Source organism: Melanerpes formicivorus, unplaced genomic scaffold (genome assembly GCF_026170545.1).
Source record: "Melanerpes formicivorus ecotype bairdi unplaced genomic scaffold, bMelFor1.0.p_v2 SCAF_175, whole genome shotgun sequence".
Taxonomy (NCBI): Eukaryota; Metazoa; Chordata; class Aves; order Piciformes; family Picidae; genus Melanerpes; species Melanerpes formicivorus.
The window spans coordinates 239,771-383,949 of NW_027142527.1; the positions used below are offsets into that span (position 1 = coordinate 239,771).

The 144,179-nt window shown below is 44.3% G+C and overlaps 1 protein-coding gene and 1 long non-coding RNA gene across 2 annotated transcripts; one reads left to right on the top strand and one right to left on the bottom strand.

Annotated features, from left to right (window-relative positions):
- The first annotated feature begins 14,045 nt into the window (after positions 1 to 14,045).
- Positions 14,046 to 75,944, top strand: LOC137457372 (uncharacterized). Its single transcript, XM_068169273.1, has 11 exons — positions 14,046 to 14,083; positions 15,353 to 17,887; positions 34,969 to 35,114; positions 50,731 to 50,820; positions 55,529 to 55,613; positions 57,810 to 57,957; positions 61,163 to 61,309; positions 61,796 to 61,908; positions 66,387 to 66,551; positions 70,318 to 70,398; positions 75,681 to 75,944. The coding sequence occupies exons 2-11, from the start codon at positions 15,374 to 15,376 to the stop codon at positions 75,702 to 75,704; spliced, it is 3,513 nt and encodes a 1,170-aa protein (XP_068025374.1). The 5' UTR covers positions 14,046 to 14,083; positions 15,353 to 15,373; the 3' UTR covers positions 75,705 to 75,944.
- LOC137457373 (uncharacterized) lies at positions 37,200 to 47,435 on the bottom strand. The gene is made up of 7 exons (XR_010991239.1): positions 47,386 to 47,435; positions 46,911 to 47,258; positions 44,573 to 44,646; positions 43,770 to 43,847; positions 43,449 to 43,519; positions 39,081 to 39,194; positions 37,200 to 37,389 (listed from the first exon to the last, which is right to left on the bottom strand). It is a non-coding gene; the product is annotated as an uncharacterized lncRNA (long non-coding RNA).
- Positions 75,945 to 144,179: the final 68,235 nt, after the last annotated feature.

Below are 144,179 nucleotides of genomic sequence, written 5' to 3' on the forward strand. Positions count from 1 at the left end.
GTGCCAGCATATCACAGCTTCATCCTTTCTCAGGAGTGACACAGGTAAGTAAAGACATTGCAAAAGTTAAAAAGAAAGCCTCTAAAATGAATGCATTTTGCAGGAAGCAAGCAGGAAGGTATCCAAAGCCAGAGGATGCGTTCAGAAGAAGGATTCAATCCCAAGATGTCACAAAATGTTCTCCTTCAACACAGCATGGCAGAAACCTCTCCTTAATGCTACAACAGATGCTCTAAATACACCACTTAAGAGCTGGATCTGGGAATGTGCAAATCTACCCATAGTGCGAGAGCCCACACTGTGTGAAGGGCACAGCTGCCAGAGAAGTTAAGAGCTTCTAAAAATCCTGTTTAATTTGTTACCAGTCAAATCCAAGGAAGATAATAAGAAGCTCAACCAAGTCTTAAAAACGCCTTCCTTCCACCCTCCCCGGACTTACCTTTACTCCAAACTTTTGTCTGCCTGCACCATTCCAACAGCACAACAGGACAGGGAACGGGGGGCTGCAGTCAGTTATCATTACAAGTTGCCTCTGCTGCTCCTGCCTCCTCAGGAGAAGAGCTCCTCAGACTCTCCCCCTGCTCAAACATAGCATCTCTTTCACAGCAGTCAGTCCTCCACAAACCGCTCCAGCCCCACCAGTATACCTGTTCCAGCACAACTCCTCTCTCTATAAGTCCACAAGTCTCACCAAGAGTCTGCTTCAGTGCAGACTTCCCCCAGAATCATGGCCTCCTGGTGTTCAGGCACCTGCTCCAACATTACATTCCCCACAGGTGCTGCTGATTTTCCCACTCTTAAATAGATGGTGCTACCACCATCACTGATTGGCTCAGCCATGGTCAGAGGAGTTCAGACACCTGCTCCAACATTAAATTACTCACAGGTGCTCCTGGTTTTCCTCCTCTTAAATAGATGCTGCTACCACCCACCCACCAAGTTTCTAGCAACTTCTCACAGGGTCCACCTCTGCAGCCTTCTGCCTGCTACCAAAACCCCACCACACAAACTCAACACACACCTTTGAACAGGTGAATGTTGTATTAGATCCTTTCAAAGGTGGAGGAGTCATCTCAGAACTAGAAAAGCCACCTTTTCAATAGGTAATGTTGCAGCTCAGCTTTTGACCAGAAAAGATCCTGCAAGAGTACATGATGCCAATGCTGCCTTCCCTGACTTTGGCTACCTGCAGTTTTTCATGGATGCATTTAAGACAAGCCCTTTGGGAAGATGAAAAGCAAAGCATTTTGATCTGAGAATTTTGTTTCAGTGTCTCATGAAAGCTATACTCTCAATACCTTGTGTCCTTGTATTGAATTTGCACTCCTTGCTTGGGTTATATCACACAGAGAGCACTGCAACCTGTTGCTCACTCACATCAAGTGTTAATCAAACAGAACTGCTTTGCTTTCTTGTTTATTTTTCAGCAAAAGAAAGATTGTTTGGTTCCTTTTTTTGCAGGGGGAGATATTTGTCAGGAAAACACTAAGCCTCCACTAAAACATACCTCACAAACATTTGTCAAGTAGACTGCTTTTTATTTTTAAGGCTTGTACCTAGTCAAGAATCTTTGATGTAGTCAGCAAGACTTAGCTTCTGCTTAGAAGACCTACTGATAAATAGCCAAACACAGAGTAGAGGGAAAAAATCCTCTCCTGGATGGCACTGGACTCTTAATCTATTTTATGAGCCTTAAACACTACAGCTCTTTGCACAGTAGACATTTCAGAAGATCTAGAAACTCCTTTTTTTCCTCCTTAGGTGGCATTTCTAAACCTCATGTTTTGCCCTTCATGAATATTTTTAACCAGCACTTTTGAGGCTTTTGCTTACATCTCTCCTTTGTCAAGGAAGAAGCAAAGCTGTGAATCAGATCCCATGTGCATAATCACACACCTGTACGAACTAATCACATCCATACAAAGCATTCAGTTCAAACATTGCTGTATAGGGAATGCTCAGCCTTACAAACTATGCCATTAGGACTAGCAACTTTGAATACATCTCATGAGCAATCCAGCTGCACCAGTACCAGTTTTTAATTGTTTTTTAAGTAAAATCAGGGGACATGAACAACCTAACAGTGTCTGTAATAAGCCTGCTGTTTACTTCACCTTTTGTCATTACTTCTCATTTGGTTTCACATTTTTGTTCTAAGAAGATGTGTATTTTTTAAAGGTGTTTTTAAGAAATGGATCAAATCTTGGAAGTTTAGAGTAGTAGCCTCTACCAAATTCGTTAGCCTGGACAGAGCCATCACCCATCCTCAATAATGACAGTTGGGTGGGCTGGACTTGCCACTGAGCCTGGAAGGCCCCATTTACAGCACAAATTGGCCACCTTTGATTTTAGACAGAGTCATGGCCAAACCCGGGGGCTCACCATGCAAGTGGAAGGCTGGTGGCGAGGGGTGAGGGGTGACGGAGGTGCTAGGGACATGAGGGACACTGGGGTGTGGGGCTACACAGGGTGGGGAAGCTGCAGGGAGTGGCCGGCCAGCCGTTATGACGGATGCCCCGCGGGGCTGCGCAAGCGGCCGCGTTACCGTGGACACATCCAAACACTTGTGCCGACCACGGCAAGGGCCGCCGTCAGAGGGCGTCCGGATCGGTAAGGATGGAGCCGCCGCTCCGCTTCTCTCGGCACAGCTCTGCCCCTTGCGGGCTAACCAGGGTAATCTGCGTCTCCCGAGCTAGCGCTAGCCTCTCTCCTTCCAGTGGAGGTGGCCCTGGCAAGGAACGGAGGGCTCCTGCCCAATCCGTCTACCTCCATGTTTAACGGCTTGGGGAGTAACGACCGAGCAGCTTTTGCTTATCTTCACCTCACCCAAATTCACATCCCAGACACAGCACGTTCTAGGGAAACCAATACATTTAGTCCAATCATCTCCTCTGCCACCTAGCCCAAATCCCCTCTTCCTTTCTGTCACCAAAAGTCAACCTCTTTAGATGTCAGCCATACACTCAGCTGTCTCATCGCCAACTGCACATTCCCAGGTTCACAGATTGGCTTGGAAGGGACCCTCAAAGATCACCTTGTCCAGCCCACTGCAGCAAGCAGGGACACCTCCAAATAGCTCAGGCTGTCCCCTCCCTGCAGCTTCCCCACCCCATGGAACCGCACATCCCAGTACCCCCATGGCCCCAGCATCTTCCCCACCGTTTGTCCCTAGCAACCACTGCCTGCCACCGCCCCTCCACTTGCAATGTGCTCAGCGATTTAGTCTCGTGACAAATGAGTAAGGACCTTACCTAAAACCCTTTTCTAAACCTATTGTACAATTTTTATTATTATTTTAAATCATGTGCATCAGGTTGTGTTTGGGTCCTGCTGAACAGCAGGGGTCCAAGGTGGGCAGAAATTACTCCTTGCACTCAGTGGTCTTAGATGCAAGTGGTAGCAAGAAGGGTTATTATGAATAGGGACTTCCCTTCTGGTATTATATACAAGTAAGACACCTTCCAGCAGGTTCAGTTTCTTCTGTTTGGGAAATATTGAACTAAAAGTATTCTCAGGGAGGTGAGTAAGATCTGAGCTGGAATTACTAAGATGCTGTGAAACTCTGGAAGTGAGAAGCTGATCTGCCCTGGGCATCCTTTATGTCTCTGAGCAGGATGCATTTCTCTGTGCCTCATTTCCTTATCCACATCTTCATGCAAAGGATACTTCTTTCCTCTGCTTGGCCTATTTCAAAATGTCTTTGACAATGAACATGTAGAAGTATAATAGCAACCTGGTCTCAGATTGCTTCATTTCATTCTATTGCAATAACAGTAATAAATGTGCTAAGCACAAACAATGTGCTCGCTGTAGAAAGAGATTTAATACATTTAACTGGGTTTTGAAATTGGTTCTCCACGGATGGACACCCATTCTTGTTTAGACCAGAAGTGGCAGCTCAGATGGTGCTTTGGAAGATGATAGAATACCTGTCATCCTCCTACTAGGACAAAGTGGAGAAGGAACATTAGATTCCCACTCCAGGCCTGTGAAAAGAATATTCTTTGTTTTTTTCAGGTACTTGAATTTTATTTCATTGTTTCCTTCTCTTAATTTAATTTAATAATACCTTCCAAATCTATTTATCCAACTGTGTCTGTTTTGTGCTCGGGGAAATACAATCTGAAAAGAAAATGTAACTTTGGTTTTTTCTCTCCAGTAAAGTTAGAAGAATGAAAGGCAACTGATTGTAAAAAACTGCCACTCAATGTCATCTTGTTTCCTGATAAAATACCTGCTAAAGCATTCCCAGTAATCATTCCTTGAAACAAAGCAGAGCTTTCCTGGCTAATGAATAGAGATACATTTATTCATATATAGGATGTTCATCCTTCTGATTCCTTTGTGGTTCACAAATATTAGTAAGCTGATCCGTGTGGCACTGAAAAGAAGTGAAGTCATATTAGCCCCAAGAGGCACAGAAATCGCATGATCTGCCCATTTTTACCAGACAGATCCATGTCAAGTGTCATTAGAATGAAAACATTTCAGAAGTTGTTCTTATCACAGTACCTCACCGATAAAAACCTGCCTTTGTCACCCAATATTACTAACCTTAGACATTAAACATCCTCAGCCAGGCAACAGGAATATCTAACTAGATGAAAATGGTATCCTGTTCATTTACAAACACATTCTTTGACTTCTTTCCCTTTCATTTCCTGAGCCTTTATATGATACTTGAGTTATATTTCCAAGCATGTGCCTGCAGCCATGTTATTTTAAACTAACACTGAGGTTGTCATCTGATTGCATACCTTCAAGAACCTGAATTGTAAGCAGCCTGCTAAACAAGATGAGGGCTGCTGCATTTCAGGGTGGCCACACTGCTCATTTTGTCCCTGCACTGGTTTCAGGAACTAGAATACTGTAATACATTACATTAGAATCAATAAATGAAGTCTTTTATCAGGTATGTTCTCTTTATGGTGCCTAGGCCTTAAAAGGTCATTAGTGACATCTGTGCAGATTGGTGGCATTGCCAGGATATCCAAGCTTAAGCTTGCAAAACTATTTAGGAATCACAGATTAAATCCTGGGGTGACCGTATTCAGATGTGACCCCTGACAAACTTTTAGGGGCATTCTCTGGACACCAGGAAAAGTGAGGCCTTTAAAATGTTTTGCATCAGCTTTTCTCTAACAAATTCATTAGGGCTTTTGCCAGCTGACTGAAATGCTAAGCATGGCCAACAATATGCAAACTCCAATTTTCTTGCTGTTTTGAAAGAATATGCAGAAAATTGAATGTAAAATATATGCTGCATTTGCATTTCCTCATCCTAACTCTAAGCTCCAGCTCTGTAACTGCTTGTTTGCATGGCTAATGTTATGTGACTTGGATACTACTCACTCCTATAAAATCCAGAGGCTGCATGTGTGTGTTTGCAGGACTGTGACCACGAGGAATACTCGCTCAATGTAGTAACTACCAGCTGAAAAACCAAATAAAAATCCACTCTAATTGTGCCCATTTAGAGTCAAAGATTGAAAAATAGCTTAAATATGGTATTTTGGAATGGAAATTTTATACACAGTCTGCAGACTGTGGAATTCTGTTAGCTCTTCAGTCCCTCTGTAACGAGGCTATTACACAGCATCACTCAGAATGAGGTTGAAAATAATGCAGCTGCTCTTGCAGCTGCAGCAAGAATTCAGAGAAGCCAGGATGCAAAGCAGGCCTTGCTCAAAGTCCCTGCCTTTGGCCTTCTCTTGTGGGCTTTTTCTTCCCCTTATTTATTAGCTTCATTCCAGCATCCTCTGAGGTGATGCCTTGCTGGAAATAACTGAGGGGTAAAGCTTTAATGGCTTTACTTAGCCTCACGAAGGAAACACCTGAAATCTACTGCTTTCTGCAAACTCTGACAGCAGCAAGTGCTGGGTTTGTTGGGTTTTTTTCCCAAATGAACTCATCAGGGTTGGTTCACAATAAGACAGTAATGGTCAAAACAGCATTTATTCTGACCCCAAATGTTGCCTCATTCTGTCTAGCAGTATGGCAGAAGCACTGTATCTAAACTAAAATCTTATTATGCCATTACTAGAAGGCAATCATAGTGGTGGTATGAAGAAGAGGAATGTAGCAGACAGGTCAATGAGAGCTGCCACCATTGTGCTCTGAGTCAGGAGCCAAAGAGGGACTGATGCACAGTCATGACTAACTCCTTTAATATCTCTGCTTAATATCTCTGTGTCCCAGCAGGACTCATAACATTTAATTACTATCTAATGGGAAATTCACCCTCACCCTGTGAGGTATTGTGCCTCCTCAATTTCTCTTACATTGTAGAAGCACAGCACTTCACAGAACTAGTCCCTGCCATGAAAATTAATTAGTTAATGCCTAAATAGGGCTTTCAACTTACAGATCATTCTGTATGACAGAGTAGTATTAGATAACAAACCAAGTTATTCAGCTGAATTATGGAGCCATAAGAAAATTATTGTCTCTTATTTTCAATCGAGCAGACTCCATGCCAGATCAGTCCCTGATGATGATGCTTAGGTGGTTTCAACAGGCTTTACTGCCACCAGAGAAGTTGATTTCTCTTTTTGCTCCTCTGCACTCTGCAGTTTTCACTGCTGTGCAAGGATCTGCTCAGTAAAGCCAGTTCTAGGTTCCAGGTTAGCCCTTACCTTTAGTGCACAGCAACTACTAGACAGCTTGCTGAAGGCAAATAGACAGCCTTGTTGGGTTTTGCACAAACATCTGCTTTAACCATCACTCACTGCAGAGATACCCAAGTCTAGAAACAGCTCTGAAAGTTTGAGAGAACTGAGCAGCAGCAGTTCTGCACTTTTTTCCCATGGCATCAGAAAAATCTCAGGTTATAGATGTGTGTATGATTTCACAGACTGTGCATGATTTCACATGCCTGACTGCTTCAGTGCCCTCCCACCAGCTATCAGATTCTTTATCAGCCTCCATAACCCAAGCAGAAGAATTTCAATACTGTTTTTAAGGGTCACTTCAGCAGAAACTTCAAGACAAGTTGTTGGCATCACAGACATTCTGTAGCTAACTTGGCAAAAGAGAACTTGGTTTTGTTTCCTGAGGTATAGAGGTATATTGTTTGTGTGGTTTTCTTTGCAAAGATTAATTTCTGACCATAGGAACCTGTTTGTAGTTAAAAGCTTAGAAGAGAATCATTGAATGATTAAGGTTGGAAAATACCTAAGATCAACAGTGATCAGTTTCCACCTTTGCAGACTTGCTAAAATCTTGGGGACAGTGTAAATTTATATCAGTGGAAGATCTGGACTAGGCTTTCAAGATTCCTCATTACTCACTTAGCTGTGGTCTCCATGAACCCCTGCTGCAAGAGCATCCTTATGACAAGAAGAGTGGGAGGTATTTGCCAGAAGCCGCTCTCTGCTCACTTGTTCTCTGCTCACTTGTTCCCTGCATTGTACTCTACCATTTCTACACTTCTTCTGCCATTTAGTGCTCTTACATTGGAAATCAGATACACCAATCAGAAAGAATAGCAACACCAAAGAAATAAAAGCCACAACAATAAAAGCCAAGAAAAAAGGATAGTTAATGGCATCTATCTAGGGTGCTTTCCCCTACAGGGAAGCAGAGCAATATGGAAGGACATTCTGAAGGAAGAGAGCCCCTTAGTCCACTACAATTCACTTTGCAGCTTGATATGACGGCCTCTTAAAACCTTTTCTTATCTCACAGCCCTACTTGCTGACTTCTTTTTCTTCTTTCCATTCTCATGCCTTCCTTTTCTTGCTGTTACTGCTTTTGGTTGACTTTGATTTGTTTTCTCTGTCGTCACCAGAGCAAAGAATTAGTTAAATGAAGAAAGATGTTAGATTTTTTTTATCAACTAAAATTAGTGACTTAGAAAGCCTGAGAACTGACTGGCCACATTTATGTACCACACACCTTCATTCTAGTTACACAGCTAGTGTAAATGAAAGGAAGGATTGCTACCAACGTTGTATTAGTTCAGCTGGAGTGGTCCTAATTAGGAGCTTGGATGTGGCAGCTAATATTTTACTATAAAATTTTTACTGTTTACTATTTAATATATAAAACATCACAAGAGGTAGCAGTGGAATATTGCACAAGGGAAGCAGAAACATCAACAGCTACAATGGTAGCTCTCATCTAACACATCTCTTCTCGACTAACCTCAGCTAATGAGCAGAGCTTCAGGGACAGTAAGGTGACACCCACCACAGGTGGTGACCAGCAACTAGGGCTGGGTTAGATTGTGCTAACTGGTTTGTCTGATATAGCTAGAGCAAGAAGAGCATCTGTATCTTCAGACACATCTTCTTATGTGTTTCATCTACGTGCTGTGCAGGGTGTCAAGCACCTACTTTGTTGTGGATCTGATGGCTGATACATTTTGTGTACTGCATAAGAGGTAATAGAAGCCATTACAGATCTGCTGATGCCTCCTTTAGGTTTGGGCTTTCCTACATTCTGGTCCCATAGGAGTGTGATTACTTTGTGAAGCGAGAGAGTGCTCTCTTCTGTACTGCAAGTTCTCCTTCAATTCCTGCCTCATCCTGGAAGCAGGACTGCCCAGAGCTGTTCTGAGATGCAGACCTCTTCATAGCACATTGGCAGATCTAATCAAGCCCACAGCAGTCTGAGGTAACCCTCCTAAACCAAACTTTGCCCCTCTGCACTCCTTCTTCACAAGTACTTAGCTCCTACCATTTCAAAGCAATCTTTTCAGAAAATCAAGAGTTCTTCATAACCTACTGTCCTTTTAAAGCTCTAATGTGTTGGGTTTTTTTTCCCAAAGAACTTGTTAGTAAGATCCTTGTGCATCTCTACAGCAATAAATATCTACCTGAGGTGCTTCATTTGGTGTTAAATTGCTTGCAGTTAACTATATTATTATCATCATAGCAAAAAAGTTTTTAAATAATACTTTAAAGAACACATGGAGGGGAAGAACCTCCAAAGAAATGGGGGGTTAGCTCTCTTGTGAGATTGGCTCAGCTGTTTCAGTGAGTACTAAAACCTTTTAAGATGCTGCCTTAAAGCTTCAAACAACTGCCTTCATGCTGGTTATAGATTGGCAGCCATGTGCCAAAGCACAGTCTTGACTAAATCAATGTCTATGATGGGATTTCTCCAGAGAAGTCAGAAAGAGCAAAATTTTCCATGTTCTGCCCATCTTCTTCTCCTTTCCTGTGCCTGACATATTGTGTACTCCTGGCTCATGGTACCTATTGCCAGCCCACTTCAGTGCCTAATGAAATGGATTAGCTCAGACTCCAGGTATTTCTGGGAAACTGCTTACCCTAAGCTGGTTTAGTCCACAGAGAAATGCAGTAGGAGCTGGAGAAGTAGAGGAGAAGGGTGGCATGGAGCAGCTGGGGGAAGCAGCCTCTTAAATCACTCAAGCTAGATCTATAGGTCCAGGGCTGTCTATATCCTTACTTCAAGAAAGGCAAGCAAGAAGAGTAAGACAGACAAAACATGGAGTGAAGAATGGGAAAAGATTCAGCAAAGCAAGGAAGCAGAGCTCATTACTGTTCAAGACTACCCAAAATTGGCAGATACAGGCATTTATCTATTTCCTTCCCCCCTCTCCCCCAAATCAATGCCCAACTATTTCATGGAAGACTTCCTGGACAGAGCAGTGATCTTCATGCTGGTCTTTCTTTCCTGCATCTAAGCAGTGCTCAAGAAGGAAATAACGACCACTTCATTAATGTCTTGTGAAAACTTCTCTTGATTATTTTAATTGCATTTCCTATTTCTTTTTGCACATTATCCCTACAGACATTGTGTCTTTCAACCCAGATTTGTTTCTTACATTGTGTTTCTGTCATATTTGTCCTTCATTCCACTTAACTTCCATAAGCTATAGAATAATAGAAAAAAAAATATGAGAGTTGTGTTACTCTGCACAACAGCAAGCCAAAGCTTACTGCCTCTGTGTAAGTGCCCAGGGAACTGCTTATCTGATAGCTGTGAACAGTAATTAATAATACAGTTTAAGATTTCTCTTATGCCTATAGCCTAATGAGATTAGTGCTCTGTTGTACTCAGCACCACATAAACAATTAAAATGTTGAGTTTCAGCCTCCAAGAGCAATTAGGACTAGATGGTTAAATCCCTGCAAAGTGCTATGAATAAACTGCAATTACCCTTGCCAAATTTCAGCCCAGAGCCCAATTGATTATGATTGTTTTTATAAACAAGTTACATATAGTGAGGGGAAAGTAGTGTTTAGAGAGGAAGTGCTGACAAAACCTTTACTGCAGCAATGTGGACAATGCAGCTGTAATAATGGCAAGTGTGCCCTTATCACAGCAAGAGAAATGAAAGGAGTTCAGATCTTGCACTGAATGAGCCATGACTGATGTCTATCACAAAGAAATAAGAAGACTGAACCAGAAAAAAAGAGACATTAAGGTTGATGTGGATTTTTTTCTGGTTTTTTCCCCTCAAAAGAAAACTAAAACTAAAAAAGATCAGATGTGACTCAGGCTTTCAAACAATACAAACAGCAAGAGGAAAGAACTAGGTTGCTTCATTGCCTAAAGAAATGGCTAGAATCTCAAAAAGTCTGACAGCTGATTGTGAGAGACTCACTTTATGGGCTGCTAAGGAGGTGCTGACCTGCCTCATCAATAGATTGTCTGAGCCTTTGTGGTATTGGGCAGGAAAGGAAGTGCTTAAAAAGTCATCCCGCTGAAAGATGGCCTGGAAAAATCTCCCGTTCAGATCTCAGCATAGGTGTTGGCACTGGAGCACGCTCATTCAGAAAGTCTGGCTGTAAATCTAGTACAGATAAATCTTGCTTCATTTTTAAGTGATAAAACTGGAGCATCCTCACCTTAGAGATGGATCAAGATAGCTGGAATTCAATAGAAGTGAAATTATTACAGAGGAGGGCAGCTAATGACCTAGCTGTTGTGGTGCTTTGGCTGTGTTTTGTTACAGTACTATAGTTCTCTGTCTGGACTAGAGGACATTGAAGGAGTGGGCTAACACTTGTACAAGTACCAGTGGTATAGTTTTCTTAGAGTTGCTCCATAGTTTTGGATGCAGTTTTGCCTGTTCCAACATTTGCACTGAAATGAACTGCAGCAGATGACTGCCCTGGGATTTCAAATGGCCTCCTGGGAGAAAAAGACTATTACAAATGAGAGAGTTTGGTTCCTATCACTGTCTAGAAAAGTCCCATCACTGTCTAAGGAGCATATTAATATAGCAGTTGCCATTACATGGATCTTCTAGCAGGGTAAGTTAGCCTGGGTGGAGTACAGGCCAACACAATTCTGCGGTTGCCAGCAGAGCTCACTGAAGGACAGATGGACTATCTGTGCACAAAATGCATGGATGATGCAGAGAGTCATGCTCTGGCTGAAAAATGTTGTGATGTTCACCTCTGAAAACCATGCATCCTGGACACTCACAGCAGAGAGCACAAACTACAGATTCTGGGACAGCAGATGAGATACAGCCAGACCATCCTCATTGAGGCAGCTTGGACCTTATGCTGCAGAGGAAGTGAAAACAAAACAAAACAGTCACAACAGAAGTCTCTGCCAGCTCTGATTGGGGTTGGGGGCAGGGAGGGAGAATTATTGCCATCTCTAGATCTGATGCCTAATTTGGCCCCGAGCTTTAGGAAGATGTTCACAGGGTACATTCAGTATCAGCATATGGGTCCTCTTGGACTGCTGTTGGAGAGTCAGGGTAAGGAACCTGCTTCTGAGTAAGAAACGTTATCATCATGTCCTCTCCCTGCTTCCCAGCTGCTGTGGTCCCTCTAGACCTTCAAACCATGGAGAGTTTGATTCAACAGGCCAGCACTGGGCAATCTCTCCTTGAATTCTTTCTCCATAGCCTCTGACAGAAAGGGCAACTGTGATGCTCAGGAACAGTGACTTCTGCAGGACTGTACAGAAACTGGGAAACAGACTTTTGTCCCCTGAACTGCAGCCCCACAGAATTCCTGTCCCAAAGAACTGGTAATGGCAATGTAATGGTCCAGTTTCAATGCAGCTTAATCCCCTCTGAGAAGTACTAGAAGAAATTCCTTTCCTGTCACTCCACTGCAATTAATGCTGATGTAGCCCAGGGGTTCTGCCTTGCTATATGCAGATTCAGGAAGATAGCACTGCAGCCTTTGGTGTTTAGATAGGTTTACTTCACAACTAGAAAGGCAAAAGCTTTCTTGGTTGAAACCAAAGGTTAGATTTTGAAGGAAAAAGGGCTCATCAAAGAACTGGCAAAGAATTCAACAACTAGGTGCCAGCTGAAGTGCCACTGTGATTTATCAGCAGGTTCTTCTCTAATCTGATGTAATAGGAGAAGGTGTTGAAAGCAGAATCAAACTAGATACAGAACAAAAAGTGTAAGTACTAGGGTTCATAAGATCATTCACATAAGAAAGTTCACCTTATCTAGTAGGCAGGACACTCTCCCCAAGAAGGTTGTCTTAGACATCTAAGGAAATCACCAGACAAAGGCAGATTTCAAGAGATAAATGACTGATCTTACGTCCCTTTGGCATCTATATTCGCTGTCAGGCAAGCCTCTCCATTGGAAGAGATGTGGTTTCCTTACTGACAGCCCCAACAAAATACTGAGCTAGAGTAGCTGCCAGTGCCATGGACAGACATCTCTTAGCAAAGATTAACCCTCAAATATGCAGAAAGCTGAATCTGCTTAGGACTGATCAGGAAGATCATTCCTGAGAGCTCACAAATTCAGAGCCCCTGACCATAGTGCTGAATTGCCTACCTAGATCCTCCAGCACAGCCATTCATTAGAAGCATTTGACAGGAAATGCTTCCAAAAGAAAACCTAGACATTTGAACCAAAGCCTCAGGAAAATACTTAACTGACAAAGAGAATGATTTTCTAAAAGCTTTTCCCTGCAGGTTTTTTTATTGAGGCAGTGATTAGAGTGAGCCTGCCTGAGTTATAACAGTGCTTCCCTTGCACAGCCCAAAGTCACCTTAATCAGTTTGAATACCCAAAAATACAATAGCAGCAGTATGAATCTAGTTGATAGAGCAAAGTTCATTTCAGGTGTTGGTCCACCAGAGAGAGTCCATAAGTGATTAAAGAATTATTGGTCTGTATTTTACAGTTGGTTCTCTGCTACTTTTACTCCATGGTGGATTATTTTAAAGTTCTTCAGACAGCCTCACAGCAAAACTCTTTGCTCCAGAAAATTTCCCATTCACACTGACATCAAACACACACACATCAGGCATAGGCCTTTGCCTTTGTTAGCCTTCTGGTAAGGAGAAGAGACCACTTCTCTCCTTCAGGGCTCCTCAGTACTATACCACTGCTCAGAGGAAAACTCCTGCAACTTCTACCTGATGTAGACACACAAATCTCATTGTTCTATAGGGCATTCAGTCAACAGCCCATCCAAGGGGCTGTGAAAATCTCCTCTTCCTCCTCCAGAACACAGTCTAGCTATATACTGCAGGACCACATGGAGGGCCATCACAGATCCCCTATGTGACAGCTAGGCTGGCATGACATGGCACCAAAATCATCATGCTCACTCCCTCAGCTGGTGCTGGGGCTAGCTGGACTAGGTCTGTTGCACTGCACAGTGAAGAGAAATCATCCTTTCCTCAATTACCTAGTGCTGAAGCCAGCACTGAAAAATGCAGCTTCCAATCTTTAGGCTATGCTATGGTTTGTTTTAACAAGGGATTGAATGGCTTACAAACAGGTAAAATTGCTGCCAGATGCAAGGACATTAGCCTTTCCCAGCTGCTTTAGTGCTGCCATTCAAAAGAGTTTGCTATCAATAGGATTCCTTTGAGCTCTATTCTGACAAGTGCTGAGCACTATCTGGGAAGGGCTAGTGGTTTTCCATCCTCATTGAACTCAGTAGGAGTTTTGATTGCTCAGCACATTGCTGCAAAAATTCTGCTGAAATTCCCTTCAATCACACAATTATCCCCTCACCTCTTGCTCCTTCTTTTACAGTTGTAGAAGGAGGAATAAGTTACTGTAGCAGAACTGCCTGTGGAGAAAAGTTTTCAGCCTGAGGATTGTGAACAAACATCAAAATCAACAAGTTCCCTGAGTCAGGGCTGGAGACAGTCCTGGCTTAGCCAGGTAAGGGGACAAAGCATGACAAAGATTTGAAAGATTTACACTAAAATTCAGTAGTGATGTGGCCTGAAATGCCTTTGCCTCCTCCCTTTACCCCTTTGTATACATTTCTGCCCACTGCCTAATGTCCCTTGCTGTAACCAGTACAGGTTCACTGCAAGAAACATTCCATCAGCATCTAGGACACCTTCTGGCAGCTTTTACCAGCACAGTAACACATACTGTAGGCTCCTCAATAAAACTCAACAAGTTGCTTATCGTTTCAAACCTGTTTCTGGCTGAACAGAAATGCATTCCTCATGTATCTTTCCTTTGTACAGTCTGTACCTGTAGCCAAGGACATTAAACTGGTGCCAAATGGAGGTCTACTGAACAATACCACAAGGTTAAAGGCCGAGCACTTATGCTTAACAAACCATTCTGAAAGATGACCATCATTAAACTCCTTACAATTAAACTTTTTAGAAGTGATGGAAAAACTGAGAATTACCTGTGCCTTCCACCTTTTCACTCTGGAGTCAGCAGAGGCAGATGAAAGTCAACATTTGCTTTGACTCTCAGCACAATTAGGAGTTTAAAATGCAGGTCATGTCACCTTCCCTATTGTACTGGAATGGATGTTGAGAAGAGGTTTATGGACCTAATTCTGCACCTTGTTATGCCAGTCTGGATCTGCTACAGGTTCCCCAAACTGAAAACTAGGCTGTTCATTACTAGGGGAGGGGTGGCTTGCTTCTGAGTAGCAGCACTTCAGTATACTTTGCAGACAGTTTAGGAAGAAATGGCTTTGAACCCAAATTCCCAGCTGAAGCTGGGACTCCACTTGGAGCTCTTGCTACTCTGTAATAAAAATCTGCCTGTTTTTTTAATACCCTCCCCCCCTCCTCTGATGGCAGCTCCTGTGCTTACCAGCTCTCAAAACTCAGGCCATAATGTTTTTTCTACACCCTGCAGCAACACACAATGCAAGTCAAAGAGTCACAGAGGTGTGGTTGGGTTTTTCCTTTTTTATTGAAAGCCAGCTTTTTCCTCTCTTGTTGCAGGTGTAAGAGACTGGTACACTGGCACTGCTTAACACAAACAAACAGCCAATACCCAGAACTACCAAAAATATTTAAGGGGCTTTAACATTTACACAGGAAAGAGTAATTACAGCAAGTCTGATAATTACTAACTATTGAAGAGCTTTCTCTCAGTACTGTGTCCACAATCTGCATGCTTATTCTGGGCATTGCACAGTAGAAGTATTCTTAATTTTCTGTTTTCTCCTAGGGCACTTTCTTTCTTCAAGTGATGGCAGCAATAAGGAAATATAAACTCATAGGTGGTATAGTATACATAGATGAAAAAACACTTGAGAATAGAGAAAACACAGCATCAGAGACGGGCAATGAGTCTATCCCAACACATCTGCCTCATACTTCCATACTGCACCCACAGATTGGAGCAGCAGAAAATAAGGAGGTAGGAGAGAAAATGAGCCCCAGTGAAAGTGATGAGGATGCACTCTTAATAAGTCTTACATGGAAATTACAAAACTATGTGAAAACAGAGAAGGAAAAAGAAAACACTACAGCAGAGAGCGATAATGAGTCCATCCCAACACCTCTGTCTCATAATATCACATTCCCCCTTGGGGGTGGAGCACCAGTACCTAAGGAGAGTAGACAAATGGCAGAGAAAAAGAGAACAAATCAGAGTAACGATGTAGTCAAAACACATCCTAAAACAAAATCAGAAAACACTGAAACACCAACTAAGAAAAAAGAAAAACTGTTGGAGACTGTCAAAGAGTTCATTCCAACACCTCTCTCTCAGACTCCCACACTCCACCCCGGGGGTGGAGCGGCAGAAAATAAGGAAAGCTTAAAAATGGCAGAGAAAAAGAGGAGAAATGAGAGTAATGATGTGCACAAAGCAAGTCGGAAACGGAAATCAGAAAACAATGAAACACCACCTAAGAAAAAAATGGTGGAGAGTGTCATAGAGTTCTTTCCACCACCTGTCTCTCATGCTTCCATACGCCACCCCAGGGGTGCAGCAAAAAGTAAGGAAAGCTTAAAAATGGCAGAGAAAAAGAGGTCAAATCACAGTGGTGATGTGGAGAAAGCAAGTCGTAAACGGAAATTGGAAAACAATGAAACACCAACTAAGAAAAGACAAAAAACATTAGAGACTGTCCAAGAGTTCTTTCCACCACCTGTCTCTCATACTCCCACACTCCACCCCCGGGGTGGAAAAGCAGAAAATAAGGAAAGCTTAAAAATGGCAGAGAAAAAGAGGACAAATCAGAGTAATGATGTGCACAAAGCAAGTGGTAAATGGAAATCAGAAAACAATGAAACACCAACTAAGAAAAAATTGGTGGAGAGTGTCATAGAGCTCTTTCCACCACCTGTCTCTCATGCTTCCATACGCCGCCCCAGGGGTGCAGCAGAAAGTAAGGAAAGCTTAAAATTGGCAGAGAAAAAGAGGACAAATCAGAGTAATGATGTGCACAAAGCAAGTGATAAATGGAAATCAGAAAACAATGCAACACCAACTAAGAAAAGAGAAAAAACATTAGAGACTGTCCAAGAGTTCTTTCCACCACCTGCCTCTCATACTCCCACACTCCACCCCGGGGGTGGAACAGCAGAAAATAAGGAAAGCTTAAAAATGGCAGAGAAAAAGAGGACAAATCAGAGTAATGATGTGCACAAAGCAAGTCATAAATGGAAATCAGAAAACAATGAAACACCATCTAAGAAAAAATTGGTGGAGAGTGTCATAGAGTTCTTTCCACCACCTGTCTCTCATGCTTCCATACGCCGCCCCAGGGGTGCAGCAAAAAGTAAGGAAAGCTTAAAAATGGCAGAGAAAAAGAGGACAAATCACAGTGGTGATGTGGACAAAGCAAGTCATAAACAGAAATTGGAAAACAATGAAACACTAACTAAGAAAAGAGAAAAAACTTTAGAGACTGTCCAAGAGTTCTTTCCGCCACCTCTCCCTCATACTTCCATACGCCGCCCCAGTGGTGCCGCAGAAAATAAGGAAAGCTTAAAAATGGCAGAGAAAAAGAGGACAAATCACAGTGGTGATGTGGACAAAGCAAGTCGTAAACAGAAATTAGAAAACAATGAAACACCAACCAAGAAAAAATTGGTGGAGAGTGTCATAGAGTTCTTTCCACCACCTGTCTCTCATACTTCCATACGCCACCCCAGGGGTGCAGCAGAAAATAAGGAAAGCTTAAAAATGGCAGAGAAAAAGAGGTCAAATCACAGTGGTGATGTGGACAAAGCAAGTCGTAAACGGAAATCAGAAAACAATGAAACACCAACTAAGAAAAAAGAAGAAACCTCAGCGACTGTCAAGGGATCCTACCCAACACCTCCATCTCATACTCCCTTACTTAGCTCTAGAGGTGACGCAGCAGAAAACAAGGCACAGAGAAAGAGATCAAATCAGAGCAACGATGTAGTCAAAGCAAGTTGTAAAGAGACATTGGAAAACAATGAAAAACCAGCTGAGAAAAGTGATTCCAACTCAGCACAGCTGTCTCATAAGCTAAGGTGCATCGAAAAGAGGTTGGTCTACACCGATGAGGAGGACATTTCCCTCGAGTTCACTGAGGCTAGGCTGTCTACCAGCACACAATCAGCAGGTTGTGATTCTGGCAAAGCCGGTCCTTCACCGGCACCGCATGGCCGCACTTTGCCCCGCATTAGCAGACACTTTAAGTTAGCCATCGACCAAGCCCGTGCTTGCTACGGACACAGAAACTATGCAGGAGCCATGGAGCACCTTTCAACAGCTCTGAAGGTATGAGATGAACAAAGTACAATCACCATGGCAAAGTAAATGCAAGGCTGTCGTTGTACTGACTAGATACAATAATACCAAAGGGAGCAAGAAGCACAAACCTGGGATGGGGATGGTTTCAGGAGATGTCATTTCACACCAAATCTGAAAATTGAGAACCATAAATAAATCATAGCAGGAAGGGGGTACCAGACTGAACAAAAAAAGAGAAAAAAAGAATCCCAGGTGATTCTGTAGTTTTCTCCAGATCTTCACCCCATTTATGTATGGGGGGAATTCAAGTCCCAGACAGTGAAAACAAACTAACAAAACCCCCACAAACAGAAAAGCAAAACTTCCCCCCAAACCCAACCAAACAAAAAAAATCCCACAACTCTGGTTTGTTTGTTCATTTAATCCCAGCTCTACCAGAGACAAATGATATCTCAACTATCAGGGGAGGTTCCCACTCTACCCCAACTGTCCATGCACTACTGGACGAAGTGTTTAATCCTTTGATTAAACAAAAGGTCCGGTTCAGTGTCCTTTTTCTTTTTCCCCACAGCATTTCCAACATGCACTCTGTTTCCCTTCTTTTCTCTAAAGTCAAAAGACAGCCACTGGATTTGTGTAGAAACCCTTTCATTTCTGGGTGAGAAAGCACAGGTTCAGTAGTGGGTAACCGCCTCCTGGACACAGATGTCTTTCTCTCCAGTAGCTGAGAGTCCAAAAGCTGTGTTTTTGTGGAAGGAAAGAATTCTTGCCTGCCTCAGATACTACAAAAATAACATGACCTTGGCTATGATCTTTGAAACTAATCTGTGATTTTCATTACTTCCTGCCTTCAAGTGCTCAAACTTGAGCTGTCTTAAACAGACCTTTTCTTCAATAAGCAGATACTTCTCTGTTTTCACAAGCAGAGGCCTTTCCAGATTCAGGCTGAGCACCCGCCCAAAAGAGTTACCTAAAGACCTTTGACATTTTAGAAAGCCTTGAGTTTTATCAGTATACTGCAAGAAAAGAGTAAAAGAGGGAGTTCCTAGCACTTTGGCAAGGTTGCAATTAATTTCACAGGAGCAGAGAAGAAAAAGGAGGTGTAGGAAACCCCAGCAGGTAGGTCACAGTTCTATCCACCAGCCTCCTGCTTCCTGGAAGCCAGAGCTAGCAGCATTTACAGTAAAACTGATTGTTCAAAGTTGTATCATTATTCCCAGATTTCTCTAGTGCTGCTAATCTCAGTTCATTATATTGGAAATCCCTTGTATTATGGCCATGTAATTCATCATGTGCCAGTAGAAGTCATGGCTCATCATAATCACACAATGGGCAAGGACTTAGACGTAATCAGATTTTAGTTCCCCTGTCGTGTTTCCATAATGCTGCTGTAAAACCAGCATAAGCACAAACAAGCACCACTTGTTTAAACATTTTATCAGATGGATCTACAGTGTCTTTCTCCCTCCTGATTTAAACAACGCAAGATAACAAAAAATTGGATTACAATTGCTGGGAACTGACTCTGATAAACTGTTTGCTTGAGTGCAGAATGAAATTGAATAATGGCATCAGGCTCTCTCTTTCCAGTAATGTTAAATCTGTTAAATAGTTAAATTCTACAGACAAAGGCTGCTTTCAAAGAGGTAGCATTAGGGCATTTTGAAAACAGTGTCCCCAAGAGTATAGCTGTCTTACAGACCTTGACAGATGCCCTGTATCCCCACAACTAACCCCAACACTAACATTTGCTGTGCAGATGAGGGATTGACTTGTTCCGTGATACAGGATGCTAAAAAGATGCTTGCTGCAAAGATTTTAAAAGCCAGCATCTGCTGCTCAAATCAAGTTTCAAAAAGAGAGACACTTGCCACTTCACAGGAATATGGCCTGTGATTAGAATAGAGGACTTGCAAGCTAGGCTCTCTGGGCTCTCCCTGTCTACTCTGACCTCAATCACTTCAACTATGCACTTGACATCCTGAAAAAGGGTCCAGCTATACTTGGTTTCAGGGCTGCAATGCCAAACTTAATTCAAAAACATTTGTAAAGCACTAGAGCTTTGCAGCTGACAAGGAGATAACCTCTTCCTACTCCTTTATTCCCTCTACAATATTGAAGGGATTTTATGTTAAAGCAATAAATATTCTAGCACTGAGTGAGTAAGATTAGAAAGTGCCATTCTCTTTAGGCTTTGTTTCTCCCCCTACATTCAGGAACGAGGCTTGATGGGGACAAAAACACTTGACACCTGAAAGGAAAAGAGTACTTGTCTCCTAACAGGAAATGGAAAAGCTAGCTAATAGGCATCCTAGTGAAAGAATAAATAGATATTAAATAACTCCTTTTCGGGTTTGTGGGCAGAGTGCTTGGGAAATCACAGAATTGTAGAGCTGGGGCTCCTCAGCAGAAGCAAAGACCAGAATATCCCTGAAAGACACTTCTGTACTCATGACTAAAAATCTGCAGGAAGTAGGACTTCTCACCTATATTAGCAAGCTGACACAAAGTTTTTCCACATCTTCTATGCTGCAAAATAGCCCATACATTTGTTTTGGTATCCTTATTTGACACGAAGAGCCACTAACCACCCTGTGCTCTCTGTACTTGCAACCTCTTAGCTTGCCTCTTTTCAGTCTCCTCTAAATGAAATTAATTCAATCCTCTCAGGATTTTCTCCTGGGTCATGTTTTCTAAACCTCTCTATTCTTTTTGTTGCTTTTCTTTGGATCATTTCCAATTTGTCTCTGCTCAGATATAGGCAAATTTGAGATGGTGCAGAGGAAAGCAGAAAACTTAAGCTGCTGAGATTGGAACCCTGGCTGTTTTGCCCACAGCTTTTTGCAAGCTCAAAGATCAGGAAACTCAAAGTCATGGTTTCTAGTGTAAAATGTTTACAGATATTTTTTTCAGATGTAAGGAAATCAAACCTTTAGTCTGATACTGCACCACTTGGAGTTAGACACTCTGATGCAGAAAAGTGTGTGCATAGCACTGGATGTGAACAGTACCACTAAAGTTAGTGCTACCTTACCCGTTGTAAATATCATACACTGCTTGGCTCTACTCTAAGCAAAAAATGTCTGTTCTAGATCCATCCACATATTCAGGTTGTATTCTTTAGATCATGTTTTTCAGATATGCAAATAACAGGCAATTATGAAAGCCTAGCACCAAAGTGATTGAACTTGATAACAACCATGAAAAAAGGGAGTTAATGCAGGCAAGTGGTGGTCAGAGAAGGTGTGCTGCTAAAGTATTTTCTATCTGAAATGTCTTTAAATCATGCTGCTGCATACCAACATAGACTGCAGAGGAAAGAGAGGGAGAAGCAGGCTGAAGTGGGCACCAAATTGGAAACTGTTCATGGACTGATTTGAAAGTAACTTTATCCATGAGGACAGCTTAGAGAAAATGTGTTATTGAAGTACTTTATTTCCATTGAGAGATTCACACAGGCATACACAGACAGTAGGTGGTGACAGCTGCTACCAGAACCATTTGTTATCTTACTCCTATTCAGCTTTGGACAGTGTAAAATGAATAGAAATGCTGAAAAGCTTTACACAGGTGAACCAAACAATAACAAGTAGGGGAGAATGAATTCTGGTTAGGTTACTTTAGGGAAGAGCTCTACTTCTGTTTATTCCTGAGGCACAGATATAGGCTGTGTTTCTAATGCTGACAATAGTGTTGAGAGGATTCTTGATTGAGTTTGCCACCTCCACACCATCCTGAGGTGGGAAGAGAGGGGAGAGCTGGCCTTGCAGCTAACTTTAATGCCATCTATAGAAATGGCATGTAAATAAGGCTTCAGCAAATTATTGCTTTTCCCTAATAATCCTGTCCATCAAAATGGGAGTGAACCTTTCCCACAGTTTGCCTTAATAAAAGTGCTGGTGAGATAGCTCGTATTTGGACTTAGCAGTAGCCAATCTCTTGGCATCAAAAGGATTATATTAGTTGGCCTGAAATTAAATTGCTTTTCCCAAGCAATCATGACAGCTCTCAAAATCTTGCTCCAATATAGTCACATCACACCAGCTGACAGTTGCCTCCAAAAACTCATTCATTTTGGCCAGCTCCTCCTGCAAACACTATCAACATACTGAGGCTCGTGCTTCAAAGTGCAATAGGCATTTCAAACTACAATCCTCTGAGGAGGAGGTACTGGTATCAGTTTGGGCTTTTGTCTGATTGTTTGGTTATCACATGGAATATTTACACCAGTCTCAGTTTGCTTTGATTTTGGAGGGACTCAAGAGTGGAGGACTGACAAATTTTGTATTACAAAGGCAATCTATGAAGGAGATTTCAGTACACTGTCCAGAATATAGAGTTCCTGGCAAACTATTGCAGTATATTGATTCCACAATAGATGTTTCATTAGAAAGCTTTGGGGCTGGCTGGCTGGGGTTTTTTTTTTTGGCTGCTGTGACAACTCCTCTCACCCTGGCAGTACTGATAATGGGGACACTCCATAAAACAGGGTTGGTAATGAGAGGCACAGATTTCTAGTGCAGCACACAGATGTAGCTGAAGTCAGACAGCTGATACTTTCCAAAAACCTTTGTTCCCCATTTAATGTTTTCTAAGCAAATTATTTACAAGGAGAAAGACCCCTAAGTTTGCACTGGAGGGAGGTAAAGCCTTTAGCTGAAGTTGGGCCAATAAACAGGAACGACCTAGGTTTAGGAGTGCTGCAGGAAACATCCTTAGCTTCTGTGGGAGGGAAAGAGTCACATCAAGTTTGTTTTTATAAAGCAGCATCCACCTAGAAATCAGCACAAACTAAAATGCTATCTCCTCTGAATTTGGTGGGCCACTTGTAATCACAATATCACTACTGCAAGAAGGGGGCCGCTTTAACGACCAATTTGATCAGCGGATTCCACTTTATTGAGCATCAGACACATCTTTTATACAGTTTGCTATAATTATGCCCACTTGGCAACATACTATTGGTTGCTCTCTAAAAGGTTACATCATTGTTTTCACAACTCTGTGGAATTCTTCCATCCGGCCTAATTGCTCTCTTTCCCAGATCTCGCCTCCTCCTTATCTTGCTTGCCTCCCATCTCAGGGGCAGCTGGACTTCAGCATACCAAGCAATCAGCACTTTCTCACATCTCCTCTCCGCCAGTATATTATCAACAGAGAATTCTTCAAGGCCTGAATTGCACAGGTGTTCCTGGGACCCATGTCCCCTCTTGTCCGACAACAATTCCCCCGTTTTTCTTTTGTGCAAGTAAGGCCTTGGAAGTTATTCTTTGAACACTTTGCATAATACAATTATAAACAAGTTTAACAATAATCAAAATGAGTACAATAATACCTAAGAACCTTAAAACTTACTACTATAATTAACAAACATATTTACATTAAGTCTGGGTATCCCTATCAGACACGTCTGAAAAAGTTCAATCAATTCATTATTACCTGTTATGTTGCATCTTTATTTTCTCTAGGATGGTCAAAAAGCATAATTTGTTTAATGGTAGCAAGATTTCTTTAATCTGTAAAGGTAGATCTGGCCAGGCTCTAGCTTCACAGACAGAAAACTTGCAGGCAATCAGCAAGAGCAAAAGAGCTTCATTGCTTTGCCCAATATAAAATTACCCATAATAATGTGTTTTTGGTCATCCTAGTAATACTAATCTCTTATTGGTACCAACTTCACCCAAAAAGCAACCTTACAATAGTTTTCTTCATCTTATATAGTTTCATCATCTATATAAGCAAACTTATGCTAAATAGAAGGGAGGCATATGATAGTCTTAGAATAGGTGGTCAAATCCCTTCTCCCTACATTCAGTGTGGTAAGGGTCAGAGCATCCACTTTCACACATGCTCAATTGTGCAGGCTTCTTATCTGGAGAAAACAAATTCCTAGTTCTGAATGTTTATCTTTAAGACAGCTCCTTCTCAGCCGTGGTGTCTCCAATTAACCAGAAATCCCAGTGCACTCTAAGTCTTACAATTTTAACACAAATCACCATTTGGTCACCATTGATTTGTGTTAAAATTTCCAGATATTTCAGAACCTTCTTAATTGGATCATAATTAAGTTCATCTGTTCTGATCACATTCTGATCATAACCATTTGCTTGTAACTTATTGGCATAAACAATCTTACTTAAAGGTCTTAGTATTTTGTAACAACAATTGCAGAGTATTATGCATAGTAATATTACAATTATTCCAACAATATTACAAACAAATGTTTAAGCCAATTTAGATTTGGTAACCAGAAAGTTAACTTATCCCATATTTCTTTAAATCCACAAGAAGTATCATCTAAAGAAATCTGATGTAATATCTGATTGTGGTTTACAATCGCCTGTAAATCTGTTTTCACTCGTTTATCTAGATTAACATAACTACAACAACTTACATGTATGACTACACATACACCCTCTTCCTTAACATATAGAAAATCCAAAGCTAATCTATTCTGAGTAGATATTTTCGAGAGACTATTGATTTCAATTTGCTGCACTTTCATTGCATCTATGCTTGCATTCATCATGATTTCAACTGTAGCAGAAAAATTTACTATTGCTTTTTCAAGTCCAAGTCTTTTCTCTCCGGTCTGATCAAGATTCCACACATGGGAACATGGTTTTTGATTTCGATTGGACTACTTATGTACAAATAGGGTTAGGATCAAAATTAGGCTCCACCAAGTATATGTGAACTCTGCCTCCTCGGCCTGCTGGGGTGCAACCAGCAGCCGGGTGTATTTTCTTCTCGGCAGCAGTTACATTCTTCAGGAGCCCTACAGATTTTTTAACTCCTTAACCCACTTCAAAATTCCATTTGGAGTCTCGTCTCTACTTCCTTGGTTAGTTCGTTTACCATTTCCCATTGTGCTTTTGTTATTTCAATTCCTCTGCCTTCAAAATCTTATGTCTCTTACTTTTCCTTTTACTAATCCTTTTAATTATTCCTGATATTTCCCAACTAAAATTTCTCTAGTCTTTATTTCCCACTTATGCCAATCCCTTTCAATAATTTTCCATGGGGATTTAAATCCTTTTTCTCACCACAAAATAGGTTTTCTGTATTTACCAGCCCAAACTGCCTATTTTCAAATTCAGCATTCAGGACAAAATTATTTTGATTGATGCTTTTGACCCCAGATTATCATAATAGTTATTGTGATCGATGTTCGACTTCATGGGAAATGCTGTTTCCTCTCAGTCTTGGTTCTTCTGCACATTAGTGAAGGAATAGTTGTTAAAATTAATACCTATTTGCTACAAACCTTAACTTATGCTAATACCAAAAATCCTTAAAAGACTATGTTAAAATTAATCCATCAAATCAGTGTCTAAAAAGAAATAAAATTGGTACATTAACTAAAAAACACTTTCCAAAATTAAAAGCTGTTTATACATTCCTTAACTATATTACATGGAGCTCCTTTGAAATGCCTAGGCAGACAACTAAGAAGGTTCGAACCAAAAGAAAATCTTACAATTTGAACTCTTAACTAAGTGCATACACCTTACTGCAATTACTATGTACTAAGTACTTATAAATACCAAATGCTTACTTATTCATTATGCTTATTAGAAAAACTTAACAAAACTCTAAATAACAAATCTCTGAAAGACGTTATAATCAGAAATGACAAAATGAGTACTGTTGCTTTAAATCAAAACAGAGTGGTGCGGCTAAAGCCGCTGCGGGGGAAAGGGGTGGGGGCTGCTGCCGTGGCAGCTGCTCCGCTGCTACTGTCGGTGCTGTCGGTGTCGGTGGTGCGTCAGCCGGTACCGCCTTGGTCGGAGCCGTCGGTATCCGCGGGGGCCGGCAGGGCTCGCGGGAGGAGAGCGGTGGCAGGAACGCTGTAACCGCGAGCCTCCAAGCGCTCCATTTTTTCTAAGAGGGGCCGTAAAGCAAAGTCGGCGCTGTTTGAATTCCTCGCTGCCGGTATTGTCTTCCGAGTCCGAGCCGTCGCTGGCGATGTCAGAGGAAGGTTCCCCGCTGTGTGCAAACGGCAGTGGTGACGGCTGGTAAACGCGGTGTGGTCGCCGCAAGATGTATCGGGGGCGGCCCCGGTCGATCGGTCGACAGTTCTCAGACACATCTTTCAGCTGCAACTCAGATACACCTGGCGCTGCATCTCGTCCTGACAAAGTTGCTCTAACTGCAGCAGCCATTCGCTGTTTCAGTTCGTAGGTTTTAACACAGTTCATGCATTCTTGCCACGACTCTTGCAGCTTTATAGCAGTTTTATCACCATCTATAACCAAGTCCCACAACTTGTTCCTGTATTCTCTCCAACAAGCTTCATCAAAATAACTATCTCCGCTAGGGAAATGCCCTAAAGCGGATCTATGGGCCAAAAGTCCAGGCATTACTTTAGACGATATCTCCGCCTTACGCTTTTCGATGACACTGTATTTCGCCTGATGACTGCTTATAGGGTCGGCCTTGCCCTTTCGAGTTTGTGCGCAAAGGTACTAAGGCTGCCATAACCTGCTGACTATGCTCAAGCTGTTTTGTCATTGTCATTGACAACACCTCAGCCTGTTTTTGTAATCCCTTATCAATCACCTCCGTCAACATGGCCATCGGATTGCTTGGCAAGTCCTGAGCCCTCTGCAACAACTCGGCTACCGTCCATCTAGGATCTGCTGATGTAATAAGCTGCTGCGTCTGCTGGTTCCCATTCTGCATTAAACACTGCCTTAAAATTGCCTCTCGGATACCTTCTCCTACGCTTGCTGCTCTAAGTGTGGCAAGCAACTTATCCACAAATTCGCCAAGAGGTTCCTGTCTACCTTGCTTAATTCCCATATAGTGAGGATTTGCATTTCCATCCTTCTGCTTTTCAAAAGCCATCCTTACTATCTGGGCTGATGCTTGCAAAACAGGCGGCTGTAAAAGTGCCTGTAACTCTGGTCTCTCGTACTGTCCCGTTCCACACAACTGATCTACTGTTACATCAAATAGTGGGTCGTTTTGCTGTCTTTGTACTCCAGCTGATTGTCTAGCTAGGTGTTCCCACTCATTCAAAAATGTCATAAATTGAGATGCTGTTAGGATCAGCTTCATAACATTATAAGAATCTCTAGGTAACATATTATAGTTCATATAAATAAAATCAATCATCTGTCTAGCTGGTTCAAATTGAACCCCAAACTGACTCGCAGTCTGTCGTAATTGAGATAACAATTTCCATGGCAATTGGGTTACATCAGCCTGGACAACATTCTGCTCCCCAGGGACCTGTGTATACATTACTGGAAAAGCTTGATGTGAAACAGCCAGCTGGCTAAGCCCTTCCTGATCTCCTTCGGCGTTTAAGTGCTCTGCAACCTTTCGCCAATACTCTGTGTGCTTTCTTGCATGATCTTTAACACCACCTCCAGGATCTATCGCCCTGTTTGTCTCCTCTCCCTCACTTACTTTCTTCTCCTGTACAATTTGCTCAGCTAAAAGATACGGGGAAGGCTCCTCAGCAGAGTCCTGTGTTACAGATTGTAATTCGACTCTGCCACCTAGTCCTTTTACACACGCAGCCTTCTCCTTTCTTAAATAATCCTGAACCTCTTCTGACAAAGCCAACCCAGCATGTGTAACACTTGCTCCATTTGGGTCCGTATAATCTAAACGTACCCTGGCTTGATAAGCTGCCATTTGCTCAGCACGATGCTGATCCAATGCTGTCATAACCATCTTCCACCATTTTCCACACTCCTTTGCTCGTTTTTCATCATCTAAGCCATGCAGCCACAAGTCTTGTCCAGACTTTTTCCACTGCAATCTTTCAAACACCTCATTTGGGTCCTTAAAATATCCTAACTCTCCTGCATAGCTTAACAGCGGCACCAACTCCTTTGTAAAATTTAACTTACACTGTCGCTTTTCTAAAAAGCATATAAATAAATCATACGCTGCCTGCCTATCCATGTCCGTATTTAAACGTTAATACCTGTGCGCACAGACCTCGTTTAAGCAGTTTCCGGCTCTACAGCGTCTTCGGCTTCAAGGCTGTCTTCCCTTTTCTTGCAGCCTCCGGTACTGCTATCCCGGGCCGGCCGTCTTCTTGCCTCCCGGCTTACTGCGAATCTCCCAACGTCCCGAAGAACTTCTTAAACCCTAACGTTTGTCTTCATTAGGGTCCCGTGTTCGAGCGCCACTTACTGCAAGAAGGGGGCCGCTTTAACGACCAATTTGATCAGCGGATTCCACTTTATTGAGCATCAGACACATCTTTTATACAGTTTGCTATAATTATGCCCACTTGGCAACATACTATTGGTTGCTCTCTAAAAGGTTACATCATTGTTTTCACAACTCTGTGGAATTCTTCCATCCGGCCTAATTGCTCTCTTTCCCAGATCTCGCCTCCTCCTTATCTTGCTTGCCTCCCATCTCAGGGGCAGCTGGACTTCAGCATACCAAGCAATCAGCACTTTCTCACATCTCCTCTCCGCCAGTATATTATCAACAGAGAATTCTTCAAGGCCTGAATTGCACAGGTGTTCCTGGGACCCATGTCCCCTCTTGTCCGACAACATATCACAGTATCACTTAGGTTGGAAAGGACCTTGAGGATCATCAAGTCCAACCTATCAACACAGACCCCACGACTAACCATGGCACCAAGTGCCACGTCCAATCTCCCCTTGAATGCCTCCAGGGTCGATGACTCAACCACCTCCCTGGGCAACCCGTTCCAATGCCGAATGACTCACTCCTCGGTGAAGAACTTCCTCCTCACCTCGAGTCTCAACCTCCCCTGGCGCAGCTTGAGACTGTGTCCCCTTGTTCTGGTGCTGGTTGCCTGGGAGAAGAGGCCAACCCCTTCCTGGCTACAACCACCCTTCAGGTAGTTGTAGAGGGCAATGAGGTCACCCCTGAGCCTCCTCTTCTCCAGGCTAAACAATCCCAGCTCCCTCAGCCTCTCCTCATAGGGCTTGTGTTCAAGGCCTCTCACCAGCCTTGTTGCCCTTCTCTGGACACGCTCAAGTGTTTTGATGTCCTTCTTAAACTGAGGGGCCCAGAACTGGACACAGTACTCAAGGTGCGGCCTAACCAAAGCAGAGTACAGGGGCACAATGACCTCCCTGCTCCTGCTGGCCACACTATTCCTAATGCAGGCCAGGATGCTATTTGCCCTCCTGGCCACGTGGGCACACTGTTGGCTCATATTCAGGTGGCTGTCGATCAGCACACCCAGGTCCCTCTCTGTTTGGGAGCTCTCCAGCCACTCCGACCCCAGCCTATAGCTCTGCATGGGATTGCCGTAGCCAAAGTGCAGCACTCAGCACTTGGACTTGTTGAATGCCATCCCATTGGACTCTGCCCATCTGTCCAGTCAGTCGAGGTCCCTCTTTTGCAGAGAGCTCAATCTCCCAAAAAGGCCAGAACAGTGATAGAGATGTAAAACCTGCCAGCCTCCAGGGAGCATAAAACTTGGGTTTGAACCTCTCTAATCTTCTGCCCTACCAGGAACCAAATCCTTTCCACATACCTATGGTTCCTGCAAAAAGGCTCATTGTAGGCAAAGAAGGAATTTCAGCCTAGACATAGACAGATTTGAAGATAAACTCACTGAGAAATGTGGGGAGAGCAAGCTCAATCCCACCCCACGCTAAGGGCATGCAGCCTGGTAAGTTCATCTGGTAACAAGTCAATGCTCCCCAGATTCAATGTGTTCTGGCAAGCACTGGCTTTCAGAATAGAAATAAGGATCATTTCTTGTAAGTTAGCATATCTGAGGGATATCTGGCTCTCAGTCAGTACTCTATAACCAATAATATGCCCAAGATAGCAAATATGCCCTGCATACACATTCCTATTACAGAGCCCAGTGCTAACACTGCAGAGAGAAGCTGACATGCCAAAAATATCCCATGTACAGATTATTTGACTTATCCACTGCAGAGCACACTGCAGGAAGCCTAGTAAAATTTAGTTCTTACCTGACATCTGCCTTCATATTTAGCAGGGAATTATGTATCTTCAATATGTTTTCTAGCAAGTTATTGACACAAATCTCATCAGCAATAACGACAGGGGGTTTATATACAGTTCCTGCACGGCTGACTGAAACTGCCTACCAGGATGTCAGTATGACTTTGAAGAGAAGCTGGAAAGTTATGCTGCATGAAATCATATCGAGAGAAAATCTTTTATGCTCCATACTGACTTTTTTTCCCCTCTTCACCGAGACAAACCCACCATTAAATGGCTCTTTGTTGCACTGCTCTCCTGCAGTATTTTTGACAGTGCCTAATAGCTGCAAGGACTGGATTACAGTGCAAGATACAAAGAGAGTTTGCTTTCAGCCCTGTGCGAGGCTTGCTACCAAGTCTGAAAGTTATTTTCAGTAGTAGCCTTCCTTAGCAGACATTTTCTGGGATGCAGTTAGTATGCAACTTGTCAGGTACCTGATGTGCAATGCAGTGACACTATGAGGCTGATTACTTGGATGGCTTGGTTAGGACTGTTGACTAGTTGTATGAAAAGGTGCTCCTAAATCTCTCTTGCCTTTTCAGGTCTGTCCCTCTGATTAGCCACTTTAAAAGAACTAAATAAATAACTCCAGCTTAAAACCACAAAGTTGTCTTCAAACCAGAGAGGTAGGATTCAGTATTGCTCTGCTGACAAACACCACAACAAATAATAAAAGAGGAAACAAAGCAATCATCTCCAGCAAGGCCAGCAGGTGCTCTAGTCAAACTAACTCTTTAACCCCTTCAGCCAGGCAGAGAATAGCATGTGTGATCTTATGGAACTTGCCAAAGAATCTCATTGCCACACACTATCTGACCAAATTTACTTATTCTGCCCAAGAGAAATTTGCTATCTATGTCCACACATGTAGAGAGATACCTCTTGAGCATCTTCTTCGAGGCAAACCATATTCCTGAATTTAATGCACACCAAACCTCTGCCAGTGCTTAGCAAACCCTCACCATGGCCAGTTTCTCACACCTGAACCTTGTTTTCAGTGAAAACAGTGACAACATACAGATCACCAGAGCTCAGATTTGATTCTTCCAGCTTACACACATACTAACCAGGAGCTACCTTAAGGATCAGCATTTCCACTGGTCTTTTACCAAAGCCAGGAAGGGTTTGGGAAGCATCTTTCCTTCCCTTTTTTATTAGCTACTGCCTAGGAGGTCTTTACTCATAAAATGTCCTTGCTTGCTACTGCCAAAATTTAAGCCCTAGTACTGCAACAAGATCTATGCTGAGTTCACAGTGTCACAGACTTGTTCTGTGACCTCTGACAGAGTACTGTATCACAAGCATTTATACAACTGGGGTTTCAGCAGCATATTTATAAGGTCCTATATGTTTAATTCCTGAGATTTCATTTCTATACATGCTAACTCTTTGACTGGGATAACTCAGCAGTCCACAAAAGGATGCATGGATACAACCTGCATGATGGCCTCCAGTTCTAACAAAAGCCCCTGGGAAAAAAGAAATATCCTTTGGCAAGGTTTTTTTTTCAAATGAAATATTGCTTCTGGGAAAATCCTCCTTTCTGCTGACAGGAGTATTCCCAGCTAGACTAGGTCTGACAGTAAAACAAGAAAATAAACAAACACATTAGATTTGCTAGCTATGGTAAAGGACATAAAATGGTACACTGCAGGCTTTTAAGCTCAGATTGGCTGTAAACTTCAGATGTTTAAGTTGTTTGCTTCAATCTTGTCTCTAACACATTGGCAAGATTTCAGCAGATCAAAAGCTCAGTCTCAAGACATACCCCCAGATATCCCAGTTTGGAATTCAAATAACATTCTGTAAGATAGCTCTGGGAAAAGAAACCCTCAGTGGTACAAAATGCAACTGTCTCTCCAAGCCCACATTTCTATTTGAATGTCCTTGTGACAGGACCTTAAGGTACTGAGAGAAGTCAGATGGAGGTGCTTTGACCTTTTACTTCAAGCACTCCAAAACCACCAACAGCCTTTTGATCTTCAAAGGTTGTGTTATCGGACTGCAGAAAGCTTGGTTCTCCTATGGGAAACATGAAAATTGCAAACAATTCTCCTCCCTGCTCGTTATGCCTGTGCATGGCACAGCCTTTCCTTCCCTTACTCTCAGGCCAGCAGGGTTTCCCAAACTTACTACGATCTGTAGCTACAGAGGCTTCTTGGGATCCCTAGGAAATGTTCCTTTTTCTCATCACCTTTGAAACTCAGACGTGAGGCTTTCTACAACTCTTCTCCACATCCTCACCTGTGCTGCAAAATCTCAGCTCACTGTCTCCTGCCTGCCTAATTCCTCCCCTAGGATCTTCCCCAAATCAGCTTGCTCAGGTGCTTTCTGGCACTGTCTTTGCCTCACCCTCGAAAGCCACTGTCAGACTCAATATTCAGTGGCAGATAGGACAACACAAGGAAACAGTCCTTTTCCCGCCGCACAGCCAAGTTCTTTGAGAAGAAAGGCCAGCAAAATACAGTTAAGGGGGATGAAATGGACACAGAAGGGATCAAATCCATCAGAGCTGCCAAGGCAGTTCGCCCAACAGAGATTTGTTTGTGGTAGTGACCATACTGCTGCCAGAAAAATCCCTTTGGCCAGTGACTACAACTAACTCCACACCTCACTAATGCCAGACACCAGGGCTATTTGGAACGGTCCTAACTTCTTTGCTCTGTACAGAAGGAGTTGTTTCTGTACAATTCAATTGACTCTTGCTTTCGGTGCACCATGCTGTTGTTTGTACAGAGTTAGTGGAGAAGTGTTTAGTCTCAAACAAACAAAATCTTAATCCACTGCAGAAATGCTACACAAAAATCAGGAGAGAGGTTGGGATGCACTAAACACAGAACCTAGATGGCACAGGCACATCCTTTTACACTACTGCTCTGGTTTTGCCAGATTAAAGATCGAGTTATTTTTCGTTGCTTTGAACTCTTACGCTGAGATATCTAAGACCTGGCAGAATCCAATCTTCACTGTACTTAAACATCTTTGCTGAATCCTTATCTGTTCAGGTGTGGTTTACAGAGGCTCACATCCTGGTTTTTGTCAGAGATAACAGAGGGGTTAGGCAGGTCCAAACATAACTCTTCCTATCAGTAGTAAGACTCAAGGAAACTCTTAATTGCAGCACTTTATAGTGAAGGGATCCCTAAAGGATTCTTCTCTTCTCACAATCATTCAGGAACTTGAAAGTCCAAGGAGTAGCCTCAAATCTCTCATTCCCATAAATTTAACAGAGGTCACAGCATGGCCAATTCAGCTGAAAAGTGTTATTACAGAAAAACTTGATGACACATTTATGTTCACTGATGTCAACATCATTCTCTGGGTCTTTTAGCCACACAGAGCATGCCTTATCCACAGAGACACTTCAGCAGACATATACAGTACCATGAGCAAAGTTAGAAGTGATGAATTCTCTCATTTATAACTTCTACTGAGAACAAGATGATAGAACATCTTAAATGTATGGGTGTTATTATATACACTGTGTCACTTTACTCAGCAGAGAAGGGTTGGGAAAGGGAAAAAAAGTATTTCTCATGCCTGAACTGGGGGGACACTTCTTTGAATGACCCTTGTTGCCTGTAAAGAATTGAGCTGACCTCTAACCAGTGCACAAAAACATTGAAGATAGGGCTAGCTTTGGAGGTGTTAAGTGTGGATCTTGCTTTTAAGGATCACACATGGAAAGAAAGATAGAGAGAGAGAGAGAGAGAGAGGGAAGAGCTTTTTTTCTTGACAGATTTAATCTTCCAAAGGCATCTCAAAATGCTGAGTTGACAGTGCACCTCCTAGAGAAAAAACACTTAGGTAGGCACAAGAAACTGCTATAACTAAACTCATTAGTGATGAGGAGCTAGACAAACAAGCCAGATCCTCCTCCTTCCATTTTCTTTGGTGGCCAGCAACACTGGACACAGTAAGAGTCACTTGGTTATAACCCATTTAAAACAGAGGCTGCGTTAATCCACAATAGGCTGCAGTTGTGTGTCAGTGCTGTAACAGCCCTCAGCACTGATCTCAGTGTGAATCAGGAGCTTAAGCACACAGCCTAGGTAAATATTAATTTATTAATCTTCATTAGAAATCTGCCTTTCCAGCTGATTCACAGTGAAGTGACTGAGTCAGAGGAAATCACTGCACACTAAACATCCTGTTAGGGATGTTTAGCCAAGGAAAAGACATTCAATTGCATTTTCATTAGTAGCAGTATATGGTTATTGTCCTTAAAGACAAGGCTCTTAGACTTAATCTATTTGTTTACAGCTGTATCTAATTGCTTACAGTTGAGTTTTCCTAAGAACTGGAAGCTCTTTTTCACTACACTTTGGTAGTACAAGATCAGGTTGCCTGCAGATGAATCAAAAGATTTGAGGATTGAAGGTGGTCCTGCCCAGTACTGGAGCTCTGTCAATACCAAGGACTCTCCAAAACTTCAGGGAGTTGTGGGTTATCCAATTCTAATGATGCACATTAGGAGATAGAATGTTATTTAATGAGAAAGTCACTGGCTGTGAAGATCAGCAGGCAATTTATCTATCAGGAAGAAAGTATTTTTTTTTTTAGATAGAAAACATGCTGTTTCTCTGTGTTAAATTCTATACAGCTCAAGGAAATGGGAAAGCTTGGTGATCTTATCCTTTTGATTTCCTATACCAGTTTTCTGGAAGGACAAGTCCCATTAAAAGAGGAGAAGAGTTTCTGGTTTCCTTGCCTTGTGTCACTCTCTGCTGTCCTACCTGTGGGACAAGGGCAGCAGAGCCTGCAGCAGAATTCACCACTGGCTCACTAAAATAAGTAAATAGCTGTCTGAGACTCCTCCTTCAACCATGGTCTCAGCCAGCCACAGATTTGGGGAGCCTGAAGTTGAGCCTTTACCTTTGAAACTGGGGAAAAACAGTTCCATTCCTAACAGTGGTTTTTACATTTTAGCTTATTATCTGCTCTCTTGGCTACCCCTTCTGGGGAGATGACACTGCACTTTATCTCATGATCACATGCATCTGTGGTGCTAGTTAAAGGCAGGGAATATTTTACTTAGAAGTCAGTTTTCTCCATTCATCAGTTACAAAACACATTTCTATCTAACAGAAGGTGTAATATAACAGTAGTAAATCAGATTTTTGTTTCTTGTACAGCTTTGCAGAGATGGTACTTCTGTAGAAAATCCCTTGGAGACATCTGCAGATGATATTTCCAGCATTGCCAGTTTTATTGAGACAAAGCTCGCCATGTGCTGCTTAAAAATGAAGAGGCCTAGTGATGCTCTGACTCATGCACACAGGTAAGAATAAATATTGATTAGATACCCTTCTGAGACTGAGGTAACAAAAATTAAACAAAAACTATGAAAAATCTTGTGCAGGAAGGATCAGTCTAACATTGAGTTACAATAGCCACCTATGCATTTACTGCTTGCATAACTCAGTAGGTAAGGATATGCAGCTAAGTCACAGACACAGCTCAGAGCACCCTTAAGATTGAAGCCAGACAAATATAAACATGCTCAGTCTTATACAGCAGTAATGATATTAGAAGCTCTTGATCTTTTTCAAGCCAGATTAGGTCAGGGATGGCTTCAAATGATTTTCATTATATAATTCCTCATGGGCTCACTTCAGATCCACATCAAAGACCAGCACCACCAGCAATGCATAAAGAAGCCAGAATCAAAACTTGGGCATGGTGGAGATGAAATTCCCATTAGTTTCAGATGAGTTAGGATTTTGCTGGGTTTGTGCTGCCTTTACTTACCACTCAGGCATAACGATAGTTTGTTAAGGGCATGCATGTCCTGCCAGCAACACTTCATGAACTGAGGGCTCCGTTAACTTTTTTCCCTTGTATGAGATGTATTAGGATGGACATTGCAATTAGCACAGGGTAAGAAGTTTTTCATACCATCATCTCAAATAGAACTACAAAAGAGGAGTTACAACAAAAGGAGGCGGCACACGCTTCTGCCTAATGCACAGCAGGCAGTGGTGAAGAATAACATGTGGGTAAAGAAATGTGATGCCATCATGGCAGCAGGTTCATTCACCTACATGCAAAGTCATGAGAAGTCTGACTTAATGACAACCTCTTCAGCTCCTGTCCCCATTCCTCCACACCCCTTTCCCTTGTTTTCCCACACCCCTTGTTTGCAGAGCTATGCCTACCTTGAGTCCACGTCGTGGGGGCGTCCATCCTTCAGATGAGTTCCAAGCACCATCTGGGCTGGGGGTCTGAATGCCCATGAGTGGTTAGAGAACAGCATCTGCTTTCCCAGAGCACATCCAGTAGGCACACACTCCTTTCAGCTTGAGGATTCTGTTAGCTGAGCCTAAGCAAACCAAGTAGGGAAGACCATGAGATGCTTATACAAAAAAATAAATCACCACCACCAATAAACCTGCACATCTCATACAAACCCTAACCCAACCACATTTGTTCAGGGCTTCTCAAAGAACCTGTTAATGTAAGGAAAAAAAAAGAACTATGTCAAGTTTGACTGTACTCTCAACTGTCAGAGAGATGGTAATGATCACTCTCTTTCTAACGGGGATTTCCAAGAACACTAAAATAAGGAAGCTGTTTGGACAGTATAAATATAACTAGAACAGGAAAGACTTTTCTTTACCTCCTTTACATTATCTCACTTTCAAAATAGCAAGATGTGTTGACTCCAGGGCTACAGAAACGAAAGCTTATTCAGACATGCTTTGGATCCAATTGTCTTAAAATAGGAACAATGACCTACAGAGAAATAAATGGAGTTAGACTGAAATCACTGAAGTCCAAGTGCCAAGTGCTGCACTTTGGCTACGGCAATCCCATGCAGAGCTACAGGCTGGGGTCAGAGTGGCTGGGAGCTGCCAAACAGAGAGGGACCTGGGCGTGCTGATTGACAGCCACCTGAATATGAGCCAGCAGTGTGCCCAGGTGGCCAGGAGGGCCAATGGCATCCTGGCCTGCATTAGGAATAGTGTGGCCAGCAGGAGCAGGGAGGTCATTGTGCCCCTGTACTCAGCACGGGTTAGGCCACACCTTGAGTCCTGTGTCCAGTTCTGGGCCCCTCAGTTTAAGAAGGACATTGAAACACTTGAACGTGTCCAGAGAAAGGCAACAAGGCTGGGGAGAGGCCTTGAGCACAAGCCCTATGAGGAGAGGCTGAGGGAGCTGGGGTTGTTTAGCCTGGAGAAGAGGAGGCTCAGGGGTGACCTCATTGCCCTCTACAACTACCTGAAAGGTGGTTGTAGCCAGGAAGGGGTTGGCCTTTTCTCCCAGGCAACCAGCACCAGAACAAGGGGACACAGTCTCAAGCTGTGCCAGGGGAGGTTTAGACTCGAGGTGAGGAGGAAGTTCTTCACCGAGCGAGTCGTTCGTCACTGGAATGGGTTGCCCAGGGAGGTGGAGGAGTCATCGACCCTGGAGGCGTTCAAGGGGAGATTGGACGTGGCACTTGGTGCCATGGTCTAGGCATGGGGTCTGTGTTGATAGGTTGGACTTGATGATCCTCAAGGTCCTTTCCAACCTAAGTGATACTGTGATACTGTGAAAATCTTCACTCCTCTTTCCTAGCACAAAGCAAAATGGCAATCAGTAATGTCAGTTTTCAATACAATTCATTCCATGACTTGCAGAATAGGAATACATCTACTGACCATGGTTGTCACATTGTAAGATGCAAGAACTGATACAACAGCACACCAGTTACAAGAAAAACAACTTTCTGAGGCATAATTAAGAAAGACAAACCTTGAAATAGTCATTGTTCAAAAAGAACAAAGACATTGTGCTGACCTCCCCTACTACAATTAGCTCACTGGCAGCAGTTAGCTAGTGCCTATAGAATTTTTATTCTCATTGAGTTTTTATGCCATCACCACATTTTAATGGTTTGCTGCTAATCCTTTGGCATGAATCATGAATCCAAATTAAAATATCCACTTCTGCATTTATTTGCATTTACTGAACTATTCTTTCTTTAATGTCATGTACATTTCACAGCTCCTGCATTCATTTCTGAAACTTCATTAGCCAAAACTCAGCTTTAATATTCTCACCCACAGCTGTATCAAATCTATGGAAGTGGGGTTTGCTAGAAAGGAATCTTTCCAAGACGTCACAACTAGAGAAAGAGAGAAAACAGAGAACAAGGCCAGCAGCTCATTTTAAAGAGCAGGCATCTTTAGAGGAATAGCTGTGCCATCCTTAAGAAAGAAAAGGGAGTACAATTTAGATCATCAACTTCAGATCGTGGACGAGAAGCCAAGTCTGGGGCGTTCTGAAGAGGAGTAATTGTATTCTCTGGCTTCCTAATATCAACATTTGAGGCTGCCTTTAGCATCCCTGGCACAATTGAGGACACTGGCTGGGTTCTGATCATTTGTCAGACCAATACAAAACATTTCCCCTTTGCAATCAAACACCATTAAAACCACTTCTCATCTGTCACAGCTCTGAACAAACGTGCCATGGATTGGCCTCACCAAGCAACATCTGCAGTAACCTACTTGACCACCACTTTTCATCATAAGATAGCCAGCAAAATAATCCCTAGCTTGCAGTCTGAACCTATAAAATGAATCACACAATATTTACATGCCCTGGGGTCCTTTGGGCCCAGGCATTATGGCATACCAGGGTGTAAGGATCTTAATAACCCCATATGGCTTGCTGAGCAATTAGATTTTTCCCTTTGGTTGCAGAAGGCAATTTTCAATTCTAGCAGATGGCAAAACAGTGAAGGTCTGAGAAGTCAAGAACTGACTAAGAAACCTCAGATTAGTACTTAGGCCTTATGTTGCTCAGCCTAATATTGTCAGGAGTTGAAGTTTTGCCCCAAATGAAAACAATCTCGATTCAGAGCATAGAATTTCAGCAAAGCAGCCCCTCAATTATGCCTGTTATTCAGAGGGCCAGGCCCAACAGTGAAATCCATAAAGCTGCTGCAGCTGCATGTGGAAAAGCAACCCCCAGTGCATCACACACTCAGCTCACCAACTGTTAAGTTTCATTTGGTTTGAAATTGGAGGGAGCAAAGCTGAACTCCATGACAACTGAAAATGGAGGATCCTTCAAAGCATGGTATACACAACTTTCTCAATGAGACACTATATCCCCTTACAGTTTCTTTATCTTCCTTTTTCCCCCTCCAAGCAAGCTAAAATGAATCTGTATTGACACCATGTGCCTTGCTGGTTGCCCATGGGAAAATAACACAGAACCTTTCTGTTAGAAATGTGTTTTTTGGTGCTGCACTTACACTTCCTCAGCTGTTTTGCTCCTTGTGGCACACAAGGTCTGATCCAGTGATATGGCTTGATCCAGTTGCCTGAAGAGACTGCTGTTCATGCAGATCCTGTCCATGGGTCAAGCACTAGAAAGTGTGATATGAGGTTAACACCACCTACCTGGCAGCAAGTGACAACAAAGTATCTTGTTTTTTGTTTCTGACTGCTTTTGATCATTCCTGCCCAGCTGTCATTTGGCTGCTGGTGCCGTGGGAATCCTCTGCAAACAACTTTCTAAGCATGGGAACAGAGCTGCCCATCATAGGTGGAAAGTGACACCTCTTCCCAATGGGATTACCATCATGATACAGGAAGTCCACAGCTGGTCCTAGGATGTGCCCTCTTAGCCTAGGAGGGGCTCAGGGGAGACCTTCTTGCTCTCTACAACTACCTGAAGGGAGGTTGTAGACAGGTGGGGGTTGGTCTCTTCTCCCAGGCAACCACCAACAGAACAAGAGGACACAATCTCAAGCTGTGCCAGGGGAGGTTTAGGCTGGATGTTAGGAAGAAGTTCTTCACAGAAAGAGAGATTGGCCATTGGAATGGGCTGCCCAGGGAGGTGGTGCAGTCACCATCACTGGAGGTGCTTACAAAGAGACTGGATGAGGCAGTTAGTGCCATGGGTTAGTTGATTAGATGGTGTTGGCTGATAGGTTGGACTTGATGATCTCTAAGATCTTTTCCAACATGGTTAATTCTGTCTAAGTACCATCTTGAGGATGCCTGTGACCTGCCTCCTTCTCCCTGCTCTTCTTCCCTAGATCTGGAAATGGTGGTGTAAGGGCCGAGACAAAGAGGAAGTGGATCTTGTGGCATGTTTCTTTAACTTTCTATCCCTATGTGATGCCTGAAAAATACTCATGATAATGAGCACTGCTGTATGGAGCTATTCAAAATCTTTGAGGGTTAGCAAAAGATTTTTCTGTGTCCTTGCAGACTCTGCTCTGCAACATGACCTGACACCAATTCCCTCCCTCCCTCCCTCCCAGAAAGGCAATGCATAGAGAATGGAGTAAATCTGTAAAGCTTTCTCTGCTATGCCTCTTGATGTGTTTGGTGGAAGGCAGGGCTCTCAAATACCTCTTGCAGAATTCCTAGGCAGACACATGAAGTAGAAAATAGCACCTCTGTTAAGTAGTATACGATTGCTTTAGTGATGACTTAACAGAGAGAATCTCGTAGGGAGGCACAGGGGGGAAAACATCTAAACCAGCTGAAATCTTAGAGATTTAATTCTAAATCCTCTGCATCTTTCCCAGCAACTTTTCAAATACTTACAAAAGGTTTAAAATAATTGTTAATGACCAAGCTTTATGCAGTATCTGTCAGGAAAGGGCATATCACAACTTGATCAGTGTTTTATAGTCAGGATAAGTCAGGATTCTTTACCTCGAGATCAATTCAGAGCTTTCCAAACAAAAATTCAATATTCAGCTATTTCCTCATTCCCCAGCTTCCTTATTTTGCACCTTTAAAATAGGACTATATTAAAGCAAGCTGATGAATGGAATTCCAGTGAAATATTAAATAATCAGGAATAAAGAATGCAATGATGCTATGACACTGTGCAGCCAGTCAGCATTACAATGGAGACAGTCTAGAAGAAGAGCTTAAGAAAAGCACAGAAAAAAAATGAGAAACATAATGGCTGATGCTGCTAATCTGTGGGAAGCCTGTAGTGCAATGCATACTTTGCTCTAAACTCCTCTCCTCATCTCTTTACCTCCTCAGAAAAAGGAAGAAAAAGAGAAAGAATTAGCAGCACCTAATTACTTTAGCAATTGTGCTAGGCATATTGCAATCTACATAACAGATGAGATATTATTAATACAAAGCTATTCCCTTGAGATTCTCTGGATAATAGAAACCAGAAGTACTCTCACAAAATAATTCCTTCTCATGCAGCATTTCAAACCCTTCTACATACTTCAACTTTTTATTACTTTGTAAATGAGAAGCATTTTCTTTGGACTCTTGATTCTCAGTTTGGAATCATATGTTATTTCCAAGTTGGGGTATCAGTGACAGTTCCTATTTTGTGGTCCAAGACTTCCTCCACTTGAGGGCAAAGACCATATTCCCCTGGACTTTGATCATGCAATATTGCAAAAACATTTATCTACAGAACATGCAGTGGGATTCAATAAATGAAAGGCATATTTGGAAAGAAGAAAAACCCACCCTGGAAGAAATGCAGTTCTTCCTAGAAGGAAATGTCTAGCAACATTCAACTCTTTTATCAAAGCTGAGATACACAAAAGCAGTCCCAATGGCATCAGAAAATGTGGTGCTCAAGAAGGTGGTTCTTGTGTAACTAGAAAGTGAGTGGGCAGTGTGTTATACAAGACAGAATGCAGAGTATCTCCACTTGTGCCAGAATGTTTTGGAAGCTTTGGAACAAGATCTTCCTAAATATCTTTTGGTTCTGGACCGGAGAACATTCTCCTTTTCACCACCTTCACAGCTGCAGAACCGAGGCTTGCATAGCACATTTGTCTTATGCTTGCAGCTCAAAGCAAATTGCTGCTGCAAAACCTTTTAGCATGGCAGTTATATTTCACTTTACTGACAGAGAAAAGGCGTTGTGTGAAATCTGTTTGGGAGCCCACACTTCCTCCCTTCCTGTCTGCTTTAGACAGGGAAACTTCACGAGATGGTTTCTTCTTCTGTCTTCACCCAGAGATGCCATAACTGCATTTAGTTCTGATTGGTTGCACCCAAAAAAACATATCAGTAATCTAACTGCACCAAAACAAGTCAAGAGTTGTCTTTCAGTGTAAGAGGATTGGGTCCTGTTCCTTGATACATTCCAGTTTGGTAGAAGCTTTTCTGTCTCTTTGGAGCTATTTGGTTGGTTCAGCGATGATGGTTTTATCAAAGGGATTCTTAATGATTTATCAGACTACCAGATTTGGCTTGATAAGCAGTATTTGGTAGGGCTACGTTTCCAGCTGCACCTATCAAGGGGTATTAACCTCTTCACCTTCCAGCTTTTTTTCTATAGAACACAGATGTAATCTACTATTGCATGTCACTTCCTTAAAAAGAGTGGCCAGGGCAAGGAGGGAAGGCTGCTCCCTCCTTCACAGACCAAAACATTCATACAGGGGAAAGGGCCCCGAGAGTGGGGCAGGGTGGGCATAGTCACAGCCAGGCAGTTGGTGGTAACAAAGAAAACTGCCTATGGACTGATGGGTCTGAACCTCTTCAGCCAACAGCAAACTGAAACCAAGCTCAGGAGAAAGGCTTCCTCACATCTCTCTTCAGCAGATTCTCCTCACCCCAGACACTCTCTTCCTCCCTTATTATTAATGCCTATTAACATCAAAACCACTGTGCCTTTGGCTTCTGAGAGGAAGTGTACCCATATGCCTGCTTCTAAAAGCCTACCAAATATTTCCACCAGCTTGTTGCAACAGGGAGGCTTTTTATCCTCTTCAGGATGTCAGCTTTAGTAAACTCTCATGAAGAGCTGGGAAGCCCACAAGCTGTTGTGTACCAAGACACATCCCTCTTAGCTCTCTACGACAGCACCAGAAGCAGTTTAGAACACAAAGCTGGCTGCAGACAAACATACCACTGGGAGGGCCTCACAAGTGCAAACAAATTATAACATATCTGCACATGTAAATTGCAGGAAAATATGATGAGGTTGATTCCTGGCTACCACAAGGTTCAGGAATTTGAGTTTCAGGAACACGACTGCCTCTAGTAGAACTGAACTCTTAAACCAGCCCTTGGGATCAGAGACTGGAGCATGGCAGCCTCAAATAGATGTAAGACTAGCACTACAGTACAGACAAGAAGCTACCTGCCCTACAGATGAAACAAGGAAGAAAAGAAGAAAGTGGAGGTTCAATGTAATTGTACAGGATTTGTCAGGTTCATCTACAAGTATATTGGGGCTGGATCCTCAGCTGAGCTGATTGACACTATTCACTAGAGATAAAAGCATTGTATTAGTCTACAGGAACTGAATACATGGTTCTGCTGAATACTATTTGACACATTCCTTGTACTGACATTGTGTTTAATGTGGTGAAGAACACCTGAGGGACTACCAGTGACACTGGACATGCCACCCTGCCGTACAGCCCACTACAAGAGACACAGATTGCTTTAGTGCTGAATTTGTACTTCTGAGGAATCATCAAATTCCTCTCTTAATAGTCAGTTAGAAATCAAAATGCATCTGGACAGAGAACCACACCATCATGGGAAAGGACAGACAAGTAAGACAAAGCAAAAGTTTCTGCTATTCTCATGAAGGAAATAACTGCACACACCTCTATAAACAAGTTTGCTTTTGCTCCCAGTACCAGCAAGAAAAATGGGCTTACCTGCTTCAGTGGTGAAGTGTACTTTTTCACTTGGCTCATCTATAGAATCATCTCATTGACTTTTTCTCGGCCTAGAAAAGCCAAACACAAATGATGTGGTGGGTAGTAGCAGAGGCACTTGGTCATGTCAGTCAGATTAGAGTTAAATCCTCATTGCACTTGGGAAGGAAGCCGATAAAGGATGTGCACCTTAGAGAAAAGGCAACATGATTTCTAGCAGCCAGTTTTGATGGAGCAGTGCTGGGTTCTTGCCATACCTCTTTTCTTAACACGGGACAGTAAGACTGAAAGAAAACCGTGGAGACAAAACCCCAGACAAACCTGTGCATCTTTGGCTTCCTGTGCTCCACCTGCCACGATGGGGATTGACCTGATGCCTCCTCCCCCTCTCCCCACAGCCTGAAAAAGGATAATAGGACAAACAGTGCATTATTTCTAAGAGAAGATGTCCAGATGAAAAAATGAAACCGTCATAAAAGAGGCTGATCTACAGCATTGCTTAAGGACTGCTTTGTCGAGAGAAACTGACCAAAGGGTTTACGAAAGGCTTTGAACAGGGCAGTCTTGGGATTCCAGTGAAGATGAAAAATCCATGAAAATCTATTTCAAGTTTACTTTAGCCTAGTCATTTGACAGATGAGGGCAAACCCTGGCAAGAACACAAGTTTTAATCTTCAGAGGTAGTGAGTTTATTTGCAGCTTTGCAGATTAGAACTTTTCTCAGTGCAAAATGAGAGCTGTCCATTTGCAGTTTCCTGTTGAAACTTTTCCACCTGAAGCTCCCCTGAGTGAGACACAAGTAAAATGACCAAAGGGCTGATGTTTCTCCTCAGGCCACTAACACCACATAAAGAGATTCTCCCAACTATGCTGCAGCCAGTGGGTCCACCACCTTCTTCTCTTCCTAGCTTTTCTTTCAAGCCTCCTTCAGGAAACACATCCCTCCTAATGAATGACTGGATTAGCCAGACCAGTATCAAGACCGTTCATGGCTGGAGGTGGATTTTGGAGCATGGACTTGTTCTCAGTATGCACAGCCTGGCATGTACCTGCCGGGCCAGAGGGGTCCCCCATCTGCTCCTATTTGAAGGAGAACTTCCTGGAATTAGGGTTTTCCTCCTAACCTTTGTTTGCCTCATTCCTTTGCTTCCTCTTTTCATTCAGTATGTATTTTTCTCCCCTTTTCACCAAAAATCACCTGAAACACAAAGTCAGAATTAAAAGATGAAGAGAGAGTTTTGCAGTTTCAGGGCACTCCTGGCACTAGATTAGCACTCTCCATAAAGGCTACTAACCTGGAGCTGCATCAGGACAGTAAAGGGCTACTTTGGGGTAGAGTAGGAACACAGCAGAAGTGATTTCTAGTGTATAGGCTACAAAGAGCCCAGCAACATCAAACCAAACTGCCAAGAGTCAAAGGCAGCTTTCTGATGTTTGCTCAAGCTATTAGGGTGTGCTGTAATACTTTTCAGTACAGAATTTATAGATGGAGAGAGGCAGTCTATCATTTTGAGACCAGAAAGAAAGGAACCAAGATGGAAAATGGAGAGCTGAGATCCAATTCTATGAAAATCTGCCACAGTTCTATATTCATTATAAGCCTCTCACAGCACATCCTGCTCAAAGGCTTACAGAAAATGTGTTGCCAACTATCAGGGAATTACTGATTTTGTTAATTTTTTTCACTTAATAATAGTGCTATTGCTTGGCTGTGGTAGAACTGACAACCTGGAGGGGGTCAACAAGCAAGCAAGCATTAACAAACAAAATCACTATGACTTTTGACTGCAGTTTCCAGCAGCAATTGTCTCCTCTAAAATAGCTTGCACAAGTACCAGTTGTCATCTATCTAAGGTATTGCTGTTTCAGTCCAATCATTAAATGCTGACAGCATTTGATGTTTTGGTGAGTGTTATTTTGGTTAAAATAAGTTTTGGCAGCCACCAGTATTGTCTAAGCTTCAGCTAGGAACCACACTTGGCTGAGAACTGCAGTGTTTGCCGTTGGCATTGTCTTTTCATTACTGATAAAAGTAATTCATCCTCATTAAGCACAACTCATTTTTAACCTCCTGTGCTCTTTTGTACATTGTGATTTAATCCAGCACTTGGATATGCCCCTAGTCACTAAGGCCTGCACTTACTCCAGTAATGCCTTAAGATACATAATTTATCACTGGATTTTCTCCCACACCTTCTTCCCCAAGAGGGGATTCCTGCTGGGTAATGCTTTCTCTCAGTACAGTTTTCTGAGCATTGTTTTAAAGTGTTGGACTGTGAAAGCATGGTTCTGATAGGTTTCCTAGTTTCTATACCACCTCAAGATGATTTGCAGCAGAACTGCATTTTTCAGAGCACAGAGCAGTTCTGCTCACACAGAGTAAAGCTTTACTGTGCCAGAACAGAAATGTCACTTCTCACATCTACCTCAGCATTTTGGTCTGGCACAAGAGTAGGATTGTGATATCCTTTACCCATTTTCTGTGTTTTCTGCACACTAGATTACTCACAAACCTATTTTAGCACTTACACACTAGACACATTTCAGAGAAAACTACCTGCATCTTCTGCTTGATCTCTGCACAAAACACAAGCAGCACCTAATGAAGGCACTGTGGTCCACCTTCAAGAGAGCTTTGAGCAAGATGTACAGGGACATTTTGTTTGAGGAAAGAAATGAAATCCAGTCTGAAATACAAGCTCCAACCACCTACAACACAGATGTAGGGGCCTCAGCATTAGCTTTTCTGGTCTACTGATGCTCTGCTTCTATCACAGTATCACAGTATCACAGTATAACTAAGGTTGGAAATGACCTCGAGGATCATCAAGTCCAACCTATCAACACAGACCCCATGACTAGACCATGGCACCAAGTGCCACGTCCAATCCCCTCTTGAACACCTCCAGGGACAGTGACTCCACCACCTCCCTGGGCAACCCGTTCCAATGACGAACGACTCGCTCGGTGAAGAACTTCCTCCTCACCTCCAGCCTAAACCTCCCCTGGCGCAGCTTGAGACTGTGTCCCCTTGTTCTGGTGCTGGTTGCGTGGGAGAAGAGACCAACCCCTTCCTGGCTACAATCACCTTTCAGGTAGTTGTAGAGAGCAATGAGGTCACCCCTGAGCCTCCTCTTCTCCAGGCTAAACAATCCCAGCTCCCTCAGCCTCTCCTTGTAGGGCTTGTGTTCAAGGCCTCTCACCAGCCTTGTTGCCCTTCTCTGGACACCTTCAAGTGTTTCGATGTCCTTCTTAAATTGAGGAGCCCAGAACTGGACACAGGACTCAAGGTGTGGCCTAACCAAAGCAGAGTACATGGGCAGAATGACTTCCCTGCTCCTGCTGGCCACACTATTCCTAATGCAGGCCAGGATGCCATTGGCCCTCTTGGCCACCTGGGCACACTGCTGGCTCATATTCAGGCGGCTGTCGGTCAGTACCCCCAGGTCCCTCTCTGTTTACCTCTGTCACTTTTCTCTGAGCCTCTCGAACTTCACTGATTCCAAGAAACTCTTCGTATCTGTCCCACCAGCTCTTGCATGTTGCAGACATTTTCTGAAGGGAGTTTTTTCCCAGAACAGTCCCAGCTTCTGTCAGATGATGAAAAAGAGCTGTGGCCACTTCTGCTGCAGACTTGGCTTCAGGCCTCTTAGGTGCTGAGGAGCAGTAAGTCTGCACTATGTGTACATTCATTTTTGGACTCCACTTTATCAAGGAATGGTGATACTGCAGACCACAGGACACTGAGGACATGCTTGACTTATATTTCATTGGCCCCATGTCTTGATAAAAGTGCACTGAATAAAAGTGCTGCAAGGATGAACAAGAAAAAGACGTTCTTGAACCATGGCTGACCAATACTTAAACCACCATGTGTACCGAAATGAGTACAATTCAAGAATGGTTAAACCATCACTAGTTTTTCACCATCACTTACCCAGACACCTTTCCACAATTTTCAACAGAGGGCAGTTCTGCCACACATTCCTGCTTTCCTGTGGTTAGGAATTACTTCCACCAGGCTTCTTGTTTACTAATTCACTCGCTGCATGAATAGTGACCATGTGCAGATCCAGTACCAGCAAGAGTAGCTTCAGAGTAATTTAATGCTTCAGCACAGAAGCGATTGCCCTATGAAACTGTGCCTTGGGCATGCACAGTTGAGTTTGCTGTACCATGTCACAGGTACTAACAATTCTGCAAAAGAAAAGGAAAAAAGGGGGGGGGGGGGGGGGGGGGCAGAAAATATCTTGAAGTGAGAAGAAGCAGGGCTTGGTCATTCCTTTTATCATGCACTGAACAGGTATATGAAATGTTGATGAATGAAATGAGAAAAACATTAAGCACAAAGAGAAAACACAGCAGTGCTGAAACAAACAGAGAAAGTATTCTCAAGAGCTTGCCTACAAAACTGAAGTTTAAGAGCTACAAAACCAGAAAAATATCAGGTAGTGAACACACAGCTGGGGTGACATTTTAAAATGAGCTTCAAATTCCTGCTCTCACTTTTGCAAAAGCAGACTGCTAGTTATGGTTCACTGATCTGTGAAGAAGATCTTAACTTTCTGCTGAGGGTATTGCTCTAAAAAACTCAAGGAAAAGTAGCTAATAGGGGTTTGTATGAAGTTTGAGTGTGACTGTATCGGGTTTTGACTAATGCAATAGAAAACCACAGACTATTAGGAAAGCTTGGTAGTTGCTGCAGAGATTAAAAAAGATAAATTAAAAGTCTTCCATGTTAAATTTAGGCAGCTAATGACATCAAATATGTGCAAATAAAGGCATCTCCACAGGAAAGGATTTTTCTTACTGGAAGACAGTTTAGCTGGTTGCTGATTCTGAATGCCACAAGTTCATTCCCTTTTAAGTGTTTCTAACAAACAGTAAGAACACAAAACACCAATATGCAAATCTCAATAGTTGTTTTCTAGACACAATACTATGGTAGAGCAAAACCACAAGAACACATAAACGAAACAAGTTTACTCTCCTCACAGCATCATTCACATATTTACTGTTACAACACTCACTCTACATTGCAGTCCATGTACTGAAACCTCAGCTGAACTTTGTCTGCAGGATTTCTCTTTCAGTTGCACTACCACGTGAAGAGTTTTACCAAATATTCAGGCTACTGAGTCAGTAAGAGAAAAGTTGAGATTTTTGTATGAACAGACAGAATGCAAAGAAAGCAACCACAGTTTGAGCTAATAGGACCTAGGGCAGTTATGAAAGTTTCATCTAAGATAACAATCCTTGTCCACCTCTTACATCCTCTGGTATGAAGTAAGGTTTGTCTGTCTACAGTCGTTGACACAAATATTGTTTCAGAGTTTACACCCCTGTTGCTACCCACACTGGGAACTGGTGGCAAGCCTTGCTTTTAAGGGTCCTGTCTTACTTCGCAGCCTTTTTGTCACTGCCAAAACGTAAAACCTGAGTTTGCGACACGCCACCACACTCCACAGCTACACTTCTCATGCCTCAGGGGGTCAAAGTCTGTCTGTCCCACACGACCAGCCCCTTCCCTCTCGCCACACGCAGGGCTACGAGCCCACGCTCCCAGCACCCTGTGGGCAGCACGACGAGAGCGCCATCGCCTCTGGCAGCCACGCTGAGGCGCGTGCGGCAGCAGCACGGTCTCGCCTCAGCCAGAGCAAGGGACGGGTGGGGAAGAGCGGCCTGCCGCGGGGGGCTCCCCGCTACAGCCCCCGCCTAGGCCGCGCCCGCCGCCGCCGCCAGCGTCATGTACAGCCCGGAGCTCTGTGCGCGGCGGAGACCGGGCAAGGGCGGCCCGAGCCGCTGTGCCCCACGGGGCGGCTGTGCCCCACGGGGCGGCTGTGCCCCACGGGGCGGCTGTCCCCGAGGAGCCCCCCGAGGCTACCAGTCTCCGCCACGGTCTCCCAGCCCGAGCAACACTTCCTACGTGCCCGGGGCCCGGCCCGGCGCCTGAGGCACACGCCACAGCGGAAGCACTGCTAATCACTTGCAAATGGAGATGTAACCATTTAGAGCTTTAGGCCTCCTCTGTGAGCCTCGGAGAGAGTGCCTGCAGAGTTAATTTAATTCACAAGTCTACAGCATCTCAGAGAGACTTTGAGCTTTAAACTTATTTTGAAAGCTCCTTCTGAAGGCCCCAGACAGACAGTCACTGGGTGCTGATGCATACAGCAAAGGGAGTCACTGGGCTGCTGAAATACACTGGGGGGTTCCACAAATGTGCATTTAGAGCTGAATGTCTCTATAAATATGTCATAGACTCAAGGTTATCAATAAGCTAATTATTTGGTTATGAAATCAGTTTCGTGGTGATTAGTGGACTGAAATCACAAGGGCAGGAGTTTTAAAGTGAACATGAGATTCAAAACTTTCAATGTGGAAACACAAGCCAGTTTGCAAGTTTCCTCTGTAACAGAATGTAGTGTTAACCTCTCTGCTACGGTTGGAACTAGCTTTAAATACTCTATGAAACATGCCATGATAAATGTTTATATAGCATAAAATGATAAACATTAAACTCTGCATCCTAGAAGACACTAGGTGTAACTTTTCTCCAGACAATGGAAGAAGTGCTGACCAGAGATGCCTGTCACTGGCTGCAGATCTCACAAGTGGAACTAACTAGATGCAGAAGGAGCTCTCACTCTTCCCCTCCCTCTGCTCTCATCAGAAGGCTGCCCTACCCTGACTGGCACTCTAACTACTTAGCTTATGCTAGTTTTAGCCTTCCATCTTTTTCTGATATTGACTTGAAGCCTGTCATTTGTTACAGCTGGAATTGCATCTGCTGAAGTTAAGGGGCTAAGAAACATGCCAAGGTCCACCCAAGTAGAACCTATCATTTCTACAGAAAGCATTTCAAAGTCTTCCAAGTTAATGTTAGAACACATTCTAGATGCACAGTTTGTCCAGGGAGATGAGTCGGACAACTCTCACTCACGTGTGTGGAGCTAGGGGTTAAGAAGAAGTTGTACTGCAGCATTCTTCCTTAGGTTATCTACAACATAGAATATTACCACAGGAACTATTTTCTAGAACAACACACAAATCCCTAATGAAACTGCATTTATGACATAACCTCAATAAAACAATTTACTAATGCTTGTTCACATATCACAGCTGTCAAAAGAGAGAGAGTTCATATTACATTTGAGACATAGAGTGCTGAGTTGTACAGAAGTAGTGCACACAGCATGCACCAAACCACAGCTTGATTATTAGCAGCTTTTAACAATGCAAGAGAGAGAAATCTCAACTTAGCCATCTCTCTTCTCTTTTAAAGGAGCATTAGCAAGAACCCGACTCACTTCCGGAGCCACATGCGCCAAGCTGCTGCATTTTGGCGCTTAGGGAGATACTCCGAAGCTGCAAGGTATGGTGGTGCTTGTGGATTTCCAATGGTTTCTCTACATCCCTTTCATTCCAGCTCTCAGTAGTAAAGACAGCATCTTATATCCAGGCTTGTCCAAAATCAGTGGGAGCTCTGCGTTGGCTTTGTGTATACGATCTCACATGCAGCAGAGCTCCAATCCTCCCAGTTGGTGTAACAGGAATCATTCCAATTATGTCCCTAGCTGCAGTTTAGGCTAATGCCTGTAGGAGCATTTACTTGTTCTTGGGCATAGGACAGAGCCCTGATCAGATTCCAGGGGTGCTCTGGGGTTAAAAGCTACATGCACACAAGCATCTGCCACTCCCTGATTTCCCCATAACCCTGGGCAGAAGCTCAGGCGTGCTCCAAGGTTGGGGGGAGAGGGAGGAATAACAGTTTAAAACAACCAAAGCAAGCCCCACCAAGCCCCACAATCTCAGGGTACACTGTGGTATGCTGCAACATATAGCCTGTGTGCAGCTGATGAGATTGCTGGTGTGAGCGGGAACTGCTGGCAGAAGAAAGTCTGCAAGCTCTGCTTGTATGCCTGCATTGATGCTGCCACAATCTTTAAGGTTCATCATGCAGCAGAAGTTTGTAACTACTTAAAATGCTTAAATGAAAGAAATGCAGGAGGAAATGCAACGGTGACTTATCACCACCACTACTACACTAACATTAGACACTCACAAAGGACTCTTAGCTGAAGACCAAAAGGTACATCGCAAAACAGTTCACAAATCATTAGCTAACCAATGGCAGAACAGTCAGTGTGAATTAGGCAAGAGACTGAGAGGGTCACTTTGCTCATCATTTAAGATGGATGCTAGTGGTAGAGCTCTGGAGCTATTAAAATAGCAGCAAAACAGTTTGCACAGGGAGAGGAAGACGACTGTATCCAAGCAGAGTTGCAGAGAGGATTTGGGAAGATGAACTTCAATTTTCTGTGCTGGACTTCAGCCAAAAACTTCAGGACAAGCACTTCTTCTGCAGGACATACATTGAGATTATGTCAAAGGAATCCCCACTAGTTTACAGACATCAGGTCAGGGAGAAGAAATCGGTTCCTCGAGGCACAGAAACAGCTTTTCTGTATTGCTTTAGAAATATGATTTCAGATAAACCTGAAATATTCCACTTGACCATAACCCCACCCACTTTCCAAAATAACAACTGGTCTGAATTAAGAAAATGAAACATTTCATTGAAGAACAGGGAAGTGGTGTGGTATTTCCCAGATCTCCTTTTACATCTCACTGATAACAGTCTCTCATTTATCCTGCTGGTGTGTTGATTGACATAGAAATTGTCACCTGCTGAATAATCATCAACAGTTGAGGTGCACTGATCAGACAGACAGTTTAGAGCTGTGGTAAGAGAATGTGTGACAGGGAGGGAATTCTGCCTAGGATTTCAAACCCCAAAACCCACCAGTTTCCCCAACAGCTGAAGTGATCTGAGTGGAATGGAGTCACTGTCCCTGGAGGTGTTCAAGGAGGGGACTGGATGTGGGACTTGGTGCCATGGTCTAGTAGTCATGAAGTCGTGGGTGACAGGTTGGAGTTGATGACCTTTGAGGTCTTTTCCAACCTTGTTGATTCTATGAATTGGTTTGGGTGCTGGGGTGGGCAGGATGGGTAAGGAAGACTTTCTTCTTGAAGCCAGGCTGAAGATTGTTGTTTTAAATAATCTCAGTAATACAGGGTTTGTTTTTTTACAATACATTGATATTTCCTAAGCAGCAATACATATAAATGCCTATACTTGAGAAGACAGTATGGAGCAAGGGGATGTTCATAAATATGAATCCCCCCAAAAAAAACCAAAACACCAGTGGTTGGTGTTACTGCAGATCAGCAATCAGTGCATTTACTCCAGCAGCAGGCAAGAGGGAACTGCCTCAGCCTTTTTTTCCCCACACTGAGTAGCTTTCAGGAAACCAGATGATTTTAAATGAGATTATGTATTTTGCAGAGCAGAGGAACATTCTGACAGACTGAATCCAGAGTGGTTCCAAAAGCAGTGACTCTAGCAGTATTCAGAGTTCAGCCTAGTTTAACATAGTGTTATAGCAACTGTGCAGAGCTGCTTCTGCAGAGTGTGTTAAACTAAGCTTAGCGCTACTTCTGTCAGCTCACTGGAGTCACTGCTCTTAGTCAAAGCCCACTGATGGTGCAGAATGTACTCTGCTCAGTGCAGACAGACCATGGCACACAGATGTTCAGCTGCAGTTTATGGAAATACAAACTTGTCATTTGTTTACATTTTGTTAAAATGACTTTAAGCCATCATTTATTTCTGCTTGCTTTTTGCCCAAGCCCTGCCCGGCCCCGCGCGGCTCCTCCGTGGCGGCCAGGCCCGCGCGGGCACGGGGCAGGGCCCCGCCTCCGACGGCAGACGCATTGACGGGGGCCGGCGCGCTGCCCAGGGCAAGGGAAGGAACGGGATCCATTGCGGGCCCTCACACATGCAAAGGGGCTGAGAACCTCTGCTGGTCTTGTGACCCTCTCTCTCTCTCTCTCTCCAGTGTACCACTCTGAAAGGAGTGTTTCACACATTGGATCTAGGAAACGAGCTCTGACAAGTGCTGGGATCAACCAAAGTCCAAAAGAGGGTCCACGTGGCCTGTTACTTAATTTGACATCCACACATGATGTTAGTCCATAGCTACAATGACCGGCCCTTAGTGCTGTGCCACACACATTAGTCTTTAGAGTCAAGACTGCCCCAGTGTCAAACCGGAGCTGGCTCAGACAGGGCCATGGCAGAGGCAAAAGAAAGCCTTCAGGAATGTTTTCTTCCACAGCCCCTACCAGAATTAAATCCAAACATCGACACTAGAAGGTTATCTCCCAGACTTGGGAGCGTGAGGTCCAAAGAGCACAACAGGCACCAGCTAGAGCCCAGATGAAGCACAGAGCACATACCTCTGGAAGCTGCATGGCACCACTGTTGTGAGCAGTTCATTCCAGCATCCCATCTCTTGCCAGTCAGCTCAGCTGGGAAGCTAACACAGGCACTGGGGCCTCCCACACCTCCTGGGTTTTCTTATCACAGGCTTGTGTGGCTGCAGCGAATGATTTCGTTGTACCCAGGCTGTTAGTGTCAGCAGCTGTCAGGCAGCAAAAGCTGCCTTGGACTCATTTCTTACAAGTCCTAAGCATGCCTGGAGATAGGCTGAGAGAGACGGTGGTGTGCTCCTGGCCTCCACGTGTAGAAATCTGTCTTACTGTTCTGCACTACCAAGTGGCCAGATGGAGCAGGTACAGCAAGACATCTTTGGATCCAGGCTGACTACGTTACCCCAGATGGGTTTGGCTCTATTGTGGAAGTTTGTACTGGCCCTGACTAGCAACTAGGAAAAATAGTCTTTGAATATTAAGCCTCATGTTTTGAAAGAAGGAAGTCGTATGTTCTCTGGCATCTGCTAAAGGTGTGTCCGAAGGTTATCAGAAGTACTTCATCTCTCCTGTCTGATAGAGCTCTTTGATGGGCTGCACACCTGAAACTTGGGCATGTTTTAAGTATTTTGAAGTAATAACTCAGAACTGGTGGATAGCTCTGTAAATATGAGGCCAGTAGTTTTGAATATCAGTGAAGTGGTTGTGTCAGAGTAGGAACAGACTGCACATATCTAAGGGAAGATTTAGTTCCTGTTCGTAACAACATGTTACCCCCTGATACTGGGCCTGCTTTGAAATGTTTATTGTTAAATCCATGTATTTTTGGTTATATCTCATTAAGAGAATAGTACAGCCTTGGAAAGTACATTCTGAAAGGGTATCACAACAGGATTGGGATTACTGTTTGTGAGACACTTTTAACTAGGGGGAAATTTCAAATTCAATTTACAGTAATGTCAAAGCACAATTAATATATAGGCAATGATAAGGGGAACATGCAGAAGTACACAGTGATAGCACTACATCAACAAATAAACTTTTGCTGCTAGTAATTAGGTACACAAGATTATTATATGTTTAATTGACTAAAGTGACAATTTGGAATTACATCTAGTCACATTTAATTGGATTTGGAACCTCTAGAGGAAAGGAAACAGAGAGCAGTGTGGAGAGGCAGCCATAAAAGCAAAGTGATTGTCTAAAGTCTGTTAAAACTCTGCATTAATGTCCATTGCACAACGTTTCTTTAATATCCCTCAGTCTAGAAAGAGTAATGCAATGATTGTCACAGACAGTGGGAGTGCTAAAGCACACTCCATTATGCAGCAAGACAGCTGATTGCTTTCCGTTTGGGGACTTTTTATTTATGAGATATAGTTTAATCAAAGGTGAACTGTGTCTGAGTTTGCCACAGACAAGTGATGTTCTCAGACTGCACGCTACAGGGTGTTTACATGTTGCTGCTGTGATAGCAGAAATGTATATCAGACACTTCCCTCACAAATACTGTAAAGCATAAAAACAAAAGAAAAGTTAAAGTATTCTGTTCCAGTCATTAAATATTTGCTGAGAGTGAAAGGTGATAAAGCTGTTAAAAGAAAATACAGGGCTGTGTGTTCACAGATAGTTTTGCTAACTAAAAAATGTTTACTAATGCTTGTCTTAAAGTTGGACAAAGACTGAGAGTTATGTGTAATCTTTTGACACAAACTTCCTGTTACACTCTTTTACTGTTACCTGCTTTGCATTTTGCTGTATCCATTCTTCTCTCCCCACACACTCATTCATTCTGCTTTTGTCACCAGGAGCGCCATGATTGCCGACTACATGTACTGGCTGATGGGAGGCACCAGGAAGCGCACAAGCAAGTACATCAGATACTATTGGCAGGTAAAAAATTGCTAGCTCAATGAGGAAGGAGGTGCCTATCTCATTATTAAGACCAAAATGAAGGAGTACTGCTTAAAAGAGTGCCGACAAAGGTAGCTCTTGGGCATGTCAATCAACAGGACACCAGACAGCACGACCGTATTTATCATGAAGGAGATTTTCTTGGACTAATTTTAAGGGCAAAATTCAAGGTTGTTAACCCTTGGCTCATACTTCAATTTTATGGACTGCTATAAAATTTAATTCTGGATACTGTAGAGTCCCCTAAGCTATTTTTTGGTGAAGTCTTCCTACCTCAGTGACACTTTCCTTTTGCAATTTTCATGGTACTAATCCTCTGACACCTTTCCAAGCTCTTCAGCTGGAAGGGGAGGACAAAAATGACTGTAACAAATGGTCTCAGAGGAACCTAAAGTGTTCTGTGAAGGATGGCTAGGCAAGACCACATTGTACAAAGACTACTTAGGAGGGGACTAGACCATTGACTTCAATGAGACAGGTCTCTTGAGTGATACTTACGTGAGATGGCTGTTCAGCCACATCAGCACAAATGTAAGTTTAAGGGTACCCCCTTCTGCTGAGGAGAGCTCTTAGAAACTTGGAGGTGAATAGATGCTCGATCCTTTGCTGGGAGATGCTTATTGCTGCAGGAACTTATGGCTGCCAGTGGTGTCCCAGCCTTAACCTCCCAGTTTCAATGAGAGCAAAGTCCATTTCAGAGAGAGTGCAACATTTGGGCCACAGGCCCAATGGAAGACCCTTCTGCCTTCCAGCATGGACCTTACTACCAGGTGCTCCTTGTCCAGATGAGGAATTAATGATACTAAGAACAGTATATGTCCCTTGTGATAAAATTTCTCAGGGTGCATGCATGGCAGTCTATCCCAGTATCTGCTCAAAACAATTATAGTGTTTTGATGCTATTTCTGCACACCCCATACCAATAATCAGGATGGAAATCAACTGCTGTAAGACCCTGTCAGAGGACCTGTTGTCTAAAGCCATGAAAGAGAAGGACACAGATACATAACAAATTGGCACACTCAACCCTCCATTCCAGGTTGGTGGGAGCAGATGTCAGCTAAAGAAGCAACCCACAGAGGCACAGTGTGTCTTGGATAATTTTGCATAAGTGGGGGCTAGACTGGAGAACCAAAGTGAGGACTTGTCAATAAAACACCAAGCTAGTCCCATAATGATACCTTCTGTGAACCACTTCAGTGTATAAGGCCATCTGAAAGGTTGATACACCCTGGTAAAAAATAGTATCTTTTCCTCCCATGCTTTTCTGACCATCTCTGGTAACTTTGTGTTGGCATTGCCACTATTAACCACGTCTACACATTTGCCAACATACAGCAATGAAGCCTTAGAGTTCCCCCAAAAGGACAGCCCTTGTCAAGGAGACAAGGCTTTGTTAGCAACAGATGTAGCTAAAGCAGTGCTGATCGTAGTCTTACCCAGAGCCCAACACAGGAGAAAATGAGCTCCCCCTCACTCACTCTGACTGATAAGAGTACCTAGCAAGACTGTTTCCAGGCTGGTAGCTCATCCTGGCAGTTCCAGCACTGGTTCATTGGGGTCCACTGAGTGTGAACTCCACCTCTCCACACAAAAGCAGCGCAATGCATCATTTGAGTCATGTTTAAGGGATGAGAAGGTTCATAAGCTTCGTGTTGCCCTCTGCACAAGAGTGAACTTTACTCTTAATGCAAATAGGGTTTAAATGCAATATTTTAAGACTAATATTCCGTATAGGCATAGTGTCTGATTCATGCCAACCCAAGGGGTAGTAGGAATGCTTAGCATTGTTTAACAAGCTCCCAAGGACTGAATAAAACCCTCCTATGAAAGATGTGACCTTCAGAGAACATGGAATCACTTTGTTCTTTTCATCTAAAAGATAATGTATCTAATCCTTTGCTCCTCATTGAAGACATAGCCTTGCTGCACTGAAGACTGTTTACAAATGTGCTTTCTCCATTAAATGAATTTTCTGACTATAGAGAGGCAGTGTTTTCTGGGAGTAATTTAAATTCCCCTCTAATTAATATTCAAGACCAAAATATGTTATCTCTACATGACTGTGCAATTATTAAAGGGAAACTATCATCTGTGAAAGTAAGTATTCTTTTCTTAAAAACACCCTGGCCAGTAAGTGACATGAAATGTATGATCCCTTTGCCTTTTCCTTAGGCTATGATTGAAGAAGCCATCACTGCCGAGACCTCTTATACAGTCATGTACACACCACTGGAGACAGAAGAAAAGCATCAAGACATAAACAAGATCCAGCGCGCCTTTGCTAAAAGGAACCCTGAGTACTTGCAGCACCAGTATACAGGTAACAGGTTCACCTGTTCAGAGGCACTGGGGAGGTTTAGGCTGGATGTTAGGAAGAAGTTCCTCACAGAAAGGGTGATTGGCCATTGGAATGGGCTGCCCAGGGCGGTGGTGGAGTCACCATCTCTGGAGGTGTTTAGGAAGAGACTGGATGGGGTGCTTGGTGCCATGGTTTAGTTGATTAGATAGTGTTGGATGATAGGTTGGACTCGATGATCTCAAAGGTCTTTTCCAACCTGGCTAATTCTCTTCTATTCTGTATGCCCTGTGTGTCTGTGGCTGACTTACAAAGAGTTGGAGAGAGTCTGGAGCTTGAAATCCAGGCATTTCTAACCTTCTGGAGGACGGGTAGTTCCCTTCTGGGATTTGCTCTCTAAGCGTACATGGTTTAGGTAATCAATTCAGTCCTTAGGAGAAGTACAGACTTCACACTATAAAGATGATTTTTGATCCAGGGAGCCTCATGTTCCCATTGTGGGATTTCATTGTTGCAACTAATCTTTTGTTCAAAGGTAGATTGGCATTGTATTGTGGTGACAGTGAGATCCAAGTTGATGCCAATCTCTGTAGACTTCCGTCAGTTACCAATGGTCATCCCTGCATCACAGCCTTACTTCACAAAAATATCCTCTTCTCTACAAACATAAGGGACTGACCACCAGCTTTGAGAGCATCTCAGCTGCAAGGATGGAAATAGATAGCCAGGTTCCCTTTAGCCCATTAAAGACAAGTAGGATCCTAGGATCCAGAGCAAACAAGGGTGTTGCAGAGCCTGTTGTCATCCGGTAGCATGAACTCAAACAGCATCTCCTGGAGCAGACACTGAAATTCTGGTGCCTACAGCCATGTTTCAAGAGAAATGGAAATGGTATTTTGGCAAAAGAGAGGCAGGGGGATAAAAGGCATTGCTTACTACCGTTAACTTGGAACATAGTTGACCCTGGAAACACCTGGCTTTGAGTTGGTGATTGAGAAACATAAAGGGAAAAATGCATTTCTCAGGTCAAAGTCTGGCAAGCCTCTGTCTTCATCACATAAACTAGATGTGCATCTCACCCTGCCAGCAGGGTGGTCTAAAGGGTTGAGGTGCCACCCACTTCTTGCCAAGAGTTACATACTCAGGTCAGAGATGGTGGCTTAGTTGTTGCCCCTCTACTGAGCTCATTCTACAGATACATAAGACTTCCAAAAGTATACACATTGAATCCTTGGGAAGGAGAAGAAAAACTGTTTGAAAACCACAAATAGGCATTAGGGAAGCAAGCATTATAAACAAATACTTAACACAAGTGAACTTGTTTGGTTCATTTTGCTGTAGGAAACTGTCATGATTTTCAAGTTGCAGATCACCCATGTATTTAGTTTCTGGCAGTGGCTTTGGGGTTGTTTGAAGAGGGAAAATGGGGGCTTGTTTGACACAGAGGTTGTAAAATCCCACTCTCCCATTTACTTGCTTAGGTGACTGTGGAGAATTTCCTGGGACAAAAGTATTGGCATTAAAAGGAGCATAAAATAAAGCTCCCCAAACCTGATTTTTAGAAAGATAAATCCATATTTCACATACAACTCTGAATTTACAAGGGTGAGACTTTGAGGAGCACATAAGCAGCAAAAGGGGCATGGTGTGCACTGAAACCCAGTTGGTCTCCATAAATTACTGAATGACTCTGAAAGCATCGCCAGTCACTTTCTTACTCCTCCCAATAAGGGAAAGGAAGAAGGGGGAGAAGGAGTGAGAGATAAAACAGCCCAGTCCTATATTCCATTACTCAATTACAAAACAGACTAAATAGAGCAGGTTGAGGGATCACTGAATTTTCTAGGAATGAAATGGGATAGAAAGCCAAGAAAAAACACTCTGTCTATCAGGGGGTTGAGAGTACAGTGCTGTGGAGAGCCTTATGCAGTTGGGACTGCTTCCAGATGACCTCCTTTCTGTCCTGGAAACTCTCAGAGCAGATGTGGCTCTTTGTCTTAGACTTGATGCTGAGATAACTGTTGTCAGTGTTAGGTGATGTCAACCAAAGCAGTAGGGGTTACTGATCTATTCAGATATGACCTTCAAATCACACTGCCCCTGAACAAGCAATCCCACGTAAGGAGTTCAGCACATGGTTGGTGGGGGTACCGCTGAACTTTCAACCTGCAGGTCTGCATCTCACGGAGGTGAAATGAAAAATGTAAGATAAGCCCCATTTTAGCAGTGGCTGTGAGACACCAGGCATCTCACAACCAGGTGGTTTGAAATAACCTTCCTGTTCTGTACCAATCATCTGCCCAATTCTAGCCCAAGCTCTGCTGGAGTGTAAGGACTGAATCCATTTCAGAGCTTCCCTTATTGCCGAGGAAAAGGAGCAGATACACATTTAAATCCAAGTGTACAATGCAGTTTGTTGCAAAATTGAGAATCCATCAGAGGCAGAATATGCTGCAAGGGAAATATCAGGTCCACTCTCTTTGATTTGTATAGGGGTAAGTCCAGAGAGCTCTGAGCAGGGTTCTCCATTTGTCACTGCCTGGCATCTTAAAAGCAGAGCACACTGAAAACAGAGCACTCCTTTGTGAGAAGTGGCACTGACATTCAATCTAGGTTTATTTTTTGTGTGTGGGAGGGAGGAAAGGACTGGTCTGGTTCCCTAAGCAAAGGTGAAGTAGACAATTGTTCTGAGCATCTGTCCTCACTGAGGTCAGGGCGGTCCGACTCAGCTGATCCACAGGTTTTTTGGCAACAGCAGTCACAGACTCTGGACAGCACAGGCTGTCAGATGCCAGCTGAGTGGGTCAGAAAAGACACCCAGGAAGCCTAGGGGGCTGTGGTGGTGATGGTAAAAGCACAAATCTGTAGGAAGTCAAACTTCACAAATTCAGGGGACAATGAACCAGCAGTTAAAAGACCAGAATGTTGTATTACTGAAGTGGTTTTAATGCTTTGGATGATCAGCATTGAAAAATTCATAAAGAGAAGAAACTCATTTTTTGTTATGGATCTGTGAAATTTAAGGCATTGATCTAAAAGGTTGCAAAGTCTGGAATTTCCAAACCCAGTTCTAGCTGGATGGGTTGGTTTAGGCATCTTTGTTGTGGCAAGCTTTCTGGATTACATCTCACTCCTCCTTAGAGTTCCTTTTTCCCTTCCAATTAAGTAACTTCTCTTACAACTGCAAAGAAATAGAACAGTGGAAATTATTGTCATTTCCCTCTTCCAGATCCTGAGGCATTTCACATCTTGCCACAGTCATCTAAGTGGCCATCTGAACCTCCTGGGCTGCACTTGCTGACTCTGGGTTTCAAGAGCAAAGGCATTGGGAGACGTGTGGAAAAGTGGACACGCGGAAGACTGTCACTGCTCTCAGGTACTCCAACTTGCTTAAGAGCTGGCATAGCTCAGAGGTGTCCTCCATGAGCCTTGCTAAATGAGGGGGCTAGGGGGGTCCTCGTGTCCCATGTCTCTGTGCCAGCAGCCTTGACTGTCCAGACAGCTCTCCCCACCATCCTCTCTCCCCCTCCAGTTTACCCATCACCTTGCTAGATCCATCATGGCAAACATATCTGAATGAACACAGTTTATGGGCTTGTGATTCTTGCCATCCTGAAGAAACTTTCTGAAAAGCTCTTTCAAGTGTAGGAAATAATAGCTGGCACTAATGCCTGACATTATGAGCTGCCCAGGGAGGTGGTGGAGTCACCATTCCTGGAAGTGGTTTTAAAAAAGACTGGATGAGACACTTGATGCCATGGCTTAGCTGAGTAGATGGTGTTAGGTAACAGATTGGACTTGATGATCTCAAAGGTCTTTTCCAACCTAGTTAATGATGTGATTCTGTGATTTCATTTCCTAGACCAGAAAGCACTTTTCAATACTCTCAAGGGCCAAGAGGCAGAGAGATACTGGAAAATCGTTGGGAAAAAGATCATGTCAGCAATGGATTTCATAAGAAGCACCAAGTTAATTGTGAGTATAAACCTCAGTGTCTGGGGTGCAGTGTGTGTGGTGGCAGAAGCCAGTGCGTGTGTGAACCATGTGTACTTTTGGGTGGGTAATTCATTCTGCACGTGTTCCTTCTCTGTCCAGAAGTGCTCAGTGAATTCATTAGGTAGAGTTCTAATGGATTTTAGATACTTTTTAAAGCAGTTCTAATTATTTAACCGTGTACCCAGTGTGTTTGAGATCACTTTGCAAGCAATTTTCTCAAGTCTTTATGGCCTCTGATATTAAATCCCTACTTCACGTAACCACCAAAGCTACTCACTAGATACAATACCTGAAGTACACTACACACACCACCAGAATCTCCTTCAAGAGTTAATAATTGCTGTTTGAAGCATTTCTAGTTATTTAGATTCTGATCCCTGTGTAGTGAAGTATGTGACATAACCTTCCAATCTGTTACAGCCATATTGAAGGTCTATTAGTTAATTCTGCTCCATACTTCCTGCAATAATGTACACAGCTTTTTAGCACCGTGGCTTTTGATTAGCACAAAAGGTCAAAACTCAAATTTGCATGTAGACTAGACTGTTTGAATGCAATTCTTGAATGATTCTCTTGAAAATAAGTGGAAGAAGCCTCTCCTCCCCAGATTGTAAATGTTAATGCTAACATTCTTTCCCTAGCAATAACAGCTCTTTGGTTTTCTGTGTGTTGAAGGCATCAGCCATTTCCTCCTCAGAGGTGTCTTAGCAAATCACAGGATTTATATTCTTAGGTTTTGATAGCAGATAGGAGGTTGACAAAAACTGCTACTTAGCAACCCCTAGCAAGGGAGAAACATTAGCTAGATATTTGGGGAAGCTCTGTCTCCTTTCCTCTCAGAGAGCAGCTGCTGAAACAACAGGAAGTGCTTGAACTCACATCCTTAGTGGGAGGTAAAGGTGCTTAGAGTGTCACTACAATGGACTCTCATCAAGCATCTGCATCAAAGTGAGGCAGGTGAAGCTGGCTGAGGGCAGACAACCCCGAGGGAACAGCAGCTCCTTCTTTCCAGTTCTTTCCTTAAAACATGTGCTGTTGGCTTTGGATGACCAAAAGCCCATTCTTGACGTTCAGGCTAATAGCAGTGGCATCTTTGGGAAGGTGAAGTATCTGGTATTGCTGTGTGCACTTTGAACATTTAAGAAGCTAGAAGTATGACCTGACAATGGGTTGGGTACAGAATAAAACCCTGGTCTTTCTAAAAGCTCTGGCAAAACTCATTTCTGGAAAAAACAAAACAAAACCAACAAACAAATTTGGACCTTACTCTCTTTGGATGTAACAGAGAGTATCAAGAAGAGAAAAAGCTTTGAGATCAGGTATCTTTTGGATTCCCCGTAACTACCCTGTTGTGTAAATGGATATAGAGGAATAGGACCACAGGATTCAATCTGATACATAGTGTATCTGTCATCCCCAAAGAGAGAAGAGCAAACAAACTCACCATAGAAGAGATGAGAGCAGAGTAGTGTGCTAGGACCACTCAAGCCAGTCCCCACTACTTGTATGAATTTGCACTGCTCCTACACAGTCATATTTGCTACCAGCTCTAGACCTCACCTCATACATTTAACTATTCTTGCTGAAACAGAAGAGAGCTCTCAAAGACACAGGGTGAAATCCCAGCACCCCTGAAGACAGCAGCAAACTCGACTCATGCTTCAGGCAAGGTTTACCCCAGTGCCACCTCCGGCAGCAGCAAGAATGGGTAAACAGGTCTTAACCACGGTCCTGTAGATGTAAAAGCAGTCACCAGAGGGTCAGTATGGGAGCTTTAATGAAGAGGAGGAAAGCCTCAAGACAGAAGAAATGATCACTGGGTTAGATCAAACAGCTGCTAATTCCTCATCCATTATGTGGGGAAACATTTTCACTTTCCTGACAGTTTTCATAGCATCGAATGATCCAGGCAAGACAGAACCTCTGACCCAAAGAGCAAATGACAAAGCCAATTCTACCTGATAATACAGATAGGCACAGAGCCAGAACTGCACTGCTACTGGTGACTAAAAGCTCTTTATGGACCTAGCAGAGATTTGGCCACTTGTGCCTCCTTGAAAGTATTCCAACATTTTCCTCAGGCTAGAAATATTCCACCATATTGCCCTCAGACACACACTGAATGAAAAACTTCTGCTGAGACAAACCTCAGACACAAACTCTAGCTTTACAGCTTGAAGATGATAATAGACTGTGTTTGGGATTTAACAGGACAAACATTCCTTTCTGCCCTTTTCTTCATTTGCAGATGCAAACACACAATCAAAAGTGCTTCTCCTAAGCAGATTTTTTTTCCTTTACAAAGCAACACAAAAAAATCTCAGTGCTAAAGCAGAGTTTGTTAAGCCATAGCAACTCTTGGTAGTAGTCAATTCTGCCACCTCAGGTTTGCAGCTACACAGCCTAGTGTTCATAATATGATTTATACCACTGTGGGTAAGATGTGAAGCTAAAGATTAAAAAGGCAGATGAAAAAAGCATTTTCTGTTGCCCCCCACCCCTTGGTAAGATGTGAAGTGAAAGATTAAAAAAGCAGCTTAAAAAAGCATTTTCTATTGCCCCCCACCCCCTTCTTTGTGAAGAACAGCCAGTCCCATTTGAATCAAGGGGACACTTGTGTATTGGGACACAGGAAGCATTTGAGGGAGAATGTCCCAGTCTGGTCCCTGCACAGTATCATCTGCTCTGGGTGGGGAAATGCCATAGACCTCATCTACCCAGAAACACTAACCAGAAATACAGATATACATGGCACAAAGATTATTTGCCTTATCTATATACATAAATATTTTACATCTATATAATCTCAGGCAAACCTTCAGCTACTCATATTCCAGTGAAGCTTACCCACACTAATAAGTGATTATTCTATCAAGACATTTCACTGGGGTCATTTCTACTGCTTTGTACACACCAAGCTTGCTGTTCTCCTGCTGCAGTCCCATATCAAGGGCACATGATGCTACATAACAGGAGAAACAGTGGCCAGGAGGCTGTATTAGACTGCTCAGATGGTAAAGGTGAACAAGCCCCACCATATGATTCACAGCATGATGTGCACATTTACAGACCTCAATGGTTTGCTGTCTGTTTTTTAAGTAGAGGGAAAGTGTTTACTGCACACAGATTTCAGCATACAGGCTTTCTGAAGGACACCAAGGGCATTAAAGAAACATTATGGTGGGTTTTTTTCTGCTTGTTATTGCAATACATCACAGTGCTGCTTGCAAGGCAGAACTTCATTCAGATTTAGAGCTAAACAATAGTCGTAAAGCCTCGACAACAGAAAAGCAGAACTACTGGGGGGCATTCCAGACATGCAAAGTGGTGCTCTTAAAGCTGAGAGTTAAACTTACCACACACATTGGGTATGGCAGACTCTGCTTTGCATTCAGGCTGACCAGCCACTTTGCTTTACTTTTTCTTTAGTACTGTGCCAGGTTACACCCATCCCTGGAGGGGGTTGAAAAAAATCCCAGCCCCTAGGCAGACAAAAGAACCTGAGCCAGGTGGGCAGAGAGAGAGATTTAGTTTTCCCCCTCCCAGGAGGAGGGGTCCCCTGAGTCAAAGGTCTATTCCACTCCTCCTTCGTGTCCAGCAAGCCTATTTAAAGGGGGCCATTGCCTTACTTCCCCCTGTTTTTCCTGCACGTTGCCTGCTGGACAGGCTATCTTTGCTGCCTTCCTGCAGCCACCCCGTGGTGAGGGCTATCCCCATGTTGCTTCCAGACCACTTCTAAGGACTGCATCCAAACAATCCATTTGCATTCAGGGAATCCAGTGCCAGCTAAAGCCCAGCTTGATTTGAATCTGGGTATGAACATCAATGGCAACAAGAAAAGTATGTTGATGATAAAAGAAAGACTAGGGAAGATGTGAGCCCACTCCAGAAGGAAACAGGGGACCTATTCCCCTGGGGTAAGGAGAATGCTGAGGTACTCAACAACTCTTGCTGTAGTTTTCACCAAAAAAGGCTCTAACCACAGTTATAAAAGGTAAAAGCAGGAAGTGAGGAAATTCAAAACCACCCACTGAAAGTGAAGATCAGGTTGGAGACCACCCTAAGAATCTGAAGGTGTGTAAGACCTGACAAGATCTCTATGCAGTTCCTGAGGGAACTGGCAGATGAAGTTGCTAAGCCACTTTCCATCATATTTGAAAAGTCAGTGAAGTACCCAGGGACTGCAAAAGGAAAAAACATAACCCCCATTTTCAAAAAGGTTAAAAGAAAAGACCAGGCAGGGAGCCGCAGGCCAGTCAGCCTCACCTCTGTGCCTGGCCAGGTCATGGAGCAAATCCTCCTGGATACTCTGCTAGTCATATGAAAAATGAGGAGGTGATTTGTGTTAACCTGCACAAATATGTGTATGATGATAAGCCTCAAGGCACTAGGGACTCAAGGGATGATTGTGTTTTCCATGACTCTCTTCTAACTGACTTGCGTTTGTGACCAAACAGGACAAGCGCTGCCCATGCTCACGGGCAGTAGAGAAGCTGCAGCAGGCCAGCCTCTTTGGCCGCATGCAGCACCTCGAGGAACAGGCCCAGCTGCTTGAGCAAGTGATGGCTGAGGCAGCCACCATCCCCTACCTGCAGGACCTCAGTCAGGAGGATACCCAACTGGTAAGTATTTATTTCTTCACCCTGGTTTTGGCTTTCGGAGGCAGGGAGCCAGGGAAGGGATGGGGCAGAACACTCTGCTGCAGTTTGCTCTGGAAGTCATTTTCCCAATGTGCAGACCTGAAGTAGTTTTAAAGTCCTCCTGCAGTGCCTTGTCAGAGGAGGTGCTAATCACCTGCAAGGGTGATTTGTATAGAACCAGCATGACTCATCTGTAGGCACATTTTTAAAACCTCTTCTTTCCCCCCAAACGTCCCCAAGTCAGTCTGTAAGAATGATTGCAATTATTCAGATCATGCTACTTTAGGATAGCTAACATCAGAAGCCACCTGCAGCAAACAGGCCAAATCTAGACAAAGCTGAGGAGAGGAGGGGAAGGAGAGGAAAGATTTTCTTTCCTGGCTGTGTCTACAACATACTCCCTGTCTCTGAATAAACCCATCTACCTGCTATGCCTTTATTTTCCCTGTGTAAAACAAAGGCAATGATGCTAGCAGGGCTGTTGCAAGACTAAAGTCATTAATAGCTTGCCAGTATATCAATAAGCTGCCATCAGAAAGTCCTGTATGGCTTTTCTTCCACCAGGCTGCTGGGTTTTCAGCTGGGGCAGGGAGGGAGGAAGCTCACGTACATGCAAATTCGAAGCATTGCAGACAGAAAAAAAAGTCCCTCGGCAGTCCCTGCATTTAAATGCAGTCCAATTGGTGTGATCCAACTTCAGCTCACCGAAGACTCTTGGTTTTCCTCAAGCTGGTCCCTTGACATTTGTTTGCAGTCCTGCAAAGCTCCTAAGCTCTGCAGAACTAAAGCTTCACAGCAGCTTGCTTTAGGGAAGGCGAGCAGCGGCCTGCAACTGCAGGAGGTGGTTGCCAGACTTTGAAGTCTGGGCTCGAGAGAAGGGGAAACGACACTGCAGAGAAACTGTGTTATTAAAAGACATTCTCCTTTTGATGCACATTTTCTAGTGTTAAACTTCAGCAGGTCTACATTTCAAGGCTGGCTAAAGGGTCTTGAGTTACTGGTCCATATTTCAGTGGTAGGTTTCTCTCCAGGGTACAATAGTTTCAGTACATCTCACATAAGGCACAAGGCTATGACACTGCTGCCTGTATCTTGTCATGTAGTAATCATAAGCCTGACCTCCCTGGAAAGATTTTTTTGGAGGCCTCAGGCCACCCAAGACAAAGGTCTTCAGTCTCTTAAGGGTAGGACTGGGCAGAACAAGGTTTAAGTGACAGATTGTAAATCTTTCAACAAAACACATAGGTATTGTTTACTGAGCCCAAGATAGAAAATGGCTTTTAAAAGAATAGATGCAAACAATCTCCACCAGTTACCCCACCCAGAGCATCAAAAGGTATTTATTCAGCATGCATTTCTTTGTCTTAGTCCTGTCATCCTCTTCTGAAACACCTCTTTAGTCTCTGTGTGCAATGGAGGCTCAGGTTCTTTGGTAGCTGGAATATTTTAGGAGCTTCAGGAATCAGAGGGTTAAGGCACATGACTGCAATCAAGAACTTGCAGAGGGACTTCACCAGGGAGTGATTAAGGGGCTTTACCTTTCCCAGTGGCACCAGCCTGCACGGCACAGGCTGCTCTTAACGCCAGCAGGGACTCTGTCCCTACCACATTCCAACTGCAGCGAGCACAAAACATTGCTGCTTGTTGGATCTACACACCCAAACCATCCAGGGAGCAAGTGAAAGATTCTCACTTGTTCAGCCTACCTTCTACTCTCCTCATTTAAGTGGGGTCTAGGAAGGATGAAACATTTGCAGCACTGGGATGCACTGATGGGATTCACTGTGTCTCAAAGGATGCCACAGAGGCAGCCCCACCATCTCCATAAGGTCAGAATCACAACACCCATGCTTACTCCATGAGCAGCATTTCTAGGAGACAGCTAAATCCTTCCATGAAGAGAACGGAGGTGGCCAAATTCTCATCTCACTTGTGCTAATAAAAATGTAAAGTAATTCCTCTGAGGTGATTCTACTTTACATTGGTAAAACAGAGATCAGACTTTATGACCAAGCAAGACACTTAAATTGTGTCAGCTAGAAAATGCTAGAGAAGCCAAATGTTTATTATCACCTGCAGCATAAGCTGTATAAAGTTTAAAACACACTGAATGTAGAGTGGTGCAATTCTCACTGATACAGCAAGGATCCCAAAGGCATTTCAGTTATAAACTCTGCTGGTGTAAATGTCTTTCTCTGACTAGATAGAGTCCTAATCTATGGCACAGAAAACTGAGGCCTTTTAAAATCAGTATTTATTCACAAAGCCTGGGAAAGTAAAGATTTCAGTTAGCTTGAACAATTGGATTTAAGTGGGGGGAAAACCCTGCAGAAAAATCTTTCCCAGGTTTACGCTTTCGATACCAACATATTCGTACATGGTAAATCCAGAGGAAAGCTTGTTAAGAAAGCAGAAATCTTTCTCAATTTCAAATCAAATGAGGACAAGATCTATTTTTTTTCAAGGCAGTGTTTCTCCTTGGAGGGGATTTTCCAACAAAGGTCAGCTTTGAGAGAATTACTGTGCTTTGCCAACTGCCTGCTCTTGTAGCGTTCACGTTTTGGCTGCCAACAGAGCTGGTGAAAAAATGTGGGTGATAAAATTAAACCCAGAGCACAGGTTGGGCACTTTTCACTGGCAGGTATCCATATCAGTGAAACTTCAAATGGAAAGGTCTTTTTTTTCTTTAGCTCCTTGGCCAAAGCTGTGAAACCTCCAGCCTGAATGGGCTGTGGGAGCAGCCCCTTTGGGGGTGACATATTCATGTCCTGCTCCCTGCTCCGGCGGGTGTTGTGCCACCAGATCTTCAGACAGAATCACTCCAAGGAAAGCAATGGAGAAATCCTCTCCTTCCCCTGACCAGTTCCTCCTCTGCCTGGTTTGACACAGAATCTGTGCTTTGCCTGTTCTGCCCTTAATACCCTTAGTCTCTGGGCTGTGTCTGTTCTGGATTCATAGATGGAGATTATCTGTCAGGAAAGTGTTGTGATGGAAAATTTCTGACAAATCTGTCTTGACTCCTTTTGCACTAAAGTCAGAGGCAGAAAGCTGCAGGTTTGGTTTTTTATGAATACTGATTCATGACTTTAAAAAAAAAAAAGGTTTTTATCAATTAGGAATAGAATAGAATAGAATAGAATAGAATAGAATAGAATAGAATAGAATAGAATAGAATAGAATAGAATAGAATAGAATAGAATAGACCAGGTTGGAATAGATCTTTGAGACCATCGAGTCCAACCTGTCATCCAACACTATCTAATCAACTAAACCATGGCAACAAGCACCCCATCCAGCTACGGTCAAAGCATCTCAGCTTTAGTGTTGTCCTCTTGTGAGGTTTTACATGCTGCTCTAAATTATGATACATGAGCCTTGGGAGAAAATGCTAAAAAGCATTCCTGTACAACACAGAATATCCCAGACAGCTAAAGAATGAAATATGGACCCTTTGTCCTTTACAACCCAAGCCTTCCTTTCCAAAGTATAAACATTTACTGCATTAAAAACATATAGGCTTCAATACAGAATTTCCAGAGGATTTTTCCCCCCATTGTTAAGTATTTTCTATCCACAATAAGAGAGTCATGGCTGAAGCAAAGATGAGGTGGCAGTGCTCATTGTGTAACAGATGAGTAATAAAATCATCAGTGTACAAATGATTTTTTAATGAGGTTTTAATCTGTGTATTTAGAGAAGTTATTTGGGTGTGAATTCCACAGTGATCATTTTTATCTTGGTACCGCAGCTGGAGTTGCTAATGGCAGAGGCCACGGACACCCTCAGAGGAAACACTGATACCCAACGTGTGTGGAAGGAAATTCAGAAGGTAACAAGCTGCAGCAAAGGGTAGAAGAGTATATTGTTCCTTGGGGAGTAAATGTCCCCCTGAGTCATATCTGTTCAAAAGGTAGAAAAGAAAGCAGGTGCCATTTGGAAGCTGACTGTGTGCCTCCAACTCTGTCAGAGCTCAGGCACTAGCCACAGATAGATACTTACTATTTGCTTTAGCATCTAGGGTTGATCTTTGTTCATATTAATAGTCTCCTGTGGTTATCTAATACAAAAAATATCCCCAACCTCAAAGGCTGAATTTGTGGTTGATAATCATATTTCTCTTCCATCTTTATCATAGGGGGTAGTGTGCTAATTGCAGGGAGAGGGGGAGCTGTTAGGGAATAAAATTCAATCCAACAAGTGAAGTCTCTTAGTAGAGCTCAGATGAGGCTTTGGTGATGAGAGAGGTAAAAGACATGCAAATGCCTTTCTGGAGTCTCTGCACAGCAGCTGGGCAATTGACTTCTTAAAGGATTTGTGAAGCATAGGGCATCTTGTTTTGGTTCTCTCTGCTGATGAATCTGGCTCGACCTAATGAAGAGTGGGGCAGGCTGGGATGCAATAGCAGTGTTAGGTTTGGACAAAGTCTTCCAAACCAGAATGAATCACAGCTCTGGGCATTGACACCACCGACATTCAGCTACTGGAGAGAAAAGGGGTAGCAATGCATCCCCAGGAAGGGATAATGGTACTAATGGTCCAAGGCCTTGGCCTTACCCTGTGTCTTATGGCTCCATCAGATCCAGAATGACACACACTCACTCTGAGTTGTGGCTGCAGTGGGAGGCTGGAGAATAGAAAGGGCTTGAGTTCTTGCACTGGTGGGACTTGAAATTGTCCCTCTTTGGGATTTCGGTTTGACAGAGAGATACTGAAAACCCAAATCCCAGCTGCACTAAGTCAGTGTAACTAGGATGGGTATGTCTGAAAGAAGTCACAGAGGTTGAGGGGCAAGGTGCTTTCAGAGTCCATGTTTCCAAGTTATTTGAAGTAAACTTCCAGAAGGCATCTCCTCTGAGAGAAAGTCTGAGCAGGTGTATTGCCTCAGCTAGCTGTGAGATCAGTGGCTCTTAATAAAGTTTGCCAAGTACAGGATGTACAGAAAGTAACCAAGACCTAAGTGCACAAAATTATAGACAAAAGAGCATTTCAGCTCTTTCAAATGCTCATGAGGGAAGGGCAGGATAAATATTCACACCTCTTTTACATTGCCCAGGACAGTCTCTAAATCTCTCACACCTGCCTACAGATCGTATGAGAATCTTTTGCAACACAAACACTGCATATGATATGAATGATAGATATTTATACAATTACCTAAATATTTCCTGCCAGATAGAGCAAACATTGATAACCAGATACATGCAAAAAGCTCCCCCCAGTTTCAACAGTGGCTAATATTTCATTGTAAATTCAGTAGAACAAAGTATTTTCTTTTGGTGCATTTGCATGGATTCATTTCTCTAGATACTTGCAATGTAGTCTTGATAGATATCAAGACTAACAGCATTTAAAAATGGACAGAATCTCTGCAGAATTTAATAGTTGGGACTAAAAGTTACTGAAATGCATTGAAATCTACACTCTTCTGTTGCACAATTTGGGGCTTCAAAATTTGTTGGCATTCTGAACATAGTTTTGCCTTTCAGACAACCATTTGAGCTGAGGCATCCTGTTCCCAACAGCACTCCCTTTTGTTTCATAATAGAATTGTAGTCTTATTATTATTGTATTAGAACAAAGAAATGAAAACCATCATCCAATATTTCTTTTGTACTTTACTTTTTTCCCCCAACATTTAATTTCAGCACAGTCAGCATGTTCTCAGGAACAAAGGCTTTTTAAACAGAGAAGACAGGAAAACACTCAGGGAGTTCTGGGGTTTCTCTGTTGGATTTCTTGTTGGTTTGCATTGTGGGGTTTGGTGGTTTTTAATCAGCTGTAATTAAGAATGTCACACTGGGTTCAAGAGCTCTAACACAGTACTAAAGAGGACTAAATCTGCTGACTAAAAACTGATGTGGTGTGGATTACCACATGTCCCTTGTGCTAGAACCATGTGGGTAAGTTCAGGATTTCACAGTTCGCTCGGCACAGAATGCTGATTGTAGGAGCCCTCAAAGAACCATCACCCAGGCCTAGCTACAAGGTGGTTCTTTGTAATTTTGCTATTGAATTAATTTACATATATTGGAAAGCAAAAAACAAAAGACCATAAAGGAGTTTATACAAGCAGCTGTAAATGAAGAACTCCGGAAAGCTGACAGCTACACTACCACCAATGGAGTTTGGCTTTTGCAATCAAAACAGCTGTTGCACCTCATGAAAGCACTCAAGTTTGAACTGGAATGCAGTGGAATTACAGCAGTGCCTGTTCTCCACATGGTTAAAGGGTCTGTCAGAATTGGCAGTGCAAGCCACTGTTGGCAGAGTTGTATTTTCTGGAGACAGCCAGAAAAAAATTCATTCAGGCTGAGCTCTGCCACAGAAAGGCACAAGGCCTGACACACAAACACTTCCTTGTGTTGCAGTGGATGGCTTATCAAATTAGTTTTAAATGAATCTGGGCCGTTGTGCATTTCCAGCAGTGACAAAGCAGTAATATGTGTGTAGTTTCCATTGGTTTGGGTGCTGTGCTGCTCATCCAATTCACTGACAAATGTATGTTTTGAAGCAAAGTAGTTCATCAGAGGGGCTAATTATTTCTGGAAGCTTTAAATACAAAGAGATGAAAAATGACCTTGTCATTAGCTGGAGCAATGAGAACATCAGTGCACAGAAGATGTCTTTCTCAATATTACCTGACCAAGGAGAGCCTAGATTACCTTGGGAGATTAAGAAATACCCTTCTATAGAGGTTGTACCCAAAGGAGATCCAGGGTACTAGAAATCCTTGAAGAATACCTCAGGGGCAGGAAAAAAGCACCAGGTTAGTCTCTCAAAATCCTTCTTCTGCAGGATTTTACTGACACTTTTGCTTGCAGTACCCTGGATAAAATGTGAGCTTGGCATTAGCAAGTTGAGGAAACATGTCTGGGTACAAGACCTATGAAGCAGGTAACAGAGGGACTGAGTCCCAGTCTGCTTAAGAAACATGGACATTCCTACAAACAGGCTTGTAATTGTCCCTAATTCCCAAGCTGAACTTGCTGGTGGCCAGGCTGCTTGGCTCACAGAGGATTCAAGGCACCATACTAGGGCTTAGGAACAGTATTTTTAGCTACTGGCTCTGTCCAAGTTGTGTTACTTGTTGAGCCACAAGTGTACTTAAATATCACACAGGCAGCATTAAATGAGAATGGACTTTTCTGAAACGACCCTTATGAATGGGAAACCCTCCTGAGTTAGTCAGAAGATAATGTTATAGGAAAGTACATCAGAGCCTTTCTTTTAGAAAGGCTTAAGTCTTCACACCAGTGAATTACTTAGCGAGACTGATTTAGCCCAGTGGTTTGAGCAGTGACCTCTGGTGCACAGAACTCAGCAGCAATGAACAGGAAACTTGCAAGAGAGGTTCAGAAGAGCTCATCTGGTGACTCTTCTTGACCCCACAAAACTCAGTCCAGCCCCTGGGTCTTAAGCAGATGGGGACACTACCATAACAGCTAGCCCTGGCCATATTGACTAGCTGGTTTATTGATAGAGTTGTAGATGATGGTGATGACATCTGGCATGAACATGACTGCTGGGACTAGCAATACAGCTTGACCCTGAATAACTCATGGAGCCAGGTCTCTGCATGGCCACTGCAGGACTGTATAGCAGCTGCAGAGAGGCAAAGGGGTTTAGAGTACCTCAGATACATAACAGGGCAGGAAAGCTTCCCTTCTGCTCCACAGGGCCTTTACTTCTCTACAAGCTTGTAAGAGAAGAAAATAAAACAGTAAAAAAAAACAAAGACACTACTTTGCTATCTCCTAAGAATCAATTAATTAATAAAGCTTCACAATGTTATAGTGAGAGGCATTTCATTAACTAAATAGTCTAGAGCCTATCAACCAGAAATGTTTGACATCCATAGAGAGAGCTCTGTAAGTGCAAGTGCCAGTATGGCTCTGCTGCCCCTATGCAGACAATAATGTGGTTCTACTTCTGTCCTCCGCTTAGCCCCTAAGGCTTCCATGGCAGTTTCACAGGATCCTCTTAACATCATCTGAACAGCCAAAGGAAAGACAGGAGCTGGCAAATAAACACTTCCCTACACTTCCACATGTGAAACACTTCATAAAGCCTTCACATTGGAGTTTACCTCAAGGGCATCACATACTTTGGCATTTAGATAAGTTATTATGCCCATCCTTTGCTGAGCTCAGTGGAATGCCTGTTTCATCAATCTGAAAGCAGAGCAAACATGGATGAGTGGATCAAAGAACAGATGTAACTCACATAAGGATAAGGATGTAACAAAAGCTGCAGTAATATATGTGAATATGAAATGAAGTAAAATTAGCCTGACCTATTCTATAATCTTTTAGCCAGGCACATAGATTTCCGGCAGTTCACCTCTGCTTACTACATCTCTGCCTTCTGCAGTGACAGGGGAACACTCTCTGATGAACTGTGCTCTTCCACTGACATTATCTCTTCATTGAAAACCAAGCCATGGAAAAGGGCCAGAGACTTGCTAGGCTTTGGGTCAGCCAGAGGAGCAAGGAGGGAGATTCATAGGATGTCGCTGGAAAGCGGATGTGTTGCTGAGTAGTATTGTGCTGGCTGCTACAACAGTTACTTGATGTAAATGACTTTGTAATGTCTTGTAAAGTCATCCAAGCCCATGCCACAGCCACTGGGAACTGCTCTTGTTCTCAGAGCATGCAGGCTTCAAAAGTTGCTGTGTTTTGGTGTGCTCTCTTGTATCGATCTTGGCTATTCCTGAATTACTAGAAGGACACTGGTTCCTAATTTGTTCTCTTTCTGGGGCTGTGATGCAGATGCAGTGCTTCATGAATGCCTGGAGCCGTTGTGAAAAAGGAAAGCAAAGGATGGGAAAGGAACAGGAATTTTCTGGAACAGGGGTGGAAGTCTCATGTGTAACATCTAACATGTAATGAAGTCAGAAAAGTGCAGGTGCAAAAGGAAAATAGTATTAGTGGCTCTGATTCAGGCAGACTGAGAGTGAAGGAAACAAGAGCAACCAGATGGAAATGCAATTGTCCACCCAGGACAGCTTATTTTTAGTCACAGTTAGTTTGGAAAGAAATTCATTGCCAAAATGTTTGAAGCTTCACTAGAGAGAAGGGACGAACTTCTGACACCACTTCTTTCTAACTGCAGATTGGAGTCACTGAAGGCTACTGACATGAAGTGGAAGACAACAACATCAAGAACAAAGCCAGAAGAAAGAAGAAAGAAGGTTCAACGTTTACAGCAAACTGAGAGACCGGGAAATGTTATGAAAACCCCCTTTCCCCCTTTAGGTTCTCCCCCCCCCCCGCCAGTAGGATATAGTTAGGAAATTGGTATAGAGTTATGAAGAGGATTCCAACCATAGGTATTAGGTAGATAGGTTAAGAAAAACCCCTTCCCACTTTAGGTTCCCCCTCCCCCCCCCCCCCCCCCCCCCCCCCCCCTTAGGATATAGTTAGGAAGTTACTTTGCTTGTCATTAGTTTGAACTGGTTGGAATAAATGTTTTGGTCAGGTTTATTTGTCTTGTTTCTTGAACTAGGAACACCCTGGCAGGAAGGGTCTTTATTTTCTGCTCTGAGAATATTCTGCATCCAAACTCTACAAAATCCCCTTGGCTTGATTATTGCCCAAGAACAGGGATCCATCCATCCTCTGTAAGGAGGAATTCAGCCTCATAGTGCCTTCTGTCCAGCTTCATGCCTTACACTTCGGCTACTGGTGCAACCTAGAGGTACAAAGTGGCATCCTGCACCTTATGGCTGTGGTAACGACAAGTCTGAGAAACATGATGCTATGACAAAAGAGAGAGAAAGGAGAAAGGAGCCCAACTGTTCCTCCATGGTTAAGATTTTGAAGCCCTTCACTCTCATCATCTCCCTATGATTGTTTCCCTCTACTAGCTAGACATGGGTTGTTTTTTTCTAAAGATGAACAAACACTGCAGGGAGGAAAGGATTTGCCCCTGCCTTCTCCTGGGCAGATCTGGAAGCCCACCACAAAGCACACCAGGAAGAGCACCAGGAAGCACACCACAAAGCACATCAGGAAACCCACCTGCTAAGGATGAACAACTCATCTTCCACTCCCACAGCAGCAGTCTGTCATCTAGGCACATCTTACACTGCTTTGGTCTTCCAGGAAGCACAGGTGCTCAGATCCCCTGAGACCCTTCATCAATGAGCAAAGCAGCACCAACTTTTCAACAGAGATCACCTCAGCAGAGGTAGGCATCCCCAGCTGATACCCATGGTCTCTTCCAAGACTGCCATCTCCTTTTTGCACTGGGTTTACTTTGCAGGAAGATAACTTCACCCCATGAAACCAGCATTTAGTTCATTCCCTTTCCTCACTCAAGGGTGACTTTAAAACAAAAAAGGGAAAGGAAAAATTCATCCCCCAGACCTAAGATTTCATTCAAAAAATCCAAGACCCCAAAGGTATTTAGCCCCTTAATTCCCATTATTTACCATAGATAGGAGTCTAAATCCTACAGATTTTATGCAGTTAGAGACCATTTTCCTAGGCTCTCACAAAAGACTTTTGACAACTAAGAGCGAGCTGGCAAAAGCTTTGATGGTCCTTTGTTCATTGTTAACAGAAGAAGTATAAAGAAATCTTCCCCAGAATATCTGAGCTGCTCTGAGCTCCTGAAACATATGGGACAGGAAAGCAAAGAATTATTGCCCTTTGGAGACAGCATTATTTTGCTAGGGAGTTGGTTTTGTCAGGTGAAGTTTTATGACACATAGTGGCAATCATCCATCTTTGATGAGCAGACACACACTCAATCAGACAGACTGCTCCCCACGGATCATCAAGTCACAGTCAGCACACAGCTTGGTAAATCATCAAGCTCTTAAGCAAATACACTGAATTTGATGCAAGCTGGCTTACAATTCTGCAACATTGAATGCAAACCAAAGTATTTTTTACCTAGAATGATGAAAAAAGAATGAAGTGCACTGGGAAGAGGTGATGTTTAGGAACATCACCTGCCCCCTCCCTGGAAGCATTCAAGGCCAGGTTGAACAGGGTCTTGAGCAACCTGCTCTAGTGGAAGGTGTCCATGCCCATGGCAGGGGGGATGGAACTAGATAATCTTCAAGGTCCCTTCCAATCCAAACCATTCTATGAAGCTGTGAACAAAAAAGCAGCACTGCCATTGAAAACCTCTTGGCTGTGTAACATGAACAAGCTGATCCAAGCACACCAAGGAAGATGAACTGTTCTTGTTGTGGAGCTTGGCGAGAGCCCCAGATCTGAGACAAGATGTGACATTTCACTTTGCAGATAACATGGAGGGCAGGAAACCTGCCTTATGCTGCAGATCAATACATCACTGAAAGAGAGAGAGGCCAGAGCCCAAATCCATCTGGAAGGTGTTGAAAACATCTAGGCCAGCACCTGGCTACAGTGTCCTTTGGCCTCCAGAAAGCCACCAACTAAAGCAGGTGTCAGGAGATGAAACCAGCTGCAGAACACAAAGCAAACATGAAAGGAGCCTCGGCCATGGGAAGGGGTGTTGCTGTTTTACAAACATACCCTTCTGGAATGCATAGATTGCCAGGCCCATGGAGCAGACTCAGTCCTGCATTCAGGTCTCTCTGAGAGTCAGCTTTAATCCCTGAATAATTTGGCTGGATAAACATGGAAGAGATGGGAGGAGGATTGGGATTTCTGATGCTTCCTCCATGTAGCAGTTTCTAAACCACAAGCTTTACAGAAATTCTCCCACCACCTGCCTTTGGAAGGAATTTCTGACTAATGAATGTCTGGCCCCTCAGCCAGCCTTTTTCTTGGTGATGACATACACCACGGGCTCCCTTATTTAGGGAACATTACTAGAAGTTGTACTTCACTCCTCATCCTCTTACTTGTTAAGGGCACATTAAAAACAGTCTGGCTCTTGGGGGCTGTGTCTATTTTAGACCCACACACAAGGACGTATCTGAGCCCACTCCCCAGGAGTACCACTTCTAGGTCATTTCTCTTTTAAAGACTAGTTTCCAAATGACTGATGGGGGATTGTTTCTCTCCAGCAAAGATTTATTTCTTTAGGGGTTTTTGGTCACAGAAATGATTTATCTGTTGTTATAGATGACTCCAGGTAAAAGTTTTTGGTAACAGATTTATTGGCACTACAAGATCGTAAAAAGGCAATAAAAGCAATAAAAGCAAGCAAAGCAACCGGTTGGGCATGTGAGGGTACAAAACTTCACCCAAAAAGCAACCTTACAATAGTTTTCTTCATCCTATATAGTTCCATCATCTACATAAGCAAACTTATGCTAAATAGAAGGCAGGCATATGATAATGAGTCTTAGAATAGGTGGTCAAATCCCTTCTCCCTACATTCAGTGTGGTAAGGGTCAGAGCATCCACTTTCACGCATGCCCAATTGTGCAGGCTTCTTATCTGAAGAAAACAAATTCCTAGTTCTGAATGTTTATCTTTAAGACAGCTCCTTCTCAGCCGTGATGTCTCCAATTAACCAGACATCATCCTTGCAAGTCTGCAAGATAGGTTTCTTTCCCTTTACCCTCTAAACAGGCCTCACAAGATCCTGACCCTTCATGCCAGTGCACTCTAAGTCTTATAATTTTAACACAAATCACCAGTGTATTCATCACAATCCCCCATTTTCTTTTTGTCACCATTGATTTGTGCTAAAATTTCCAGATATTTCAGAACCTTCTTAATTGGATCATAATTAAGTTCCTCTATTTTGATCACCTTCAGATCATAACCATCTGCTTGTAACTTACTGGCATAAACAATTTTACCTAAAGGTCTTACCATTTTAAAGCAACAATTACAATGAATTACACAGATCAGTATTACAATTATTCCAACAGGTATTACAAACAATTGTTTAAAGCAACTCATATTCGATAAGCAAGAAGTTAACTTATCCCATGTTTCTTTAAATCCACAAGAAGTATCATCCAAAGAAATTGGATGTAATATTTGATTGTGATCTACAATCGCTTAACAGAACTACAGATTAACATAACTACAACAGCTTACATTTATGACTACACATACAACATGTAAGAAACCCAAAACCAACCTATTTTCAGTCGCTACTTTTGAGAGACTATTGACTTCAAGCTGTTGAGCTTTTGTTGCGTCTCTGCTTGCATTCATCACAATTTCAGCTGTAGCAGAAAAATTTACCATCGCTTCTTCAAGTTCACTAACCCCAAGCCAAGGTAGAAACCTCCTAGCAAAACTATGACACTTGCTATGCCTGGTTGGTAGTGGATTTGCTCCCCTCTTGGTTCTTCTTGCAAAGCTCCTGAGTAATTCCTGTGGCTGATTTACTATAAAGATATGAGGATAGGCCAGTCCTATTGCACATCTTCCTTACCCGCCTAAGGGTAATACCTTATAAGCATTTTTACCACATATCCAATACCATCCTGACCCAATAGGTATCAGCCATCCTTTAGGTATGTGTTCTTTCTTTCTGGTCTGATCATGGCTCCCCATATTTCCTTCTTCCTAACTAATAAATTGTGATCACTTTGATTGCTGTCCTATAAAAATTACATTCCCACATCCAGGGTCAGTCCTATTTCCCCTTTATTCCTGCCTACAGTTGTCTCCCAACATCGCTGGGTACAAGGTACAGGCATATCTACAGCCAAGGGTTCTTCAAACTGTAATCTCCCCCTTAACTGAGATTGTGGAATCTTGGTACAATCCTCGAGTTGCTGGGCTTTTGGAATGCTTTTTGTACTTCTGTTACATCAGGAAAGACTGTCCCTATCAAAGGAAACCTGTGTGCTGAATTCTCAGGTAGCTGGGAACATATCCAACAGTAAAAGGACACTACTGCCTGTCTGCTGCAGGCTAGAACCCACGACCCTGAGATTAAGAGTCTCATGCTCCACTGACTGAGCTGACTGTGCTCCCTTTCAACAACTGCAGATCAGTGCTCTGTTCTCATACCTTTACTTCAGATGATGTTATAATCTTAGCTCCATAATGGCCTTTCAACCAACCTATCATTACTAATATTAGAAGAGAATTTATCCACACATGGGAACATGGTCTTTGATTTTGATTGGACTCCTTATACAAAAACAGGGTTAGGATCAAGATTAGGCTCCACCAGTATATGTTAACTCTGCCTCCTTAGCCTACTGGGTGCAACCAGCAGCCAGGTGTCATGTCTTCTTGGCAGCAGTTACATTCTTCAGGAGCCCCACAGATTCCTTAACCCACTTTAAGATTTCATTGGGAGTCTCTTCTCTACTTCCTCAGTTGGCTTGTTTACCATTTCCCATTGTGCTTTTGTTATTTCAATTCCTCTTCCCTCAAAATCCTCTACAATCATTTTTCTTATGTCTTCCTTACTTTTTTCCTTCTACTAACCCTTTCAATTTCAAAAACCTGATCTCCTTCTATGATCAGGTGACTGCCTGGTGGATGTGGGGAAGCCTGTGGATGTAGTCTACCTGGACCTCAGCAAGGCTTTTGACACTGTCCCCCACAGCAAACTCCTGGCCACGCTGTCAGCCCCTGGCTTGGACAGCAGCACTCTGAGCTGGGTTAGGAACTGGCTGGAGGCAGAGCCCAGAGAGTGGTGGTGAATGGTGTCACATCCACCTGGCAGCCAGGCACCATTGGTGTGCCCCAGGGATCAGTGCTGGGCCCCATGCTCTTTAACATCTTTATTGATGATCTGGATGAGGACATTGAGTCCATCAGCAGTAAATTTGCGAACACCACCAAGCTAGGGCAGGAGTTGATCTGCTGGAGGGTAGAGAGGCTCTGCAGAGGGACCTGGACAGATGGGCAGAATCCAACGGCATGAGATTGAACACATCCAAGTGCTGGGTTCTGCACATTGGTCACAGTAACCCCATGCAGTGCTACAGGCTGGGGTCAGAGTGGATGAAGAGTGGCCAGGCAGAGAGGGACCTGGGGGTGCTGGTTGATGGTAGGCTGAACATGAGCCTGTAGTGTGCCCAGGCAGCCAAGAGGGCCAATGGCATCCTGGCCTGCATCAGGAAGAGTGTGGCCAGCAGGAGCAGGGAGGTCATTCTGCCCCTGTACACTGCACTGGTTGGGCCATACCTTGAGTCCTGTGTCCAGTTCTGGGCCCCTCAGTTTAGGAAGGAGGTTGACTTGCTGGAGCGTGTCCAAAGAAGGGCAATGAAGTTGGTAAGGGGTTTGGAACACAGCCCTCTGAGGAGAGGCTGAGGGAGCTGGGGTTGCTTAGCCTGGAGAGGAGGAGACTCAGGGAAGACCTCCTTGCTCTCTACAACTACCTGAAGGGAGGTTGTAGACAGGCAGTAGTTGGTCTCTTCTCCCTGGCACCCAGCACCAGAACAAGAGGACACATTCCCAGGCTGCACCAGGGCAGGTTCAGGCTGGATGCCAGGAAGAAGTTCTACACAGAGAGAGTGACTGCCCACTGGAATGGGCTGCCTGGGGAGGTGGTGGAGTCACCACCACTGGAGGTGCCCAGGAGGAGACCTGATAGGGTGCTTGGTGCCATGGCCCAGTTGATCAGGTGGGCTGGATTGGTCAATAGCCCGGACGCGACGATCCCGAAGGTCTCCTCCAACCTGGCCTACTCCATTCCATTCTATTCTATTCTAATTGTTCTTGGTATCCCTAACTAAAAATTTCTCTAGCCTTTATTTCCCACTCATGCCAATCCCTTTCAAGAATTTTCCATGGGGATTTAAATCCTTTCTCGTTACCACACAATAAGATCTCTATATTTGTCAATCCAAACTGCCTATTTTTGGGCCTACTTTTACAGTTTTACAGTTACAGCATCCAGGACAAAATACTCCTCAGTGATAAGAGATACAAGACCATTTCTTACAACATTTAAAACATTTACAAGTTGCCCATCCCCCATGAGTTCTATGCTGCTTTATGCACAGAATGGAATGGGGATATTCCTCGATGTTCTCTTGCAACACAGATTCAATACCACACGCTATTGCACATATTTCAGGAGGTGAGTCTGTCTTGTAAGCTCCGGAGCTTTCAGACTGAGATGTTACAGTATTGCATCGAGTACTTATCTGTCAGCACTAACTGCAGTCTCGGAGATGCTTCCAATCATCTGTATAAGTGGCGTGGGATTCATGCTGATGTCAGTTTTGGTTTCTCTGTAGAGTCACTCTAATCTCTCCAGGCTCAGAGGTTGCTGTCCTTTCACTCGCGACACATGCATCCACCCTTCTTCTGCAGTCCGGACAGCTGCAATCTGCTGTTGACAAAACAAAAAGAGATCTCTCCCAAGAGAGTGTATTCAGTCTCTGAAACAACTAACAAATCATTTAAACAAATCCTTTTCCAGATTCTAGTTCTATAGTTTCAAGCAGGGGCACCTTAAAAGGTTCCCCTTTAGCTTCAATTACTGTTGCTGGGGTTTTTCCTTCTCAACCCTCTTAGGAGTCTTAGGAGTCTTTTGTATAATCGATTTTCTGCTCCCATATCTACCAAAAACATTACCTCCTCCTTCTGGGGACTCATTTGATATTCTTGTCCCCAGAATATACAGCCCCTGACACCTTTATCCATGATCGATAGTACCCCAAAGGTCCGAGCAGCTGCCTGACTTCTGACTTTCCCTTACAGCAGTTACAAACAGTTTAGCCTCTGCTTTTTGTTTCTCTTCATCCCTCCTTACATATACTTTCTGAGCTTCCCATAGTAACTCCTCTAATCCCCTGTCTTGCCAGTCCTCGATCTTTTCCAGTTTCTTTCTAATGTCTCCCCATGATTTCACCACAAACTGTGTCCTGAGAAGTATCACTCCAACTGCAGGATTGGGGTCTATTCCAGAGTACATCTGCAGAGCTTTCTTTAATTTTCCCATCCACTCCGTGGGAGATTCATCCTTCCTCTGTTGGTCACTAAAAGCTTTATCAAAATTCTGTCCTCTAGGAACAGCTTCCCTAATTCCTTGTATTATTATATGTTGTCGGGCAAGAGGGGACATGGGTCCCAGGAACACCTGTGCAATTCAGGCCTTGAAGAATTCTCTGTTGATGATATAGTGGCGGAGTGGGAGATGTGAGAAAGTGCTGATTGCTTGGTATGCTGAAGTCCAGCTGCCCCTGAGATGGGAGGCAAGCAAGATAAGGAGGAGGCGAGATCTGGGAAAGAGAGCAATTAGGCCGGATGGAAGAATTCCACAGAGTTGTGAAAACAATGATGTAACCTTTTAGAGAGCAACCAATAGTATGTTGCCAAGTGGGCATAATTATAGCAAACTGTATATAAGATGTGTCTGATGCTCAATAAAATTGGAATCCGCTGATCAAATTGGTCGTTAAAGCGGCCCCCTTCTTGCAGTAATTATAGTTCTCAGGTCACTCATATTCCGGTTGCTTTGCTTGCTTTTATTGCCTTTATTGCCTTTTTATGATCTTTTAGTGCCAATAAGTCTGTTACCAAAAACTTTTACCTGGAGTCATCTATAACACCAGTCCACCCTAATTTGTGTCCCACTCTCTCCTCTCCAGAGAGACTGCTTTCCTCACCCACCCCCTTCAGACCTAGTTTAAAGGCCTCCCAATGAGCCCTGCCAGCTCCAGTGCTAGTACCCTCCTGCCCTTTCTGGATACCTGCACCCCATCAGGACCCAGCAGGTTGGGTGCAGGAGAAGTTGCCCCATGATCAAAGAACCCAAAATTCCACTGCTGGCACCATCCCCTGAGCCAATTGTTGATGGTCTGGGCTCTCCTGTTCCTCTCAGTGTACTCCCCTGCCACTGAGGGGACTGAGCAGAACACCACTTGAGCTCCTGCCCCATCAATCAATTGTCCCAGGGCCTTGAGTTCCTTTTTGATTGTCCTGCTGCCCTTCTTATCAACCTCAGCACTTCCAGCTTGGATTCCCAGCAATGGGTAACAGTCAGAGGGCTGGATCAGCTTAGGGAGTCTCCTGGTGATGTCCCTTGTCTGGGCCCCAGGCAGGCAGCACACTTCCCTATGGGATGGCTCAGGATGACACAGGGCTCCCTCAGTCCCCCTCAGGAGAGAGTCCCCAACAACTATAACCCTTCTCTTTGTCTGGACAGTGCTGGTCCTTACACTTGGTGGGGACTGCTTGGCCTTAGGCATCTCCTTCAATGGTTCCCCTTCAGCCCTCTCCTCCCCGTTGCCCTCGGCCTGCAGGGCCTCATACTGATTGTGCAAGGGCAACTGGGGGGGGAGAGGGCCGGGATGGATTCCCCTTGCTTCCCCTGACAGGGACCTGTACCCATCCCTCCCTGTCTCCAGGGATGCCTCCCGCAACAGGGGAGGGCTGCAGAGCCTGCTCCCACATCTCTAACTGCCTTTGACATTCCCCTGCAGTCCTGAGCCTAGATGCTTCATCCTGCAGCTCGGCCACTCCAGCCTTAAGCTCAGCCAGCAGGCGGAGGAGAAAGTTCACCTGCTCACACCTGACAGAGGTGTTGTCTCCTTCCCCCTCCATTCCAAGTGCCAGGCTCCAGCACTCCCTGCAGCCAGCAGCCTGGACTCCTGTGTGTTTGTGCACCAGCTCTGTCTGGGCACCAAGTGATTTTCTAATGGCCTTTGGCTGAGTTGTTGCCATGGCTCAGGGGTCTGTTGTTAGCTGTTAAAACAAACTAATCAATACATATATCTGTTCCACCTAGATACTATCATGTATTTATTTCAGTGCTATAGTTATAAATACAATCAATTGTATTTCCCCTAAATACTATAAACCAACAGAGGAAGCTCTCAGCTCAAGCACGCCGGTGCCGGTGCCGGTGCCGGTGCCGGTGCCGGTGCCGGTCAGCTCTGGACCCACAATGGCTGCAGAGTGCAATGGCTGCAGAGTGGCAACTTTGCCTGAGCAGGGGCTCTTGGAGTCTCTGGCTGTGGTCAATGTCTGCTCTCCCTCAGCTGCTGTTGCTGCTGGGAGATGCTCTGCAGGCATCCCCAGGGCCTTGTCCCCCAGGGCTGCACCAGGGACCCTGATGGCTTCTCCAATCTGTCCCTCCTCCAGCTGGACCCAGAAGCCAGAGAGAGCCTCAAGGACCTGCAGGTGAAACTCAACCATGTCCTGGAGGAGCTGAGCAGAATCTTTGCCAGCAGGTACACCTGGCTGAGAGGAGGTGGGTTTGGGGGTCAAGGAACTGCAGCTGGGGCCTGGCTGGGGCCTCTGCTTGGCCAAGCAGGTCCTGGGCATGGCTGTGGGAGATGCTGAGCTGACTGAGCACTGTGCTCCCCGGTCTCCAGCCACGCCTGGAGGAGTGGTGAAGCAGCTGGGTGACATCCTGGGCCAGCTGAAGGAAGGGCACTGGCAGTGTCCCTGCCAGCACCTGCAGCAGTGCTGCACAGCATGCTGACCGTGTCCTGCAGCCCACCATGGGCCTCCTGGGCAGCAAGGGAGTGTGGGGCCAAGAGGAACACAGACATCTCTCAGCGACCCTGACCCCCCCCGGGAGTGTGGGGGACCTGCAGGCTCTGTAGTTCCTTTGAGCAGTTTGACAGAGTCAGGTTGCTGCTGAAACCAAGCAGACCTTTAGCTGCCAGGGGCAATGCTGCCTGAGCAGGGGCTCTGGGAGCCACTCTGGGCTGTGCATCCTGCAGTGCTCTTCCCTGTCTGAGGTGAGTGAAAAGCAAGACTGCTTCGTAGGGTGAGTTGTGTTTGAAAGAGCATAGAAGGGCTGAGGTTGGAAGGGGCCTCAGAGATCAACCTTCCCAGCCTGGGCAGGGACAGCTCTCAACTGGACTCAGCTGCTGGAGGCCTCATCCCAGCTGGCCTTGGACACCCCCAGGGAAGAGGCAGCCACAGCCTCCCTGGGAAGCCTGGGAGCAGCCTGCAGCCTCGGGGTGCCGGTGGGTGAGAGACTGGAGGGGAGGCAGCAAGGGGCACTTGCAGCACAGGAGGCCAGTGGCAGCCTGGGCTCAGCCAGGGCAGCAGGGCCAGAGGGGCAGGCAGCCGGTTTGTGTCTCCTGGGGCAGCAGGAGCTGTGTGGGGGCTCCCCGCAGGAGCAGCTTGGCAGCCCTGGCTCCTGGGGGGCTTTCTGGGCCTGCCCTGGGGGAGCTGGAGCAGGGCTCCACAGGCAGCTCCCCTGTGGGCTCTGGGCAGCCCTGTGCCCGCTGGCTGCCGTCTGGTCCCAGCGCTGGGCACTCCTCTCTTTGTGCCGCGGTTGCCAGGGGGCCGCTGGGTGGCCTCAGGCTCTGTCGCTGTGGCAACCAGGCACAGCCCGGCCGCGACTGTGTGGCAGTGGGATCGCTGGTGGGTGCTGGTGGATGCTGGTGGGTGCTGCTGGGTCCCGTTGGACGCTGGTGCCGGCCCCGGGCCGAGGTGACGATGGCTGTGTCCCCTCCCCAGCCCCAGCCCGGGGGGACTTTGGCTGCTGAGCTCAGGAGGGAGGGCTGGGAGCAGGGCCGGGCAGGGAGGGTGGAAGCCTGAGCGCCGCTGTCCCGCACAGCAGTGCTGAGGCCATTGCCGGCACCCAGCTGCTGCTCGGGGCAGGATGGGAGGGAGGAGGTTGCCCCTTAGCCAAGCGCAGGTTCTTGTGCTGGGGGACAGGCCCCTGGAGCTGCAGCACTTGCCATGCTGGGGACCCCCGGAGGAGCTGGAGCCCCTTCTCCCTGCCCCCACAGCTGGACAAACTGCTCCCTGAAACACAAAATCCCTCTGGGTCTTCTTTGTTGCCATGGGATGCTGCTGTGTCTGCCTCCAGGCTGGGATTAAACGCGGAGGGGAGAGAGGCTGCCTGTCTCCCTGCTGCCAGTCTGATCCTCCTTCCCTTGCACCTGGGCTTTGGGATGTCTTTGCCTTCAGTTTTCACCTGTGCTGCCCCATCTGCAAGTGAGGGGTGAGAGGATTTCTCCTCTGCCGAGCAAACGCTGTGCAGGCTGAGGATGAAAGATGCAGCAGCTGCCTAGGTAGCAGAGACTGCAAAGCTCCCCCAGCCCAACTCTCCTTTCCTTGCATTTTAAAACCCTAGGGGATTTCCTGAGAAGCAGCACTTCCTGCATCTCTCTCTTGAAAATCCAGAGGCTGGACGGCTTCAGGAGGCTGCAGGTAACTCAGGACAGGTTGTCCAGCCTTGCCTCTGAACTGAGGGATGGGAAACAACTCCGTGAAGTCCAAGCTTCACCAGCACGGGGTCCCAGGCAGTGCTGCAGCAGGGCAGCCGCTGGTAATGTTCCCTGTCCTGGCAGCCAGCAGTGTGTGTGTGTGCTGGGGAGCCGGCACCAGGCTGAGCCTGCCAAGGTCAGGCTGGAGGCTGCATTCCTGCTGCTGCTTTTGGTCAGTTCCCCTTCTGCAGCTGGATGCCTCTGAGCTGAGTGTTTCTGTTCTTCCAGAGACTGGGCCCCAGTGTGGGGGTGGGGCAGGCACACTGAGAATTATTTGCCCAAGAAGGTTTGGAGGATTGAGATGAAAGCAGCTTGGTTGGGACTGAGGTTTCCTGAGCGTTTCAGATCTCTCAGGGAGGCTCCAGGAAGGCAGCTGCTCAGGATGTGAACATCAACAGCCTCTGCTGGACACTGGCAAGTGCTGCTGCAGAATCTGCAGCTGGCTCAGCAAGGGGGAGAGGATGTTGCTTAGGGCTGCTGGCAGTGCCTCTTGTGCCAGCTTGGCTGTGGATCACTGGTGCCCCTCAGCAGAGTGGAGCTCACTGTTGATAGCTTTGTGTCGATGAAGAGAGGTGGTGGCCATGCTGCTGAGTGGAAGAAGTTAACCTGGACCTGCTTCACTCAGGGGGACCTGTTAAGCCATGCTACTTGTAGGCTAAGGAGGCTGGAGAGCCTCTGCTGCTGTTAGGATGAAGCCTTAAGTGGCCCTGCTCTCACCCCTGCAGCATTTCTTGCTGAGCTGCTTCCTCGAGTGGTTTCCTGCTTTTCTTTCTGCTGCTACAGCCTCTGGAGTGCCTGTGGGGAGCCTGGAGTTTGGGTGTCAGGGAGTGAAGAGCAGGGCCCCCATTCTCCATGGAGAAATGCTGGTGGGCACTGTGGTAGTTGTGTGTCTGGAAGGAGTCATCTTTGCTGGCTCATTTCTGTCCCTGAAGCCAAGCAGAGCAGCCCTGAGCAACTCTGCTGAGCAGCTCTGCTTCTTGCCCAGGGAATGGAGCTCTGTGCTCCCCGAGTCAGAAACAGCAGCAGGGCAGCCCAGGTGCTCTCCCCTGGGGAAGGATGCCCCAGCCTGGAGACACTGTGGAGCCTTTGGCTTTGCTGGGAGTGGGCTTCTGGCTTTTCAAAGGTCTGCTGCTGCTCCTTGCAGGTGAGCTGAGCCATGGCCACTGAGCAGAACCAGCGCTCCAGGAGGCCCTCCAAAATGCCTGAGGGGCTCCAGGGCACAGTGGCAGCACCTGGCCACCTGAAGCCAGCCAGAGAGGCAAAGCAGCCTGCAACTGTAAGTAGCTGCTGTGGTCAAGAAGGAGCCCTGGGGCAGGCTGCCCAGAGAGGTTGTGGAGTCTCCTTCTCTGGAGAGATTCCAAACCCACCTAGATGTGATCCTGGGCAAGCTGCTCTGGGTTTCTGCAAGAGGGTTGGACTGGCTGATCCCCAGAGGTGCCTTCCAACCCCCACCATGCTGGGATAGCCTACATGGAGCACAGAGCCACCCCTCTGGAGCCAGGGCAATTCTTCCTTCCTCTCCATAACTGTCCCCTTTGCTGACTGGAGCTCACCTGACTGGAGATGCCCTGGTGCTGATGGTCTCTCAAGGAGATGCCTCTGTAGGCTTCTGAGGAGGGCTCTGTGAGGCCAGGACAGAGAGAAAAGTGCTAATGAAGGAGAACTCAGACTTGGAGACACTCCTCTGCACCTCAGTCCTGGCACAGGGCTGCTTTTCTGCTCTCCTCTGCCTCCCCCAGCAGTGCCATCTCCCCAGGGCAGGCTGGGGAGCCTGGGCCAAGGGCAGAGCTGGGGCAGTTCTGAGCACTCTTGCCCTGCTCTCTTCAGAGCTCCCTGGCTCTATCCAGCAGCACTACAGAGGGAACAAGTGCCCAGAGAGCAGCAATCCCCAGGCATGCCCCAGCAAAGCAGGCAGCAGCTCATGGGACAGAGCCCCTTGCTTGGAGCTGCTGTCTTCTGCTCTGCCTCAGGAATGCTCTGGGGTGAAACACTGCAGCAGGTCCCTCAGGAGGCTCCCAGGACTGGCCTGGTAGCTCTGACCACAGATTACTCCTCAGTGACACTTGGACAAGAGGAGCAGAGGGCTTGCTGTGGCTTGTGCTGGTGGTGTGTGTTTCAGCTGACTCCCTCCTCCTTCCTGCAGGGGATGCCTGAGCTCATGGAGCAGAGCCTGGGTGGCACTCAGGAGAGGAGCCTGCCCCAGATCATCCAGAGGGGTGGCAAGGCTGAGGAGAGGAGGCTGCCCCAGCTCAAGCAGAGGCTGGGCAACATTCAGAAGATGTGGCTGCCCCCAGTCTCCACCCAGAGGGGCAGCAGCCTGGAGGGGAAGCTGCCCCCAGTCTCCACCCAGAGGGGCAGCAGCCAGGAGAGGAAGCTGCCCCCAGTCTCCACCCAGAGGGGCAGCAGCCTGGAGGGGAAGCTGCCCCCAGTCTCCACCCAGAGGGGCAGCAGCCTGGAGGGGAAGCTGCCCCCAGTCTCCACCCAGAGGGGCAGCAGCCAGGAGGGGAAGCTGCCCCCAGTCTCCACCCAGAGGGGCAGCAGCCAGGAGGGGAAGCTGCCCCCAGTCTCCACCCAGAGGGGCAGCAGCCTGGAGGGGAAGCTGCCCCCAGTCTCCACCCAGAGGGGCAGCAGCCTGGAGGGGAAGCTGCCCCCTGTTCCCAGGAGGGGCAAGCCTGAGGCCAGGACCCTGCCCCTGATTCCCCAGCCTGCAGACTCCAGTGAGGCCTCCTGTCCAAAGGTAAACTTTTCCTGCCCTGTTCCTTGCTGTTGGCTGAGGCATTTGGAGAGGAGCCTGCTGGTGGCAGGCCTGCCTCCAGCTTCTCTCTAGAGCTGGCTGGCCAGGGCCTGCTGTGCTGTGCAGCTGCTGGCAGTGCTGAGTTCCTCCTGCCAGGAGAAAGCTCAGCCATTGCTCCCTGCTGAGCTGTTCAAGTCCTGAGCTGTGCTGCAGAAGCTCTGCTGCAGCTGGGGGGGGTTCCTGGAGCTGAGCCCCTGGCACTCAAGCCCCATGCAGGGGGCAGGCTGGGGCAGGACACAAGGGCAGGAGCTTGCCATTTGCCATCCTCCTGCTGCCACAGGCAGCTGCTGCTTGGGGTGGTCGCTGCCAAGGGCCTGGGGCTGGGACTCCTTCGCTGCTGCCAGCCTTGGCCTTGGAGGGCTGAAGGCCTGCAGGAGCTGCTCAGGACTGAGCACACTCAGCTGCAGTGGTGCTTTGGGGTGGAGCAGCAGGGTGGGGCCCTCCCAGGGGGCTGGCTTTGCAGGCTGCAGGCTCCTGCCAGCTGCAGAGGGGCCTCAGCCCCTGGCTGTGCCTTGTTTCATAGTTTCATAGTTTCATTCAGGGTTGGAAGGGACCACAAGGATCATCTAGTTCCAACCCCCCTGCCATGGGCAGGGACACCCCACACTAGATCAGGCTGGACAGAGCCTCATCCATCCTGCTCTTAAACACCCCCAGGGACGGGGCCTCGACCACCTCCCTGGACAACCCATTCCAGGGTTTCACCACTCTCTTGGTGAAGAACCTCCTCCTCACATCCAGCCTGAATCTCCCCACCTCCAGCTTCATTCCATTCCCCCTAGTCCTATCACTACCTGAGATCCTGAGAAGTCCTTCCCCAGCCTTCCTGTAGGCCCCCTTCAGATACTGGAAGGCGACAATTAGGTCACCTCGGAGCCTTCTCTTCTGCAGACTGTACAGCCCCAACTCCTTCAGTCTGTCCTCATAGGAGAGGTGCTCCAGCCCTCTGATCATCCTCGTGGCCCTTCTCTGGACACGTTCCAGCACCTCCACATCCCTCTTGTAATAGGGGCTCCAGAACTGGACACAGTACTCCAGGTGGGGTCTCACCAGGGCTGAGTAGAGGGGGAGGATCACCTCCCTCGACCTGCTGGCCACACTTCTCCTGATGCAGCCCAGGATCTGATTGGCTTTGCGGGCTGCAAGTGCACACTGAGAGCTCATGTTGAGCTTTTTGTCCACCAGCACCCCCAAGTCTCTCTCCTCAGGGCTATCCTCCAGCCAGTCCCTGCCCAGCCTGTATTTGTGTCTGGGATTGCCTCGACCCAGATGCAGGACCCTGCACTTGCTCTTATTGAACTTCATGAGGTTGGCCTGTGCCCACCTCTCCAGCCTGTCAAGGTCCCTCTGGATGGCCTCCCTTCCCTCCAGCGTGTCTGCTGCACCACACAGCTTGGTGTCATCAGCAAACTTGCTGAGGGTGCACTCAATGCCACTGTCCATGTCCCCCACAAAGATGTTGAATAAGACAGGTCCCAGGACTGATCCCTGAGGGACTCCGCTTGTCCCTGGCCTCCCCTGGGACATGGAGCCATTGACAGCCACTCTTTGGGTGCGGCCATCAAGCCAGTTCCTTATCCATCTAGTGGTCCACCAATCAAACCCATGTGTCACCAGTTTGGACACCAGGATGTGGTGTGGGACAGTGTCGAAGGCTTTGCTCAGGTCCAGGTAAACGACATCAGTTGCTCGCCCCTCAGCTATTAATTTTGTCACCTGCTCATAGAAGGCCACCAGGTTGGTCAGGCAGGATTTGCCCTTGGCAAAGCCATGCTGACTGTTCCCAATCACCTCTTCACTATTCTTTTGAGCGAGTAGTGACTCCAGGAGGATCTGTTCCATGATCTTTCCAGGCACAGAGGTGAGACTGAGTGGCCTGTAGTTCCCTGGTTCCTCCTTCTTGCCCTTTTTGAAGATGGGGGCAATGTTTCCCCTTTTCCAGTCTGTGGGGACTGCCCCAGACTGCCATGACTTTTGAAATATAATAGAGAGGGGTTTAGCAACCTCATCTGCCAGTTCTCTCAGTACCCGTGGGTGTATCCCGTCGGGTCCCATGGACTTGAACACTTTCAGGTTCTTCAGATGATCACGAACCTGATCTGCACTTACAATGGGCAGTTCTTCCTCCCTGTCCCTGGCTTTGACTTCCATAACATCAGGAGTGTGGCTAGAGGCCCTTGCAGTGAAGACTGAGGTAAAGAAGTTATTAAGTACCTCAGCCTTTTCCTCATCACTTGTGACCATGTCACCAGTTTCTTTTCTGAGGGGGCCCACACCTTCCCTAGTCTTCTTCTTCCCATTAATATACCTGTAAAAGTTCTTAGTATTCCCTTTAATCTCCCTGGCTAGATTCAACTCAAACTCTGCTTTGGCTTTCCTGACCAGGACTCTTGCTGCTCAGGCAGCTTCCTTGTATTCCCCCTGTTCTACCTGTCCTTCCCTCCACTTCCTGTAGAGTTTCCTTTTAAGTAATAGTGTGTCCAGTAGCTCCTTGCCCATCCAGGCAGGCCTCCTAGCATTCTTACCTGCTTTTCTCTTTGTTGGTCTGTCTCTTGTCTGGCTCAGTGTTTGCTGCAGCTGTGCCTCAAGCTGCTTTGCTGCAGAGCTGCTGGCCAGAGCACACAGCCCTGAGGACAGAGCAGGGAGGGAGGCTGCTGAGCAGCAATGGCCAGCAGCACACCTGTGACATACTGCTTGAGGGTTGCCCTGGCCAGCCCAGGAGGTTGGGAAGCCCTCAGCTGGGCACCCAGAGAACTGGCAGCATGCTGCAGCTGCTGGCTTCAGCCTGGCCATGGCTTGTGTGGAGCAGCAGGAGAGCTGCCTGGGTCTGGTGAGTGGGAGCAGCACAGCTGGGAGAGGGGAGGCAAAGCAGGGAGGAACTTTCTCCTAGCAGTGCCTCTGCTCTGCCAGCATTTGCTGCTTGTGTGCATTGCCAGGCTGCTGCTGCAGTGGAGTTGAACAAAAGCAGCAGCACCAGAGCAGGACCAAAGAGCCACTGAAAGCTCCTGGCAGAAGGAGCTGCCAAGTCCAGTCCTCCTCCAGCTGCCCAGTGCTGCAGAGAAAGGAGCTGAACCTCGCCAGCACTCAGCTCTCCTTGTCCTGCCTTCCCTCCTCTGCTGCTGTTCTCTCCTTAGCAGCTCCCAGGCTTTACACTGGCAAAGCTCTTTGGGGCTGTGTGGGCCTCGGCCTCCCTGCCTCAGAGCAAAGATCATCCCCAGAGTGTTTCCCCTGGAGCCTCCTGTCCATTGCTGGCCCTCAGCTGCTCCATGAGTGCTGCCAGCACTGTCAGGGAGTGCTCTGGTGCTGTGTGACCACAGCAGCACAGGGCTGTGCCCCGTGTTTGGGAGAGGGAACCTGGAGAGACAGCCCAAGAACTGCTTAGCCTGAGCCTGCTCAGCACAGCCCAGCTCCTCTTGAGCCACCCAGGAGCCAGGTGGGAGAGCTTCTGCTTGCCCAGGCTGAGCTGGGCAGAGGGACTCGCCAGGAGACTGGGCTGGACTGGAGAGCAGTGTAGGGTTGTCACTCATGAGTCCTGCTGCCAGCAGCTGAACCTCTGCCTGCTCTCTGTGCACCCCCAGCTGCCAGCTGCCCTGCAGCAGAGCTGCTTTGAGCCTCTCCCAGCAGAGGTGCTCTTCCAGAACTACCTCCCCCACCAGGTCTACGAAGCGACGCTGGTTCTGCGCAACAAGGGCGGGGTAAGTGCTGGGGGGTGGGAGGAACCTGCCCTCTCTGGGCATGCTGTCTCTGACACTGCCATGTGCTGCTGGGATCTAGCCCAGAGGAGCTTGCCTAGATAGCAGCCTTGCCTCTGAAAGCCCTGGCTCTCTGACAATGTTGAGGGCTCTGCAGCTGTTCTCTCGTCTCACGCTCTGCCTCAGGTGTGCACCGCATCCTGATGGCTCCTTGGTTAGTCTTGCCTTTGGGGAGGGCCTCTCTGCCTCTCACAGCCTGCTTAGCTGCTTCAATCCCCTGACAAAGCTCAGGGGTTGTCTTCTCTTCTTGAGGCTGGAATAAGTCCTAGGGAGTGGCACTGAAACTCCAGGAGAGGTGTTTGGAAAGAGCAGTGGAACAGACTGATGGAGCAGCAGCAAGGGGAGGCCTTTAGGCAGGACCTGGGGGTCCTGCTATGCTTCATTCAGCCCTGCTGGGGCTTTCCTGGAGCTCTGCTTTCCCTTTGGAACACCACAGCACATCCAGAGCCATCTCCTCCTGAAGGTCTCCACCTGTGCTTGGAAAGAATTGGTGGTGCTGAGGAGATTCCCCAAAGAAGTGGAGCAGGGAAATGCTGCCAAATGCCAGCAGTTTTGTTCCTGTGGAAAGAGGAAGATTTGAGACCCTTTGAATTTGAGCTGGGGAAACATTTGCTGGAGTGAGGCAGGTGCCCAGAGCAAGCTGGTGAGAAGAGACAGGAGGGAGGAGTGGGGCTGGGTTCAAAGGTGCTCCAGGAGAGAACCCTGTGCACACAGGGGCTTCTCTTGCCATGCAGCAGGCAGTGTGCTGGAGGCAGAGAAGGGTCAGCAAAGGAAGTGTCCTGGAAGCTGCTGCTCTGCAGTGGGGAGCAAGATGTGAAGGGGAGAGGATGGCAGCTGGGAAGGCAGAAGCAGCCTGCATGAGAGCAGGGGAAGGAGCTCCTCCCCACACACCTCCCTCCTGGGGGAAACAAGGGGACAACAAAAGCTGTGGGGGAAGAGCAAGAGCAGTCCAAGTGTGTCCTGAGAGAAGAGGCTTTGCCAGGGCTGTGGCTGGAAAGAGAAGCCCCTTTGGCAAGGAAGGCTGCAAAGTGTGGTCCCTCTCAGTTCCTGCTGGGGAGAACAGAGCCATTCCTGCTCTGGTGCCTGGCTTGGGAGTGTTGGCAAGAGGCCCCTGGGACATTGGTGTGCTCCACACTGACCCCAGACACTGTGCTGCTCTTTCCCCTTTCCTCATTAAAATGGGCCTCAGTTTCTCCTTTCCTCTGGCTCTGCTTCACAGCAGGGCTTGGGCCTGCAGCCCATGTCCCAGAGCTCCTTTGCCCAGGCAGCAGGAACTTGGCTCCAGCCTTGTCCTCTGTGCTGGAAGTGCCTTGGGAAGGAAGGATGGCAGCTGGCCATGGCCAGGTTTCTTCTCACAGTGCCACAGGTGGCAAAATCCCAGTTGTGTCTTCCCTGCAGGTTCCTCAGTGGGTGAAGGTCATCCTGGAGACCTCTCCTTACTTCAAGTTGGTTGGCCCCAAGGATGTGTGCCAGAAGGTAGCACCTGGCATGGCTTCTACTTACTGCATCCTTTTCACCCCTGAGGAGAACAAGGTGAGGCTGCAGGTCTCAAGAGGTTGCTGCCTTCAGTGGTAGGAGGAGCCAGGGAATTCCAGGCCTGTCAGCCTGACCTGAGTGCCAGGCAAGGTTATGGAACAGGTCATCTTGAGTGCAATCACACAGCCCTTACAGGATGGCCAAGGGCTCAGGCCCAGCCAGCATGGATTTAGGAAGGGCAGGTCCTGCCTGACCAACCTGATCTCCTTCCATGCCCAGGTGACTGCCTGGTGGCTGTGGGGAGCTGGGAGCCACTGCTGATGGTGATGTGGCAAAGGCCTTTGGGCAATGTGCCTGAGCATCCCTGCCAAGCTTCCAGGAGGTGCCTGCATTGCTAGGACTGCACTTGGCACCGTGGCACAGCTGGGTGCCTTTCCCAGGCTTCAGTGCCCCAGCCTTTGCATCAGGATCATAAACATCAGAGAATCTCTTCAGTTAGGAAAGACCTCTGAGGCCATCAGCTTAAGCTGTCAAGGGAAGGGAAGGGAAGAATTCTAAGGATCATTTTGACTGCCTCCAGAAGTTAGATCAGATGGCCAATGCAATTTGGTGCTAGGCCTTTCCCTTTAGGTTTTACCCCAACAATGTTTTCATTAGTTTCGCTCACTCTCGAAATCAAGCATTTTACAGCAGGTTGGACCACCCTGTATCTCAACACAGGAATAAGGTAGGGAAGAATTCAAATACTCATTTTGACTGCCTCCAGAAGTTAGATCAGATGCTCCAACCTGCTGTAAAATGCTTGATTTCGAGAATGAGCGAAACTAATGAAAACATTGTTGGGGTAAAACCTAAAGGGAAAGGCCTAGCACCAAATTGCATTGGCCATCTGATCTAACTTCTGGAGGCAGTCAAAATGAGTATTTGAATTCTTCCCTACCTTATTCCTGTGCTGAGATACAGGCTGCTCCAACCTGCTGTAAAATGCTTGATTTCGAGAGTGATCGAAACTAATGAAAACATTGTTGGGATAAAACCTAAAGGGAAAAGCCTAGCCCCAAATTGCATTGGCCATCTGATCTAACTTCTGGAGGCAGTCAAAATGAGTATTTGAATTCTTCCCTACCTTATTCCTGTGCTGAGATACAGGGTGCTCCAACCTCCTGTAAAATGCTTGATTTCGAGAGTGAGCGAAACAAATGAAAACATTGTTGGAGTAAAACCTAAAGGGAAAGGCCTAGCACCAAATACCCTTTGCCATCTGATCTAACTTCTGGAGGCAGTCAAAATGATCCTTAGAATTCTTCCCTACCTTATTCCTGTGCTGAGATACAGGCTGCTCAAACCTGCTGTTAACTGCTTGATTTCGAGAGTGATCAAAACTAATGAAAACATTGTTGGGGTAAAACCTAAAGGCAAAGGCCTAGCACCAAATTGCATTGGCCATCTGATCTAACTTCTGGAGGCAGTCAAAATGATCCTTAGAATTCTTCCCTACCTTATTCCTGTGCTGAGAAACAGGCTGCTCCAACCTGCTGTAAAATGCTTGATTTCGAGAGTGAGCGAAACTAATGAAAACATTGTTGGGGTAAAACCTAAAGGGAAAGGCCTAGCACCAAATTGCATTGGCCATCTGATCTAACTTCTGGAGGCAGTCAAAATGAGTATTTGAATTCTTCCCTACCTTATTCCTGTGCTGAGATACAGGCTGCTCCAACCTGCTGTAAAATGCTTGATTTCGAGAGTGAGCGAAACTAATTAAAACATTGTTGGGGTAAAACCTAAAGGGAAAGGCCTAGCACCAAATTGCATTGGCCATCTGATCTAACTTCTGGAGGCAGTCAAAATGAGTATTTGAATTCTTCCCTACCTTATTCCTCTGCTGAGATACAGGCTGCTCCAACCTGCTGTTAACTGCTTGATTTCGAGAGTGATCAAAACTAATGAAAACATTGTTGGGGTAAAACCTAAAGGGAAAGGCCTAGCACCAAATTGCATTGGCCATCTGATCTAACTTCTGGAGGCAGTCAAAATGATCCTTAGAATTATTCCCTACCTTATTCCTGTGCTGAGATACAGGGTGCTCCAACCTGCTGTAAAATGCTTGATTTCGAGAGTGAGCGAAACTAATGAAAACATTGTTGGGGTAAAACCTAAAGGGAAAGACCTAGCACCAAATTGCACTGACCATCTGATCTAACTTCTGGAGGCAGTCAAAATGAGTATTTGAATTCTTCTCTACCTTATTCCTCTGCTGAGATACAGGCTGCTCCAACCTGTTGTAAAATGCTTGATTTCGAGAGTGATCGAAACTAATGAAAACATTGTTGGGGTAAAACCTAAAGGGAAAGGCCTAGCACCAAATTGCATTGGCCATCTGATCTAACTTCTGGAGGCAGTCAAAATGATCCTTAGAATTCTTCCCTACCTTATTCCTCTGCTGAGATACAGGGTGCTCCAACCTGCTGTTAACTGCTTGATTTCGAGAGTGATCAAAACTAATGAAAACATTGTTGGGGTAAAACCTAAAGGGAAAGGCCTAGCACCAAATTGCATTGGCCATCTGATCTAACTTCTGGAGGCAGTCAAAATGATCCTTAGAATTATTCCCTACCTTATTCCTGTGCTGAGATACAGGCTGCTCCAACCTGCTGTAAAATGCTTGATTTCGAGAGTGAGCGAAACTAAAGAAAACATTGTTGGGGTAAAACCTAAAGGGAAAGGCCTAGCACCAAATTGCATTGGCCATCTGATCTAACTTCTGGAGGCAGTCAAAATGAGTATTTGAATTCTTCCCTACCTTATTCCTCTGCTGAGATAGAGGCTGCTCCAACCTGCTGTAAAATGCTTGATTTCGAGAGTGAATGAAACTAATGAAAACATTGTTGGGGTAAAACCTAAAGGGAAAGGCCTAGCACCAAATTGCATTGGCCATCTGATCTAACTTCTGGAGGCAGTCAAAATGAGTATTTGAATTCTTCCCTACCTTATTCCTCTGCTGAGATAAATGCTGCTCCAACCTGCTGTAAAATGCTTGATTTCGAGAGTGATCGAAACTAATGAAAACATTGTTGGGGTAAAACCTAAAGGGAAAGGCCTAGCACCAAATTGCACTGGCAATCTGATCTAACTTCTGGAGGCAGTCAAAATGATCCTTAGAATTCTTCCCTGCCTTATTCCTCTGCTGAGATACAGGGTGCTCCAACCTGCTGTAAAATGCTTGATTTTGAGAGTGAGCAAAACTAATGAAAATATTGTTGGGGTAAAACCTAAAGGGAAAGGCCTAGCACCAAATTGCATTGGCCATCTGATCTAACTTCTGGAGGCAGTCAAAATGAGTATTTGAATTCTTCCCTACCTCATTCCTGTGCTGAGATACAGGCTGCTCCAACCTGCTGTAAAATGCTCGATTTTGAGAGTGAGCAAAACTAATGAAAACATTGTTGGGGTAAAACCTAAAGGGAAAGGCCTAGCACCAAATTGCATTGGCCAGCTGATCTAACTTCTGGAGGCAGTCAAAATGAGTATTTGAATTCTTCCCTACCTTATTCCTGTGCTGAGATACAGGCTGCTCCAACCTGCTGTAAAATGCTTGATTTCGAGAGTGAGCAAAACTAATGAAAACATTGTTGGGGTAAAACCTAAAGGGAAAGGCCTAGCACCAAATTGCACTGGCCATCTGATCTAACTTCAGGAGGCAGTCAAAATGAGTATTTGAATTCTTCACTACCTTATTCCTGTGCTGAGATAAAGGCTGCAGCAACCTGCTGTAAAATGCTTGATTTCGAGAGTGAGTGAAACAAATGAAAACATTGTTGGGGTAAAACCTAAAGGGAAAGGCCTACCACCAAATACCATTTGCCATCTGATCTAACTTCTGGAGGCAGTCAAAATGATCCTTAGAATTCTTCACTACCTTATTCCTCTGCTGAGATACAGGGTGCTCCAACCCGCTGTAAAATGCTTGATTTCGAGAGTGATCGAAACTAATGAAAACTTTGTTGGGGTAAAACCTAAAGGGAAAGGCCTAGCACCAAATTGCATTGGCCATCTGATCTAACTTCTGGAGGCAGTCAAAATGAGTATTTGAATTCTTCCCTACCTTATTCCTGTGCTGAGATAAATGCTGGTGCATCCTGCTGTAAAATGCTTGATTTCGAGAGTGAGCGAAACTAATGAAAACATTGTTGGGGTAAAATCTTAAGGGAAAGGCCTAGCACCAAATGCCCTTTGCCATCTGATCTAACTTCTGGAGGCAGTCAAAATGATCCTTAGAATTCTTCCCTACCTTATTCCTGTGCTGAGATACAGGCTGCTCCAACCTGCTGTAAAATGCTTGATTTCGAGAGTGATCGAAACAAATGAAAACATTGTTGGGGTAAAACCTAAAGGGAAAGGCCTAGCACCTAATTTCATTGGCCATCTGATCTAACTTCTGGAGGCAGTCAAAATGAGTATTTGAATTCTTCCTTACCTTATTCCGGTGCTGAGATAAAGGCTGCAGCAACCTGCTGTAAAATGCTTGATTTCGAGAGTGATCGAAACTAATGAAAACATTGTTGGGGTAAAACCTAAAGGGAAAGGCCTAGCACCAAATTGCGTTGGCCATCTGATCTAACTTCTGGAGGCAGTCAAAATGAGTATTTGAATTCTTCCCTACCTTATTCCTGTGCTGAGATACAGGCTGCTCCAACCTGCTGTAAAATGCTTGATGTCGAGAGTGAGCGAAACAAATGAAAACATTGTTGGGGTAAAACCTAAAGGGAAAGGCCTAGCACCAAATTGCATTGGCCATCTGATCTAACTTCTGGAGGCAGTCAAAATGAGTATTTGAATTCTTCCCTACCTTATTCCTGTGCTGAGATACAGGCTGCTCCAACCTGCTGTAAAATGCTTGATTTCGAGAGTGATCGAAACTAATGAAAACATTGTTGGGGTAAAACCTAAAGGGAAAGGCCTAGCACCAAATTGCACTGGCCATCTGATCTAACTTCTGGAGGCAGTCAAAATGATCCTTAGAATTCTTCCCTACCTTATTCCTCTGCTGAGATACAGGCTGCTCCAACCTGCTGTTAACTGCTTGATTTCGAGAGTGAGCGAAACTAATGAAAACATTGTTGGGGTAAAACCTAAAGGGAAAGGCCTAGCACCAAATTGCATTGGCCATCTGATCTAACTTCTGGAGGCAGTCAAAATGAGTATTTGAATTCTTCCCTACCTTATTCCTGTGCTGAGATACAGGCTGCTCCAACCTGCTGTAAAATGCTTGATTTCGAGAGTGAGCGAAACTAATGAAAACATTGTTGGGGTAAAACCTAAAGGGAAAGGCCTAGCACCAAATTGCATTGGCCATCTGATCTAACTTCTGGAGGCAGTCAAAATGAGTATTTGAATTCTTCCCTACCTTATTCCTGTGCTGAGATACAGGGTGCTCCAACCTGCTGTAAAATGCTTGATTTCGAGAGTGATCGAAACTAATGAAAACATTGTTGGGGTAAAACCTAAAGGGAAAGGCCTAGCACCAAATTGCATTGGCCATCTGATCTAACTTCTGGAGGCAGTCAAAATGATCCTTAGAATTCTTCCCTACCTTATTCCTGTGCTGAGATACAGGCTGCTCCAACCTGCTGTAAAATGCTTGATTTCGAGAGTGAGCGAAACTAATGAAAACATTGTTGGGGTAAAACCTAAAGGGAAAGGCCTAGCACCAAATTGCATTGGCCATCTGATCTAACTTCTGGAGGCAGTCAAAATGAGTATTTGAATTCTTCCCTACCTTATTCCTGTGCTGAGATACAGGCTGCTCCAACCTGCTGTAAAATGCTTGATTTCGAGAGTGATCGAAACTAATGAAAACATTGTTGGGGTAAAACCTAAAGGGAAAGGCCTAGCACCAAATACCATTTGCCATCTGATCTATCTTCTGGAGGCAGTCAAAATGATCCTTAGAATTCTTTCCTACCTTATTCCTGTGCTGAGATACAGGCTGCTCCAACCTGCTGTAAAATGCTAGATTTCGAGAGTGATCGAAACTAATGAAAACATTGTTGGGGTAAAACCTAAAGGGAAAGGCCTAGCACCAAATTGCATTGGCCATCTGATCTAACTTCTGGAGGCAGTCAAAATGAGTATTTGAATTCTTCCCTACCTTATTCCTGTGCTGAGATACAGGCTGCTCCAACCTGCTGTAAAATGCTTGATTTCGAGAGTGAGCGAAACTAATGAAAACATTGTTGGGGTAAAACCTAAAGGGAAAGGCCTAGCACCAAATTGCATTGGCCATCTGATCTAACTTCTGGAGGCAGTCAAAATGATCCTTAGAATTCTTCCCTACCTTATTCCTGTGCTGAGATACAGGCTGCTCCAACCTGCTGTAAAATGCTTGATTTCGAGAGTGAGCGAAACTAATGAAAACATTGTTGGGGTAAAACCTAAAGGGAAAGGCCTAGCACCAAATTGCATTGGCCATCTGATCTAACTTCTGGAGGCAGTCAAAATGAGTATTTGAATTCTTCCCTACCTTATTCCTGTGCTGAGATACAGGCTGCTCCAACCTGCTGTAAAATGCTTGATTTCGAGAGTGAGCGAAACTAATGAAAACATTGTTGGGGTAAAACCTAAAGGGAAAGGCCTAGCACCAAATTGCATTGGCCATCTGATCTAACTTCTGGAGGCAGTCAAAATGAGTATTTGAATTCTTCCCTACCTTATTCCTGTGCTGAGATACAGGCTGCTCCAACCTGCTGTAAAATGCTTGATTTCGAGAGTGAGCGAAACTAATGAAAACATTGTTGGGGTAAAACCTAAAGGGAAAGATCTAGCACCAAATACAATTTGCCATCTGATCTAACTTCTGGAGGCAGTCAAAATGAGTATTTGAATTCTTCCCTACCTTATTCCTGTGCTGAGATATAGGCTGCTCCAACCTGCTGTAAAATGCTTGATTTCGAGAGTGATCGAAACTAATGAAAACATTGTTGGGGTAAAACCTAAAGGGAAAGGCCTAGCACAAAATTGCATTGGCCATCTGATCTAACTTCTGGAGGCAGTCAAAATGATCCTTAGAATTCTTTCCTACCTTATTCCTGTGCTGAGATACAGGCTGCTCCAACCTGCTGTAAAATGCTTGATTTCGAGAGTGAGCGAAACTAATGAAAACATTGTTGGGGTAAAACCTAAAGGGAAAGGCCTAGCACCAAATTGCATTGGCCATCTGATCTAACTTCTGGAGGCAGTCAAAATGAGTATTTGAATTCTTCCCTACCTTATTCCTGTGCTGAGATACAGGCTGCTCCAACCTGCTGTAAAATGCTAGATTTCGAGAGTGATCGAAACTAATGAAAACATTGTTGGGGTAAAACCTAAAGGGAAAGGCCTAGCACCAAATTGCATTGGCCATCTGATCTAACTTCTGGAGGCAGTCAAAATGATCCTTAGAATTCTTTCCTACCTTATTCCTGTGCTGAGATACAGGCTGCTCCAACCTGCTGTAAAATGCTTGATTTCGAGAGTGAGCGAAACTAATGAAAACATTGTTGGGGTAAAACCTAAAGGGAAAGGCCTAGCACCAAATTGCGTTGGCCATCTGATCTAACTTCTGGAGGCAGTCAAAATGAGTATTTGAATTCTTCCCTACCTTATTCCTGTGCTGAGATATAGGCTGCTCCAACCTGCTGTAAAATGCTTGATTTCGAGAGTGATCGAAACTAATGAAAACATTGTTGGGGTAAAACCTAAAGGGAAAGGCCTAGCACCAAATACCATTTGCCATCTGATCTATCCTCTGGAGGCAGTCAAAATGATCCTTAGAATTCTTTCCTACCTTATTCCTGTGCTGAGATATAGGCTGCTCCAACCTGCTGTAAAATGCTAGATTTCGAGAGTGAGCGAAACTAATGAAAACATTGTTGGGGTAAAACCTAAAGGGAAAGGCCTAGCACCAAATTGCATTGGCCATCTGATCTAACTTCTGGAGGCAGTCAAAATGAGTATTTGAATTCTTCCCTACCTTATTCCTGTGCTGAGATACAGGCTGCTCCAACCTGCTGTAAAATGCTAGATTTCGAGAGTGATCGAAACTAATGAAAACATTGTTGGGGTAAAACCTAAAGGGAAAGGCCTAGCACCAAATACCATTTGCCATGTGATCTATCTTCTGGAGGCAGTCAAAATGATCCTTAGAATTCTTTCCTACCTTATTCCTGTGCTGAGATACAGGCTGCTCCAACCTGCTGTAAAATGCTAGATTTCGAGAGTGATCGAAACTAATGAAAACATTGTTGGGGTAAAACCTAAAGGGAAAGGCCTAGCACCAAATTGCATTGGCCATCTGATCTAACTTCTGGAGGCAGTCAAAATGATCCTTAGAATTCTTCCCTACCTTATTCCTGTGCTGAGATACAGGCTGCTGCAACCTGCTGTAAAATGCTTGATTTCGAGAGTGAGCGAAACTAATGAAAACATTGTTGGGGTAAAACCTAAAGGGAAAGGCCTAGCACCAAATTGCATTGGCCATCTGATCTAACTTCTGGAGGCAGTCAAAATGAGTATTTGAATTCTTCCCTACCTTATTCCTGTGCTGAGATACAGGCTGCTCCAACCTGCTGTAAAATGCTTGATTTCGAGAGTGAGCGAAACTAATGAAAACATTGTTGGGGTAAAACCTAAAGGGAAAGGCCTAGCACCAAATTGCATTGGCCATCTGATCTAATTTCTGGAGGCAGTCAAAATGAGTATTTGAATTCTTCCCTACCTTATTCCTGTGCTGAGATACAGCCTGCTCCAACCTGCTGTAAAATGCTTGATTTCGAGAGTGAGCGAAACTAATGAAAACATTGTCGGGGTAAAACCTAAAGGGAAAGGCCTAGCACCAAATACCATTTGCCTTCTGATCTATCTTCATGGAGGCAGTCAAAATGATCCTTAGAATTCTTTCCTACCTTATTCCTGTGCTGAGATACAGGCTGCTCCAACCTGCTGTAAAATGCTAGATTTCGAGAGTGATCGAAACTAATGAAAACATTGTTGGGGTAAAACCTAAAGGGAAAGGCCTAGCACCAAATTGCATTGGCCATCTGATCTAACTTCTGGAGGCAGTCAAAATGAGTATTTGAATTCTTCCCTACCTTATTCCTGTGCTGAGATACAGGCTGCTCCAACCTGCTGTAAAATGCTTGATTTCGAGAGTGATCGAAACTAATGAAAACATTGTTGGGGTAAAACCTAAAGGGAAAGGTCTAGCACCAAATTGCATTGGCCATCTGATCTAACTTCTGGAGGCAGTCAAAATGAGTATTTGAATTCTTCCCTACCTTATTCCTGTGCTGAGATATAGGCTGCTCCAACCTGCTGTAAAATGCTTGATTTCGAGAGTGATCGAAACTAATGAAAACATTGTTGGGGTAAAACCTAAAGGGAAAGGCCTAGCACAAAATTGCATTGGCCATCTGATCTAACTTCTAGAGGCAGTCAAAATGATCCTTAGAATTCTTTCCTACCTTATTCCTGTGCTGAGATACAGGCTGCTCCAACCTGCTGTAAAATGCTTGATTTCGAGAGTGAGCGAAACTAATGAAAACATTGTTGGGGTAAAACCTAAAGGGAAAGGCCTAGCACCAAATTGCATTGGCCATCTGATCTAACTTCTGGAGGCAGTCAAAATGAGTATTTGAATTCTTCCCTACCTTATTCCTGTGCTGAGATACAGGCTGCTCCAACCTGCTGTAAAATGCTTGATTTCGAGAGTGAGCGAAACTAATGAAAACATTGTTGGGGTAAAACCTAAAGGGAAAGGCCTAGCACCAAATACCATTTGCCATCTGATCTATCTTCTGGAGGCAGTCAAAATGATCCTTAGAATTCTTTCCTACCTTATTCCTGTGCTGAGATACAGCCTGCTCCAACCTGCTGTAAAATGCTAGATTTCGAGAGTGAGCGAAACTAATGAAAACATTGTTGGGGTAAAACCTAAAGGGAAAGGCCTAGCACCAAATTGCATTGGCCATCTGATCTAACTTCTGGAGGCAGTCAAAATGAGTATTTGAATTCTTCCCTACCTTATTCCTGTGCTGAGATACAGGCTGCTCCAACCTGCTGTAAAATGCTTGATTTCGAGAGTGATCGAAACTAATGAAAACATTGTTGGGGTAAAACCTAAAGGGAAAGATCTAGCACCAAATACAATTTGCCATCTGATCTAACTTCTGGAGGCAGTCAAAATGAGTATTTGAATTCTTCCCTACCTTATTCCTGTGCTGAGATATAGGCTGCTCCAACCTGCTGTAAAATGCTTGATTTCGAGAGTGATCGAAACTAATGAAAACATTGTTGGGGTAAAACCTAAAGGGAAAGGCCTAGCACCAAATACCATTTGCCATCTGATCTATCCTCTGGAGGCAGTCAAAATGATCCTTAGAATTCTTTCCTACCTTATTCCTGTGCTGAGATATAGGCTGCTCCAACCTGCTGTAAAATGCTAGATTTCGAGAGTGAGCGAAACTTATGAAATCATTGTTGGGGTAAAACCTAAAGGGAAAGGCCTAGCACCAAATACCATTGGCCATCTGATCTAACTTCTGGAGGCAGTCAAAATGAGTATTTGAATTCTTCCCTACCTTATTCCTGTGCTGAGATACAGGCTGCTCCAACCTGCTGTAAAATGCTTGATTTCGAGAGTGAGCGAAACTAATGAAAACATTGTTGGGGTAAAACCTAAAGGGAAAGGCCTAGCACCAAATACCATTTGCCATGTGATCTATCTTCTGGAGGCAGTCAAAATGATCCTTAGAATTCTTTCCTACCTTATTCCTGTGCTGAGATACAGGCTGCTCCAACCTGCTCTAAAATGCTAGATTTCGAGAGTGATCGAAACTAATGAAAACATTGTTGGGGTAAAACCTAAAGGGAAAGGCCTAGCACCAAATTGCATTGGCCATCTGATCTAACTTCTGGAGGCAGTCAAAATGAGTATTTGAATTCTTCCCTACCTTATTCCTGTGCTGAGATACAGGCTGCTCCAACCTGCTGTAAAATGCTTGATTTCGAGAGTGATCGAAACTAATGAAAACATTGTTGGGGTAAAACCTAAAGGGAAAGGTCTAGCACCAAATTGCATTGGCCATCTGATCTAACTTCTGGAGGCAGTCAAAATGATCCTTAGAATTCTTCCCTACCTTATTCCTGTGCTGAGATACAGGCTGCTCCAACCTGCTGTAAAATGCTTGATTTCGAGAGTGATCGAAACTAATGAAAACATTGTTGGGGTAAAACCTAAAGGGAAAGGCCTAGCACCAAATTGCATTGGCCATCTGATCTAACTTCTGGAGGCAGTCAAAATGAGTATTTGAATTCTTCCCTACCTTATTCCTGTGCTGAGATACAGGCTGCTCCAACCTGCTGTAAAATGCTTGATTTCGAGAGTGAGCGAAACTAATGAAAACATTGTTGGGGTAAAACCTAAAGGGAAAGGCCTAGCACCAAATTGCATTGGCCATCTGATCTAACTTCTGGAGGCAGTCAAAATGAGTATTTGAATTCTTCCCTACCTTATTCCTGTGCTGAGATACAGCCTGCTCCAACCTGCTGTAAAATGCTTGATTTCGAGAGTGATCGAAACTAATGAAAACATTGTTGGGGTAAAACCTAAAGGGAAAGGCCTAGCACCAAATACCATTTGCCTTCTGATCTATCTTCATGGAGGCAGTCAAAATGATCCTTAGAATTCTTTCCTACCTTATTCCTGTGCTGAGATACAGGCTGCTCCAACATGCTGTAAAATGCTAGATTTCGAGAGTGATCGAAACTAATGAAAACATTGTTGGGGTAAAACCTAAAGGGAAAGGCCTAGCACCAAATTGCATTGGCCATCTGATCTAACTTCTGGAGGCAGTCAAAATGAGTATTTGAATTCTTCCCTACCTTATTCCTGTGCTGAGATACAGGCTGCTCCAACCTGCTGTAAAATGCTTGATTTCGAGAGTGATCGAAACTAATGAAAACATTGTTGGGGTAAAACCTAAAGGGAAAGATCTAGCACCAAATACAATTTGCCATCTGATCTAACTTCTGGAGGCAGTCAAAATGAGTATTTGAATTCTTCCCTACCTTATTCCTGTGCTGAGATATAGGCTGCTCCAACCTGCTGTAAAATGCTTGATTTCGAGGGTGATCGAAACTAATGAAAACATTGTTGGGGTAAAACCTAAAGGGAAAGGCCTAGCACAAAATTGCATTGGCCATCTGATCTAACTTCTGGAGGCAGTCAAAATGATCCTTAGAATTCTTTCCTACCTTATTCCTGTGCTGAGATACAGGCTGCTCCAACCTGCTGTAAAATGCTTGATTTCGAGAGTGAGCGAAACTAATGAAAACATTGTTGGGGTAAAACCTAAAGGGAAAGGCCTAGCACCAAATTGCATTGGCCATCTGATCTAACTTCTGGAGGCAGTCAAAATGAGTATTTGAATTCTTCCCTACCTTATTCCTGTGCTGAGATACAGGCTGCTCCAACCTGCTGTAACATGCTTGATTTCGAGAGTGAGTGAAACTAATGAAAACATTGTTGGGGTAAAACCTAAAGGGAAAGGCCTAGCACCAAATACCATTTGCCATCTGATCTATCTTCTGGAGGCAGTCAAAATGATCCTTAGAATTCTTTCCTACCTTATTCCTGTGCTGAGATACAGGCTGCTCCAACCTGCTGTAAAATGCTTGATTTCGAGAGTAAGCGAAACTAATGAAAACATTGTTGGGGTAAAACCTAAAGGGAAAGGCCTAGCACCAAATTGCATTGGCCATCTGATCTAACTTCTGGAGGCAGTCAAAATGAGTATTTGAATTCTTCCCTACCTTATTCCTGTGCTGAGATACAGGCTGCTCCAACCTGCTGTAAAATGCTTGATTTCGAGAGTGATCGAAACTAATGAAAACATTGTTGGGGTAAAACCTAAAGGGAAAGATCTAGCACCAAATACAATTTGCCATCTGATCTAACTTCTGGAGGCAGTCAAAATGAGTATTTGAATTCTTCCCTACCTTATTCCTGTGCTGAGATATAGGCTGCTCCAACCTGCTGTAAAATGCTTGATTTCGAGAGTGATCGAAACTAATGAAAACATTGTTGGGGTAAAACCTAAAGGGAAAGGCCTAGCACCAAATTGCATTGGCCATCTGATCTAACTTCTGGAGGCAGTCAAAATGAGTATTTGAATTCTTCCCTACCTTATTCCTGTGCTGAGATACAGGCTGCTCCAACCTGCTGTAAAATGCTTGATTTCGAGAGTGAGCGAAACTAATGAAAACATTGTTGGGGTAAAACCTAAAGGGAAAGGCCTAGCACCAAATTGCATTGGCCATCTGATCTAACTTCTGGAGGCAGTCAAAATGAGTATTTGAATTCTTCCCTACCTTATTCCTGTGCTGAGATACAGGCTGCTCCAACCTGCTGTAAAATGCTTGATTTCGAGAGTGAGCGAAACTAATGAAAACATTGTTGGGGTAAAACCTAAAGGGAAAGGCCTAGCACCAAATACCATTTGCCATCTGATCTATCTTCTGGAGGCAGTCAAAATGATCCTTAGAATTCTTTCCTACCTTATTCCTGTGCTGAGATACAGGCTGCTCCAACCTGCTGTAAAATGCTTGATTTCGAGAGTGATCGAAACTAATGAAAACATTGTTGGGGTAAAACCTAAAGGGAAAGGCCTAGCACCAAATTGCATTGGCCATCTGATCTATCTTCTGGAGGCAGTCAAAATGATCCTTAGAATTCTTCCCTACCTTATTCCTGTGCTGAGATACAGGCTGCTCCAACCTGCTGTAAAATGCTTGATTTCGAGAGTGATCGAAACTAATGAAAACATTGTTGGGGTAAAACCTAAAGGGAAAGGCCTAGCACCAAATTGCATTGGCCATCTGATCTAACTTCTGGAGGCAGTCAAAATGAGTATTTGAATTCTTCCCTACCTTATTCCTGTGCTGAGGTACAGGCTGCTCCAACCTGCTGTAAAATGCTTGATTTCGATAGTGAGCGAAACTAATGAAAACATTGTTGGGGTAAAACCTAAAGGGAAAGGCCTAGCACCAAATTGCATTGGCCATCTGATCTAACTTCTGGAGACAGTCAAAATGAGTATTTGAATTCTTCCCTACCTTATTCCTGTGCTGAGATACAGGCTGCTGCAACCTGCTGTAAAATGCTTGATTTCGAGAGTGAGCGAAACTAATGAAAACATTGTTGGGGTAAAACCTAAAGGGAAAGGCCTAGCACCAAATTGCATTGGCCATCTGATCTAACTTCTGGAGGCAGTCAAAATGAGTATTTGAATTCTTCCCTACCTTATTCCTGTGCTGAGATACAGGCTGCTCCAACCTGCTGTAAAATGCTTGATTTCGAGAGTGAGCGAAACTAATGAAAACATTGTTGGGGTAAAACCTAAAGGGAAAGACCTAGCACCAAATACAATTTGCCATCTGATCTAACTTCTGGAGGCAGTCAAAATGAGTATTTGAATTCTTCCCTACCTTATTCCTGTGCTGAGATACAGGCTGCTCCAACCTGCTGTGAAATGCTTGATTTTGAGAGTGATCGAAACTAATGAAAACATTGTTGGGGTAAAACCTAAAGGGAAAGGCCTAGCACCAAATTGCATTGGCCATCTGATCTAACTTCTGGAGGCAGTCAAAATGAGTATTTGAATTCTTCCCTACCTTATTCCTGTGCTGAGATACAGGCTGCTCCAACCTGCTGTAAAATGCTTGATTTCGAGAGTGAGCGAAACTAATGAAAACATTGTTGGGGTAAAACCTAAAGGGAAAAGCCTAGCACCAAATTGCATTGGCCATCTGATCTAACTTCTGGAGGCAGTCAAAATGAGTATTTGAATTCTTCCCTACCTTATTCCTGTGCTGAGATACAGGCTGCTCCAACCTGCTGTAAAATGCTTGATTTCGAGAGTGATCGAAACTAATGAAAACATTGTTGGGGTAAAACCTAAAGGGAAAGGCCTAGCACCAAATTGCATTGGCCATCTGATCTATCTTCTGGAGGCAGTCAAAATGATCCTTATAATTCTTTCCTACCTTATTCCTGTGCTGAGATACAGGCTGCTCCAACCTGCTGTAAAATGCTTGATTTCGAGAGTGATCGAAACTAATGAAAACATTGTTGGGGTAAAACCTAAAGGGAAAGATCTAGCACCAAATTGCATTGGCCATCTGATCTAACTTCTGGAGGCAGTCAAAATGCGTATTTGAATTCTTCCCTACCTTATTCCTGTGCTGAGATACAGGCTGCTCCAACCTGCTGTAAAATGCTTGATTTCGAGAGTGAGCGAAACTAATGAAAACATTGTTGGGGTAAAACCTAAAGGGAAAGGCCTAGCACCAAATTGCGTTGGCCATCTGATCTAACTTCTGGAGGCAGTCAAAATGAGTATTTGAATTCTTCCCTACCTTATTCCTGTGCTGAGATACAGGCTGCTGCAACCTGCTGTAAAATGCTAGATTTTGAGAGTGAGCGAAACTAATGAAAACATTGCTGGGGTAAAACCTAAAGGGAAAGACCTAGCACCAAATACAATTTGCCATCTGATCTAACTTCTGGAGGCAGTCAAAATGAGTATTTGAATTCTTCCCTACCTTATTCCTGTGCTGAGGTACAGGCTGCTCCAACCTGCTGTAAAATGCTTGATTTCGATAGTGAGCGAAACTAATGAAAATATTGTTGGGGTAAAACCTAAAGGGTTTTGAGGTAAAACCTAAAGGGTAAAACCTAAAGGCCTAGCACCAAATTGCATTGGCCATCTGATCTAACTTCTGGAGACAGTCAAAATGAGTATTTGAATTCTTCCCTACCTTATTCCTGTGCTGAGATACAGGCTGCTGCAACCTGCTGTAAAATGCTTGATTTCGAGATTGAGCGAAACTAATGAAAACATTGTTGGGGTAAAACCTAAAGGGAAAGGCCTAGCACCAAATTGCATTGGCCATCTGATCTAACTTCTGGAGGCAGTCAAAATGAGTATTTGAATTCTTCCCTACCTTATTCCTGTGCTGAGATACAGGCTGCTCCAACCTGCTGTAAAATGCTTGATTTCGAGAGTGAGCGAAACTAATGAAAACATTGTTGGGGTAAAACCTAAAGGGAAAGACCTAGCACCAAATACAATTTGCCATCTGATCTAACTTCTGGAGGCAGTCAAAATGAGTATTTGAATTCTTCCCTACCTTATTCCTGTGCTGAGATACAGGCTGCTCCAACCTGCTGTGAAATGCTTGATTTTGAGAGTGATCGAAACTAATGAAAACATTGTTGGGGTAAAACCTAAAGGGAAAGGCCTAGCACCAAATTGCATTGGCCATCTGATCTAACTTCTGGAGGCAGTCAAAATGAGTATTTGAATTCTTCCCTACCTTATTCCTGTGCTGAGATACAGGCTGCTCCAACCTGCTGTAAAATGCTTGATTTCGAGAGTGAGCGAAACTAATGAAAACATTGTTGGGGTAAAACCTAAAGGGAAAAGCCTAGCACCAAATTGCATTGGCCATCTGATCTAACTTCTGGAGGCAGTCAAAATGAGTATTTGAATTCTTCCCTACCTTATTCCTGTGCTGAGATACAGGCTGCTCCAACCTGCTGTAAAATGCTTGATTTCGAGAGTGATCGAAACTAATGAAAACATTGTTGGGGTAAAACCTAAAGGGAAAGGCCTAGCACCAAATTGCATTGGCCATCTGATCTATCTTCTGGAGGCAGTCAAAATGATCCTTATAATTCTTTCCTACCTTATTCCTGTGCTGAGATACAGGCTGCTCCAACCTGCTGTAAAATGCTTGATTTCGAGAGTGATCGAAACTAATGAAAACATTGTTGGGGTAAAACCTAAAGGGAAAGATCTAGCACCAAATTGCATTGGCCATCTGATCTAACTTCTGGAGGCAGTCAAAATGCGTATTTGAATTCTTCCCTACCTTATTCCTGTGCTGAGATACAGGCTGCTCCAACCTGCTGTAAAATGCTTGATTTCGAGAGTGAGCGAAACTAATGAAAACATTGTTGGGGTAAAACCTAAAGGGAAAGGCCTAGCACCAAATTGCGTTGGCCATCTGATCTAACTTCTGGAGGCAGTCAAAATGAGTATTTGAATTCTTCCCTACCTTATTCCTGTGCTGAGATACAGGCTGCTGCAACCTGCTGTAAAATGCTAGATTTTGAGAGTGAGCGAAACTAATGAAAACATTGCTGGGGTAAAACCTAAAGGGAAAGACCTAGCACCAAATACAATTTGCCATCTGATCTAACTTCTGGAGGCAGTCAAAATGAGTATTTGAATTCTTCCCTACCTTATTCCTGTGCTGAGATACAGGCTGCTCCAACCTGCTGTAAAATGCTTGATTTCGAGAGTGATCGAAACTAATGAAAACATTGTTGGGGTAAAACCTAAAGGGAAAGGCCTAGCACCAAATTGCGTTGGCCATCTGATCTAACTTCTGGAGGCAGTCAAAATGAGTATTTGAATTCTTCCCTACCTTATTCCTGTGCTGAGATACAGGCTGCTCCAACCTGCTGTAAAATGCTTGATTTCGAGAGTGATCGAAACTAATGAAAACATCGTTGGGGTAAAACCTAAAGGGAAAGGCATAGCACCAAATTGCATTGGCCATCTGATCTAACTTCTGGAGGCAGTCAAAATGCGTATTTGAATTCTTCCCTACCTTATTCCTGTGCTGAGATACAGGCTGCTCCAACCTGCTGTAAAATGCTTGATTTCGAGAGTGATCGAAACTAATGAAAACATTGTTGGGGTAAAACCTAAAGAGAAAGATCTAGCACCAAATACAATTTGCCATCTGATCTAACTTCTGGAGGCAGTCAAAATGAGTATTTGAATTCTTCCCTACCTTATTCCTGTGCTGAGGTACAGGCTGCTCCAACCTGCTGTAAAATGCTTGATTTCGAGAGTGAGCGAAACTAATGAAAACATTGTTGGGGTAAAACCTAAAGGGAAAGGCCTAGCACCAAATTGCATTGGCCATCTGATCTAACTTCTGGAGGCAGTCAAAATGAGTATTTGAATTCTTCCCTACCTTATTCCTGTGCTGAGATACAGGCTGCTGCAACCTGCTGTAAAATGCTTGATTTCGAGAGTGAGCGAAACTAGTGAAAACATTGTTGGGGTAAAACCTAAAGGGAAAGGCCTAGCACCAAATTGCATTGGCCATCTGATCTAACTTCTGGAGGCAGTCAAAATGAGTATTTGAATTCTTCCCTACCTTATTCCTGTGCTGAGATACAGGCTGCTCCAACCTGCTGTAAAATGCTTGATTTCGAGAGTGAGCGAAACTAATGAAAACATTGTTGGGGTAAAACCTAAAGGGAAAGACCTAGCACCAAATTGCGTTGGCCATCTGATCTAACTTCTGGAGGCAGTCAAAATGAGTATTTGAATTCTTCCCTACCTTATTCCTGTGCTGAGATACAGGCTGCTCCAACCTGCTGTAAAATGCTAGATTTCGAGAGTGATCGAAACTAATGAAAACATTGTTGGGGTAAAACCTAAAGGGAAAGGCCTAGCACCAAATTGCATTGGCCATCTGATGTAACTTCTGGAGGCAGTCAAAATGATCCTTAGAATTCTTCCCTACCTTATTCCTGTGCTGAGATACAGGCTGCTCCAACCTGCTGTAAAATGCTTGATTTCGAGAGTGATCGAAACTAATGAAAACATTGTTGGGGTAAAACCTAAAGGGAAAGGCCTAGCACCAAATTGCATTGGCCATCTGATCTAACTTCTGGAGGCAGTCAAAATGATCCTTAGAATTCTTCCCTACCTTATTCCTCTGCTGAGATACAGGCTGCTCCAACCTGCTGTAAAATGCTTGATTTCGAGAGTGAGCGAAACTAATGAAAACATTGTTGGGGTAAAACCTTAAGGGAAAGGCCTAGCACCAAATTGCATTGGCCATCTGATCTAACTTCTGGAGGCAGTCAAAATGAGTATTTGAATTCTTCCCTACCTTATTCCTCTGCTGAGATACAGGCTGCTCCAACCTGCTGTAAAATGCTTGATTTCGAGAGTGATCGAAACTAATGAAAACATTGTTGGGGTAAAACCTAAAGGGAAAGGCCTAGCACCAAATTGCATTGGCCATCTGATCTGTCTTCTGGAGGCAGTCAAAATGATCCTTAGAATTCTTTCCTACCTTATTCCTGTGCTGAGATACAGGCTGCTCCAACCTGCTGTAAAATGCTTGATTTCGAGAGTGAGCGAAACTAATGAAAACATTGTTGGGGTAAAACCTAAAGGGAAAGGCCTAGCACCAAATTGCATTGGCCATCTGATCTAACTTCTGGAGGCAGTCAAAATGAGTATTTGAATTCTTCCCTACCTTATTCCTGTGCTGAGATACAGGCTGCTCCAACCTGCTGTAAAATGCTTGATTTCGAGAGTGATCGAAACTAATGAAAACATTATTGGGGTAAAACCTAAAGGGAAAGGCCTAGCACCAAATTGCATTGGCCATCTGATCTATCTTCTGGAGGCAGTCAAAATGAGTATTTGAATTCTTCCCTACCTTATTCCTGTGCTGAGATACAGGCTGCTCCAACCTGCTGTAAAATGCTAGATTTCGAGAGTGATCGAAACTAATGAAAACATTGTTGGGGTAAAACCTAAAGGGAAAGGCCTAGCACCAAATTGCATTGGCCATCTGATCTAACTTCTGGAGGCAGTCAAAATGAGTATTTGAATTCTTCCCTACCTTATTCCTGTGCTGAGGTACAGGCTGCTCCAACCTGCTGTAAAATGCTTGATTTCGATAGTGAGCGAAACTAATGAAAACATTGTTGGGGTAAAACCTAAAGGGAAAGGCCTAGCACCAAATTGCATTGGCCATCTGATCTAACTTCTGGAGGCAGTCAAAATGAGTATTTGAATTCTTCCCTACCTTATTCCTGTGCTGAGATACAGGCTGCTCCAACCTGCTGTAAAATGCTTGATTTCGAGAGTGAGCGAAACTAATGAAAACATTGTTGGGGTAAAACCTAAAGGGAAAGACCTAGCACCAAATTGCGTTGGCCATCTGATCTAACTTCTGGAGGCAGTCAAAATGAGTATTTGAATTCTTCCCTACCTTATTCCTGTGCTGAGATACAGGCTGCTCCAACCTGCTGTAAAATGCTTGATTTCGAGAGTGAGCGAAACTAATGAAAACATTGTTGGGGTAAAACCTAAAGGGAAAGGCCTAGCACCAAATTGCATTGGCCATCTGATCTAACTTCTGGAGGCAGTCAAAATGATCCTTAGAATTCTTTCCTACCTTATTCCTGTGCTGAGATACAGGCTGCTCCAACCTGCTGTAAAATGCTTGATTTCGAGAGTGAGCGAAACTAATGAAAACATTGTTGGGGTAAAACCTAAAGGGAAAGGCCTAGCACCAAATTGCATTGGCCATCTGATCTAACTTCTGGAGGCAGTCAAAATGAGTATTTGAATTCTTCCCTACCTTATTCCTCTGCTGAGATACAGGCTGCTCCAACCTGCTGTAAAATGCTTGATTTCGAGAGTGATCGAAACTAATGAAAACATTGTTGGGGTAAAACCTAAAGGGAAAGGCCTAGCACCAAATTGCATTGGCCATCTGATCTATCTTCTGGAGGCAGTCAAAATGATCCTTAGAATTCTTTCCTACCTTATTCCTGTGCTGAGATACAGGCTGCTCCAACCTGCTGTAAAATGCTTGATTTCGAGAGTGATCGAAACTAATGAAAACATTGTTGGGGTAAAACCTAAAGGGAAAGGCCTAGCACCAAATTGCATTGGCCATCTGATCTATCTTCTGGAGGCAGTCAAAATGATCCTTAGAATTCTTTCCTACCTTATTCCTGTGCTGAGATACAGGCTGCTCCAACCTGCTGTAAAATGCTTGATTTCGAGAGTGAGCGAAACTAATGAAAACATTGTTGGGGTAAAACCTAAAGGGAAAGGCCTAGCACCAAATTGCATTGGCCATCTGATCTAACTTCTGGAGGCAGTCAAAATGAGTATTTGAATTCTTCCCTACCTTATTCCTGTGCTGAGGTACAGGCTGCTCCAACCTGCTGTAAAATGCTTGATTTCGAGAGTGAGCGAAACTAATGAAAACATTGTTGGGGTAAAACCTAAAGGGAAAGGCCTAGCACCAAATTGCATTGGCCATCTGATCTAACTTCTGGAGGCAGTCAAAATGATCCTTAGAATTCTTCCCTACCTTATTCCTCTGCTGAGATACAGGCTGCTCCAACCTGCTGTAAAATGCTTGATTTCGAGAGTGAGCGAAACTAATGAAAACATTGTTGGGGTAAAACCTAAAGGGAAAGGCCTAGCACCAAATTGCATTGGCCATCTGATCTAACTTCTGGAGGCAGTCAAAATGAGTATTTGAATTCTTCCCTACCTTATTCCTGTGCTGAGATACAGGCTGCTGCAACCTGCTGTAAAATGCTTGATTTCGAGAGTGAGCGAAACTAGTGAAAACATTGTTGGGGTAAAACCTAAAGGGAAAGGCCTAGCACCAAATTGCATTGGCCATCTGATCTAACTTCTGGAGGCAGTCAAAATGAGTATTTGAATTCTTCCCTACCTTATTCCTGTGCTGAGATACAGGCTGCTGCAACCTGCTGTAAAATGCTTGATTTCGAGGGTGAGCGAAACTAGTGAAAACATTGTTGGGGTAAAACCTAAAGGGAAAGGCCTAGCACCAAATTGCATTGGCCATCTGATCTAACTTCTGGAGGCAGTCAAAATGAGTATTTGAATTCTTCCCTACCTTATTCCTGTGCTGAGATACAGGCTGCTCCAACCTGCTGTAAAATGCTTGATTTCGAGAGTGAGCGAAACTAATGAAAACATTGTTGGGGTAAAACCTAAAGGGAAAGACCTAGCACCAAATACAATTTGCCATCTGATCTAACTTCTGGAGGCAGTCAAAATGCGTATTTGAATTCTTCCCTACCTTATTCCTGTGCTGAGATACAGGCTGCTCCAACCTGCTGTAAAATGCTTGATTTTGAGAGTGAGCGAAACTAATGAAAACATTGTTGGGGTAAAACCTAAAGGGAAAGGCCTAGCACCAAATTGTGTTGGCCATCTGATCTAACTTCTGGAGGCAGTCAAAATGAGTATTTGAATTCTTCCCTACCTTATTCCTGTGCTGAGATACAGGCTGCTCCAACCTGCTGTAAAATGCTTGATTTCGAGAGTGATCGAAACTAATGAAAACATTGTTGGGGTAAAACCTAAAGGGAAAGGCCTAGCACCAAATTGCATTGGCCATCTGATCTAACTTCTGGAGGCAGTCAAAATGATCCTTAGAATTCTTCCCTACCTTATTCCTGTGCTGAGATACAGGCTGCTCCAACCTGCTGTGAAATGCTTGATTTCGAGAGTGGTCGAAACTAATGAAAACATTGTTGGGGTAAAACCTAAAGGGAAAGGCCTAGCACCAAATTGCATTGGCCATCTGATCTAACTTCTGGAGGCAGTCAAAATGAGTATTTGAATTCTTCCCTACCTTATTCCTGTGCTGAGATACAGGCTGCTCCAACCTGCTGTAAAATGCTTGATTTCGAGAGTGATCGAAACTAATGAAAACATTGTTGGGGTAAAACCTAAAGGGAAAGGCCTAGCACCAAATTGCATTGGCCATCTGATCTAACTTCTGGAGGCAGTCAAAATGAGTATTTGAATTCTTCCCTACCTTATTCCTGTGCTGAGATACAGGCTGCTGCAACCTGCTGTAAAATGCTTGATTTCGAGAGTGAGCGAAACTAGTGAAAACATTGTTGGGGTAAAACCTAAAGGGAAAGGCCTAGCACCAAATTGCATTGGCCATCTGATCTAACTTCTGGAGGCAGTCAAAATGAGTATTTGAATTCTTCCCTACCTTATTCCTGTGCTGAGATACAGGCTGCTCCAACCTGCTGTAAAATGCTTGATTTCGAGAGTGAGCGAAACTAATGAAAACATTGTTGGGGTAAAACCTAAAGGGAAAGGCCTAGCACCAAATTGCATTGGCCATCTGATCTAACTTCTGGAGGCAGTCAAAATGAGTATTTGAATTCTTCCCTACCTTATTCCTGTGCTGAGATACAGGCTGCTGCAACCTGCTGTAAAATGCTTGATTTCGAGGGTGAGCGAAACTAGTGAAAACATTGTTGGGGTAAAACCTAAAGGGAAAGGCCTAGCACCAAATTGCATTGGCCATCTGATCTAACTTCTGGAGGCAGTCAAAATGAGTATTTGAATTCTTCCCTACCTTATTCCTGTGCTGAGATACAGGCTGCTCCAACCTGCTGTAAAATGCTTGATTTCGAGAGTGAGCGAAACTAATGAAAACATTGTTGGGGTAAAACCTAAAGGGAAAGACCTAGCACCAAATACAATTTGCCATCTGATCTAACTTCTGGAGGCAGTCAAAATGCGTATTTGAATTCTTCCCTACCTTATTCCTGTGCTGAGATACAGGCTGCTCCAACCTGCTGTAAAATGCTTGATTTTGAGAGTGAGCGAAACTAATGAAAACATTGTTGGGGTAAAACCTAAAGGGAAAGGCCTAGCACCAAATTGTGTTGGCCATCTGATCTAACTTCTGGAGGCAGTCAAAATGAGTATTTGAATTCTTCCCTACCTTATTCCTGTGCTGAGATACAGGCTGCTCCAACCTGCTGTAAAATGCTTGATTTCGAGAGTGAGCGAAACTAATGAAAACATTGTTGGGGTAAAACCTAAAGGGAAAGACCTAGCACCAAATTGCATTGGCCATCTGATCTAACTTCTGGAGGCAGTCAAAATGATCCTTAGAATTCTTCCCTACCTTATTCCTGTGCTGAGATACAGGCTGCTCCAACCTGCTGTGAAATGCTTGATTTCGAGAGTGGTCGAAACTAATGAAAACATTGTTGGGGTAAAACCTAAAGGGAAAGGCCTAGCACCAAATTGCATTGGCCATCTGATCTAACTTCTGGAGGCAGTCAAAATGAGTATTTGAATTCTTCCCTACCTTATTCCTGTGCTGAGATACAGGCTGCTCCAACCTGCTGTAAAATGCTTGATTTCGAGAGTGATCGAAACTAATGAAAACATTGTTGGGGTAAAACCTAAAGGGAAAGGCCTAGCACCAAATTGCATTGGCCATCTGATCTATCTTCTGGAGGCAGTCAAAATGATCCTTAGAATTCTTTCCTACCTTATTCCTGTGCTGAGATACAGGCTGCTCCAACCTGCTGTAAAATGCTAGATTTCGAGAGTGATCGAAACTAATGAAAACATTGTTAGGGTAAAACCTAAAGGGAAAGGCCTAGCACCAAATTGCATTGGCCATCTGATCTAACTTCTGGAGGCAGTCAAAATGATCCTTAGAATTCTTCCCTACCTTATTCCTGTGCTGAGATACAGGCTGCTCCAACCTGCTGTAAAATGCTTGATTTCGAGAGTGAGCGAAACTAATGAAAACATTGTTGGGGTAAAACCTAAAGGGAAAGGCCTAGCACCAAATTGCATTGGCCATCTGATCTAACTTCTGGAGGCAGTCAAAATGAGTATTTGAATTCTTCCCTACCTTATTCCTCTGCTGAGATACAGGCTGCTCCAACCTGCTGTAAAATGCTTGATTTCGAGAGTGAGCGAAACTAATGAAAACATTGTTGGGGTAAAACCTAAAGGGAAAGGCCTAGCACCAAATTGCATTGGCCATCTGATCTAACTTCTGGAGGCAGTCAAAATGAGTATTTGAATTCTTCCCTACCTTATTCCTGTGCTGAGATACAGGCTGCTCCAACCTGCTGTAAAATGCTTGATTTCGAGAGTGAGCGAAACTAATGAAAACGTTGTTGGGGTAAAACCTAAAGGGAAAGACCTAGCACCAAATTGCGTTGGCCATCTGATCTAACTTCTGGAGGCAGTCAAAATGAGTATTTGAATTCTTCCCTACCTTATTCCTGTGCTGAGATACAGGCTGCTCCAACCTGCTGTAAAATGCTAGATTTCGAGAGTGATCGAAACTAATGAAAACATTGTTGGGGTAAAACCTAAAGGGAAAGGCCTAGCACCAAATTGCATTGGCCATCTGATCTAACTTCTGGAGGCAGTCAAAATGATCCTTAGAATTCTTCCCTACCTTATTCCTGTGCTGAGATACAGGCTGCTCCAACCTGCTGTAAAATGCTTGATTTCGAGAGTGAGCGAAACTAATGAAAACATTGTTGGGGTAAAACCTAAAGGGAAAGGCCTAGCACCAAATTGCATTGGCCATCTGATCTAACTTCTGGAGGCAGTCAAAATGAGTATTTGAATTCTTCCCTACCTTATTCCTCTGCTGAGATACAGGCTGCTCCAACCTGCTGTAAAATGCTTGATTTCGAGAGTGAGCGAAACTAATGAAAACATTGTTGGGGTAAAACCTAAAGGGAAAGGCCTAGCACCAAATTGCATTGGCCATCTGATCTATCTTCTGGAGGCAGTCAAAATGATCCTTAGAATTCTTTCCTACCTTATTCCTGTGCTGAGATACAGGCTGCTCCAACCTGCTGTAAAATGCTTGATTTCGAGAGTGAGCGAAACTAATGAAAACATTGTTGGGGTAAAACCTAAAGGGAAAGGCCTAGCACCAAATTGCATTGGCCATCTGATCTAACTTCTGGAGGCAGTCAAAATGAGTATTTGAATTCTTCCCTACCTTATTCCTCTGCTGAGATACAGGCTGCTCCAACCTGCTGTAAAATGCTTGATTTCGAGAGTGATCGAAACTAATGAAAACATTGTTGGGGTAAAACCTAAAGGGAAAGGCCTAGCACCAAATTGCATTGGCCATCTGATCTATCTTCTGGAGGCAGTCAAAATGATCCTTAGAATTCTTTCCTACCTTATTCCTGTGCTGAGATACAGGCTGCTCCAACCTGCTGTAAAATGCTTGATTTCGAGAGTGAGCGAAACTAATGAAAACATTGTTGGGGTAAAACCTAAAGGGAAAGGCCTAGCACCAAATTGCATTGGCCATCTGATCTAACTTCTGGAGGCAGTCAAAATGAGTATTTGAATTCTTCCCTACCTTATTCCTGTGCTGAGGTACAGGCTGCTCCAACCTGCTGTAAAATGCTTGATTTCGATAGTGAGCGAAACTAATGAAAACATTGTTGGGGTAAAACCTAAAGGGAAAGGCCTAGCACCAAATTGCATTGGCCATCTGATCTAACTTCTGGAGGCAGTCAAAATGAGTATTTGAATTCTTCCCTACCTTATTCCTCTGCTGAGATACAGGCTGCTCCAACCTGCTGTAAAATGCTTGATTTCGAGAGTGAGCGAAACTAATGAAAACATTGTTGGGGTAAAACCTAAAGGGAAAGGCCTAGCACCAAATTGCATTGGCCATCTGATCTATCTTCTGGAGGCAGTCAAAATGATCCTTAGAATTCTTTCCTACCTTATTCCTGTGCTGAGATACAGGCTGCTCCAACCTGCTGTAAAATGCTTGATTTCGAGAGTGAGCGAAACTAATGAAAACATTGTTGGGGTAAAACCTAAAGGGAAAGGCCTAGCACCAAATTGCATTGGCCATCTGATCTAACTTCTGGAGGCAGTCAAAATGAGTATTTGAATTCTTCCCTACCTTATTCCTCTGCTGAGATACAGGCTGCTCCAACCTGCTGTAAAATGCTTGATTTCGAGAGTGATCGAAACTAATGAAAACATTGTTGGGGTAAAACCTAAAGGGAAAGGCCTAGCACCAAATTGCATTGGCCATCTGATCTATCTTCTGGAGGCAGTCAAAATGATCCTTAGAATTCTTTCCTACCTTATTCCTGTGCTGAGATACAGGCTGCTCCAACCTGCTGTAAAATGCTTGATTTCGAGAGTGAGCGAAACTAATGAAAACATTGTTGGGGTAAAACCTAAAGGGAAAGGCCTAGCACCAAATTGCATTGGCCATCTGATCTAACTTCTGGAGGCAGTCAAAATGAGTATTTGAATTCTTCCCTACCTTATTCCTGTGCTGAGGTACAGGCTGCTCCAACCTGCTGTAAAATGCTTGATTTCGATAGTGAGCGAAACTAATGAAAACATTGTTGGGGTAAAACCTAAAGGGAAAGGCCTAGCACCAAATTGCATTGGCCATCTGATCTAACTTCTGGAGGCAGTCAAAATGAGTATTTGAATTCTTCCCTACCTTATTCCTGTGCTGAGATACAGGCTGCTGCAACCTGCTGTAAAATGCTTGATTTCGAGAGTGAGCGAAACTAGTGAAAACATTGTTGGGGTAAAACCTAAAGGGAAAGGCCTAGCACCAAATTGCATTGGCCATCTGATCTAACTTCTGGAGGCAGTCAAAATGAGTATTTGAATTCTTCCCTACCTTATTCCTGTGCTGAGATACAGGCTGCTCCAACCTGCTGTAAAATGCTTGATTTCGAGAGTGATCGAAACTAATGAAAACATTGTTGGGGTAAAACCTAAAGGGAAAGGCCTAGCACCAAATTGCATTGGCCATCTGATCTATCTTCTGGAGGCAGTCAAAATGATCCTTAGAATTCTTCCCTGCCTTATTCCTGTGCTGAGATACAGGCTGCTCCAACCTGCTGTAAAATGCTTGATTTCGATAGTGAGCGAAACTAATGAAAACATTGTTGGGGTAAAACCTAAAGGGAAAGGCCTAGCACCAAATTGCATTGGCCATCTGATCTAACTTCTGGAGGCAGTCAAAATGATCCTTAGAATTCTTCCCTACCTTATTCCTCTGCTGAGATACAGGCTGCTCCAACCTGCTGTAAAATGCTTGATTTCGAGAGTGAGCGAAACTAATGAAAACATTGTTGGGGTAAAACCTAAAGGGAAAGGCCTAGCACCAAATTGCATTGGCCATCTGATCTAACTTCTGGAGGCAGTCAAAATGAGTATTTGAATTCTTCCCTACCTTATTCCTGTGCTGAGATACAGGCTGCTGCAACCTGCTGTAAAATGCTTGATTTCGAGAGTGAGCGAAACTAGTGAAAACATTGTTGGGGTAAAACCTAAAGGGAAAGGCCTAGCACCAAATTGCATTGGCCATCTGATCTAACTTCTGGAGGCAGTCAAAATGAGTATTTGAATTCTTCCCTACCTTATTCCTGTGCTGAGATACAGGCTGCTGCAACCTGCTGTAAAATGCTTGATTTCGAGGGTGAGCGAAACTAGTGAAAACATTGTTGGGGTAAAACCTAAAGGGAAATGCCTAGCACCAAATTGCATTGGCCATCTGATCTAACTTCTGGAGGCAGTCAAAATGAGTATTTGAATTCTTCCCTACCTTATTCCTGTGCTGAGATACAGGCTGCTCCAACCTGCTGTAAAATGCTTGATTTCGAGAGTGAGCGAAACTAATGAAAACATTGTTGGGGTAAAACCTAAAGGGAAAGACCTAGCACCAAATCCAATTTGCCATCTGATCTAACTTCTGGAGGCAGTCAAAATGCGTATTTGAATTCTTCCCTACCTTATTCCTGTGCTGAGATACAGGCTGCTCCAACCTGCTGTAAAATGCTTGATTTTGAGAGTGAGCGAAACTAATGAAAACATTGTTGGGGTAAAACCTAAAGGGAAAGGCCTAGCACCAAATTGTGTTGGCCATCTGATCTAACTTCTGGAGGCAGTCAAAATGAGTATTTGAATTCTTCCCTACCTTATTCCTGTGCTGAGATACAGGCTGCTCCAACCTGCTGTAAAATGCTTGATTTCGAGAGTGATCGAAACTAATGAAAACATTGTTGGGGTAAAACCTAAAGGGAAAGGCCTAGCACCAAATTGCATTGGCCATCTGATCTAACTTCTGGAGGCAGTCAAAATGATCCTTAGAATTCTTCCCTACCTTATTCCTGTGCTGAGATACAGGCTGCTCCAACCTGCTGTGAAATGCTTGATTTCGAGAGTGGTCGAAACTAATGAAAACATTGTTGGGGTAAAACCTAAAGGGAAAGGCCTAGCACCAAATTGCATTGGCCATCTGATCTAACTTCTGGAGGCAGTCAAAATGAGTATTTGAATTCTTCCCTACCTTATTCCTGTGCTGAGATACAGGCTGCTGCAACCTGCTGTAAAATGCTTGATTTCGAGAGTGAGCGAAACTAGTGAAAACATTGTTGGGGTAAAACCTAAAGGGAAAGGCCTAGCACCAAATTGCATTGGCCATCTGATCTAACTTCTGGAGGCAGTCAAAATGAGTATTTGAATTCTTCCCTACCTTATTCCTGTGCTGAGATACAGGCTGCTCCAACCTGCTGTAAAATGCTTGATTTCGAGAGTGAGCGAAACTAATGAAAACATTGTTGGGGTAAAACCTAAAGGGAAAGGCCTAGCACCAAATTGCATTGGCCATCTGATCTAACTTCTGGAGGCAGTCAAAATGAGTATTTGAATTCTTCCCTACCTTATTCCTGTGCTGAGATACAGGCTGCTGCAACCTGCTGTAAAATGCTTGATTTCGAGGGTGAGCGAAACTAGTGAAAACATTGTTGGGGTAAAACCTAAAGGGAAAGGCCTAGCACCAAATTGCATTGGCCATCTGATCTAACTTCTGGAGGCAGTCAAAATGAGTATTTGAATTCTTCCCTACCTTATTCCTGTGCTGAGATACAGGCTGCTCCAACCTGCTGTAAAATGCTTGATTTCGAGAGTGAGCGAAACTAATGAAAACATTGTTGGGGTAAAACCTAAAGGGAAAGACCTAGCACCAAATACAATTTGCCATCTGATCTAACTTCTGGAGGCAGTCAAAATGCGTATTTGAATTCTTCCCTACCTTATTCCTGTGCTGAGATACAGGCTGCTCCAACCTGCTGTAAAATGCTTGATTTTGAGAGTGAGCGAAACTAATGAAAACATTGTTGGGGTAAAACCTAAAGGGAAAGGCCTAGCACCAAATTGTGTTGGCCATCTGATCTAACTTCTGGAGGCAGTCAAAATGAGTATTTGAATTCTTCCCTACCTTATTCCTGTGCTGAGATACAGGCTGCTCCAACCTGCTGTAAAATGCTTGATTTCGAGAGTGAGCGAAACTAATGAAAACATTGTTGGGGTAAAACCTAAAGGGAAAGACCTAGCACCAAATTGCATTGGCCATCTGATCTAACTTCTGGAGGCAGTCAAAATGATCCTTAGAATTCTTCCCTACCTTATTCCTGTGCTGAGATACAGGCTGCTCCAACCTGCTGTGAAATGCTTGATTTCGAGAGTGGTCGAAACTAATGAAAACATTGTTGGGGTAAAACCTAAAGGGAAAGGCCTAGCACCAAATTGCATTGGCCATCTGATCTAACTTCTGGAGGCAGTCAAAATGAGTATTTGAATTCTTCCCTACCTTATTCCTGTGCTGAGATACAGGCTGCTCCAACCTGCTGTAAAATGCTTGATTTCGAGAGTGATCGAAACTAATGAAAACATTGTTGGGGTAAAACCTAAAGGGAAAGGCCTAGCACCAAATTGCATTGGCCATCTGATCTATCTTCTGGAGGCAGTCAAAATGATCCTTAGAATTCTTTCCTACCTTATTCCTGTGCTGAGATACAGGCTGCTCCAACCTGCTGTAAAATGCTAGATTTCGAGAGTGATCGAAACTAATGAAAACATTGTTAGGGTAAAACCTAAAGGGAAAGGCCTAGCACCAAATTGCATTGGCCATCTGATCTAACTTCTGGAGGCAGTCAAAATGATCCTTAGAATTCTTCCCTACCTTATTCCTCTGCTGAGATACAGGCTGCTCCAACCTGCTGTAAAATGCTTGATTTCGAGAGTGAGCGAAACTAATGAAAACATTGTTGGGGTAAAACCTAAAGGGAAAGGCCTAGCACCAAATTGCATTGGCCATCTGATCTAACTTCTGGAGGCAGTCAAAATGAGTATTTGAATTCTTCCCTACCTTATTCCTCTGCTGAGATACAGGCTGCTCCAACCTGCTGTAAAATGCTTGATTTCGAGAGTGATCGAAACTAATGAAAACATTGTTGGGGTAAAACCTAAAGGGAAAGGCCTAGCACCAAATTGCATTGGCCATCTGATCTATCTTCTGGAGGCAGTCAAAATGAGTATTAGAATTCTTCCCTACCTTATTCCTGTGCTGAGATACAGGCTGCTCCAACCTGCTGTAAAATGCTTGATTTCGAGAGTGAGCGAAACTAATGAAAACATTGTTGGGGTAAAACCTAAAGGGAAAGGCCTAGCACCAAATTGCATTGGCCATCTGATCTAACTTCTGGAGGCAGTCAAAATGAGTATTTGAATTCTTCCCTACCTTATTCCTGTGCTGAGATACAGGCTGCTCCAACCTGCTGTAAAATGCTTGATTTCGAGAGTGATCGAAACTAATGAAAACATTGTTGGGGTAAAACCTAAAGGGAAAGGCCTAGCACCAAATTGCATTGGCCATCTGATCTATCTTCTGGAGGCAGTCAAAATGAGTATTTGAATTCTTCCCTACCTTATTCCTGTGCTGAGATACAGGCTGCTCCAACCTGCTGTAAAATGCTTGATTTCGAGAGTGAGCGAAACTAATGAAAACATTGTTGGGGTAAAACCTAAAGGGAAAGGCCTAGCACCAAATTGCATTGGCCATCTGATCTAACTTCTGGAGGCAGTCAAAATGAGTATTTGAATTCTTCCCTACCTTATTCCTGTGCTGAGGTACAGGCTGCTCCAACCTGCTGTAAAATGCTTGATTTCGATAGTGAGCGAAACTAATGAAAACATTGTTGGGGTATAACCTAAAGGGAAAGGCCTAGCACCAAATTGCATTGGCCATCTGATCTAACTTCTGGAGGCAGTCAAAATGAGTATTTGAATTCTTCCCTACCTTATTCCTGTGCTGAGATACAGGCTGCTCCAACCTGCTGTAAAATGCTTGATTTCGAGAGTGAGCGAAACTAATGAAAACATTGTTGGGGTAAAACCTAAAGGGAAAGGCCTAGCACCAAATTGCATTGGCCATCTGATCTAACTTCTGGAGGCAGTCAAAATGAGTATTTGAATTCTTCCCTACCTTATTCCTGTGCTGAGATACAGGCTGCTCCAACCTGCTGTAAAATGCTTGATTTCGAGAGTGAGCGAAACTAATGAAAACATTGTTGGGGTAAAACCTAAAGGGAAAGACCTAGCACCAAATTGCGTTGGCCATCTGATCTAACTTCTGGAGGCAGTCAAAATGAGTATTTGAATTCTTCCCTACCTTATTCCTGTGCTGAGATACAGGCTGCTCCAACCTGCTGTAAAATGCTTGATTTCGAGAGTGATCGAAACTAATGAAAACATTGTTGGGGTAAAACCTAAAGGGAAAGGCCTAGCACCAAATTGCATTGGCCATCTGATCTATCTTCTGGAGGCAGTCAAAATGAGTATTAGAATTCTTCCCTACCTTATTCCTGTGCTGAGATACAGGCTGCTCCAACCTGCTGTAAAATGCTTGATTTCGAGAGTGAGCGAAACTAATGAAAACATTGTTGGGGTAAAACCTAAAGGGAAAGGCCTAGCACCAAATTGCATTGGCCATCTGATCTAACTTCTGGAGGCAGTCAAAATGAGTATTTGAATTCTTCCCTACCTTATTCCTGTGCTGAGATACAGGCTGCTCCAACCTGCTGTAAAATGCTTGATTTCGAGAGTGATCGAAACTAATGAAAACATTGTTGGGGTAAAACCTAAAGGGAAAGGCCTAGCACCAAATTGCATTGGCCATCTGATCTATCTTCTGGAGGCAGTCAAAATGAGTATTTGAATTCTTCCCTACCTTATTCCTGTGCTGAGATACAGGCTGCTCCAACCTGCTGTAAAATGCTTGATTTCGAGAGTGAGCGAAACTAATGAAAACATTGTTGGGGTAAAACCTAAAGGGAAAGGCCTAGCACCAAATTGCATTGGCCATCTGATCTAACTTCTGGAGGCAGTCAAAATGAGTATTTGAATTCTTCCCTACCTTATTCCTGTGCTGAGGTACAGGCTGCTCCAACCTGCTGTAAAATGCTTGATTTCGATAGTGAGCGAAACTAATGAAAACATTGTTGGGGTATAACCTAAAGGGAAAGGCCTAGCACCAAATTGCATTGGCCATCTGATCTAACTTCTGGAGGCAGTCAAAATGAGTATTTGAATTCTTCCCTACCTTATTCCTGTGCTGAGATACAGGCTGCTCCAACCTGCTGTAAAATGCTTGATTTCGAGAGTGAGCGAAACTAATGAAAACATTGTTGGGGTAAAACCTAAAGGGAAAGGCCTAGCACCAAATTGCATTGGCCATCTGATCTAACTTCTGGAGGCAGTCAAAATGAGTATTTGAATTCTTCCCTACCTTATTCCTGTGCTGAGATACAGGCTGCTCCAACCTGCTGTAAAATGCTTGATTTCGAGAGTGAGCGAAACTAATGAAAACATTGTTGGGGTAAAACCTAAAGGGAAAGACCTAGCACCAAATTGCGTTGGCCATCTGATCTAACTTCTGGAGGCAGTCAAAATGAGTATTTGAATTCTTCCCTACCTTATTCCTGTGCTGAGATACAGGCTGCTCCAACCTGCTGTAAAATGCTTGATTTCGAGAGTGAGCGAAACTAATGAAAACATTGTTGGGGTAAAACCTAAAGGGAAAGGCCTAGCACCAAATTGCATTGGCCATCTGATCTAACTTCTGGAGGCAGTCAAAATGATCCTTAGAATTCTTCCCTACCTTATTCCTGTGCTGAGATACAGGCTGCTCCAACCTGCTGTAAAATGCTTGATTTCGAGAGTGAGCGAAACTAATGAAAACATTGTTGGGGTAAAACCTAAAGGGAAAGGCCTAGCACCAAATTGCATTGGCCATCTGATCTAACTTCTGGAGGCAGTCAAAATGAGTATTTGAATTCTTCCCTACCTTATTCCTGTGCTGAGATACAGGCTGCTCCAACCTGCTGTGAAATGCTTGATTTCGAGAGTGGTCGAAACTAATGAAAACATTGTTGGGGTAAAACCTAAAGGGAAAGGCCTAGCACCAAATTGCATTGGCCATCTGATCTAACTTCTGGAGGCAGTCAAAATGAGTATTTGAATTCTTCCCTACCTTATTCCTGTGCTGAGATACAGGCTGCTCCAACCTGCTGTAAAATGCTTGATTTCGAGAGTGATCGAAACTAATGAAAACATTGTTGGGGTAAAACCTAAAGGGAAAGGCCTAGCACCAAATTGCATTGGCCATCTGATCTAACTTCTGGAGGCAGTCAAAATGAGTATTTGAATTCTTCCCTACCTTATTCCTGTGCTGAGATACAGGCTGCTGCAACCTGCTGTAAAATGCTTGATTTCGAGAGTGAGCGAAACTAGTGAAAACATTGTTGGGGTAAAACCTAAAGGGAAAGGCCTAGCACCAAATTGCATTGGCCATCTGATCTAACTTCTGGAGGCAGTCAAAATGAGTATTTGAATTCTTCCCTACCTTATTCCTGTGCTGAGATACAGGCTGCTCCAACCTGCTGTAAAATGCTTGATTTCGAGAGTGAGCGAAACTAATGAAAACATTGTTGGGGTAAAACCTAAAGGGAAAGGCCTAGCACCAAATTGCATTGGCCATCTGATCTAACTTCTGGAGGCAGTCAAAATGAGTATTTGAATTCTTCCCTACCTTATTCCTGTGCTGAGATACAGGCTGCTGCAACCTGCTGTAAAATGCTTGATTTCGAGGGTGAGCGAAACTAGTGAAAACATTGTTGGGGTAAAACCTAAAGGGAAAGGCCTAGCACCAAATTGCATTGGCCATCTGATCTAACTTCTGGAGGCAGTCAAAATGAGTATTTGAATTCTTCCCTACCTTATTCCTGTGCTGAGATACAGGCTGCTCCAACCTGCTGTAAAATGCTTGATTTCGAGAGTGAGCGAAACTAATGAAAACATTGTTGGGGTAAAACCTAAAGGGAAAGACCTAGCACCAAATACAATTTGCCATCTGATCTAACTTCTGGAGGCAGTCAAAATGCGTATTTGAATTCTTCCCTACCTTATTCCTGTGCTGAGATACAGGCTGCTCCAACCTGCTGTAAAATGCTTGATTTTGAGAGTGAGCGAAACTAATGAAAACATTGTTGGGGTAAAACCTAAAGGGAAAGGCCTAGCACCAAATTGTGTTGGCCATCTGATCTAACTTCTGGAGGCAGTCAAAATGAGTATTTGAATTCTTCCCTACCTTATTCCTGTGCTGAGATACAGGCTGCTCCAACCTGCTGTAAAATGCTTGATTTCGAGAGTGAGCGAAACTAATGAAAACATTGTTGGGGTAAAACCTAAAGGGAAAGACCTAGCACCAAATTGCATTGGCCATCTGATCTAACTTCTGGAGGCAGTCAAAATGATCCTTAGAATTCTTCCCTACCTTATTCCTGTGCTGAGATACAGGCTGCTCCAACCTGCTGTGAAATGCTTGATTTCGAGAGTGGTCGAAACTAATGAAAACATTGTTGGGGTAAAACCTAAAGGGAAAGGCCTAGCACCAAATTGCATTGGCCATCTGATCTAACTTCTGGAGGCAGTCAAAATGAGTATTTGAATTCTTCCCTACCTTATTCCTGTGCTGAGATACAGGCTGCTCCAACCTGCTGTAAAATGCTTGATTTCGAGAGTGATCGAAACTAATGAAAACATTGTTGGGGTAAAACCTAAAGGGAAAGGCCTAGCACCAAATTGCATTGGCCATCTGATCTATCTTCTGGAGGCAGTCAAAATGATCCTTAGAATTCTTTCCTACCTTATTCCTGTGCTGAGATACAGGCTGCTCCAACCTGCTGTAAAATGCTAGATTTCGAGAGTGATCGAAACTAATGAAAACATTGTTAGGGTAAAACCTAAAGGGAAAGGCCTAGCACCAAATTGCATTGGCCATCTGATCTAACTTCTGGAGGCAGTCAAAATGATCCTTAGAATTCTTCCCTACCTTATTCCTCTGCTGAGATACAGGCTGCTCCAACCTGCTGTAAAATGCTTGATTTCGAGAGTGAGCGAAACTAATGAAAACATTGTTGGGGTAAAACCTAAAGGGAAAGGCCTAGCACCAAATTGCATTGGCCCTCTGATCTAACTTCTGGAGGCAGTCAAAATGAGTATTTGATTTCTTCCCTACCTTATTCCTCTGCTGAGATACAGGCTGCTCCAACCTGCTGTAAAATGCTTGATTTCGAGAGTGATCGAAACTAATGAAAACATTGTTGGGGTAAAACCTAAAGGGAAAGGCCTAGCACCAAATTGCATTGGCCATCTGATCTATCTTCTGGAGGCAGTCAAAATGAGTATTAGAATTCTTCCCTACCTTATTCCTGTGCTGAGATACAGGCTGCTCCAACCTGCTGTAAAATGCTTGATTTCGAGAGTGAGCGAAACTAATGAAAACATTGTTGGGGTAAAACCTAAAGGGAAAGGCCTAGCACCAAATTGCATTGGCCATCTGATCTAACTTCTGGAGGCAGTCAAAATGAGTATTTGAATTCTTCCCTACCTTATTCCTGTGCTGAGATACAGGCTGCTCCAACCTGCTGTAAAATGCTTGATTTCGAGAGTGATCGAAACTAATGAAAACATTGTTGGGGTAAAACCTAAAGGGAAAGGCCTAGCACCAAATTGCATTGGCCATCTGATCTATCTTCTGGAGGCAGTCAAAATGAGTATTTGAATTCTTCCCTACCTTATTCCTGTGCTGAGATACAGGCTGCTCCAACCTGCTGTAAAATGCTTGATTTCGAGAGTGAGCGAAACTAATGAAAACATTGTTGGGGTAAAACCTAAAGGGAAAGGCCTAGCACCAAATTGCATTGGCCATCTGATCTAACTTCTGGAGGCAGTCAAAATGAGTATTTGAATTCTTCCCTACCTTATTCCTGTGCTGAGGTACAGGCTGCTCCAACCTGCTGTAAAATGCTTGATTTCGATAGTGAGCGAAACTAATGAAAACATTGTTGGGGTATAACCTAAAGGGAAAGGCCTAGCACCAAATTGCATTGGCCATCTGATCTAACTTCTGGAGGCAGTCAAAATGAGTATTTGAATTCTTCCCTACCTTATTCCTGTGCTGAGATACAGGCTGCTCCAACCTGCTGTAAAATGCTTGATTTCGAGAGTGAGCGAAACTAATGAAAACATTGTTGGGGTAAAACCTAAAGGGAAAGGCCTAGCACCAAATTGCATTGGCCATCTGATCTAACTTCTGGAGGCAGTCAAAATGAGTATTTGAATTCTTCCCTACCTTATTCCTGTGCTGAGATACAGGCTGCTCCAACCTGCTGTAAAATGCTTGATTTCGAGAGTGAGCGAAACTAATGAAAACATTGTTGGGGTAAAACCTAAAGGGAAAGACCTAGCACCAAATTGCGTTGGCCATCTGATCTAACTTCTGGAGGCAGTCAAAATGAGTATTTGAATTCTTCCCTACCTTATTCCTGTGCTGAGATACAGGCTGCTCCAACCTGCTGTAAAATGCTAGATTTCGAGAGTGATCGAAACTAATGAAAACATTGTTGGGGTAAAACCTAAAGGGAAAGGCCTAGCACCAAATTGCATTGGCCATCTGATCTAACTTCTGGAGGCAGTCAAAATGATCCTTAGAATTCTTCCCTACCTTATTCCTGTGCTGAGATACAGGCTGCTCCAACCTGCTGTAAAATGCTTGATTTCGAGAGTGAGCGAAACTAATGAAAACATTGTTGGGGTAAAACCTAAAGGGAAAGGCCTAGCACCAAATTGCATTGGCCATCTGATCTAACTTCTGGAGGCAGTCAAAATGAGTATTTGAATTCTTCCCTACCTTATTCCTGTGCTGAGATACAGGCTGCTCCAACCTGCTGTAAAATGCTTGATTTCGAGAGTGATCGAAACTAATGAAAACATTGTTGGGGTAAAACCTAAAGGGAAAGGCCTAGCACCAAATTGCATTGGCCAACTGATCTATCTTCTGGAGGCAGTCAAAATGAGTATTTGAATTCTTCCCTACCTTATTCCTGTGCTGAGATACAGGCTGCTCCAACCTGCTGTAAAATGCTTGATTTCGAGAGTGAGCGAAACTAATGAAAACATTGTTGGGGTAAAACCTAAAGGGAAAGGCCTAGCACCAAATTGCATTGGCCATCTGATCTAACTTCTGGAGGCAGTCAAAATGAGTATTTGAATTCTTCCCTACCTTATTCCTGTGCTGAGATACAGGCTGCTCCAACCTGCTGTGAAATGCTTGATTTCGAGAGTGATCGAAACTAATGAAAACATTGTTGGGGTAAAACCTAAAGGGAAAGGCCTAGCACCAAATTGCATTGGCCATCTGATCTAACTTCTGGAGGCAGTCAAAATGAGTATTTGAATTCTTCCCTACCTTATTCCTGTGCTGAGATACAGGCTGCTCCAACCTGCTGTAAAATGCTTGATTTCGAGAGTGAGCGAAACTAATGAAAACATTGTTGGGGTAAAACCTAAAGGGAAAGGCCTAGCACCAAATTGCATTGGCCATCTGATCTAACTTCTGGAGGCAGTCAAAATGAGTATTTGAATTCTTCCCTACCTTATTCCTGTGCTGAGATACAGGCTGCTCCAACCTGCTGTAAAATGCTTGATTTCGAGAGTGAGCGAAACTAATGAAAACGTTGTTGGGGTAAAACCTAAAGGGAAAGACCTAGCACCAAATTGCGTTGGCCATCTGATCTAACTTCTGGAGGCAGTCAAAATGAGTATTTGAATTCTTCCCTACCTTATTCCTGTGCTGAGATACAGGCTGCTCCAACCTGCTGTAAAATGCTAGATTTCGAGAGTGATCGAAACTAATGAAAACATTGTTGGGGTAAAACCTAAAGGGAAAGGCCTAGCACCAAATTGCATTGGCCATCTGATCTAACTTCTGGAGGCAGTCAAAATGATCCTTAGAATTCTTCCCTACCTTATTCCTGTGCTGAGATACAGGCTGCTCCAACCTGCTGTAAAATGCTTGATTTCGAGAGTGAGCGAAACTAATGAAAACATTGTTGGGGTAAAACCTAAAGGGAAAGGCCTAGCACCAAATTGCATTGGCCATCTGATCTAACTTCTGGAGGCAGTCAAAATGAGTATTTGAATTCTTCCCTACCTTATTCCTCTGCTGAGATACAGGCTGCTCCAACCTGCTGTAAAATGCTTGATTTCGAGAGTGAGCGAAACTAATGAAAACATTGTTGGGGTAAAACCTAAAGGGAAAGGCCTAGCACCAAATTGCATTGGCCATCTGATCTATCTTCTGGAGGCAGTCAAAATGATCCTTAGAATTCTTTCCTACCTTATTCCTGTGCTGAGATACAGGCTGCTCCAACCTGCTGTAAAATGCTTGATTTCGAGAGTGAGCGAAACTAATGAAAACATTGTTGGGGTAAAACCTAAAGGGAAAGGCCTAGCACCAAATTGCATTGGCCATCTGATCTAACTTCTGGAGGCAGTCAAAATGAGTATTTGAATTCTTCCCTACCTTATTCCTCTGCTGAGATACAGGCTGCTCCAACCTGCTGTAAAATGCTTGATTTCGAGAGTGATCGAAACTAATGAAAACATTGTTGGGGTAAAACCTAAAGGGAAAGGCCTAGCACCAAATTGCATTGGCCATCTGATCTATCTTCTGGAGGCAGTCAAAATGATCCTTAGAATTCTTTCCTACCTTATTCCTGTGCTGAGATACAGGCTGCTCCAACCTGCTGTAAAATGCTTGATTTCGAGAGTGAGCGAAACTAATGAAAACATTGTTGGGGTAAAACCTAAAGGGAAAGGCCTAGCACCAAATTGCATTGGCCATCTGATCTAACTTCTGGAGGCAGTCAAAATGAGTATTTGAATTCTTCCCTACCTTATTCCTGTGCTGAGGTACAGGCTGCTCCAACCTGCTGTAAAATGCTTGATTTCGATAGTGAGCGAAACTAATGAAAACATTGTTGGGGTAAAACCTAAAGGGAAAGGCCTAGCACCAAATTGCATTGGCCATCTGATCTAACTTCTGGAGGCAGTCAAAATGATCCTTAGAATTCTTCCCTACCTTATTCCTGTGCTGAGATACAGGCTGCTCCAACCTGCTGTAAAATGCTTGATTTCGAGAGTGAGCGAAACTAATGAAAACATTGTTGGGGTAAAACCTAAAGGGAAAGGCCTAGCACCAAATTGCATTGGCCATCTGATCTAACTTCTGGAGGCAGTCAAAATGAGTATTTGAATTCTTCCCTACCTTATTCCTCTGCTGAGATACAGGCTGCTCCAACCTGCTGTAAAATGCTTGATTTCGAGAGTGAGCGAAACTAATGAAAACATTGTTGGGGTAAAACCTAAAGGGAAAGGCCTAGCACCAAATTGCATTGGCCATCTGATCTATCTTCTGGAGGCAGTCAAAATGATCCTTAGAATTCTTTCCTACCTTATTCCTGTGCTGAGATACAGGCTGCTCCAACCTGCTGTAAAATGCTTGATTTCGAGAGTGAGCGAAACTAATGAAAACATTGTTGGGGTAAAACCTAAAGGGAAAGGCCTAGCACCAAATTGCATTGGCCATCTGATCTAACTTCTGGAGGCAGTCAAAATGAGTATTTGAATTCTTCCCTACCTTATTCCTCTGCTGAGATACAGGCTGCTCCAACCTGCTGTAAAATGCTTGATTTCGAGAGTGATCGAAACTAATGAAAACATTGTTGGGGTAAAACCTAAAGGGAAAGGCCTAGCACCAAATTGCATTGGCCATCTGATCTATCTTCTGGAGGCAGTCAAAATGATCCTTAGAATTCTTTCCTACCTTATTCCTGTGCTGAGATACAGGCTGCTCCAACCTGCTGTAAAATGCTTGATTTCGAGAGTGAGCGAAACTAATGAAAACATTGTTGGGGTAAAACCTAAAGGGAAAGGCCTAGCACCAAATTGCATTGGCCATCTGATCTAACTTCTGGAGGCAGTCAAAATGAGTATTTGAATTCTTCCCTACCTTATTCCTGTGCTGAGGTACAGGCTGCTCCAACCTGCTGTAAAATGCTTGATTTCGATAGTGAGCGAAACTAATGAAAACATTGTTGGGGTAAAACCTAAAGGGAAAGGCCTAGCACCAAATTGCATTGGCCATCTGATCTAACTTCTGGAGGCAGTCAAAATGAGTATTTGAATTCTTCCCTACCTTATTCCTGTGCTGAGATACAGGCTGCTGCAACCTGCTGTAAAATGCTTGATTTCGAGAGTGAGCGAAACTAGTGAAAACATTGTTGGGGTAAAACCTAAAGGGAAAGGCCTAGCACCAAATTGCATTGGCCATCTGATCTAACTTCTGGAGGCAGTCAAAATGAGTATTTGAATTCTTCCCTACCTTATTCCTGTGCTGAGATACAGGCTGCTCCAACCTGCTGTAAAATGCTTGATTTCGAGAGTGATCGAAACTAATGAAAACATTGTTGGGGTAAAACCTAAAGGGAAAGGCCTAGCACCAAATTGCATTGGCCATCTGATCTATCTTCTGGAGGCAGTCAAAATGATCCTTAGAATTCTTCCCTGCCTTATTCCTGTGCTGAGATACAGGCTGCTCCAACCTGCTGTAAAATGCTTGATTTTGAGAGTGAGCGAAACTAATGAAAACATTGTTGGGGTAAAACCTAAAGGGAAAGGCCTAGCACCAAATTGTGTTGGCCATCTGATCTAACTTCTGGAGGCAGTCAAAATGAGTATTTGAATTCTTCCCTACCTTATTCCTGTGCTGAGATACAGGCTGCTCCAACCTGCTGTAAAATGCTTGATTTCGAGAGTGAGCGAAACTAATGAAAACATTGTTGGGGTAAAACCTAAAGGGAAAGGCCTAGCACCAAATTGCATTGGCCATCTGATCTAACTTCTGGAGGCAGTCAAAATGATCCTTAGAATTCTTCCCTACCTTATTCCTGTGCTGAGATACAGGCTGCTCCAACCTGCTGTGAAATGCTTGATTTCGAGAGTGGTCGAAACTAATGAAAACATTGTTGGGGTAAAACCTAAAGGGAAAGGCCTAGCACCAAATTGCATTGGCCATCTGATCTAACTTCTGGAGGCAGTCAAAATGAGTATTTGAATTCTTCCCTACCTTATTCCTGTGCTGAGATACAGGCTGCTCCAACCTGCTGTAAAATGCTTGATTTCGAGAGTGATCGAAACTAATGAAAACATTGTTGGGGTAAAACCTAAAGGGAAAGGCCTAGCACCAAATTGCATTGGCCATCTGATCTATCTTCTGGAGGCAGTCAAAATGATCCTTAGAATTCTTTCCTACCTTATTCCTGTGCTGAGATACAGGCTGCTCCAACCTGCTGTAAAATGCTAGATTTCGAGAGTGATCGAAACTAATGAAAACATTGTTGGGGTAAAACCTAAAGGGAAAGGCCTAGCACCAAATTGCATTGGCCATCTGATCTAACTTCTGGAGGCAGTCAAAATGAGTATTAGAATTCTTCCCTACCTTATTCCTGTGCTGAGATACAGGCTGCTCCAACCTGCTGTAAAATGCTTGATTTCGAGAGTGAGCGAAACTAATGAAAACATTGTTGGGGTAAAACCTAAAGGGAAAGGCCTAGCACCAAATTGCATTGGCCATCTGATCTAACTTCTGGAGGCAGTCAAAATGAGTATTTGAATTCTTCCCTACCTTATTCCTGTGCTGAGATACAGGCTGCTCCAACCTGCTGTAAAATGCTTGATTTCGAGAGTGATCGAAACTAATGAAAACATTGTTGGGGTAAAACCTAAAGGGAAAGGCCTAGCACCAAATTGCATTGGCCATCTAATCTATCTTCTGGAGGCAGTCAAAATGAGTATTTGAATTCTTCCCTACCTTATTCCTGTGCTGAGATACAGGCTGCTCCAACCTGCTGTAAAATGCTTGATTTCGAGAGTGAGCGAAACTAATGAAAACATTGTTGGGGTAAAACCTAAAGGGAAAGGCCTAGCACCAAATTGCATTGGCCATCTGATCTAACTTCTGGAGGCAGTCAAAATGAGTATTTGAATTCTTCCCTACCTTATTCCTGTGCTGAGATACAGGCTGCTCCAACCTGCTGTAAAATGCTTGATTTCGAGAGTGAGCGAAACTAATGAAAACATTGTTGGGGTAAAACCTAAAGGGAAAGACCTAGCACCAAATTGCGTTGGCCATCTGATCTAACTTCTGGAGGCAGTCAAAATGAGTATTTGAATTCTTCCCTACCTTATTCCTGTGCTGAGATACAGGCTGCTCCAACCTGCTGTAAAATGCTAGATTTCGAGAGTGATCGAAACTAATGAAAACATTGTTGGGGTAAAACCTAAAGGGAAAGGCCTAGCACCAAATTGCATTGGCCATCTGATCTAACTTCTGGAGGCAGTCAAAATGATCCTTAGAATTCTTCCCTACCTTATTCCTGTGCTGAGATACAGGCTGCTCCAACCTGCTGTAAAATGCTTGATTTCGAGAGTGAGCGAAACTAATGAAAACATTGTTGGGGTAAAACCTAAAGGGAAAGGCCTAGCACCAAATTGCATTGGCCATCTGATCTAACTTCTGGAGGCAGTCAAAATGAGTATTTGAATTCTTCCCTACCTTATTCCTCTGCTGAGATACAGGCTGCTCCAACCTGCTGTAAAATGCTTGATTTCGAGAGTGAGCGAAACTAATGAAAACATTGTTGGGGTAAAACCTAAAGGGAAAGGCCTAGCACCAAATTGCATTGGCCATCTGATCTATCTTCTGGAGGCAGTCAAAATGATCCTTAGAATTCTTTCCTACCTTATTCCTGTGCTGAGATACAGGCTGCTCCAACCTGCTGTAAAATGCTTGATTTCGAGAGTGAGCGAAACTAATGAAAACATTGTTGGGGTAAAACCTAAAGGGAAAGGCCTAGCACCAAATTGCATTGGCCATCTGATCTAACTTCTGGAGGCAGTCAAAATGAGTATTTGAATTCTTCCCTACCTTATTCCTCTGCTGAGATACAGGCTGCTCCAACCTGCTGTAAAATGCTTGATTTCGAGAGTGATCGAAACTAATGAAAACATTGTTGGGGTAAAACCTAAAGGGAAAGGCCTAGCACCAAATTGCATTGGCCATCTGATCTATCTTCTGGAGGCAGTCAAAATGATCCTTAGAATTCTTTCCTACCTTATTCCTGTGCTGAGATACAGGCTGCTCCAACCTGCTGTAAAATGCTTGATTTCGAGAGTGAGCGAAACTAATGAAAACATTGTTGGGGTAAAACCTAAAGGGAAAGGCCTAGCACCAAATTGCATTGGCCATCTGATCTAACTTCTGGAGGCAGTCAAAATGAGTATTTGAATTCTTCCCTACCTTATTCCTGTGCTGAGGTACAGGCTGCTCCAACCTGCTGTAAAATGCTTGATTTCGATAGTGAGCGAAACTAATGAAAACATTGTTGGGGTAAAACCTAAAGGGAAAGGCCTAGCACCAAATTGCATTGGCCATCTGATCTAACTTCTGGAGGCAGTCAAAATGATCCTTAGAATTCTTCCCTACCTTATTCCTGTGCTGAGATACAGGCTGCTCCAACCTGCTGTAAAATGCTTGATTTCGAGAGTGAGCGAAACTAATGAAAACATTGTTGGGGTAAAACCTAAAGGGAAAGGCCTAGCACCAAATTGCATTGGCCATCTGATCTAACTTCTGGAGGCAGTCAAAATGAGTATTTGAATTCTTCCCTACCTTATTCCTCTGCTGAGATACAGGCTGCTCCAACCTGCTGTAAAATGCTTGATTTCGAGAGTGAGCGAAACTAATGAAAACATTGTTGGGGTAAAACCTAAAGGGAAAGGCCTAGCACCAAATTGCATTGGCCATCTGATCTATCTTCTGGAGGCAGTCAAAATGATCCTTAGAATTCTTTCCTACCTTATTCCTGTGCTGAGATACAGGCTGCTCCAACCTGCTGTAAAATGCTTGATTTCGAGAGTGAGCGAAACTAATGAAAACATTGTTGGGGTAAAACCTAAAGGGAAAGGCCTAGCACCAAATTGCATTGGCCATCTGATCTAACTTCTGGAGGCAGTCAAAATGAGTATTTGAATTCTTCCCTACCTTATTCCTCTGCTGAGATACAGGCTGCTCCAACCTGCTGTAAAATGCTTGATTTCGAGAGTGATCGAAACTAATGAAAACATTGTTGGGGTAAAACCTAAAGGGAAAGGCCTAGCACCAAATTGCATTGGCCATCTGATCTATCTTCTGGAGGCAGTCAAAATGATCCTTAGAATTCTTTCCTACCTTATTCCTGTGCTGAGATACAGGCTGCTCCAACCTGCTGTAAAATGCTTGATTTCGAGAGTGAGCGAAACTAATGAAAACATTGTTGGGGTAAAACCTAAAGGGAAAGGCCTAGCACCAAATTGCATTGGCCATCTGATCTAACTTCTGGAGGCAGTCAAAATGAGTATTTGAATTCTTCCCTACCTTATTCCTGTGCTGAGGTACAGGCTGCTCCAACCTGCTGTAAAATGCTTGATTTCGATAGTGAGCGAAACTAATGAAAACATTGTTGGGGTAAAACCTAAAGGGAAAGGCCTAGCACCAAATTGCATTGGCCATCTGATCTAACTTCTGGAGGCAGTCAAAATGAGTATTTGAATTCTTCCCTACCTTATTCCTGTGCTGAGATACAGGCTGCTGCAACCTGCTGTAAAATGCTTGATTTCGAGAGTGAGCGAAACTAGTGAAAACATTGTTGGGGTAAAACCTAAAGGGAAAGGCCTAGCACCAAATTGCATTGGCCATCTGATCTAACTTCTGGAGGCAGTCAAAATGAGTATTTGAATTCTTCCCTACCTTATTCCTGTGCTGAGATACAGGCTGCTCCAACCTGCTGTAAAATGCTTGATTTCGAGAGTGATCGAAACTAATGAAAACATTGTTGGGGTAAAACCTAAAGGGAAAGGCCTAGCACCAAATTGCATTGGCCATCTGATCTATCTTCTGGAGGCAGTCAAAATGATCCTTAGAATTCTTCCCTGCCTTATTCCTGTGCTGAGATACAGGCTGCTCCAACCTGCTGTAAAATGCTTGATTTCGAGAGTGAGCGAAACTAATGAAAACATTGTTGGGGTAAAACCTAAAGGGAAAGGCCTAGCACCAAATTGCATTGGCCATCTGATCTAACTTCTGGAGGCAGTCAAAATGAGTATTTGAATTCTTCCCTACCTTATTCCTGTGCTGAGGTACAGGCTGCTCCAACCTGCTGTAAAATGCTTGATTTCGATAGTGAGCGAAACTAATGAAAACATTGTTGGGGTAAAACCTAAAGGGAAAGGCCTAGCACCAAATTGCATTGGCCATCTGATCTAACTTCTGGAGGCAGTCAAAATGAGTATTTGAATTCTTCCCTACCTTATTCCTGTGCTGAGATACAGGCTGCTGCAACCTGCTGTAAAATGCTTGATTTCGAGAGTGAGCGAAACTAGTGAAAACATTGTTGGGGTAAAACCTAAAGGGAAAGGCCTAGCACCAAATTGCATTGGCCATCTGATCTAACTTCTGGAGGCAGTCAAAATGAGTATTTGAATTCTTCCCTACCTTATTCCTGTGCTGAGATACAGGCTGCTCCAACCTGCAGTAAAATGCTTGATTTCGATAGTGAGCGAAACTAATGAAAACATTGTTGGGGTAAAACCTAAAGGGAAAGGCCTAGCACCAAATTGCATTGGCCATCTGATCTAACTTCTGGAGGCAGTCAAAATGAGTATTTGAATTCTTCCCTACCTTATTCCTGTGCTGAGATACAGGCTGCTCCAACCTGCTGTAAAATGCTTGATTTCGAGGGTGAGCGAAACTAGTGAAAACATTGTTGGGGTAAAACCTAAAGGGAAAGGCCTAGCACCAAATTGCATTGGCCATCTGATCTAACTTCTGGAGGCAGTCAAAATGAGTATTTGAATTCTTCCCTACCTTATTCCTCTGCTGAGATACAGGCTGCTCCAACCTGCTGCAAAATGCTTGATTTCGAGAGTGAGCGAAACTAATGAAAACATTGTTGGGGTAAAACCTAAAGGGAAAGACCTAGCACCAAATACAATTTGCCATCTGATCTAACTTCTGGAGGCAGTCAAAATGCGTATTTGAATTCTTCCCTACCTTATTCCTGTGCTGAGATACAGGCTGCTCCAACCTGCTGTAAAATGCTTGATTTTGAGAGTGAGCGAAACTAATGAAAACATTGTTGGGGTAAAACCTAAAGGGAAAGGCCTAGCACCAAATTGTGTTGGCCATCTGATCTAACTTCTGGAGGCAGTCAAAATGAGTATTTGAATTCTTCCCTACCTTATTCCTGTGCTGAGATACAGGCTGCTCCAACCTGCTGTAAAATGCTTGATTTCGAGAGTGAGCGAAACTAATGAAAACATTGTTGGGGTAAAACCTAAAGGGAAAGGCCTAGCACCAAATTGCATTGGCCATCTGATCTAACTTCTGGAGGCAGTCAAAATGATCCTTAGAATTCTTCCCTACCTTATTCCTGTGCTGAGATACAGGCTGCTCCAACCTGCTGTGAAATGCTTGATTTCGAGAGTGGTCGAAACTAATGAAAACATTGTTGGGGTAAAACCTAAAGGGAAAGGCCTAGCACCAAATTGCATTGGCCATCTGATCTAACTTCTGGAGGCAGTCAAAATGAGTATTTGAATTCTTCCCTACCTTATTCCTGTGCTGAGATACAGGCTGCTCCAACCTGCTGTAAAATGCTTGATTTCGAGAGTGATCGAAACTAATGAAAACATTGTTGGGGTAAAACCTAAAGGGAAAGGCCTAGCACCAAATTGCATTGGCCATCTGATCTATCTTCTGGAGGCAGTCAAAATGATCCTTAGAATTCTTTCCTACCTTATTCCTGTGCTGAGATACAGGCTGCTCCAACCTGCTGTAAAATGCTAGATTTCGAGAGTGATCGAAACTAATGAAAACATTGTTGGGGTAAAACCTAAAGGGAAAGGCCTAGCACCAAATTGCATTGGCCATCTGATCTAACTTCTGGAGGCAGTCAAAATGAGTATTAGAATTCTTCCCTACCTTATTCCTGTGCTGAGATACAGGCTGCTCCAACCTGCTGTAAAATGCTTGATTTCGAGAGTGAGCGAAACTAATGAAAACATTGTTGGGGTAAAACCTAAAGGGAAAGGCCTAGCACCAAATTGCATTGGCCATCTGATCTAACTTCTGGAGGCAGTCAAAATGAGTATTTGAATTCTTCCCTACCTTATTCCTGTGCTGAGATACAGGCTGCTCCAACCTGCTGTAAAATGCTTGATTTCGAGAGTGATCGAAACTAATGAAAACATTGTTGGGGTAAAACCTAAAGGGAAAGGCCTAGCACCAAATTGCATTGGCCATCTAATCTATCTTCTGGAGGCAGTCAAAATGAGTATTTGAATTCTTCCCTACCTTATTCCTGTGCTGAGATACAGGCTGCTCCAACCTGCTGTAAAATGCTTGATTTCGAGAGTGAGCGAAACTAATGAAAACATTGTTGGGGTAAAACCTAAAGGGAAAGGCCTAGCACCAAATTGCATTGGCCATCT

Bases quoted from the DNA above. Each gene is read 5' to 3' on its own strand.
- LOC137457372 (XM_068169273.1), top strand. From the start codon at position 15,374: ATGGCAGCAATAAGGAAATATAAACTCATAGGTGGTATAGTATACATA. The intron at 50,821-55,528 runs GTATGGTGGTGC...TTTTGTCACCAG, and splicing joins AGATACTCCGAAGCTGCAAG to GAGCGCCATGATTGCCGACT. The intron at 70,399-75,680 runs GTAACAAGCTGC...TTCTAACTGCAG, and splicing joins TGTGGAAGGAAATTCAGAAG to ATTGGAGTCACTGAAGGCTA.